This window comes from Ovis canadensis, chromosome 4 (assembly GCF_042477335.2).
Source record: "Ovis canadensis isolate MfBH-ARS-UI-01 breed Bighorn chromosome 4, ARS-UI_OviCan_v2, whole genome shotgun sequence".
NCBI lineage: Eukaryota > Metazoa > Chordata > Mammalia > Artiodactyla > Bovidae > Ovis > Ovis canadensis.
In genome coordinates, this window is record NC_091248.1 from 130,912,250 (window position 1) to 131,056,428 (window position 144,179).

A 144,179-nucleotide genomic window follows, 5' to 3' on the forward strand; every position below is an offset into this window, starting at 1 on the left:
GGCTTTCGAATAGCATCCACTGGTCCTTACAGTGGCCACTTGAATCACCTGCAGGGCTTGTTCAACCAGCCTCTCGGCCCCTCCCCTATATTTCGGGCATCTGGGGTGGAATTTGTGTTTCCAGTTGTGGACCAGGTGCTGCTGCTGCTCCACACTGACCAACACTGCTCCACGTGATGCCTTCCTCATTAGCCATGACAGAATGATCTTGCCCTATATGCTTCTGGTTTTTTCTCTCTTTAGAGAAGATTAAGAGAAAAAGCTGTGATTCTTATATTGGTGCCACCAACTAGGGAAAAAACAGAGAGTAATCTGTCAGCCAGATTTTAGTCTGGCAGGGGAAATAAAATACAAACACAGAGGCGTGTGTGTGTGTACTGTCATGCCTGACCCTTTGCGGCCCCATGACTGTAGCCCACCAGCCTCCTCTGTCCATGGGATTTTCCAGGCAAGAATGCTAAAGAGGGTTGCCATTCCCTTCTCCAGGGAATCTTCCTGCCCCCGGGATGGAACCCACGTCTCCTGCCTGAGCGTCTCCTGCCTGAGCAAGCATGTCCTCTACCACTGAGTCACCAGGGAAGTCTGTATACTATCTTCCTTATGTTTGTTTCATGTTATTTTACAGCAGAAACTGACACAACATTGGAAAGCGGTTATCCTCCCATTAAAAAAAATAAGATAAAAAACCAAAGAAAAATAAAAGTTAAAAAGACAAATGTGGTGAACTAATCACACTTCACAGATTTGAAGGGAAAAAAAAAAAAAGATTCCTGGGACCCTCCGCAGAGTTTCTGATTCAAGCCTGGATCTGAAGCCGGCACTCTATATTTTGCATTTCTGATTTCCAAGTGAGGGTTTTACTTTGAGAACTATGGGTCTGTATCAGAAATCTGTGGAAAGACGCTCTATATTGACAAAGCGAAGTCAGTTACGCAGAACAGCACAGACCTGGGCCTTTTCTGTATTCCAACAATGACAGTTTGAATAACCATCCCGTCCTGGAGTCTGTATGAGAAATAGTTTTCTTAAATGTATAAATTTGTTGCTTTGACTTTGTACAAGGGCAAAATTCAAAAAGAATGCCAGTTGTAATGAAGACTGCCTCTGCCACCTAGGATAATACCCATTCCAGCTTGCTTCACCCAACTTATTGTAGAGGCATGGAACTGTGGAAACTGCGATTACTGATCTCAGTTACTCGTTGCATGAAAACATCAGAGAAGAGGGACACGCTGCCTGGAAATTCCCAGTCTAGGACCGAGTAGATACACATAAAAGATCTTCACATAATTTTAGTTTACAAATGTTAAATCATGGAAAGGAGAGTATTGAATTAAAATTTGCTTAATCCTCCAGTAAAAAATTCTTACACTTTTCTTAAAGCAACTCATGTATGTACCCTGTGGTTTGGTTGTATGACTTGTATGGATTTTGGTATTTTTGTGGGAAATGTCCAGAGGGCAGGATAAAATTTTTAAAATATTTCTGAATGTTTGGGTATTTAGCTTGGGCCTCACCACATATAATAGGTAGTTAATACTTACTAAAGTAAAACATTAGCTGCTCTCTCTTACTGTAAGAAAGTCACTTTGACATGAACAACCAGAGTTGAAATGAAGGGCTCTTTGAGATCCTGAGCAGACGTCCTAGGGGGGAAGAGGACACTGAAAAGGGCTTGAGGGAAAACCATCACCCACCACGGACAGAAGGGATCGGTGAAGGGAGGCGGGCGAGTCTTCTTACCCAGAGAATTCATGGAAGAAGACGGCAGGTCTTGCAGCCTAGGATCCAGGGAGCGTCCTCAAGGGACCCTGAGATGATAACCAGCTCTGCCCCTGAGTCCTCACTTCTTGGAATGGGGAATTCAAGAGAGCGTTCCTCCTTGATCAGAGTCTGCAAAACCCAGAGGCAAGGACATGGCAGAACAGTGCATCACACAGAGAAATGTTCATTATCAGGGAAATGATCCCCAATGAGATTGCAGGTAGAAAAGCTATTCCTCCCGTAAGAAAAGCAAAGGGGGGCCAAAAAAGAGAGCAGAGCCCCAAACCCAGGAATTCCTCATTGGGCTTCCATGGGAGCTGCAGAGAAGGCTGAAGATCCCCAGTAAAGTGAAACAAAATACCCACTGAGCTCATCAGATTGTTGATAACACCAAACCTTGTTGTGTAACTATTACAGAGTGACGGAGACCACTTAAGCATGGTGCAAAGTATTTTAGAGAAATGAATTCCCAGTCTCAAAGCCCTTTTTCTTCGATTGTTCATACACGAAGGTGCATTGTTCCTTTGAAAGTCAGAGGACCCCTGATTTTATCGGAGAATTCCATGAGCACCCTCCGGTAAGTTGCACAGTGAGAGCCTCAATTCACGGGTGACAAGCAGCGTGAAGAATTGAGGTTCTCGTCTTCAAGACTGAAGCCATCTCGTCTTGTTGACTTGCCCACTCCGCACTTTTTCTTCCCCATTTCAAACGCCAAGTTCCGGCTGCTCCCACTCATTTTTCTCGTGCTGAATGAGGCATTGAATTAAATTTTCTAAATACAAATTAAAGAGGATCTCTGTATTACCAGGAAGATTTGTTTCTTGTTAAAGAGTATAATGGTTGGAGTCCAATGAGCTTGCAAGAACTACTCTAACCAAATTGGTTTTGCCCATATTTGAAAATCTTTTCACATTTCACTTGTATATGCCACATAAATGCATAAATCTTAAAGCAACTAGAGTCAGCTGAAAAAAGGAATGTGCTAAGCATTTACTGTGAATAAAAGAGATCTGGGAAAAACAGGCTGAGGGAAATTGGGACGATCCTGAGATGAGGAGAAATCACTGATGAGCTGATTTAATGCATTTCAGGAAAAGAGGAGGCTGGCAGTCCCTGGACACAGTGCTGTTTCTTTCCATGTAAAATATTTTTTCTTGATGAAGAAGCTTCCAGATACAAAGTGACTATTACTATATATCTTTAATTGTAGATGCCCCTAATTTATTATGTATCCATGTTCTTGGCTTCTCATTGATGGCCAAATGGAAATGAAGGACAAGTGATTTTGAGAATGGGGGATGTTACTGTGACATGTAAACAGAGGAAAACAAGAACTTTTTGTGTAAATGAATGGTTCCTGTAAGGGAATGTCAGCTGCACATATTAAGTCTTTTGACCAACACTGCAAGCTTGCCCTCTGGAAAGGTTACACCAGTTTACAGCCCAAGGATCAGTAGTCATAAATGCTGCCAAACTTGACCCACACCAGAACAATTTAGTATTGCATTGAAAAGGGTCCCGTTATTGATTTTATCTGCACTATTTTCACTGTGGGCTTCTCAGGGGTGCCAGTACTAGGGAATCCCCCTGCCAAAGCAGGAGGCAAAAGAGAGGCAGGTTCGATCCCTGGGCCAGGAAGATCCCCGGGAGGAAGAAATGGCAGTCTGCTACAGGAATCTTGCCTGGGAAGAGGAGCCTGGAGGGCTACAGTCCACGAGGCCGCAAAGAGGCAGACGCGACTCAGCACACACACACACACACGTGCTCACACCAACACGTTTTCATTGTAGACCCTTTAAGTGTATTTCCTCTCCTTATTCTTCACCTGTCATTTCGAGTGAGATATTTGATCCGTAATGAATATATCAGCTGCTTTAAATCAGTATTCTTGCGGCTAATATTCATATTATTGGCCTTTTAGTTTTTCTCTTTTATGAGATAGCTCATTATTATATTTTGCATTCCATCTTTTCCTTAATGGTTTCTGCCTATTTATTCATGTTTAAAACTGTCTCCCTATTCAAAAATGACATAAATTTTTATCTTAATTTTCTTGTAGTCCTTTTATGATTCATCTTTTATATTTAAATCCTCAAACCATGTGGATTTTACTTTACAGTAGTGAGTAAGGAAGAGATTTCCCTTCATTATTTTCCAAAAGGAATGGTCAGTTGTCATAAGACCTCTTGAAGTCACGCTTTTTTATTCCTGATTGGAAATTCACTTTAATCATAGGGTAAATTATAATTTATATCCCTGGCTCTGACTCAGATAAAGTTTAGTGGAGAAATAAATCGAAATATTAGAATAAGTTTTAGGACACATATTTTTGGAATAGTTAAATTGCCTCTAAAAATTCTTCACAGGTCTCATTGTGTGTGTGAAGTGTGTGAAGGCGCTCAGTCGTGTCTGACTCTTTGCGACCCTGTGGACTGCAGCCTGCCAGGCTCCTCTGTCCAATGGGATTCTCCAGGCAAGAATACTGGAGTGGGTTGCCATTTCCTTCTCCAGGGGATCTTCCCCACCCAGGGATCGAACCCGGGTCTCCTGCTTTGTAGGCAGATGCTTTATCCTCAGAGCCAGTTGGAGTGTTTTTAAGACTTTGATAGAAAGTTCCTTATGGAATAAAAATCAACTCTTTATCCCACACAGTTCTTACCCTCTATATCCTCTACCTGAGGGTCAAAAAACTTCTGGAAATATTTCAGCTCTGTGGCTGCTGGTTCACTGTTGTAAGACCTCAACTCAAAAGAAGATTCTCTCCAAACAGCCTTTGTTTATGGGCACTAAAATTTGAATTATGTGAAACTCTCATAAAAATGTTGATTTTCACAACAGACAAAATAGTCTTCTACTGTTTTTTTCCAGCAACTTAAAGGTGTCAACACCATTCTTAGCCTACTTGTTGTCATTCAGTCCCTAAGTCGTGTTCAACTCTTTGTAAGCCCATGGACATCCCTGCACGCCAGGTTTCCCTGCCCTCCACTATCTCCCAGAGTTTGCTCAAGTTCGTCCGCACTGAGTCGGTGATGCTCTCTAACCATCTCATCCCCTGCCGCCCCCTTCTCCTTTTGCTTTCTATGTTTCCCAGCATCCGGGTCTTTTCCAATGAGTTGGCTCTTTGCATCAGGTGGCCGCAGGATTGGAGCTTTCAGCTTCAGCATCAGTCCTTCCAGTGAATATTCAGGGTTGATTTCATTTAGGGTTGAGTGGTTAGACTGGATTGACTTAGCTCATGGGGTCATACGACAGAAAGTGGTGGGTGTGAGTTGGTCTGTGGCTGTAGCCTGTGACCCCGGCTCTATGTGACAGCATTTCCTGTATTTGGAGGTAGTTGTAATTAACATTCTAGTTGTAATCAGTAGACGTCTTTTCAGTTTTCTGTGTAAAATGCCATGAGATTTTGCTCTCAAGTTTTGGCCATCAAGGCATCCAGAGCAATAGAATGATGTGCCCCATTCTTATTTTTTAATTAAGTTCAGTTCAGTTCAGTCGCTCCGTTGTATCCGACTCTTTGCTACCCCATGAATCACAGCACGCCAGGCCTCCCTGTCCATCACCAACTCCCAGAATCCACCCAAATCCACGTGCATCAAGTCGATGATGCCATCCAGCCTTCGCAGCCTCTGTCGTCCCCTTCTCCTCCTGCCCCCAGTCCTTCCCAGCATCAGGCAGTTATTCAGGAGGCAGATAATTCAGTACCAGGGAAATTTGAAGAATTTAGTTGTTACACGTGATCCTTTGAGGAGAACTGTATTAATGTGGTACACTGGCACCCCACTCCAGTGCTCTTGCCTGGAGAATCCCATGAACAGAGGAGCCTGGTGGGCTGCCGTCTATGGGGTCGCACAGAGTCAGACACGACCTGAAGCGACTTAGGAGCAAGCAGCAGCAGCAGACAAAGTATTATAATTTTTATCATGTAACTTGTTTTTTCTTAAAATATGCTGTATTGGAGATGTTATAATAGGATATCTTATGGCCCAGTCTCTTTTTTTAGCTGAAATTTGTTCGTTCATAATTACAGTGGTTTCTCCATTTCTTTTTTGATGACCATGTTTTTTAATTCTTAGGTGTAAACAGGTGAATTCCATTTAACATATTACTTATTTTGTCAGCTATTAACATACTGCTACAGATTTTTTGATCATTGTATCATATAATTTCTTATCCTATACCTTCAGCCTTTCTGTGTACTTGTATTTTAGATATCCTTTTCTACGTAGAATAAGTCAAGATTTTAGTTTTATATTTATTCTTAAGTCTTTATCTTTTAATTTTGGATTTAACCATGATTTTGGTTTCCCTGGTGGTTCAATGGCAAAGAATCTGCCTGCCAGTGCAGGAGACACGGGTTAGATCTCTGGGTCGGGAAGATCCCCCAAGGAGGGAATGGCAACCCACCCCAGTATTCTTTCCTGGAAAATCCCATGGACAGAGGCACCTGGCGGGCTACAGCCCATGGGGTGGCAGGAGAGTCAGACACGACTGAGCGACTAAACAAGGACAGCAGCAGCATAATTCCGCATGTGTTGGAGTTCTGCTCGCTTCCCTGCTGCTGCTGCTGCTGCGGCTGCTAAGTCACTTCAGTCGTGTCCAACTCTGTGCGACCCCATAGACGGCAGCCCACCAGGCTCCCCCGTCCCTGGGATCCTCCAGACCTGTGATGTTTGGCCAAGTGTTTCTTCTCTCACCTTGCTCTCTTGAATTAAATAAACCCTTTCGTTTTCTTTCCTCACTAGTATGAAAGTGAAATACTCTCTTTCTGCCCTTTGCTCAATATCAGAGACATTTAAACAAAGCCCACTGAATGCAATAAGTCAGAACTGAATCAATTTCTTTATTCTCATGTCAACAGACAAGGACTTTTAGGTGAATTACCTCATCCATCTCTCCTCTCCTTCTGGAGCACCAATTATACATGCATTTTATCACTTGGTATTGACTCAGAGTTCAACAGGGCTCTGTTCTCTTTTTTTAAATCATGTTTTTTCCTCTCTGTTCTTGGGACTGGACAGTTACTTTTGATTCATGCTCAAGTCCATGGGCTGTTTCTCCAGCCATCTCCAATCTGATATTAAGAACATTCTTCAGTGATTTCTGAAAAAAAAATTCAGTTATTTTTCAGTTTTTTCTATTTTTTCCACTTGTTTTAAATTCTATACTGCACCTGTCTCTGCTAGGCTTACCCATCCCTTCACTCCTTGCAGCCATTTTTTCCCCTTTAAGCCCTTGTCCATACTTATAATAGCTGTGCTTGGTGTCTTGTCTGCTAATCCCAAGATGTTGCTCATCTCAAGGTCTGTGTCTATGGGCGCTGTTCTCCTGAGTGTGTGTAATACTTTACTATTCCTTTGCACTCTACTCTCCCAGCTCTTGCTTTCTACAGAATACTTGGTGTCTTCCGCCTGCATCCGTACTTCACTAGTCAGTTAGCGTTTGTGGAATTTTCTAGGCAGACTTTGGCCCCACCCGCTGTGGCTCCTTCATGTCTGAGATTGCTCAGCTAGCTGCTCTGGCACCTACAGCCAGTAAGCCTGGGGCTTTCTGCTTTCTTTCTAACCCAGCTGCATCTATGAACTGGGGAGTATCATCAGGAGAAAGATGGACCTAACTTAGTGAAGTTCTCTCGTTTCAAGGGTTCAGCTGATCCCTACTGTTTGGAACTCTCTAGAAGCATCAAATTGTGTTACTTTAATTTTCTCCCCCCAGAGTTGACAAGGTTATTTGGATATACACTACTTGACTATTACTAGAATCTGAGCCATCCAAATTGCTATCTAGTTCCCGAGCTCTCTCTGGAGCTGTGGGTTTTTCTTTTTTTCTGTTTTTAGGCTTCAGCGTGTGGCATGTAGGACCTTAGTTCCCTGACCAGGGACTGAACCTGTGTCCCTGCATCGGGAGTGTGGAGTCACCCCAGACCACCAGGGATGTCCTGAGCTGTGTTTTATATGTTATTAAACCCGCCCTCTAAGATTCCATCTTTGGGTTTTTTTAAAAATTTTTATTTCTATACATTCTTTGAACAATTTGACCTGTCAGTTCTGATAGTCTCTTGTCTCTTCCAATGCTGTCAGTGATTTCTTTAAAAACACCAAGCCTACTGGTTTTATTTGGTATCCTCCATATCTTGAGGTCTGACGTATGGTGGGACAGTTGTCTCTTTTGATTTCAAATTAAGATGGCTTACTTTTATGTCTAGTTGAGCTATTTTTTTAACCGTAAGATTTTCTTCCCTTTAGAGCTTTATAGGGGTTCCTCAATTGTAGACTTTCAAGTATATTTCAAGAAGAAGACATTTGTTGTATTTTCTTCAGCCAAAACATGGGGGACATATCCAGAATCGGATTGCCTTAAACTGGTGCTTGGCTTGGTGCTTTCTGCAGCCTCACGGCTAATGTGAACCTGGAGGTGTTCAGGAATATTTTTTTTTTCTTTTTTGAATGTTCCAGGAGTAATGCGGCAGATCCAGGCACTTTTCCCTCAGGCTGCCTGCAGAGCTGTGCTTTTTCAGTCATCTCTGGTATCATCTCTCTGAGTCCAGCTGTCAACCCCACCTCCAGGCCGCTTGGCACCAGAGCTTGCCTCCTTTCCTGATGTTATATGAAAACCCTGAATTTTCTTCCACTTTCACTTCTGTTAGACCACATATTTTTAAAAAGAAAAAACAGTTTAACATTTTATCCATCGTTTCGTTTGGAGTACCATGTTGCTGTTCAGTCGCTCGGTCGTGTCTGACTCCTTGTGACCCCGTGGACTGCAGCACGCCAGGCTTCCCTGTCCTTCACCATCTCCCGGAGTTTGCCCGAGTTCATGTCCATTGAATCGGTGATGCCATCCAACCATCTCATCCTTTGTTGCCCCCTTTCCCTCCTGTCCTCAGTCTTTCCCAGCATCAGGGTCTTTTCCAGTGAGATGGCTGTTCATATCAGGAGACCAAAGTATTGGAGCTTCAGCTTTAGTAACATAAAAACTTCCCCACCCCACCGACAAAGGTCTCTTTAGCAATCTTCCTGGGGATAAATGTTTTCCTATCAGCTTTCTGCAAGGGTGGGTCTTCGGTAGGTAAAGACGTATGGCTCTTTTTACGTCCTTGGAGCATTTTTCTCATCGTGGATGTGAAACACCCCTCTCGTGCATCCCCCTGACGCCGTCTGTATCTTCTGCTCTGTCTCATATAAGCACGTCTCCTCAGGTTGTCAGCATCTGCTTGGTATTTTCTTCATAGACCTTTATTTTTTATCTCTTTTATCTATAGGTGTCTTACACTGAGCAAATAACGGCTTCCAGCCTTTTCTTTTTCCCTTTCTTGTATCATCACCTGCCATGGACGTAAGCATCACCAACCTCAGTGGCTTCAGCACCCATGTGAACCGTCTCAGTTGGTTGAGGGTCAGGTGTCCAAACACAGCTTTCCAGCTCCCCTACCCTGGGCTCTCAAGCCTGCAGCCAGGTGTCCACTGGGCCATGGTCTCACCCAAAGCTTACTGGGAGAAGGACATGCTTTCTAGCTCATGTGGTCACCCACCGTCTTCAGTTCCCAGTGGGCTGTTGGAGGGAGGGGGCTCTTTCTTGCTGGCTGCCAGCAGGACCTTGCCATGTGCCCCCGACCCCTCAAGCCCCTGCAACGGCTCACAGTTAGGCAGGTGGCTCCTTCAAAGGTCCGGAGGACTGATGTACCAGCTCAGGTACATCAATCACAATCGCAAACACCCCTTCTTCAATCGCCTCCACCATCGTCTCCGGTTAGAAGACCATCCTAGGTCTTCCCCACTCAAGAAGGGACCACACGAGCCCCCGGACACTCGATACAGGAGGTGGGGCGACCACCCTAAAGCCTGTCCACCGCACTTCCAGGCCCTTTCTGTAAAACATTGACATTATTTTCTTTGTTACTTTTTTAAAAATGATCTGGGTTATTTATATTTGAATATTCTTACTTACACCCGTCACGCCCATACTTTTCCAGCAGGGTCTAGAGTTGATCAGATTATATGTTCTTCACCAAGTCAACCAAGGTTAACTCCTAATATTATGCATGAAAAAGTATTAGTGCAAATGTGAGATTTGGATATGATCAAGAGAAGAGCTAGCCCTAAGCATAATTGATTTCCGAGGAATTCCTCACTATGGATTCATATCTCAGCCTACTTGAGCCTACCCTGGGAGCCACGTATGGTGTATTCATCACTGACGTCGGGGCCCTTATGTAAACACACCTGCCCCAGGTCCCATTCTCAAGGGACCTCTGCTTGCTGACTTATTAGAGTAATAATTTTGCTTCAAGTGTTAATGACTAATAATGTCTTTTAATTTAATCATCACAGTTTTCAAGATAACCAAGGCCTTTGTGTCTGAATCCAAGGGAGGATTGACTCTTTAAGAGGATCAGTCTGCTACATATACCAGCTCTAAGCAAGATATTTAGCCCCAAAGTCAAGGTGACATGTGAGGTTAGAGCTTCTTTCTATGTTTGTATACACACACACACACACACACACATATACACATATATATGTATGGAATTTGAAAATGTCAAAACATCATTGTATGTAAGCAATTGTATTTAAAATATCTAAGTAATGTCTGACTCTCGCCTAATTCACCGACTGTTTACTCTTGTTGTTATTGTTCAGCCGCTCAGTCGTGTCCGACTTTTTGTGACCCCACGGACTGCAGCACTCCAGGCTTCCCTGTCCTTTATTATCTTCCAGAGTTTGCCCAAATTCATGTCCATTGATTTTGCTTCACAAGGCTAGAAAATACTGATGACAATTATAATACGTGTTCCAAATGTATTCCTTTTCTGTTACGGGGAAGATTTAAAGCAATGGAAATAATTTGTTTCCTTACAAGAAAACATTTTAGGTCACCAACTAGACTAAAGCTCTCATCTAAAATTTTTATCATTCCCCTTCTATCAGGCAAAATCCTTAGTTATTTAGAAAACATCAGACATGCTTCCTATTCATGCTTCTTCATATGTGTTTGTGTCCTTAGGACTCAGAAATCCTGTGTGTGTGTGTGTGCGTGCGTGTGTGTGTGTGTAAAATTGCTGGCCCTAGTCGCTGCAGTCAATATTTAAAGTGCAAAGCTCAACACAAAATCTAAAATTCTATCAGAAAGGAGCTATTTCTACCACTTGAAAAATGTCCTCTCTGCCCAGCCCTGCTCACAGCTTTCTGGTGATGACTCTGGGACAAAGCCATGATTCTTCCTCGGGAGACTGTTTGGGGATATACTTTGAATGCTAAGTCATTTGGGATGATTTTTTTTTCCTTTGATGCCAGCATCCACTGTTATGCAGTATTAGGAAGGACATCAGTTAAACTAAAGAGATTGCAAAATTGGTGTTATATCGCTAGTTACAACGCTTAGCATATAAACACGTATTCAGAATACTTTCTGATCGAGGTATACTGTGGAGATTTTGCTAATGTTTGGCTTGCCTGGTATAACTCAGATAAGATCTGAAGAATACTCAAAGTTCACTGAGGATAGACATACCCACACAGTTGAAATCTGTGATCGTTTAGACGTGGTCCCAGTAGCTTGTCCATGGTGCAAATGAAGAGAGGGTCAGTTGTATAAAACTGTTGTAATCTGAGTTCTTGTTTGACTCCAAGGTTCTCTCTGGCCCTAAAATTGTGGGGATGTGGACTTCCCTGGTGGTTAAGACTTTGTGCTTAAGACTTTGCCTTCCAAGGTGGGTGGTGCAGCTTCACTCCCTAGTTGGGGAGTTAAGATCCCGTATGTCTCATGGCCAAAAAAACAACACATAAAACAGAAGCAATATTGTAACACATTCAATAAAGACTTTCAAAAACTGTGGGGATGTGATTGCTTTTAAGTAGCATCACTCACATACTGATATGTGGTTCCATCTCTTTTTGACTGGTCACTAGCAAACGTCTTCTAAGTGCAGTGTACGAGACCCTCCCTCAACCTGGCTTGAGTTGTGGGTTTTTTGCTTCTTATTGTTTTTTCTTCTTATGCTTCTTGATTGAAAAATGACAAGATAATTTTCTGTGTGATCACTTGGTGAAATTAGTGAGCAGATGACGTGTAGATGTGCGGTCACACTATTTGGGAGTAAGACACAGCACAGATGAATGTTGGCCCCAGGGACAAGGTTCTTGTTTCTGAGTTTGAAGTTTAGGACAGTCACCCCAGGGACTGGTCCTGCTGCAGTGGGGTAATGGGGGACAGTTCTCAGTATCCAGGGAAGGCAGATGCTGGTAGGAGCTTAAGCTCTGTTTTTCTCCAGGGAAGATCTGGACCAGACCAGGACGGGATGCTGGTTCTCCTCCGCCTCTGCTCCCTGTACCCTTCTATGATGCCACCTTCCACCTCCACCGGCCCCCTCACACAAAAGACTTCAAGTAGTCACATAATTCCTGGATCGGTATTTCCAAGAACCATTTGCTTCTTTGCAAACCTTATCTGCGAGCACATTTCCAGCTTGCTGTGTGAGGAATTGAAGTCACTGCTCTCATTCACAAGAAACCTCTGCAAACTTCCTTGGAGACCTGGATCTGTTTCCTTCAGCTTTAAACAGAAATGTTTCATGAAGATGCAATTTTGATTTCCTTTTCCATATATAGGAATTGCTGAGTGGGAGTGTGTGGGGGGAACCCTGCTTGACACGGCGGAGTTAATAGAAGCCATATATCATCATCATTATCTGTGACAATTAAGGCAGCACCGGGCTGTGTTGTGACAGCTTATTGTGTGTGTGACGATGCACGGAAGTGATGCTGATACCCCCCTGGACTGCTCTGCCATTCAGAAATTCATAACTACACAACTGCATTCCGTGGACAGAGCATATGTCTTCGGCATCTCCCTAGTAGACTGCATCTTTGCATTGGGAGCGTAGCCCACAAAAGGAGAATAAAGGCATAGAATTGATCAGAAAATTAAAAGTTGCTAGATGATACACAAACTCTCTTGGTGTTGTGGGAGTGTCAGAGTCTCTCTGTAGGGGATCCAAGACTGGGGTGGCAGACGGACCTGACCCATGGAGCAGGGCTGGGAAGAGATGGAGGAGGTGGTTTAGTCGCTAAGTCATGTCCAACTTTTGCGACCCCAGGGACTGTAGCCCACCAGGCTCCTCTGTCCATGGGATTCTCGAGGCAAGAATACTGGAGTGGGTTGCCATTTCCTTCTCCAGGGGATCTTCCCAACCCAGGAATCGAACCCAGGTCTCCTGCATTGCAGGCAGATTCTTTACCAACTAAGCTACGTGGGAAACGCCTGCACAATTGGAGAAAGGGGCGGGGCCCAGTTCCAGGATTAATGGAGACATTGTTCTGGACTGGACGTCTGTGACCTCTCAAAACTCACCTATGGAGCCCCTCCCCGAGATGCCCTGGTGTTAGGAGGCGGGGCCTGGGGAAGGTGATTAGGTTTGAATGAGGGCATGGGGGTGGCACCCTGGTGAATGGATCTGGTGCCCTCATGAGAGTCACAGAGAGCTTGTGAGCACACAGGGAGGTCTGCCACCCAGAAGAGGGCCCCACCAGGCCTGGAATCTGCCAGCACCTTGGCCTTAGGTGACCCTGCACCCCTGATTCAAGGCTGGACTCAGACAAGAAGATAGGAGGCTCCCATCCAAGGGGACACAGTAGGGCTGATGATCTAAGTCAGTGACAAGTGGCAAGGAAACTCAAGCTCCTTGAGAGATGGCCATCCAGCCCCAGGCACCAGGAAAACATGGGTGGGGCTGGATAGCTGACATCAGTGTTCTGAGCTTGGCAGGCTCATTCTGGGGACTGAGCTTGGTCTGCTCATTCTGGTCTGACTCTTTGTGACCCTTTGGATATTAACCCGCCAGGCTCCTCTGTCCATGGGATTTTTCAGGCAAGAATACTGGAGTGGGTTGCCATTTCCTCCTCCAGGGGAACCTGACAGCAACCCTAAGAGAGATGTGTGAGATTTGAGTTCTGGCTCCACCATTCACAAGCGATATGACAGGCAGTGCTGTTACCATCTGTACCAGGAGACGTGCTGGTGCCCGCTGAGTAGGAGTGTGCTGGGGGTGAGTGGCCAGGGCGCGAAGCTCCCAAGGCATGGCTGTGACCTCAGTCATCACTAGGGGCAGGCTGTTTTTCCTGTTGCCATTTTCATCAGACAGATCACTGTTGCTGTTCCAGAACAACCAAAGATTGCACCCTCTACGAAAAAGAAACCAGACTCACAGGCACAGAGGACAGGCTTGTGGTTGCCACAGGCACAGAGGTGGGGGAGGACAGGACTGGGGATCTGGGGTCAACAGGTGCCCCCTGTTACGTATAGAACGGATAAACCGCAAGGTCCTACTGGATAGCACAGGGAACTCTAGTCCGTATCCTGTGACTGAACCATAGTTGAAAAGAGTATGGAAAGCAATATGTATGCCTGGGCCCACTTTCCCACTTTGCTGTCCAGTGGAAATTAACACAACATTGTAAATCAGCTATACTTTAATAACTTCGTAATAAAAAAGATTACACTATCTATTCTAGTACGTTTAGATTTTTAAAAAGTGGACCACTCTTTCAGTCTAAAGGAGAGACTTGCAAAGGACCAAATTTCAAATACTCTGGCACGTGGGGTGGTTCTCATCAATGTCTGCACCCCCCGCCCCCTCCACTCTCTGCGACCCCCTGGATTGTAGCCTGCCAGGCCACCTGGGAAGTCCCTTCACCATATCTTGCTTAGGCCTTAAAAAATGTCCCTTTAGGGACTTCCCTGGCAGTCCCGTGGTTAGGACTCTGATTCCACTACACAGGGACACAGATTCTGTCTCTTGTCAACAAACGAAGATCCTACAAGCGGAGCAGTGCAACCAAAAAAAAAAAAGGTTAATAATAAAATGACAAACTTATAAAAAATTTTTAAAATAAAAATGTCCCTTTACTAACACTTTTCCCCATTTCTCAGTGTGAGCACACCTCTGCGTCCTAGGCTGGACCCTCTCGTCGCCCTTGAAACCACGCCCTCCTCATGGTTTCCATGGCTTCCGAGCTAGAGAACATTCCACCTCATCCTCTTCTTTTCCCATTGCCCGAAACAGCTGACATGGTAACCGCTGGCAGGGAGATGCTCGCGGGCACCCATAATATGCCCACAAAGCAGGCAGAAGTGAATGCTCCTTGCTTCCATAGCCCTGTTTTAATTATGCAGAATATGATAATTTTAAAAAGATTACTGAGCTGCTTAGTAAAGTAGCAGGTGTTACAGAATTGCATTTTTATTATCCTTCCCCATATCAGAAATGGAAATGATGGTCTCGCAGCTATTTCACCACTTGCTAAACGCTCCTAGTCAGTTATCACCGATAATGCTTCCTTTTAAATCATATGTGGACAATTAGAGACTTGTAGATTAATTAATTTTCTATACTAGAAGAAAAGACTTTATATAAATCTGACAGTGGGATTAATACTCTTAACAATAATAGTTATCATAAACTATGGATATATTTATAATTTGCGCATATAAAATGGAACCCCTGCTGTTAAAATATTTAAAATCACAGTTGAATTTAATGGTCCTACAGTTAAAACTTTCTGCACAGCCTCACTTTTCCATGTAGGACATATCTGGCCAGTAATATGCACACCTGTGCATGCTCAGGTGTGTCTGACTCTCTGCGACCCCATGGACTGTGGCCAGCCAGTTTCCTATGCCCATGGGATTTCCCAGGCTTATATAAATAAATGGCAATTGATTCTCCATAAATACAATTATTCTCTAATGCACCTGGCATATCTGAAAGATACAGATCATTCAAAAATTGCACTGTCGCATAAGATGATGAAGAAAGTGTGGGTGAAGTGTAAAGAAGCCGTGGCTGACTCTTTGCAGCCCCATAGACTGTAGCCTGCCAGGCTCCTCTGTCCATGGAATTCTCCAGGCAGGAATGCTGGAATGGGTTGTCATTCCCTTCTCCAGGGGATCTCCCCGACCCAGGGATCAAACCTGGATCTCCAGCATTGTAGAAGATTCTTTACTGTCTGAGCCACGAGGGGAGCCTGAAGGAGAAATAGAAGCTGGAAAATTAAGAAGCCAGGAGTTGGGTTTGAAGATAAATTATATTCCCTAAAATTTCTACCATGAGCTATGGATTCAGCACAACTAGAGAAAGACAATGGGATGCCTTTCCACAGTATATATTGTGGAATATATTATCCACAAAACACCCCACCTGACCAGGTAGAGCAAACCTTGTTCTAGCCTCAAGACCAAGAGAAACTTACTCATTGAAAGGGACATTCTGATAATGGAAAGGAGATGCTTCTGATGACATCATTGAACTTATTTTTAATGAATGAGTTAATGAATGAAAACTACTTTTTAATGAGTTCCTCAGGGTACACAGATTTTGTTGTTGTTGTTATTCAGTCACTAAAGAATGTCTGACTCTTTGTGAGTCCATGGGTACGGCACGCCAGGCTTCCCTGTCCTACACCAGCTCCCAGAGCTTGCTCAAACTCATGTCCATTGAGTCAGTGACGCCATCCAACCATCCTATCCTCTGTCACCCGCTTCTCCTGCCCTCAGTCTTTCCCAGTATCAGGGTCTTTTCCAGTGAGTTGTCTCTCTGCATCAGGTGGCCAAAGTATTAGAGCTTCAGCATCGGTCCTTCCAGTGAATATTCAGGGTGGGTTTCCTTTAGCATTGACTCGTTTGATCTCCTTGCAGTCCAAGGGTCTCTCAAGAGTCTTCTCCAGCACCACAGTTCAAAAGCATCAATTCTTCGGTTCTCAGCCTTCTTTATGCTCCACGCATCTCATATCTGTACATGACTACTGGAAAAGCCATAGCCCAGAGGACAGTTTGGTGGTATTAAGAGAAATTCTTTAGAGCAAAAGCCCTAAAAGGGGACATTTTCTTTCTCTACACAGAACATTTCTGATGCTGAATGCACATGGGCTTTTCCCACACCAGTCTGCCCTCCAGACCTCCAGATGTCACGCCCTATGGTTAAGTTCGGTTCTGACACTGTCTACACAGACCCCACAGGTGAGACACTTAGACTCACAAGACTGTCCCCAATGCAGATGCCAGCCACAAGTAGTGGGTCCCCACTTTGCCTACCTTCTATCCAACTTAACTACAAATCAGGGATCCATGAACCCCTTCTTGGGCTCAGCAATTTTGGTATAACTGCTCACAGGACTCAGGGAAACACACTGCTGACATTTCCTTGTTTCTTATGAAGGAGATGATAAAGGACACGGGTGGGCAGGCACAGAAGAGGTGCACGGACAAAGTGAAGTTTGGGGAAGGGGCTTGGGGCTCCTGTGCCCTCCCTGGGTCCACCACCCTCCCTGGACCTCCATGTGCTCTTCAACACAGAAGCACCCTGAACCCCCGTGAGTAGAGATTTTCATGACATCTTGGTTTTGCAGTCATGACTGATTATTAATTCAGTCCCCATCTTTTCTTCCTTTTGCAGATGGTGGGGAGGTGGGGCTTGTTGACTTTAAAAAAGTGAATAATGTGAGAGTTACAAGTTAAGGTTTATTTGGGGAAAAATGAGGACTGTAGCCCAGGAGACAGCACCTCAAATAGCTCTGAGGAACTGATCCAAAGAGGGCTGTCCTTCTCCTGAAGGACAGTATATATGTGATTTTGGTGAAGGGAGGATGCCTGCAATCAAACACATATTTTACCATAAAGTTTCTACTAGTTTCTTGAAGCTTTGCTAGTCACAAGAAATGGTTGTCACCATGAAGGGTTTTAGTGCTTTTCTAGATATGAGGAGATACAAAAATTGGGCTCATGAAATCAGCACTTAAAAATATCTAACTATCCAAAGACTAGTCCTGCCAGTCTTCCCAGAACACAGACGCCTATTTGTGCTCTTCACCCTGAACTCCTTTCAGGGGGTGCTGAAGGCCAGCAGCTGCAGTGGCACAGGGTTTAATCCTTGTAGAGGGGGACGGCAAACGCCCATGGCATGTTCCAGCGTGTAGTTGGCAGGGCTTCCCGTTCCTCCACGTGCTTATCAACAGTTGCTATTATCTGACTTTTTTATTGTAACAATTTTAGTGGATGTGAAATGACAACTTCTTGTGGCTTGAGTTAATGTTACTTTTGTCAAAAGACGAAAGAGTCAAACTCGCATTTTTGTAGGTCATTGTGAAGTCTGCTTGTGGCGTTTTTAGCAGGGAAGAAATAAGGTGTGGTATGAGTGCTTCCGCTGTAGATCGGCAGTGAGCCTGCAACTCCAAAACACTCAGGATTGATTCTTCTTGATTGCTGAGACGGATGACAGTTTCCTGACAATCATTCAGCTTTCTGTTCCTTTATGGGCATTTATAATCTTGGGCTCAGAGCAAAGAACCCTGGGGAAAGTCAAGAGATCTTTGTGTTCCCAGCTCAGGGGCTAAAGCGAATGCATGATCTTAGGAGCAAATTCAAGTCCCTCTTCTTACCTACAGACATGTTCTGTGTCCATTACTTTCAGTCTGTAAGTGTTGGGCTATTCTTTTCTAAAAAATGTTCCATAGGAACCCTAAAATATGTACTCTGCCCTCCTGGTTTTCTTTAACGGATGTCATGTAAAGAAATTTTACGTTGCCTAAGGATAATAGGATTTTCATATACTTAACTGCTCCTATTTTTCAGTAATTTGTTTATTTACAAAGCTTCTTTTTATAAATTTCCCTAATGTATAAAAGGGCTATCAATAGTGAATACTTCTTACAGGTCATTAAGAAGATGTTATTTAATAGCAACAAAATATAAATCAGAAGGTCTTCATTGGGGTGAGGAGGTGGTGAGGTAAGCCAGTAGAATAGCTATGGTTTTAGCCTAAAATGTTGGATTGTGATATGATTAGGGTTTCCTAGGTAGCCCAGTGGTAAAGAATCTGCCTGCCCATACAGGATATGCAATAGACACAGGTTCGATTCCTGGGTCGGTTAGATCCCCTGGAGTAGGAAATGGCAACCCACTCCAGTACTCTTGCCTGGAAAATCCTGTGGACGGAGGAGCCTGCTGGGCCGCAGTCCATGCGGTCGCTAAGAGTCGGACACGACTGAGCGACTTCACTTTCACTTTTCACTTTCATGCATTGGAGAAGGAAATGGCAACCCACTCCAGTGTTCTTGCCTGGAGAATCCCAGGGACGGGGGAGCCTGGTGGGCTGCCGTCTCTGGGGTCGCACAGTTGGACACGACTGAAGCGACTTAGCAGCAGCAGCAGCAGCAGTTGTCATTTAGTCGCTAAGTTGTGTCCAACTCTCTGCGACCCCAGGGACTGCAGCCCACCAGGCTCCTCTGTCCATGTAGTAGAACGTACCCATTAATGTTCAGAGACAAGTCTGAGGAGAGAAAAACCTCCAACCTGTAGGTGTTTTGGGCATAGGAGTCTATCACCCAAAGTAGAAGACTAGGACTTCCCTGGTGGTCCAGGGCTAAGGCTTCCCACCCCTAATGCAGGGGGGCTGGGTTTGAACCATGCTCAGCAAACTAGGTCCCGTATTGTGCAGCATCATACAAGTAAAGATCCCATGTGCCTCAACTAAGACCTGGTGTAGCCAAATAAATAAACACTTTAAAAAGTTACTACTAGAGTCCGTATTCTCTTAGAGAACACAGGTCAGAATCATCTCATTCCTGAGAAGTCCATGATGTCAGTGGGGCAAGGGAAAACACTGTTCAGCTGAGCGAAGCCAGAGACAAAGATGAACGTACCCAGTTCCGGTGACTCCTGGTCTACATTGGGAGGGGAAAATGTTGCCAAAGATAAAAGCTCTCCTAATTAAATTTGGAAGGTCATTTGCAAACACACTCCCTGGAGGAGGGCATGGCAACCCACTCCAGTATTCTTGCCGGGAAAAGCCCACGGAGCCTGGTGAGCTACAGTCCATGGGGCTGCAAAGAGTCGGACACGACTGAGCGACTAACACTTTCACGTCACTTACAAACACACTAGAGATGTCTCTGACATCTTTTTCATCAGTCAAGCAATATGACTAGGTTCAGGAGAGAGAGTGAAACGCTGTGTGATGTCAGTTCTTGCCGCGTGTGCAGTGGGAAGAAAAGCAGCACACTTTCCCTTCATTGTTCCATTTGTTCAGGATGCTCACGTTGAACAGGCACTCTTTTCTGTGGCTATGTATGTGCTTGGCTGTGTCGGGCATGAGCTGCGGCCTGTGGGATCTTCGTGGGGGCAGTGCAGGATCTCTCCTTGTGGCGCGTGGACTTCCTAGCTGTGGTGCTGCTGGCCTCAGTGTTTGTGCGTGGGCTTAGTTGATCCACCGGATCCACGTGGGATCCTGGCTTCCTGACCAGGGATTGAACTCCTGTCCCCTGCATTGCAAGGCAGATTATTAACCGCTGGACCACCAGGGAAGTCCCTGAACAAAGTCCCATCACAGTCTGAGAGCTTGAGGACACCAAGAGAACCCAAACAGCACGTGCCCTGTGTCTGGAACAGGGAAGCTGACATGCAGATAAATACACAAGAGAAGTTGCTGTAAGGACCACTGTAGCTGTAAGAAAGGTTAACTGCTAGAGCAGCGTCCTCATGCTTAGTCGCTAAGTCGTGCCCGACTCTTTGCAATCCCATAGCCTGCCAGGCTCCTCTGTCCATGAGATTTTTCCAGGCAAGAATACTGGAGTGGGTTGCCATTTCCTCCTCCAGGAGATCTCCCTGACCCAGGGATCAAACTCACGTCTCCTGCAGTCTCCTGCATTAGCAAGAAGATTTTTACCACTGAGAAATTTATTTATTCTATTTTAAAAATGTTTAAACATTTTCTGTTGCAGTTGAGCTGATTTACAGCATCCAGCATGGCAGTTCTAATGTTGCATTTACCACTGAGTTGGTGCCAGATTTTGTCCCCATGTCTTGGTGATGTGCCAGGGCATGGCTGTGAAGGGACGGTTGAGAAATGTCAGATGCAAGCAGGGCTGACGCGAGTCTTACTGGGTTTACATCAGGGACGCACAAATGAGTCACGCAGACTCCCTGCCACACTGTCCATTGCTTTACAGCTTCTGCTCGGAGTTCAAGCATGAGCTGCCCAGTTGCCTGGGCTCTTTGCCCTTGGAGCCCAGCTTGAAGGAGAAGACATTCATTATTTTAGCTTTTTAATTTGGACTGGGCTGTAGCCGATTAACAATGTTGTGATAGCTTCAGGTGAACAGCGAAGGGAGTCAGCCATCCATACGCATGTAGCCATTCTCCCCCAAACTCACCTCCCATCCAGAGCTCCCTGCACTGCACAGTGGGACCTTGTTGGTTATCAGTTTAAAGATAGCAGAGTGTACCTGTCCATCCCACACTCCCTAACTGTCCCTTCCCGCATCCTCCCTTCCCGATCACTGTAAGCGCCTTCTCTGCATCTGTGAGTCTCCTACTGTCTTGTTAACGTGTTCGTTTGTATCGTTTCTCTTTAGACTCCACGTATGAGGGATGTCATGGGCTATCTCTCCTTCCCTGTCTGACTTATCTCGCTCAGCATGACCATCTCTAGGCCCATCCGTGTTGCTGCAAATGACATTCTTTCCTTTTCCTGGCTGCGTAATATTCCATAGTGTGTAGTATGTACCTCTTCGTCTGTTTCCATTCCTCTGTTGGTGGACATTTAGGCTGTTTCTGTGAGAAGACATTGGTTTTTAAGACATAGATCTCCGAGGCATTTACCGCCTGGGGGCTGCAGCCTTTTCACTCCATCTCTCAGGGGAGCTGGCTCAGGGCTGTCACTGCTGGCCTTAGAGTGCCTGTCCGCCGTGTCTCCATCGCCCGCCCCTGCTTCTGTGTGCTGCTGCCGGACGACTCCTGAAGTTCCTCTGCTGGCCCTCCTTTGCCCCGCTTCCATGATTCTCTAATTGCTGTATTTATGTCCTTCTTTGAGGTGTGTTTCAGATGTCACCATTTGTTTTCATTTTCTCTGATATTTGCCTAAACACTCCACATGACTTATTACTTATGTTCTTAATTTTGTTGTTAATATTATTAACTTTTATGTCTCCCACTTGACCCCATAAAATTCTTGAGGATAAAGAACGTATTCTATAATAAAATCACTGTGTTTGGCATACTGCTAACTGTTGCTACATATTTTTCAAGTTAATTTGTTTAATTTCTAAATTTTTCTGTAAACCATTGTTATCATTCTTGGGCAATTTTTAAAATAAATATTGGCAGATCACATGTTTGTCAGAAGATATCTTCCTGAACATTTATGGGTAGATCAAAGTATACAGGATGAATGATGTTTTCAATATAGTAAGAAAGCTCAGATTTTAAAGATCGTCAGTAGTGAATTAAGCTGTGGGTAAGGACTGGTTTGTGATGAGAACAATCACCCTTTTCCTATGCACAGTGATGGTTAGGGTTACCAGTCAACTTGCCTGGGCCATGGGGCATCCATCTGTTTGTTCAAACATTATTCTGGACATTTCTGTGAGGGTGGTTTTTTTTTTTTATGACTTTACCATCTGAGTCAGTACACAGGGTAAAGCAGATTGCCCTCCTTAACGTGTGTGGGCCTCATGCCCTCAGTTGAAGACATGAATAGACCAGAAACGCTGAGAAAGCGGGAGCCCTTCCCTGACTGCACTGGGCTGGGACATCAGTGTTTCCCTGCATTCAGACTCATATTGAAACATCAACTTTTCTTGAGTCCTGAGTCTGCTGACTTTTGGAGTGGAACTTACACAGCTGCTTCTTCTGGGTCCCCAGTGTGCTGACTCTAGATTTCAGGGCCTGACAGCCTCTGTGTGAGCCAATCTCCTACAATGCATTAGATTATATATATGTATTTATATATGACAATATATATGCATATGTACATCTATATGTATTTACATATAATTATTGTATACATATATAAATGTATGTATTATAGAATATATGTGCTTAATTGCTCAGACATGTCTGACTCTTTATGACATCATGGACTGTAGCCCACCAGGCTCCTCTGTTCATGGGGATTCTCCAGGCAAGAATACTGGAGTGGGTTGCCATGCCCTCCTCCAGGGGATCTTACCCACCCAGGTCTTCCACATTGCAGGTGGATTCTTTACCATCTGAGCCACCAGTGAAGCCCAAGAATACTACAGCGGGTAGCCTATGCCTTCTCCAGGGGATCTTCTCGACCCAGGAACTGAACCAGGGTCTCCTGCACTGCAGGCGGATTCTTTACGAGCTGAGCTACCAGGGAAGCACATAGAGTATATGTGTGTGTATATGTGTGTGTGTGTGTGTGCGCGTGTGCATGTGGGTGCTTAGTTGCTCAGTCATGTTTGACTCTGCATGAATTGTGGCCACCAGGCTCCTCTGTCCATGGGATTCCCAGGCAAGAACACTGTAGCAGGTTGCCATTTCCTGCCCCAGGGGATCTTCCCAAGACAGGGATTGAACCTGCATCTCTGTGCCTTCTGCATTGGCGTGTGGATTCTTTATCACTGTATCACCTGAGAAGTCATGCATACACACACACACACACACACACACACACACACACACGTGTATTTTGTTTTTCTGGAGAACTCAAAGTTACCTTGACTTTCACTTTTACACATAAGGAATTTCACATGTTGCATTTCCTTATGGCGAAAATTCACCTCGCCAAAGTTAAACTTCTAGTAATAAGTTACAAGACATGAACACTGATAAAATGACATGATGGATCTGTTTTTCTGTTGTAAATATTACCTGATGTCAAACGTGAAGCTGAACATTGTGCCAAAAGCCTCAACTTAAGTCAAAGCTGCTTTAGTCAAAGCAGTCTCTGACGCCAGCGATACATAAATTAAGGAGGGAGCAGAAGAATGGACCAAACAATGGCTCTGCGGTAGCAGGTTTGGAGAGAGCCTGTTGGAGTTAAATAATGTCCATGGGTCCACATGTAGCAAAATACCGTCCCTGGGGTGTGGCTGCCTCGGAGCATGGCAGACCCTATCTGCTGAAAACGAACAGAAATACTATCGCCGTAGTATTTTCACCAAACTATGAGATAATATGCTCTTCTCATAGATTAGGAAAAAAAAAAAAAAAACACCTGGAAATACAACTGCAAAAACTGGAGAGACGGCCCAACACTTACTGATAAATACAGGACCACACCCGCATCCCATGCTCATAAATGCAGCAGAGGGAAAACCATTTTGAAGGTGAGGGTGAGGAGAGGGGTTCTGATGTCAGTGCCATCTTCAGATATTTCTAGTCTGATTTTCTCAGAACATTTAAAATCCCAAAATATTATGACAGTTGCGCCTCCTCCGTTTCAAGCACTTCCCCCCATATTCTTGGTTTCTTTCTTTCTCCCAGGCTCTGCTTTATCTATCTTCATTCTTTTTTTTTTTTCTTCAGTGTCTTAGGTCAAAGGCTAGACGAGTTGCAAAGACTGAACAGACACTGCTGAACTCAGAGCTGCTTTGCTTTGATTCCATACCATGTCTCCTCTTTATGCCTGCTTTTAGCCCTGTCTTTTCTGTAGGTCTTTCTGCCAGAGGCTAGGCAGGAATAGAGAACACAGGTGTGCCAAGCAGGTAGTTTTGGCTGATACTGTTGGTTGAGTGTTAGGAAAAACATTGTCTACTAGCAGAATTATGTATCCATTAATTTAACATTTAATCCATATCATCCCACTTTCTATTTTCAGAGATAATTTAAAGGAAGCTAGGAAAATGACAGGTTAAAAAATTTTGTCCTATACCTATGAATAAATTTAACCAAGGAAGTGAAAGACTTGTACCCTGAAACCTATCAGACATTAATGAAAGAAACTGAAGAAGACACAAATAAATGGGAATGTATTCTGTGTGCATGGGTTGGAAGAATTAATATGGTTAAAATGTCCATACCACCCAAAGCAATCTACAGATGCAATGGAATCCCTATCAAAGTTCCTATGGCATTTTCCACAGAAACTGAGCAATCCTAGCATTTGGATGGAATCAAAGAAGGCCAGCCCTAAATAACCAAAGCAATCTTGAGAAAGAAGAACAAATCTGGAGACATCATAAGCCCTGACTTTATTACAAAGCTCTGGTAATCCAAACAGTATGGTATTGGCATAAAAACAGATATCGATCAATGAAGCAGAATAGAGAGCTCTGTCTCTTTAATAAGGTTTGCTGGGAAAACTGGATGCTCATATACGAAAGAATGAAACTGGGCCAGTATTTTACACCACACACAAAAATTAACGCACTGTGCATTAAAGATGTGAATGTAAGACCTGAAACCGTAAAACGCCTAGAAGAAAACATAAATGACACGGGGCTTGGTAATAGGTTTTTTTTGGATTTGACCCCAAAACCAAAGGCAACAAAAGTAAAAGTAAATAAGTGGTCTTATATCAAACTGCAAAGCTTCTTCACAGCAAAGAGGACAATCAGCAAAATGAAACGGCAGGCTGCCAGATGGCAGAAAACATTCGTAACTCATATTATCTGATAAAGGACTAATATCCAAAATATAGAGAGAAATCATACACCTTAATATCAAATAAACAAACAACCTGATTACAACACGGTAGAGGACCTGAATAGATATTTTTCCAAAGAATACATTCAAATGGCCAACTCATCATCAGGGAGATACAGGTCAAAACCACAGTGATATCACCTCATATATGTCAGAATGGTTATTATAATCAGAATAGCAAATGTTGGTGAGGATGTGGAGAAAAGAGAACCCTTGTGCAATGTTTGTGAGAAAAGCCCAAGAATACTGGAGTGGGCAGCCTATCCCTTCTCCAGAGGATCTTCCCAACCCAGGAGTTGAACTGGGGTCTCCTGCATTACAGGCGGAATTTTTTACCAACTGAACCACCAGGGAAGACCAAGAATACTGGAGTGAGTAGCCTATCCTGTCTCCAGGAGATCTTCCTGACCCAGCAATCGAACTGGGGTCTCCTGCATTCTAAGCGGACTCTTCACCAACTGAGCTATAAGGGAAGCCCTATACTGGTGCAGCCACTATGGGAAAAAAAAAACAACAAAACACTATGGAGCTTCCTAAAAAAACTAACAATGGAACCACCATATGATCGAGAAATTTCATTTCTGGGTATTTGTCACAAGGAAACAGAAACACTCACTTCAAAAGACATATGCACACTCGTGTTCATTTAAGCATCATTTACAGAAGCCAAGATATGGGAATCACGTGTGTCCACTGATGGACAGAATGCACTATCATGCCAGCATGCTCAGGCACTCAGTCAGGTCCGACTCTCTGTGACTCCGTGGACTGCAGCCCACCAGGCTCCTCTTGTCTGTGGAATTTTCCAGGCAAGAGTATTGGAGTGGGTTGCCATTTCCTCCTCCAGGGGATCTTTCCCATCCAGGAATCAAACTCGGGTCTCTGGCATTGGCAGGCGTCTGGTTACCACTGCTCCACCTGGGAAGCCTCCCCTCAACCATAAAGACTGAAATCTTGCTATTTGTAACAACATAGATGGAACTTGAGGCCGTTATGCTAATTGAAATAAGCCAGACAGAGAAAAACAAGTATTGCAGTTGTCACTTATTCGTGGAATCTGAAAACCAAAGCAAAATGAAGACCAAGCTCACAGTGTTAGTCACTCAGTCATGCCTGACTCTTTGTGACCCCGTGGACTGTAGCCCACCAGGCTCTTCTGTCCATGGAATTCTCCAGGCAAGAGTACTGGAGTGGGTTGCCATTTCCTTCGCATAGCTCATAGATACAGAAAATAGATTGATTACAAGGGCAGGAGTGCAAGGGAAAATGGGTGAAGGTGGGCAAAAAGGACAAACTTCCAGTTATGAAGGAAGTGTTGAGAAAGCCCTCGCAGGGGTGACTCATTGGTCTAGGGGTATGATTCTTGCTTTGGGTATGAGAGGGTCCTGGGTTCAAATCCTGGACGAGCCCAGGTTATCCTTCGGGCTTCCCCTGTGGCTCACCTGGTAAAGAATCCGCCCACAATATGAGAGACCTGGGTTCAATCCTAGGGTTCAGAAGATCCCCTGGAGAAGGGAAAGGCTACTTACTCCAGTATTCTGGCCTGGAGAATTCCATGGACTGTATAGTCCATGCGGTCTCATAGAGTCTGACACGCCTGAGTGACTTTCACTTTTCCAGTTATGAAATGTCATGGGAATATAATGTATAGCATGGTAACCGTAGTTCATAGCACTGAATTGCATATTTGAAAGTTGCTAAGAGACTAGATCTTAAAAAGTCCTTATCACAAGAAAAAGTTGTAATCTGGTGTGGTGATGGATGCTGACTGAAACTCTTGTGATGATCATCTCACAGTGTCTACAAATATCAAGTCAGTGCCTTGCACACCTGAAGCTGACGTAGTGTGACATGTCAGTTATACTTCCATTAAAAAATATTTCTGTCTCGTTGTCTTAATTTTCTTTCCCTACTCCAACATGGGATGGGATGGGAAAAGCCACGTTTTGAGGGAGCAGTTTTGGTGGGAAAGAGAGGGAAGAAGATTCTGAAGGTATTAATGCCACTTCAAATAAAGAGGAGAAAGAACTATCTTAATGTTGCTTAAAAACAGAATTTAGACTGGCAATAATTTTGTCCACATTAAGCTGGGTTTAGTGTAAAGGTCAACAGTACAAGGATGATCTGTGCGCATGTTCATTTTTAGAGAAAAGCTGTCATTAAGAATCCTAACATAGGAGAGAGCTTCTTAAACCTAAAAAAAAAAAAAAATGTGTTATGCCTGCCACTTTTGAGGCAAATCCTAATCCAGGTTCCTTTAAACTCTGCTTTTCAATTCAGCTTAGTTTCATCTATTTCTTCCACTTATCTTTTACGACAAATCATTAGTTACAAGTCTTTTTCACCTGTAAACCAACTGCTTGCATGTGCTTATATATACCTACTATATGTGTGTGTGTATATATAGAATGCTTATATATAATGTTTCATATATGCAGGCATTGTGAATAATTTGCATATGATTACGGTAGCAATTGCTCATAATTTTCCGAGTGTGCGTTGAAAGCTGGGCTCTTGTTCATTCTTACATGCTATTTTTTATGAATATAAAGAAATGGAAAGGTTTCTCAAATTCCTCCCAGCTTCGCATTCCGCTCCCCCCTCACCCCCCAGGCGAGGACGTGTACACACACACACACACACAACCAGTGACTTCAAGCCTGATGCGCTGATGTCGGTTGAAACAGCTCCAGTCCAGTTTCTGCGGTGGCCTGATGCTCGGTGGAGGAGGGAAGCCGCGGCGCCGGGAGCATCCTCGGTGCTCTTCCTGGTGGCCTGGGTTGGCAGCCTTTGAATCTGACCCCTCTTGGCGTGCGTGCTCTCGGGAGCGCGCGTCCGCATGTGGTCCAGGGAGCTAAGCCGCGCCTGGGAACTGTTACGGCCTCCCGCGAGCGGCCTGGGGTGGCGAGCAGGGAACACCAGGCGCGATCAGCACGCAGCCCGCCGCTTGGGGTGAAGACTGGGGGTGGGGGAGGGGTGGCGGGAGGTGGATCGGAGCTGCGGTGGGGGCTCAGGAGCCCAGGCCGACCCCTTGGCGCGAGGCTGGAGTGTGGGAAGCCGGCGGGATCAGATCCAGAAACAAAGACGCCCGAGGGGCCGCGGCTGGGGCGGAGGCCGGGGCCGGGGGAGATAGCGGAGCCTGGGAAGCCAGGTGAGCCGGCGCAGAGCCGGCGGGCGCCGCGAGTGCCGCCGCCCAGCGGCGTTCCCCGGGCCCTGGACCCGCCGCGGCGGCAGATTCGGACGCAGATCATCTCTGAAACCATGGAGACGCTCCGTGCGTCCCATGGTAACCCGAAACAACATTATTTATGAGCGCTCTGCTTCCCGCGCCTCGCCCGAGCCACCGAAGTGCTAGGCGGCGCCCGGCTCTGCCCGGCCTCTCCCTTCCCTGCGGGGGGCGCAGCCGGGAGGTGGTCTCAGCCGATCTTGCGCTCGCGCCGGGCGGCAGGCGGCGGTGCCTGTTTGTAAAAACCCAGCGAGCGTGCGCCGCGCACACTGGGCCCGCGGGGAGGGGGCGTGTGCCCGGGAGGGGTGCTTCGGGGGGCTCCGGTTCTACCCAGAAGGTTCGGCTCGCTTAACCTTGCTGCGGCTCGAAGCATCCTGGTCCAGCCGGGTTCAAGCAGCGCAGCCTTGTGTGAACGCGCGCGCGCGCACACCACACACACACACACACACACACACACACACACAGATATACACACACAAGGGCCCGCCCGCACTGTGGTCGCTGCCGGCTCACCGGGGTCTCCGCCCTTAGGGACCAGTGCGGCGCCCGGCGCCGGCCCCCGCCGAGGATCCCCCCCGCGGGCCGCGCCGCCCAGGGTCCCCGCGTGCGCCCCGCGCGCCGCGCCAGCCGCTGTCGCTGGCGAAGCTCGGCCGGCCGGCCCGCCGGACACGCAGGCTGTCGAGCTGGCCCCGCGCCTCGCAGCCTCTTTCCCCGCGCCCCCGCTCCCGGGGCCCACCGGCTTTTGTTGAAAGCAGCAACACCCCCACGCCCTCTCTCCGTCTTTTTAATTTTTCTTTCCAAGCGGCGGCCGAAAAGAGTTGATTGCTATTGTGATCCGCCCGGGAGTGGAGAGGGACAGGGTGGCGGAAGGGGGACGCCGAAGCGCTGCAAGAATTTTTTTTTTCTTCCTTCAAAAGCCAACTCCACCCAGTCCTCGGCCGGTCCAATCTCTACTTTTATCATCAGCGAGACAATGGATTAAGTTACTCTTCTCCGGGCCAGAAGTCGGGTTCAGACTTGGGGCAAAATGAAGGAGAAGGCGATGATTAAGACGGCTAAAATGCAAGGGAACGTGATGGTGAGTGCTGGTGGGCGAGGCGCGCGTGGCCGGGAGGACCGGCACCGGGGGACCAGCGCTGGGGGCGAGCGCGGCACCCCCGGGACTGACCGCGACCCTGTGCGCCACCGCCAGATCCCACCGGAACCCCCCAGCGGCGGCCGCCCGGGTGCGGTGGATCTGCCGCTTGTTTGCAAATTGCAACTTTACGGCCCTGGGTCCCTGTGCTTTAGACAGGTGTCTCGGGGTCCACGGCGAGGGCGGGCTGCGCGCGGTGGGGAAGGGGCGGCGGAGCAGCCCACCGCCGGCCGTGCGTCAGTTCCAGCTCGCGGTGGACCCCTGGGGCCGTGTCGGGTGGTGGTGGTGGCAGTGGAGGGACCCACGGAGAGCGGGATCGCCGAGGCCAGGGCAGGACCGCCGGGCCCGGATGCCCGCGCCGGCCTCGGGGCTGCGATCCCGGAGCCCGGGACCTGTTGGGGTTCGCGAAGCCGGTGGCTCACCCGGGGCGGGCGCCTGTCTCTCGGCTTCGGCCGCTGCCACCGCGGCTGCCGGCTGGGCGGGGCCCTGCTCCCGGCTGTGACAACGGTGACCCTCCCCCCCCCGCAAAAAAAAAAAAAAAAAAAAAAAGGCTGACGGTGCCAGCGAGCGTAATGATGGCACATCGCCCCCCGAGGAGGCCCGTGCGCCGCCGGGGACGTCAAGGGGGGCACCTGCGCCTTGACAACTTTGCTAAGTCGAGGACCCCCCACACCCGCTCGCCGCTGTCCCGCGTTCCCCGCCAACCCCCGACCGCTCGGGGCACAGGACCACCTTGGAGCCCCTGCCGTCTGCATCCCGGCCCCGGGCCGCAAGCCACGGGGGTCAGGGCGCCAGACCCTCCCGGCGAGGACCAGTAGGTTGCCATCTTGTTCTCTGGCAACTGTGTGTGAGCATGTTTATTTGGCTGATGTTTTAACCCTTTCCGGGTTGCCGTGGCTGCTCCGGAGGTGGGGCTCTGTTTCCACACGTGACTAGTCCGCGGGGTCCTTGGTGGTGAGGGGGGGGCCGGAGGAGGGGGTCGCCGTGAGACTTTGAAGGTACAGCTGGAAACGCAGAAATTCCTTCGGGTGCTGGGTTCCCCTTGGTTGGATCCCAGGGGTGCGGGGCGGGAGCAGGGCTGGATATGGAAGGACCCAGTCACTGAACTGTTGCGAGGTCTTGCATTCAACAAAAAGAGACAAGAAATGAAAAATGTATTCGAATTGGACCAGAACCCAGCCGGCTTAACCACACCCACAGGGAGACACCTGTTGCCTGGCAGAGGACCCATCACCCTGCGTTTCTGAACTTGACTTCCGGCCTGAGGAGCTCAGTTAACTGTTTGAAGGGACTGTTTTGGAGACACCCCCTTCCCTGCCCCCGCCCATACACACAGCAGACAGCAAGCCCCTCATTGCTGAACCTTCATGAGCCTGGGTTTCTCCCCGGACTTACCTAATTGTCTGTGAAAATACATCTGTGTCCCTCCTTTCCCCAATCCAGTTCTTGCCATTGCATAATTCCATGTATAAACAGGACAGAAACGTGTGTGGAGTGTTGGTTTCCAATTAAGTTCCCACCCACACCCACAATTCCTCTCTTATGCGATGCCTAAATGTTGATGATGCTTGATTGGTACCTAAATCTGTTGTCCAGTCAGTATTTCTTCCAGTAACTTAGTACATTGTAACATAGCACCATCTTCATATATACGACATATGTGGTATCTTCATTAAAAACTTTTAAGATCTTCCCTCCCACTCCCCTCTCTCTGCATTTACTTTAGAAAAATAAAGAATGAGAACACTGATCTCGCTTTGGCTCACACAGTGAACAAGGCTGTTCCCCAGGGTACCCAGCCAACACCCTCCTCTGTGTCTGCTTTTCGCAAGGGCCCTCAGAGCAGGTCAAACTGAGTCTAGATAAGCCTACAGCCACCGGTTATATTTTCAGAGTCATCTGGTTGTTGGCCTAAGAGGAAAAGGAGACACAGACTCGCTCAACTTTTCCACCTTCTGTTGATTCCTGAATTGATAATTATGACTCTGCAGTCGGGTTTGTGCCTTTTCTGAAATGTCACATTCCAGCTAAATCCAGGCAGCTTTACTCGAGTGATCATACCACAGTTAAATCGTTGTTTTGAGACTTACTGAGCCCTAATTTTTCATCGGTTGTTTGTGGAAGACTCTGGGTAATCACGGCCTCTCCTGGATTCGATGGCTGGCAAATTCTTTGCGCTTGCAGCTTGATTGGAATTCAGGTGATACTTTACATTCCCGATGAGGATGGGATGATTTATTCCATCACTGACAGTTGAGTGGCTGCACATGTGACTGCTGTGGATGGGGTACAGCGAGCTGCACGATGTCCTTGTTTGTGCAGCAAGATACACGAGCTCAGAGCTCTCTGGACCCACGTCTGAGGTGTGATGTGTAAAAGGAAGACACTTGGTCCTGCCAGGGTGATGGGTGAATGGCCATGTGGTCTGGACCCGTGGTTTTTTCTTGCTCCCGAGAACCGTGACAGTAGCATCTGACTTGCCTTTGCTGTGCTGTAATCCTTAATTGAAAATCTATTTTCATAACATCTTCGTGAACGTTTTATTCCTCACACGTTGCTCTAGAAGTTTATTGCTGGCGACAGTTAGCTGATTAAGCGAAGGCAAACTCCCTGGTATGCCCTCTAGTCTCGTCTTGGCATAATAAAGGAGTAAAAGAAAGAACTTGGGTGGAATGGCTCACAACTTCTAGCTTCATTCTGGAGGAGAGTCTTTTTCATAAACTTTATTTCTAATATTGTGAGAACGAAGCCACGTTTCATCTGTAACTTAACACCCTTGAAAGGGATCGAAAGTTTTCCACTCTTTCAGAAGAGAAATTAGGCTTTCAAATCACTGTCTTTCCAGATAATCCACATTTGAAAATTTGTACGGGGTTGGGGGGATGACTTGCATTTTTTTCAACCCGGTCTTGCTGTATGACTCTGTTGATATCCTGCTTCTTTAACCATGGTTTAAATTAAATGGGCTGTTTGAGGAAGGCAGATCCTTTGGCAGGAGGTCTGGGGTCAGTGGAAAATTTGATTAGCCAGAGGAGATTACTTCATACTCAGTTGCCCTGCTCTGTCTCTGTGAGCTTTTCCCAGACATTGAGTTGCTTTCTGGAGACAGAGTAAAGGTTGGTTAAAGAAAAAAAAAAAAAATCAAAGTCCCAGGGACTGCCCGATGCCCCGGGTGACAGAGTGCCCCTCCCTTGGTGTGTGTTGGTGGCCCTGCACGCAGATGGGGGGGTGAATGAGGTTGGCCACACCCTTGGTGACCAGAGCTGTGTCAGGGGAGGTTCAGAAGACAGATGGTGAGGGTCAGAGGTCTGCAAGCCACAGGGATGCCCGAGAATCTCACGGTTGAACGGTGCTGCTTTTGAATGAAAGTTGTGGCTTGGGGGTTCATTTCTTATGTATGGAAGCGGATGTTCTTCCTGTGGCCACTGACTGTGGGCTCTGGTCACTGACCAAATGCATCTGTGACGTCATGGGCCCTTGCTCTTTTCCGATCTTCCCGTTCCTGTGTTGGACGGAAACCTGGAGTAGAACTGCCCGCGGTGAGAGCTGTATTCGGGCCACGTGGATACCTCACTGATTCAGTCCTAGTAGACATGATGACCTCCCGTGTTGGTGCCTGCACATAATAAGCCACGGTGAGCAGAGGAAAGGCTTTGAGGTCTACAGATGAGTTACGGGGACATGTATGGCGCACAGACTCCCCGCCGTCGGCCCTCCTGGGGAACAGGGACACACGCTCGTGAGATGACTTTTAGGTGCGCATCCTCTGGGGATGCAGTGTCTTTCCTCCGTCTGAGGGTGAGTAGAAAAGTCCTGCTCTCTTACTGCTGTTGGCATCCTGGCGACAAAAGCCGTGGCGTTGGTTCCGAAGGTGAGCTTGGTGGCTTGTGTGCTGGGAGGAATTTACCTTCTTGAAATGGGCTCCAAAAACTGTTTCAGAGGCCCCCGGGGTTTGGAGAGTTCTCTTTATGCATCCCAGGGGTGTGGCGTCTACACAGGGGTTTCCCTACTCTGCACTCCTTGTTCAGCGTCCCTTCCCAAAGGCGTCAACCCCATCACCAGACTCCTTTTGAAATGCTGATTATCCCATCTATGCAGAAAAAAAAAAAATGAGGCAGGTACCATTTCACACACACGTCTTACAGGATTTACAGGACTGAGAAAGGATTTAGACACTAACTTCCAATAAAAGACACACAAAGGTGCTAAGGTTTCTAGGAAAAAGTTCCTAAACCCAGAAAGGGATGGTCCGCTCCGGATGTTTCATAAAATGTCTCGAGTAAAGCTGTGGAGCATGCACAGGGCTGTCTTCACTTGATGGACTGCTGGGTCTTCATGTTGGGACATGTGAAATACCCAAGTTGGCCTTTTCCTCCGCTTGGATGATTACCCTTCCTTCTCTGATCTGTCCTGGCCCCTAATTCTGTTACTACAAACTTGCTCATCTTTTGAGTTTTGAATTCCCTTTATTATTTCCTGGCTTCCCCGATAGATCAGATGGTAAAGTGTCTGTCTGCAATGCAGAAAACTCAGGTTCGATTCCTGGGTTGGGAAGATCCCCTGGAGAAGGAAATGGCAGTCCACTCCAGTGCTCTTGCCTGGAAAATCCCATGAACAGAGGAGCCTGGTAGGCTATAGTCCATGGGGTTACAAAGAGTCGGACACGACTAAGTGACTTCACTTTCACTATTATTTCCTAGAGATGTGGTGCGTTTCCAAAACTATCTTCACTCACCCGTGAGCAGGTGCTAGGCACGGGAGCCCCCAGGGATTTGGTGAACAGGCAGGTGTTCATTTCCACGCCCAGCGTGGACAGCTTTTATGAGAAAAGTCCGCGGTTTTGGCTGTACTTTTCTTTGAAGAACGTTCTAATGTGTCGGATAACAGGAGAGAATTCCATTTGTAACGTACCTTCCACTTAACAACTACAATGAGTTTGAAGTTCATGCTCCCTTAGTGATTACCCTATGTGTTTCCGCCCCCACCCCCCCCCCCCAGCACCACAAGGCAGCTCTGTGGCAGCAGGTGGGTGTCCTGTAATTCAGCTCAGTTGCAACCCCATCTGCCTGGAGAAACCCCTGGTCCCACAGGTGAAGGGCTTCTGCCAGATGGGCTAAGTTCAGAAGTCCTGGGGGACCCCTCCTCGGGTTCCATTAATTCACTAGGACAGCTCAGACTCAGGAAATCAGTTTTCTTACCGGATGACCAGTGTGTGACAAGTGATATTAACATACAAATGAAGAGTCCTGTGAAGAGATACCCCCAGGCCGGGTCTGGAAGGGTCCCAAACACAGGGGCTTCTGTCCCTGGGGAGTTTGGGGTGCTGCCACCGCCAAAAAGTCCTGACTCAGCAGCCCAGAAGCCACCCACACCCTGTCCCATGGGGCTTATATTGAGGTTCCATCATGTAGGCAGCACTGATGAGATCATTAGCCATCAACCGCTGATTCAGTCTCTAGCTTCCCTCCCTCCATAGAGATCAGAGTATGGCAGATCAGAGCTCCCACCCTCTAATCCAGGCGGGGCCTCCTGGAAACCAGCCCCGTCCTTAGGGCTCACCTCGTTAACAGAACTCAGCTGTCCTTTAAAGGGGCGTGTCATGAATTACAAGATAAGGCAATGGCACCCCACATCAGTATTCTTGCCTGGAGAATCCCACGGACAGAGGAGCTGGTGGGCTACAGTCCAGGGGGTCGGACACGACCGAGCGACTTGGCACATCGCCCTCTAGGGCTTCCCAGGTGGCGCTCGTGATGAAGCACCTGCCTGCCAGTGCAGGAGACATAAGAGACATGGGCTTGATCCCTGGGTTCAGAAGATCCCTGAGGAGGGCATGGTGACCCACTCCAGGCTTCTTGCCTGGAAAATCCGATGGACAGAGGAGCTGGTGGGCTATAGTCCATGGGGTCACAAAGAGTCGGACACGACTGAAGCGACTTAGCACACATGCGCACGTTTCCCTTTAAAGCTCTGAAGTGATTTCAGGTACAGAGGACACACGGCTGAATATGGTAACAGGAGATGCCCCATTGTTCTTCTCGGGCCGGACCTTCCAAGGCTCTGGGAGCTGTGAACTATGGCTGCACTTATAAATCCGTGTGCTTGTTATAACTCACATCACAGTTCAGTAACTACTGCCTCCGTCCTCTTTTTTATCTGGAGAAGTAAATAAATTGACCCCAGGTCATTGTTGTCTTTTCCCTTCGTTACTTTAAAACAAATCTAACGAGAAGGAAGACTTTGTGACCTCCCTTGGTGCCGGAAGCCAGTTATATTGGGTTAACAGGACTGCAGCTTGGAGCTCAAGGAAGAACATGTCCCAGACTCCACGGGACACATGCAGACAGCGAGCTGAGAGGTCGGAGTTGGACGGAACCGGTCGGAACCCCCGTGGTACCCGTGGCTCCAGTAATGCTGGGGAGAGGGTTCCATTCGAGACATGGAAGGTCTAGAATGCATGGGGTGATGAGTCTCAGCAGTGACTGGACAACGCTGTCAGCAGGGAGGTGATCTTTGAGCAGGCAGGTCGAGAATGGCGGGTTGAGGGCAGAGGTTCCCAGGCTTGCAGCCTGTTCGCATCCCCAGAGGGACCTGAGGAACTGCTGACGGCACTGCAGGCTGGTCACACCACACCCCCGGCACACACACACTCTTACACACACATGCATACACACACCCTATGTGCACATACGCATCCTGTACACACACAGGTACACACACACCCTATGTGCACATACGCATCCTGTACACACACAGGTACACACACACCCTATGTACACATACGCATCCTGTACACACACAGGTACACACACACCCTATGTGCACATACGCATCCTGTACACACACATGCATACACACACCCTATGTGCACATACGCATCCTGTACACACACAGGTACACACACACCCTATGTGCACATATGCATCCTGTACACACACAGGTACACACACACCCTATGCACACATACGCATCCTGTACACACACAGGTACACACACACCCTGCGTAGACATACGCATCCTATACACACACAGGTACACACACACCCTATGTACACATATGCATCCTGTACACACACATGCATACACACACCCTATGTGCACATACGCATCCTGTACACACACAGGTACACACACACCCTATGTGCACATACGCATCCTGTACACACACAGGTACACACACACCCTATGTGCACATACGCATCCTGTACACACACATGCATACACACACCCTATGCACACATACGCATCCTATACACACACAGGTACACACACACCCTATGCACACATATGCATCCTGTACACACACAGGTACACACACACCCTATGTGCACATACGCATCCTGTACACACACAGGTACACACACACCCTATGCACACATACGCATCCTGTACACACACAGGTACACACACACCCTATGTACACATACGCATCCTGTACACACACAGGTACACACACACCCTATGTGCACATATGCATCCTGTACACACACAGGTACACACACACCCTATGCGCACATACGCATCCTGTACACACACAGGTACACACACCCTATGTGCACATACGCATCCTGTACACACACAGGTACACACACACCCTATGCACACATACGCATCCTGTACACACACAGGTACACACACACCCTATGTACACATATGCATCCTGTGCACACACAGGTACACACACACCCTATGTACACATATGCATCCTATACACACACAGGTACACACACACCCTATGTACACATATGCATCCTATACACACACATACACACACCCTATGCACACATACGCATCCTGTACACACACAGGTACACACACACCCTATGTGCACATACGCATCCTGTACACACACAGGTACACACACACCCTATGTGCACATACGCATCCTGTACACACACATGCATACACACACCCTATGCACACATACGCATCCTGTACACACACAGGTACACACACACCCTACGTACACATACGCATCCTGTACACACACAGGTACACACACACCCTATGTACACATACGCATCCTATACACACACAGGTACACACACACCCTACGTACACATACGCATCCTATACACACACAGGTACACACACACCCTATGTACACGTACGCATCCTATACACACACAGGTACACACACACCCTATGCACACGTACGCATCCTATACACACACAGGTACACACACATCCTATGTACACATACGCATCCTATACACACACAGGTACACACACACCCTATGTACACATATGCATCCTATACACACACATACACACACCCTATGCACACATACGCATCCTATACACACACAGGTACACACACACCCTATGTACACATACGCATCCTATACACACACAGGTACACACACACCCTACGTACACATACGCATCCTATACACACACAGGTACACACACACCCTATGTACACATACGCATCCTATACACACAGGTACACACACACCCTATGTACACATACGCATCCTGTACACACACAGGTACACACACACCCTATGTACACATACGCATCCTATACACACACAGGTACACACACACCCTACGTACACATATGCACCCTATACACACACAGGTACACACACACCCTACGTACACATACGCATCCTATACACACACAGGTACACACACACCCTATGTACACATACGCATCCTATACACACACAGGTACACACACACCCTATGTACACATACGCATCCTATACACACACAGGTACACACACACCCTATGTACACGTACGCATCCTATACACATACAGGTACACACACACCCTATGCACACGTACGCATCCTATACACACACAGGTACACACACATCCTATGTACACATACGCATCCTATACACACACAGGTACACACACACCCTATGTACACATATGCACCCTATACACACACAGGTACACACACACCCTACGTACACATACGCATCCTATACACACACAGGTACACACACACCCTATGTACACATACGCATCCTATACACACACAGGTACACACACACCCTACGTACACATACGCATCCTATACACACACAGGTACACACACACCCTACGTACACGTACGCATCCTATACACATACAGGTACACACACACCCTATGCACACGTACGCATCCTATACACACACAGGTACACACACATCCTATGTACACATACGCATCCTATACACACACATACACACACCCTATGCACACATACGCATCCTATACACACACAGGTACACACACACCCTATGTACACATACGCATCCTATACACACACAGGTACACACACACCCTATGTACACATACGCATCCTATACACACACAGGTACACACACACCCTATGTACACATACGCATCCTATACACACAGGTACACACACACCCTATGTACACATACGCATCCTGTACACACACAGGTACACACACACCCTATGTACACATACGCATCCTATACACACACAGGTACACACACACCCTACGTACACATATGCACCCTATACACACACAGGTACACACACACCCTACGTACACATACGCATCCTATACACACACAGGTACACACACACCCTATGTACACATACGCATCCTATACACATACAGGTACACACACACCCTATGTACACATATGCATCCTATACACACACATACACACACCCTATGCACACATACTCATCCTATACACACACAGGTACACACACACCCTATGTACACGTACGCATCCTATACACACACAGGGACACACACACCCTATGTACATGTACGCATCCTATACACACACAGGGACACACACACCCTATGTACACGTACGCATCCTATACACACACAGGTACACACACACCCTATGTACACATACGCATCCTATACACACACAGGTACACACACACCCTATGTACACATATGCATCCTATACACACACAGGTACACACACACCCTATGTACACATATGCATCCTATACACACACATACACACACCCTATGCACACATACGCATCCTATACACACACAGGTACACACACACCCTATGTACACATATGCATCCTATACACACACAGGTACACACACACCCTATGTACACATACGCATCCTATACACACACAGGTACACACACACCCTATGTACACGTACGCATCCTATACACACACAGGTACACACACACCCTATGTACACGTACGCATCCTATACACACACAGGTACACACACACCCTATGTACACGTACGCATCCTATACACACACAGGTACACACACACCCTATGTACACATACGCATCCTATACACACACAGGTACACACACACCCTATGTACACGTACGCATCCTATACACACACAGGTACACACACACCCTATGTACACGTACGCATCCTATACACACACAGGGACACACACACCCTATGTACACATACGCATCCTGTACACACACAGGTACACACACACCCTATGTACACATATGCATTCTGTACACACACAGGTACACACACACCCTATGTGCAGATACGCATCCTGTACACACACAGGTACACACACACCCTACGTACACATACGCATCCTATACACACACAGGTACACACACACCCTTCGTACACATACGCATCCTATACACACACAGGTACACACACACCCTACGTACACATATGCATCCTATACACACACATACACACACCCTATGTACACATACACATCCTATACACACATGCACACACACACGCTATGTACACATACACATTCTATACAGACACATGTACACACATACTCTGTACACATACGCATCCTATATCACATGCATACACACACCCTATGTACACATACGCATCCTATACACACATGTACACACAAACCCTATACACACACACCCCCACATACACACACATGCATACACAGCCTGTACACACATACACACGCATACCCTATGGATACACTCACAACATACACACACATGCATACACATACACCAATACCCACACACCAAGCATACAGCCCTCCAACACGTATACACAACACACACATACACACAGGTGCAGACACTCCCCCAATAGCCACACAAGCACACACCTCAACACACACACACACACCCTCCAACACACATGTACACACACACACATGCACACACACCCCCAATCACACATGCGCACATGCCCCAACACAGGCGGCACATGTACACAAACGTGCACACAGTTAATCGTGCAGTATTCTGATCTAGTCACTCTGTGTTGCGGCCTGGGCATTACTGTGCAGTCCAGACGGAGAGCACTGCTTTCGAAGTGAGTTTATGAATACGTGGTGTCCTCAGAGCCTAAGGAAATCATGCCCCCATTTATAAGACGCATCACGGTTCGTGGAAAGGCATGGCCTGGTTTCCTAGGTGGTAGAGGAGGCAGAGTGTCTGGAAAGACAGGAAGAGAGCCCAGAGTAAGGAGGGAGAAGAGGAGCGGGACCCGGGGACGGCCGCGTGAGGGGTGCCTCAGGACGGGCTGACGGGGACACGGGAGTGTCCGCGGGAAAGTGCGCTGACCTCTCCTTTTTTTTCCTCCATGCCCAGAGGTGAGCAACCCTTTTGACTGAAAGATACTCTTGTTATTTGTGATCCACCTGAAAGTTTATTCTAAACCCATGAAGCCAGCCGAGCAAGGAGAGTCAGAGGACGTAGAAAGTCCGGAATTCGCCATCAGCTTCCGAGTGGCCTCTGGACCACTGGACTGTCTTTCGTCCTGTGTAAGATCAGGGAACTTGAAAAGCTGACTATGCCTGAAGTCCCTTTCAGCTCCCTCCCTGGCCAGGGTGGCCTGTCTCTTGAGTACCAGCCTCAGGAACCTGCCAGAAAAGTAACCTTCATGCCAGAATTAATATTTTGTTGGTACGTAATCCCCTCTGCACCGACTTCAGTGGTATCTCCAGCTCACCAGCAAGCCTCGTAGCATCACTGTTTATAGGCCGAGAAAATAGATGGCCTCGATTTATCCTCTTAATAAGTCACAAAGTCAAGGGCAATCATCGCCCGAGCCTTGGTGACTCAGGCAGAACCGCATGTGTGTGCCCACGCGCCGAGGTCTCTGCCCACACACGTGTGAGGTGCGCACCTCCCAGATGGAAGTGCTTGCACGACCGTTGAGCAGCGTGCAGGCTTGTTGGACACGGGCTCCGTGGGCACAGTCACCTCGGGAGCTTGCCTTTCTCCCCTGTGAAGGGAGCGTCACCCCGCTGTGATCACCCCGCTGTGATCCCCCCGCCGTGATCACGGTGCCGAGGGTGTTCTGGTTTCCAGGCTGGCGTTACTCATCGGTGACAAACAGCAAAGAGCTGCTGGCCCGAGTCCAGCCCCGAGACCTGGTGGCCAATGTACCGGCTGTGACTGGGTCTTGCCTTGGGGGAGAAACTGGGGCTGATGGCTTTTCTTCTTGGTAATGGTATTTGAAAAATAAGATTTTCCTCTTTTTTTTCCCCCCAGCCCCTGGTAGGTACCAAATAGTTTTGCTTCAGGTAGTTCTTGTTTTGTGATTTGGGCTGTTGGGGGTTTTTGTTGCTGTTGCTCGGGCTGTTTGTTTATTTTGGAAATGACGCCCTGGTCAGTCCCGTCATTGGCAGATACAGTCTCCCATGGCATGACTTTTCCCTTTCTGAGAGTTCCGTTGTATTTAGACAACGTGGAGTAAAACCTCTCCTAATGGGAGCCCAGCTGTGAACTTGCGTCCGCACAGCGGTCCCCAGCCTTTTTGGCACCAGGGGCCAGCTTCATGGAAGACAGCTTTTCTAGGGACCAATGGTTTCGGGATGATTCAAGCACAGTACACGTATTGTGCACTTTATTTCTCTTATTATTCCATCAGCTCCACCTCAGATCAGCAGGCGTTAGATCCCAGAAGCTGGGGATTCCCATGCTTGAGGCTGAATCCTTGACTCCACGTACCTTAGGCCAGTTTTCTATACCTTTTCATTCTACCTTTTTGGAAAATGAGAGTTAATGTTCTTCAAGTCAAAATTCCCTTTTTCTTACAAAAGGGTTCAATTAAGGGACTAGACTCTCTATCCTCAGGCCAAAAAAAAAAAAAAAAGAATTAACACATTTTCCAAAAACTGTAATTGTTTATAAAAGAAAACCAAGCTTTTATGCTTAAATACTCGTTTCCAGATATTTCTGTGTCTCAGGCCAAATCCAATCTTGATAAACTCTCCCTAGTAGGATTTTTGTGCCTTTTTTCTTCCTGTGACTCGGTAAATTGTGCATGTATTTTTAAGATCCTCATTCTTTTTCATTTCAAACATAATTATACTAATAGCTTATAGTCTGTTTAGCACCTTTAGAGGCTGTAGAGTAACTGTGTGCGCGCGTCTATTATATTAGAACACCCATTGTGTGGACAGGACAAATAGCATTTTTTTTTTTTTTAATGGCTGGAACTGCTGAGATTGGAAGAGATGATTGAGCAGCTCCACACTCCCGGGCCAGGGTCTCTGTAGCCCACCATGTGTTCTTGTGGGCTTGCCTGGTGGCTCAGATGTTAAAGAATCGGCTGTAATGCAGGAGACCCAGGTTCGATCCCTGGGTTGGGAAGATCCCCTGGAGAAGGGAATGGGTACCCACTCCAGTATTCTGGCCTGGAGAATCCCATGGACAGAGGAGCCTGGTGGGCTACAACCCATGGGGTCATGAAGAGTTGAACACGGCGGAGCAACTAACACTTTCATTTCTCATGTATTCTTGCAGAAACTCTTTCTCCCTAATATAAAGCCTGCATGTTGCGAGGGAACCTGGAAACCGTCTAGAATGAGATTTCTTCTGAAGCTCTGTCCCTGTGGGATTTCTAGCTTTTTCTGGAGCTCGTGGAGGGACTCAGCTCCAGCTGTCACTGACAAGTTCGAGCAAGGTGTTTCTTCTGTTCACGTGAAACCTACCTTCAGGGAAGTTCACACAGTCCCAGCTCGAAGCCTCTGAACTAGGAAAGCTGGTCTAATCTTTGCTTTCAGCGACAGGCTGACCTCTCTCCAGACAGCTGTCCTGTGTCTTCTTTGTGGTCTTTTCCCGGGAAAAACACCTCCATGCCCTTCCTTTTACTTATGTGTGATCAGAGCGACTTGAAATGTAACCATTAGGGACTCCTTATTTCCATCCACCCATTGCTACCTTATTTCCGTTTCTCAGCTTCCCCAAGTCTCTTCCTGTTTTGCTGTTACTGTGGATTTGACACCTGTTTAAAACGAGCTTACAGAACTGTGATTACATTCAGGTGTGCAGAGCACAGGCCGTCTTTTCAGAATGAAGCGTCATCTCTATTTTATTTAAATATATGGTGGTGGTTTAGTTGCTAAGTCGAGTCTGACTCTTGCAACCCATGGACTGTAGCCCGCCAGGCTGCTCTGTCCACGGGATTCTCTAGGCAAGAGTACTGGAGTGGGTTACCATTTCCTTCTCCAGGAGATCTTCCTGACCCAGGGATTGAACCTGGGTCTCCTGTGTTGCAGGCAGATTCTTCACCTACTGAGCTACAAGGGAAGCCTCATTTAAATATACACATATATTTAATTTTTACAATGCTGTGTTGGCTTCTGCCATACAACAACACAAATCAGCCACAATGATGCATACACTCTCCTGGCTCCTGAGCCTCCCTCCCTTCCCCCACCCCTCCAGGCCGTCACAGAGGACTACCTTCTCAACCAGCTGGCCGTCTTCCACCTGAGAGGGCATACATGTTGATGCTACTTTCTCTGCAGAATGAGGCATCACCTTTTACAAAAAATCTCTAGGGAGGAGAAGGCGCAGACATCTGGACAGAAAGCCATGACCTTCACAAACTGGCTTGGAGGGTTGCTTACAGAAAAGAGAGAAGTGATCCTTGATGACAATAATGAGCCTTTTGCAAAGCGAGGGTTATCTCCATCTAGCTGATAGGAAGTGGGTACCTCCTCAAATCTCTCGCTCGCTGTTTGAGGTATATGAAGCAGTTTAGCGTCATCTGCAAACAAGACACTCTAACAACGTAGAAGTTTAACCTTTCTGTTCTCTTGAGAAGCATATTAGACCCTGGCGAGAGGTTATCTGCCTTCGGACCTCCTAGTAAGGGAGGGAAGAACGTAACCAGGGGAAGGCAATTAAAATCACAGTGAGAAAACACCCGATGAAAGGCGAACATTTATTAAAGATTTACTCCGTACATTTTGGCAGAAATGGGGGACACCGGAAGCCTGATATACAGGTGGGGGGGGTGGAATCTGAAAATGTGCCTATGATTTCACATTAGCTGCACGTGGATGATACACAGGTGTGCACATGCCCTGTGACTCCCTGACTCGCTCCCAGGCCTGCAGGTGTGCACCCAGGGACAGGTGCAGGGATGCTGACGGCAGGAAAGCTTGTGCTAGCCTCGAACTGGGAACCGGCAAAATCCCCGTCACCAGTAGGACGCGGGATTCCCTCAGTATTTGGGTAGAGTGGAGCACCAGACGGGGCAGAGAGGAGGGACATACGCTCAAAAGCACAGAAACTTTCCCAAACATGCTGCTGAGCAAAAGAAGCCGGGCGGGAAAGAATGCATACATACTGTGTGGTTATGTTCATATAAGATTCAAAACAGGTGAAGCTAAAATGCCCCATGAGGCTGTGCTGACATGGAACCCCTGGGGGGTGGGATAATGTTTTTAGAAAAATTAAGGGAATTCTGCCCGCACAGTACAAATCACAGAACCATTACCTGTGGTCAGTGGGGGAAGGGTTACAGCTGGGAGGCATTCGGGGGACGTCTATACCCTGTTTATTGCCGCTGGCTGTGCTGGGTCTCACTGCCGCGCACCGGCTTTCTCTGGCTGCGGTGCGCGGGCTGCTCTCGTGGAGCGCGGGCTCAGCAGTTGTGGCTCCCGGGCTTAGTTGCTCCGCTGCACGTGGGATCTTCGCTGCCCGGGGTTGGAACCTGTGTCCCCTGCACTGGCAGGTGGATTCTTTACCATGAGCCACCGGGGAAGATCTCGGGGGACTTTTAAAGTGTGTGAGTCTCGTGCCTGAGCCGTTTACACAGGCTGCTTCGCAACTGTTCCTCCTGCATCTGTGCACTGACGCTGGGCACGCTCCGTACCTGGCCTGCGTTCTGCAAGGCGTTCAGACAGGTCTTCCGATGTCTTAGTATCTCCCGGGTGAATGGACGGTCCACATACGATAGACATAGACCCCCCTGTTTTTCCAGTAGAGGCAAACCAACCAAAGCCCTTAGAGGTCAAGGGCCCACGATGTTCAGAGTTCCCTCACCTGTGAGGTGAGTCCCACGTGTGAAGGTAACAACCAGGGCTGGCCGGTGGGAACCACGAGGGAATGACAGAATCCAGCTGTGGGGAGAGACAGGGCGGGTCTGGAACCATGAGAAAAAGGGAACGTGGAGGCCACAGCTGGAGGATAAGAAGGCAGGGGCTCTAGAGAATAGAACGGATCCATCAGGAGAGCTTAGACAGGCTGGAAAATACCAACAGAGCCTTGGGGCCCACTGACCCTGGCGGGGGCATGTCCTCTGTTGCGGGCACCAGAGGCATCTTCCAAAAAGAGCAGTGCCCACGGGCAGACACCCGTGAGAAAACCCAGGTGATGAGAACCACAGTTCCTTCCATGAGAACCCAAGGTCTTGCCTGACTTCTTACATAAGTTACTTCTACAGGTATGATCAGATATTGCTGTTAAGTTGCTCAGTCGTGTCTCACTCTTTGCGACCCCATAGACTGTAGCCCACCAGGTACCTCTGTCCATGGAATTCTCCAAGCAAGAATACTGGAATGGGTTGCCATTTCCTACCAGGGGATCTTCGCGACCCAGAAACCATGTCTTCTGCATTGCAGGAGAGTTCTTTACTGCTGAGCCGCCAGGGACGCCCCATGATGAGATCTCGGGCTTTGCTGATTTGCTTTTTTTTTAATTAAAAAAAAATTATTGGAGTATTGTATGCATTGTAAAGCAATTTGCTTTACAATGTTGTGTTAGTTTCTGCTGTACATCAAAGTGAATCATCTATACGTATGCATATATCCCCTCTTTTTTGGATTTCCTTTCCATTTCGGTCACCACAGAGCGCTGAGGAGATCCTGCGCTGCGCAGTAGGCTCTGATTAGTTATCTATTTAGTGCATGGTGTCAACAGTGTCTATAGGGCTTTGCTAAGTCATACCCACGTTTCACTCAGATATCCTCACTCTAGAAAGTGGTTTCTGCATCTTGAATAGTGGGCTTTATGAGATCTTGCTGCTGATTCATTATTAAGGAAGAGAGAGAGACACTGGGCTTCCACGAATGTTCAGAATTATAGCCACCCACAAGGTCAGAGGTAAATGAGAAGTGTCCTCTCCTGCTGATTCCCCTGGACCGGATGTATATCCTCCTTTGAGATGGTAACCTGCCATCTCGGCTTTGCCCGTGGCAGTCATGTGCCCAGCTTGAGGACGCTGAGCCCCGCACCTCGGGTAGGACTGTTGCCCTAGCTTTGCCAGCCCACCGCCCCCTCTGCCTGGAAGAAGGAACCCTTTGACACTAAGGACAGTCAGGTGTTGGCTGACCACGAAAGGGGATGGGTCTTCTCTTCCCTCCCCTTGGCTTGCTGGTTCACTTGTTTTCTTTTCTCTAAAACTATAAGTTTGGGTTCATAAGCCTACTGAAGAAGCAAATGACCAAAAAGTTGCTGGTTTCTGGGAAAAAGAGGAGGCTGAGTTGATCAACTTGGCAAGTACTGTTTTTTAATGTGAAAGTTAAAGTTGCTCAGTCGTGTCTGCCTCTTTGTGACCCCGGGGGCTATGCAGTCCATGGGATTCTCCAGGCCAGAATCCTGGAGTGGGTAGCCTTTCCCTTCTCCAGGGGATCTTCCCAACCTAGGGATGGAACCCAGGTCTCCCGCACTGCGGGCGGATGCATTACCAGCTGAGCCACCAGTGAAGCCCAAGAATACTGGAGTGGGTAGCCTATCCTGCTCCAGCAGATCTTCCTGATCCAGGAATCGAACCAGGGTCTCCTGCATTGCAGGCAGGTTCTTTTACCTACTGAGCTGTCAGAGAAGCCCCTTTTTAACGTAGACTCACCTGAAAACCTGACTCTGTGAATGAAAAATGTTGCCTGCCCACTCAGCAAACAAAGGATGCTGTGCTCATTAAGCCATCAGCGCCCCCCGAAGGTGAACCCAGAGGGGTCTTAGGGTGGAGAGAACCTGCCAAGCCCTCAGCCACTGCAACCCCCACCCCCTGACCCCACCCCCAACATCCTGTGCACCCTGGGGGGACTCAGGGTGGGAAAAAGCGGATACTGGCCCCAGAGAGCTGGGTTAGACTTCAGTGAGCTCACACTCTTGCATCTTTCTATACAAAGAAAAATGCTAAATTCATTAACCTAAGATTTCTGATTTGCTTTAACTAACAGCACTCCTTTGATGTTCCGACTACCTGGTTTTTGTTGCAGCAACCCTTACATACCTTGTATCTTTTCTTACCTCTTTGGAGCAGCCCCTTAGAGCTATCCTGGGCTTGAAGTCCTCAGAAAGTACGCCAAATAAAACAGAATTCTCAATTTTTAGATTGTGCTGTTTTTTTTTTTTTAATTGACTTTGCTTCGGTTCTTGGATTTGGACTATCGCTTAAGGAACCTTGCAAGTAGCTGCTTTGCAAAACACAACAGTTTAACCTAATTTGATCTCTCAGCTGCTGCTCTGCTCCCGAGAAATGTGTTATTCTCCAAGTGCTCGAGCAGTAATTAAAACCAAGGGTGTTGACGTCATCAGCACGCACTGATTCTGCTGAGGGGGTGTGTACGTGTGTTTATGTTCACGTGTGTGCACAGGCAGGCCCATGTGCTCACATACGTGCAAATACTTAGGAGGCTGAGCTTTGTATCCTTCATTTTATGATGCTTTAAAACCATCCATTATCATCTGAAATGCATGCGGGGATTAGCCTGCTGTAGACTCTCAGTTTGATTTCCGAAGAAGAACCAGTCATCTCTGCTGTTGACTTGAGGAAAAACAAAAAAGCTTAGAAGGTGGGAAGTTAAGTTTATTCAGGTACTTGCTAAAGACTGTGGCTGGGAGACAGGCTGTCCATAGCTCTGGGGAAACTGTTTTGCAGAGGAAGGGGAGTGTTGTAGCCACGCCTTCGGGGAAACAAACTCACTCAGAAGGAAAATGCAGATAGTGAAGTGCAGTTTATTACACCAGTGGGCCCAAGGCAGAGTGTCCTCTTAGCCAAGGACCCCGACCAGCATTTGTGAAAATCTTTTATACCCCATATGTACGTGTCTGAACTCACCACTCCAAATTCCTTGAGACTTACATAAACAAAGGAAGGGTAAATACAATCCCAGTAACCCCATCATTCATGTGTTATGTGCTCAAACAGGTAAACAACTGGCCAATAATCAATAAACCCGAGGTTACAGTCCAAACAGTTCAGTTCAGTTGGTCAGCCGTGTCTGACTCTTTGTGACCCCATGAATCGCAGCACGCCAGGCCTCCCTGTCCATCACCAACTCCTGGAGTTCACTCAGACACATCCATCGAGTCGGTGATGCCATCCAGCCATCTCATCCTCTGTCGTCCCCTTTTCCTCCTGCCCCCAGTCCCTCCCAGCATCAGAGACTTTTCCAATGAGTCAACTCTTCGCATGAGGTGGCCAAAGTACTGGAGATTCAGCTTTAGCATCATTCCTTCCAAAGAAATCCCAGAGCTGATCTCCTTCAGAATGGACTGGTTGGATCTCCTTGCAGTCCAAGGGACTCTCGAGAGTCTTCTCCAGCACCACAGTTCAAAAGCATCAATTCTTCTGCACTCAGCTTTCTTCACAGTCCCACTCTCACATCCATACATGACCACAGGAAAAACCATAGCCTTGACTAGATGGACCTTAGTCGGCAAAGTAATGTCTCTGCTTTTGAATATACTATCTAGGTTGGTCATAACTTTTCTTCCAAGGAGTAAACGTCTTTTAATTTCATGGCTGCAATCACCATCTGCAGTGATTTTGGAGCCCAAAAAAATAAAGTCTGACACTGTTTCCACTGTTTCCCCATCTATTTCCCATGAAGTGATGGGACCAGATGCCATGATCTTCGTTTTCTGAATGTTGAGCTTTAAGCCAACTTTTTCACTCTCCACTTTCACTTTCATCAAGAGGCTGTTTAATTCCTATTCACTTTCTGTCATAAGGGTGGTGTCATCTGCATATCTGAGGTTATTGATATTTCTCCCGGCAATCTTGATTCCAGCTTGTGTTTCTTCCAGTCCAGCGTTTCTCATGATGTACTCTGCATGTAACTTAAATAAGCAGGGTGACAATATACACCCTTGATATACTCCTTTTCCTATGTGGAACCAGTCTGTTGTTCCATGTCCAGTTCTAACTGTTGCTTCCTGACCTGCATACAAATTTCTCAAGAGGCAGGTCAAGTGGTCTGGTATTCCCATCTCTTTCAGAATTTTCCACAGTTTATTGTGATCCACACAGTCAAAGGCTTTGGCATAGTCAATAAAGCAGAAATAGATGTTTCTCTGGAACTCTCTTGCTTTTTCCATGATCCAGCGGATGTTGGCAATTTGATCTCTGGTTCCTCTGCCTTTTCTAAAACCAGCTTGAACATCTGGCAGTTCATGGTTCACATATTGCTGAAGCCTGCCTTGGAGGATTTTGAGCATTACTTCACTAGCGTGTGAGATGAGTAAAATTGTGCGGTAGTTTGAGCATTCTTTGGCATTGCCTTTCTTTGGGCTTGGAATGAAAACTGACCTTTTCCAGTCCTGTGGCCACTGCTGCATTTTCCAAATTTGCTGGCATATTGAGTGTGGCACTTTCACAGCATCATCTTTCAGGATTTGCAATAGCTCAACTGGAATTCCATCACCTCCACCAGCTTTGTTCGTAGTGATGCTTTCTAAGGCCCACTTGACTTCACATTCCAGGATATCTGGCTCTAGGTGAGTGATCACACCATCGTGATTATCTGGATCATGAAGATCTTTTTTGTACAGTTCTTCTGTGTATTCTTGCCACCTCTTCTTAATATCTTCTGCTTCTGTTAGGTCCATACCATTTCTGTCCTTTATTGAGCCTATCTTTGCATGAAATGTTCCCTTGGTATCTCTAATTTTCTTGAAGAGATCTCTAGTCTTTCCCATTCTGTTATTTGCCTCTATTTCTTTGCATTGACTGCTGAGGAAGGCTTTCTTAGCTCTTCTTGCTATTGTTTGGAACTCTGCATTCAGATGCTTATACCTTTCCTTTTCTCCTTTGCTTTTCCCTTCTCTTCTTTTCACGGCTATTTGTAAGGCCTCCCCAGACAGCCATTTTGCTTTTTTGCATTTCTTTTCCATGGGGATGGTCTTGATCCCTGTCTCCTGTACAATGTCACGAACCTCCGTCCATAGTTCATCAGGCACTCTATCTATCAGATCTAGTCCCTTACATCTATTTCTCACTTCCACTGTATAATCATAAGGGATTTGCTTTAGGTCATACCTGAATGGTCTAGCGGTTTTCCCTGCTTTCTTCAATTTGAGTCTGAATTTGGTAATAAGGAGTTCATAATCTGAGCCACAGTCAGCTCCTGGTCTTGTTTTTGTTAGCTGTATAGAGCTTCTCCACCTTTTGCTGCAGAGAATATAATCAATCTGATTTCGGTGGTGACCATCTGGTGATGTCCATGTGTAGAGTCTTCTCTTGTGTTGTTGGAAGAGGGTGTTTGCTATGACCCGTGCATTATCTTGGCAAAACTCTTAGTCTTTGCCATGCTTCATTCCGCATTCCAAGGCCAAATTTGCCTGTTACTCCAGGTGTTTCTTGACTTCCCACTTTTGCATTCCAATCCCCTATAATGAAAAGGACATCTTTTTTGGGCGTTAGTTCTAAAAGGTCTTGTAGGTCTTCATAGAACCGTTCAACTTCAGCTTCTTCAGCATTACTGGTTGGGGCATAGACTTGGATTACTGTGATGTTGAATGGTTTGCCTTGGAAACGAACAGAGATCATTTTGGTCTACTGGAGAAGGGAATGGCAAACCACTTAAGTCTTCTTGCCTTGAGAACCCCATGAACAGTATGAAAAGGCAAAATGATAGGATACTGAAAGAGGAACTCCCCAGGTCACTAGGTGCCCAATATGCTACTGGAGATCAGTGGAGAAATAACTCAGAAAGAATGAGGGGATGGAGCCAAAGCAAAAACAATACCCAGCTGTGGATGTGACTGGTGATAGAAGCAAGGTCCGATGCCATAAAGAGCAATATTGCATAGGAACCTGGAATGTCAGTTCTATGAATCAAGGCGAATTGGAAGTGGTCAAACAGGAGATGGCAAGAGTTAACGTCGACATTCTAGGAGTCAGCTAACTAAAATGGACTGGAATGGGTGAATTTACCTCAGATGACCATTATATCTACTACTGTGGGCAGGAATCCCTCAGAAGAAATGGAGTAGCCATCATGGTCAACAAGAGAGGGCAGTTTACACATGACTTTTGGTAGGAAATACACGCCATCAAGCTTACATCTTGGTAAGAGATGGCTGCTAGTCACAGAGATCTCAGGTTAGTGATTTTAGTGCTTTGCAGTGTGTGGGAAGATGCAGGCCCAGGGGTCATTGGAAGTCTTCCTAGAAAGATGTGTTTCTTCACTAAGGGTCTGCTGGCCCTCAGCCCCAGTGCCTTAGCCGGTTTTCATCCCGAGTTCCTCTCTGGGTGTGTTTTCGTCAGCCCTGGAAGGAGTTGGGACTTAGCCCTGTGGAGCTAGGTGCTGAACTGGGTGTTCTTTGTTCTTTGTTCACACTGCGTAGAAGGTCATCCTGGCGAGTGATTCTCGGAGCGTGGTGCCTGGACCAGCTTTTGCTGGGAGCTTTCAAAATGGAAGTGCTTGTGCTCACCCAGACCTGACCAAATGGAAACTCTGAGGATGGGTTTGGCATCTGTACTATTTTTTTCTCCTGTGTCCTGATTTTATTGTTTTGCAGCAGAAATCCCAACATAGAATATAGTTGCAAATATTCGACTGTGCAAAAGAGAATATTACCCAAGTACACATGGGAGATGTGATTTTCTTAAATAAACTCTTAAACACAGGTCAGTCCTCCAAGCACTTGGAGTCTAGGTCCTGCGATTCTGGTGGATGCTAAAATTTAGTTCTCGGCCCAGTTCTTTCTGGGGGTGGGGGTGGGGGTGGGGAGGGCCATTTATTTTATTTTATTTTATTTTATTTTATTTTATTTTTAAATGTCCATGCTGTCAGAGATCAGTACTTTTATGAGGCAATCACAGTGAAATAATTTTCTAGATTCATATATAAAGTGCAAACCCAGGGTTTGTAGTTTCATATCCAGAGATCTAAAATTACCCTGTCAAATTGCCATAAATCTTTCCAACTGGCAGGCTCTCAATTTCTGTACTTAGCTCTTAGAGAACCTGTGATAAGAGGTTGCCCAGGGGCGCTTACTCACAGACCATGCTCAGAATAGCCATCCCCTGGTGGACCTTGGAAAGCCTGCCTCACCGATGGGTAGCGTTGCCTGTTATCTGTCCAAATGCCTGGTGGGAAATAAAATTAAAAACAAAAAAATCTCCCAGGCCGGAACATCTCGCCCCAAAGTCCAAAGAGAAAGAAGCCAGTTTGTCATGGGACCAGTGGTAAATAGCAGCACAGAGACAGACTGAAACCTCCCTCTTCTGTATCGCTGTTGCTGCTGCTACGTTGCTTCAGTCGTATCCGACTCTGTGCGACCCCATAGACGGCTGAGTGGGGCTAAAAGGTTGTGCGTCACGTGGTTTTGCACTGTGTGGTCTGGTGCCATCTTTGGCTCTTCTCTACCCAGGAGACCACGAGGTGGGCCTTTTTCTTTCTTGCTGATTACTTTTTAGAAATGGCTCCCAGGGGAGGCCTGGAGGAAACCTTCTGAGTTATGAGATTGGCCAGGTGCTTCAAAAACTGCTCAAAAGATTTACAAACAAGGTTTGAAAGAACAAAGGCAAAGTTCTGGGGAAAAAAATGGGGGTTGGGGGTTGGGAGGAAGGTCTCTTCCTTATCTGCAGTGGAGAGAGTTAAGCTTCTTATTCCCGGTGGTAAAGAACCAGCCTGCCAATGCAGGGGACAGAAGAGATGCAGGTTCGGTCCCTGGGTTGGGAAGATCCCCCAGAGGAAGAAATGGCAAACCATTCCAGGATTCTTGCCTGGAAAATCCCATGGACAGAGGAGCCTGGTGGGCTACAGTTCAAAGGGTCGCCAAGAGTCAGACACAACTCAAGTGGCTTAGCATTCACTTATACTCCTAAAATCTGAAGGGGTCATGTCTTATTATTTTTCTTTTTAATAGTATGCTTTATGATAGCTAGCAGATCTGTGAGTTATGAATCCCAAGTAACTTTATTTTCTTAGTGGAACTATTTCATTTTAAAATGGGGGACTGACAGGGGTAGAATTAGGATAAAAGGATGAATTTCGTTTTCTGAGTTTTGTCTTTAAGAAAGAATTGGGTCTTTTCCCACTTTTCCCTAAAGTTTATTTTTGGCTATAATTATTTTAAATGATTCATTTTTTTCAGACATCTAGGAAATGTTAATTACTGCAGATAAGCCTTTATTGTAAAGCCTACCACAAAGGCTTTTTTCCCTCTTCAGTACACGGAAAGGAGATAATGTTAAAATGCTCTTATGCAAATCTTAAAACTCCCTGTGACATTAACAATGCTAATGACAGCTAATGCATCCCAAAGCTTCCCTGGGCTTCAAAATAGTCAAAAGTGCTCAGAAATGTTTGAGGAAGGAGAAAGGGACGTGAAAAGTGTTAGTCACTCAGTCCTGTCCCACTCTCTGCGACTCCACGGACTCCTCTGTCCGTGGGAGCCCTCGGGGCTCCTCTGTCCATGGGATTTCCCAGGCAAGACTACTGGAGTGGGGTGCCACTCCCTTCTCCAGGGGATCTTCCCGACCCAGGGATCGAACCCGGGTCTCCTGCATTTCAGGCGAACTCTTTGCCATCTGAGCCGCCAGGGAAGCGAAGACGGAAGCAGTGGGATTTTTCACGGAGAGTAACTCCTTGAAAAGTGGATGCTGTGTGCATCGGAGGGAGTACAAAGAGCTGGAGGCTCTGGGTAGCTCAGTGCAGAGGTCTCTGTGGACACTCTTCTCCCAGATGGCAGAGTGGCTTCTGAATTCGGGAGGAGCGGTCACTGCAGTGGCTGGAAGGGGAACTGCTTTCCTACCGCAAACCAGAGGGCTAGCCACAAGCGACACCTGCCCAGAGCCTTTGCAGCGACTGAGCAGCAGCAACAGGGGCCTCTGCCAGCTGCCTCTCTGGACCGGAGCCCCTGCTGCCTCAGCTGCTGATCTTCAGCACCGCCTGAGGGGAGTTCAGGGTGGAGGGGAGGCAGGCTCTGCTCCAGGGAAACTGGGAAACAGGTCTCTGATGTTGTGGTTCAGTTGCTCAGTCATGTCCCACTCTTTGTGACCCCGTGGACTGCAGCACGCCAGGCTTCCCTGTCCTCCACCATCTCGCAGAGTTTGCTCAGACTCATGTCCATTGAGTCGGTGATGCCATCCAACCATCTCATCCTCCGTCGTCCCCTTCTCCTCCTGTCTTCAATCTTTCCCAGCATCAGGGTCTTTTCCGATGAGTTGGCTCTTCCCATCAGGTGGCTAAAGTATTGGAGTTTCAGCTTCAACATCAGTCCTTCCAGTGAATATTCTGGTTGATTTCCTTTAGAATTGACTAGTTTAATCTCCTTGCAGTCAAATGGAGTCTCAAGAGTCTTCTCCAACACCGCAGTTCAAAAGCATGAATTCTTTGGTGCTCAGCCTTCGTTATGGTCCAACTCTCACATCCACACAGGACTACTGCAAAAACCGTAACTTTGACTCTGTGGTCCTTTGCCTGCAAAATAATGTCTCTGCTTTTTAATACACTGTCTAGGTTGTCAAACCTTTTCTTCCAAGGAGCAAGGGTCTTTTAATTTTGTGGCTGCAGTCACTGTCTGCAGTGACTTTGGAGCCCAAGAAAATAAAATCTGTCACTGTTTCCCCATCTATTTGCCATGAAGTGATGGGACTGGATGCCATGATCTTTGTTTTTTGAATGTTGAATTTTAAAGCCAACTTTTTCACTCTCTTTTTTCACTTTCATCAAGAGGCTCTTTAGTTCCTCTTCACTTTCTGCCATAAGGGTGGTATCATTTCCTTATCTGAAGTTATTGGTATCTCTCCTGGAAATCTTGATTCCAGCTTGTGATTCATTCAGCCCAGCATTTTCCACGATGTACTCTGCATGTAAGTTAAATAAGCAAGGTGACAATATATAGCCTTGATGTACTTCTTCACCGATTTGGAACCAGTGCGTTGTTCCATGTCTGGTTCTAAATGTTGTTTCTTGACCTGCATACAGACTTCTCAGGAGGTAGGTAAGGTGGTCTGGTATTCCCATCTATTTAAGAATTTTTCAGTTTGTTGTGATCCACACAGTCAAAGGCTTTAGCACAGTCAGTGAAGCAGAAGTAGATGTTTTTCTGGAATTTTCTTGCTTTTTCTATGATCCAATGGATGTTCGAATTTGATCTCTAGTTCCTCTGTCTTTTCTAAATCCAGCTTACACATTTGAAATTTCTCAGTTCCCATACTGTTGAAGCTAGCTTGAAGGATTTTGAGCATTATCTTGCCGGCATGTGAAATGAGCGCAGTTGTGAGGTATTTGAGGGCAGTTCTTTGCCATTGCCCTTCTTTGGGATTGGAATGAAAGCTGACTTTTTCTAGTCCTGTGGCCACTGCTAACTTTTCCAAATTTGCTGGCATATTGAGTGCAGCACTTTAACAGAATCATCTTTTAGTATTTAAAATAGCTAGAATTTCATCACCTCCACTAGCTTTGTTCCTAGTGATGCTTCCTAAGGCCCACTTGGCTTCCCATTCCAGGATGTCTGGCTCTAGGTAAGTGATCACACCTTCGTGATTATCTGAGTCGTGAAGATCTTTTTTGTACAGTTCTTCTGTGTATTCTTGCCACCTCTTAATACCTTCTGATTCTGTTAGATCCATACCATTTCTGGCCTTTTTTGTGCCCATCTTTGCATGAAATGTTTCCTTGGTATCTCTTAATTTTCTTGAAGAGATCTCTAGTCTGTCCCCTTCTTTTGTTTTCCTCTATTTCTTTGCATTGATCGCTAAGGAAGGTTTTCTTATCTCTCCTTGCTATTCTTTGGAACTCTGCATTCAGATGCTTATATCTTTCCTTTTCTCCTTTGCCTTTTGCTTCTCTTCGCTTTCAGCTACTTATAAGGCCTCCTCAGACAGACCATTTTGCCTTTTTGCATTTCTTTTCTTGGGGATGGTCTTGATCATTGCCTCCTGTGCAATGTCATGAACCTCTGTCCGTAGTTCGTCAGGCACTCTGTCTATCAGCTCTAATCCCTTGAATCTAATTTGTCACTTCTACTATAATGGTAAGGGATTTGATTTAGGTCATACCTGGATGGTCTAGTGGTTTTCCCTTTCTTCAATTTAAGTCTGTTTGGCAATAAGGAGTTCATGATCTGAGCCACCGTCAGCTCCCAGTCTTGTTTTTGCTGACTGTATAGGGCTTCTTCATCTTTGGCTGCAGAGAATATAATCAATCTGATTTCATTATTGACCGTCTGGTGATGTCCATGTGTAGAGTCTTCTCCTGTGCTGTTGGTACTGGTCTTTAGATAGTTAGATACTATCAGGAACTGATTTCATGATCCCAATCCTTGCATGTCCTCATATCTAGAAAAGAACTAAATCCCTTCATGGTGACATCAGAGCCTCATAACCAGCAGAAAACCTTTTGCAAAATAAGCGCTTGATTGCACTGAACTCCCGCCCCACCAGCATCTTAAATGTTGACCTTCCCCCACTGCCTCTCTAGAGCAGTCTCTCAGAGCTCTCTGAGGTGCTGTCTCCTGGGCTGCAGTCCTCATTTTGCCCCTGGATAAACCTTTAAACTGTAACTCCCATGTTGTACATCTTTTTAGTCAATAAGAGAAAAGTGAGGAACGGGGTAACACAAAAGCAGGTCCAGGGATGATAATGAACAACCGTCTTCCTGGGAACAATGTCACATTTCTGCCCAAACCAACTGGAATTGTTGTAGGAAGGGGGACCGCTTCCAGGGTCCAAGAGTGGACTCTTGTCTAACACTCAGAAATGAATTGTCCCAGGAGACCCAGTTACTGACAAAGCGAGAGACTCTACTGGGAAATGCCACCTGGGCAGAGAGAGCCAGGAGGGTAAAGGAACCCAGAAGAACTGCTCTGCCACGTGGCTCTCAGTCCCCGGCTTTGGGATTAGTTTCCGTGTTTTCTCAGACCAGTCATTCTGACTCTGGGTCCTTCCTGGTGGCAAGTGCCTCGCTTAGCCCAGAAGGATTCCAGTGGAGAGGATTCTGGGAAGTTGGCAGGATATAAGGACTGGCTTCTCCTCCCTCCCTTTTTGACCTTTCCGAATTCTTCCAGTTGGTGGCAGCTTGTTCTGCCTTGCTTACCAGGACCTCCTGCTGTAAGATCACCTGTGTAATGGGTCATTGTCAGCCCTGGCCCGGGTGGGCAGTTTTGGGCAGTGGTTCCCCTAACTGAATGACTGCCGGAACGACACAGTCCATCTGGTTTATGCCTTCAGACTCCTGCTGTTCCTCTGCTGACCCTGCAGTGTGTTTGGAGAACAGAGATTCAGACTCGACGGTAGTTCTCCTTAGGCTGACTCAGATTGCATGGGGTCTTGGCACAAGAGCATCTCATTCTAGCAGTTCTCACTCCTTCAACCCCTGTGTCTTCCGTCCTTTCTTCCTTGAACTCCTTTATGTTAAACACAGTCGGGGTGAGGTGTGGAGAGCTTGCCTCGTGCACAGGCTGGTTGAGGCAAGAATGTCACTCAGGTGACTGATGCAGGTCCCCACGTGGCATCTTGAGAGCCTTGTGGGCAAATATAGTTAAACACAGAGTCTCCCCCCTCCACCCCCCGCCCCAGAAGCCCTCTCCACAAACATAGCAGAGAAAGGAAGCACTTTTTTTCTTTGAGGTTGCGGGAACCAGAATGTGATGCCCATGGGAGGTGGTCCACCAGGATGAGCGCTAGGAAGGAAGGAACTCTCACCTCTGTGTCACCAGGCAGGTGTGGCCCCTTCCGAATGGATTTTCATGATACGCAGTAACTAGTCCTCAAGGAAGAGGCCTTGATGACACCGTTTGGGGACAGTGTTCATCCTGGTGATCGCTTGGACATCCGTTTAGTAGCTTCATTCAGAGGGAAGGCAGACTTTTGCATGTTGTAGCAAGGTATCCACCAGTTAATATTAGTTAATATTAGGTTCCTGCCCCCATCAGAGTTGGGAGATGGTGGGGCATCAGGGCTGTCTCCCTAAATGTTACCTTTTTATAGATGTGGCTCCCAGGGTCCCAGGAAAGGCATTCTTGGGTTAGAAAGCTGACAAAAGGCCACTCTGGGCTTCAAAAAATATATATTTCAAAAGAGATGAAAAGGTGCTTACAATGACAAGTTTTCTAAGGTAAATGCTCTAAGAAGAGGAGAGAATTTTCCACCCTGACCATCCCCCGCCCCCCCGCATTTCCTACTGGGAGAATAAGCTGCTTATTATTTTCCCTTTTTAAAAATTGAAGTATAGCTGATTTACAGTGTTCCAGGTTGCAGCAAAATGGTTCATTTCTACGCGCAACCTTTCTTTTTCAGATTCTTTTCCCTTATAGGTTATTACGAGACATTGAATATAGTTCCCTGTGCTGAAGGTGGTCCTTGTGGTTTATCTGCTTTATAGATAGTTGTGTGTTCACCCCTCCCCTACCGAAGTCTCTTACTTTTAATTTGTATTTACCTTTAAAGCCAAAACACTGAAACAATTCCCATGTACAACAGCCAGCAGAGCCACAGAAATTCACTGCGGTGACTAGACCAAGGCTCCCTGCTTGAGATGTCAACAGGATTTTAGGCAAAATTGAGGCTCAGGTGATGCAGGCCAGGGACTCCAGTGCTTGAAGGGACCGTTCCTTCTTCCAGTAATTTACGAGCAAGAAACACAGCCAAATGATTGGATCAGGGCTTGCTGCCACGGGCCAAAAGCACGAGGGTCCTGCCCTGGGTGGGGCTGTGGGCAGAGGAGGCGATGGCCAAAGGCCTAGCTGTTAGGAGCTGGTGTTTCTTCCTGTCCTACTTCCAAGAGCAATTAATTTTCAGTGCCTCGCATGTGGTGAGCAATGAGGTAGGCACTTTGCATACTGTGTCTCACCAAACTCCCATAGCGGCTGAGGATGGAGGTAATATTACCTCCATTTATCAAATGAGGCTCAAAGAAGTTCAGCTGGAAAATTGCCCCTGGTCACTTAGGTAGATGGGAGAAGTCTAGGATCACCCAGCTCAGAGGTATAAGGCTCATTGTGGTCTTCAGAGAAGGGATTAAGCTTTAGGTTTCCCAGCCAAAGAGATAATTTTTAAGTATGAAATAGATAATCGCTCAGTAAAATATTAATGCCCTATTTACTGAGGTCTGGAGAAGGAAATGACAACCCACCCCAGTGTTCTTGCCTGGAGAATCCTGTGGACAGAGGAGCCTGGTGGGCTGCTGTCCACGGGGTCGCACAGAGTTAGACACGACTGAAGCGACTTAGCAGCAGCATTTACTGAGGTCACATGAAGGGCATTTGGAAGCTGCTGCAATAATTCATTTTGGTGGCTCTATTAACACCTTTACTTTCCATTTTATATTCTTAAAACCTTTCATCACATCATCTTTTGACTATCTGTTCAATTGGGGATCCCCAACTGCAAGGAGATCCAACCAGTCCATTCTGAAGGAGATCAGCCCTGGGATTTCTTTGGAAGGAATGATGCTAAAGCTGAAACTCCAGTACTTTGGCCACCTCATGCGAAGAGCTGACTCATTGGAAAAGACTCTGATGCTGGGAGGGATTGTGGGCAGGAGGAGAAGGGGACGACAGAGGATGAGATGGCTGGATGGCATCACTGACTCGATGTATGTGAATCTGAGTGAACTCCAGGAGTTGGTGATGGACAGGGAGGCCTGGCGTGCTGCAATTCATGGGGTTGCAACGAGTTGGACACGACTGAGCAACTGAACTGAACTGAACTGAATGAAGAGTTGGTGTTACTATTAACTGCGTCCAGTGCTTTATGTTATTTCTGTATCACAGGAGCTCACCAATGGTGCCCTGTCCACTACTTAAGCAGAGGAGAACTTCTTGGCCACTGATCTCTCCATCTCAGGGCAGTTTATGTTCGAATCCACACCCCTTTTCCCCAAACTCAGGCGTCTCCTTCTGCCTTTTTCTGAATGATCTCATCCAGTTAGGTTCCGGCGGTTCCCGGGTTGATATCTCAGCCTCAGATCTCCGGACTCTGTACCAAAGCCCCTCTCACATACCTCCTGGGCTTACCAGAATGTGCTTAGCTCAAACAGAGCTGACTCCTTCTGAAATGGAGCAACACCCTTCGGGGTCCCTCACCCCATGTTTTCAGCCTGCCTTTTGTCTGTGCAAAAACCTGCCAAAGTGTAAATTCAATCACAAGTGAGAAAATGTAGAAGCAAAGGAAAGCAGTCAGAAAGACCAGACAATCACAGCTGAGTACTGAGCCAAGGCAGGACCTTCAGCGCCTCCTCAGGGCCTATAGGTAATATTCTGAGCCAGACAGGGAGGGAGGACATAAAACAAATAAATATTCTGAGCCATATTCTTTGAGCTGTTTTATATTTACTGAAACCCCCTGCCAGGCAGAAGTTGACTAATGATGACCAGACTGCATCCATGACATAAGCTGCCACAATTCCAAGAACTAGCCTTAAAGAAATGGGGCTCATGGCCCCAAAGGAAGTTCAGACCCTGGAACTGAAGATTAGTCAAAGTCAGAGTGGTAGTCACTCAGTCGTGTCCGACTCTTTGTGACCCTGTGGACTGCAGCCCTCCAGGCTTCTCTGTCCATGGGATTCTCCAGGCAAGAATACTGGAGTGGGTTGCCATTTTGTTCTCCAGGAGATCTTCCCGACCCGGGGGATCGAACCCAGGTCTCCAGCATTGTGGGCAGGTTCTTTACCACCTGAGCCACCAGGGAAGCCCTGATTAACTGGACTTAAAACAACCAAGATGACGCTGCTCGGACCACTGGTGACCAACTGCAAGGTGACCATCAGAGCCGACCGTGCGGCTGTGCACGTGGCCGCCTCCCTCTGCCCACGCACCCCGAGTCTCCCCTTAGAAGCTCTTGCCCCCTGATTATCAGGAGGGGAGTTGACTTTTGCACTCAATCCGCCTTCTCCCTGGTTGCTGACCTCCTGAATAAAGCAGCCTTGCCTTTCTACCAACACTTCCCTCTCAAAAAAGGCTTTCCTGCAACGAGTAGCCAGACCCTAGTTCAGCAACACTTCTGAAGTTTCTTTTTCCTTAGACTCCCTAATCTCGGTGGAATGATGGAACCATCGTTCAAGCTGAGGGTCAAGGTCGAAGGCTTCGCTGATCCTGGGTTCCTCACTTCCCTCCCCACATCATAGCCAGTCACACCATCAACAAGCAGCTCGCGCTTCAGACTCTCCTTGAAAGACAGTTTCTCTTCTCCTTGAGGACTTTCACTTCAAGCACGGCCCCCATCCTCTCGTACCTGGACCAGAAATTGTGTCCTTGGCCTCCCCGCCTCCACTTTGGGTCAGACACAGATCTTTCTCTTGATAGCCTCTGGAGTGCTCTTTTTAGACACAGGTCAGGTTACTTCACTTAACAGCGTCTCACTGTACTGGGATAAAACCCAGTGTCTTACCTGACGCTGCCTTCTTACCTGCTGCAGAGCCTCGCAGCCTCACCTGTCCCCTGCCCCCCTAGAGTCTGCTCTAACCTGCTGGCCTCTCTGGTGTCCCTGCAATGCATCAGCCTTATTCAGCCTTTCACCTGCTTTTCCTCCACTTGGGGCTCTCTGCCTTAGATGCTGGCTCCCTCTTTCAGGAGTGTTCTTCTAGACTCTCCCTCTAAAATCATTCTTTACCCTCTACCCCTTGGCCCAATAACATGACACCTCCATAGTGCCTCACTAACTACTGATAGTATCTACTTACTGGTGGCTCAGTGGTAAAGAATCACCTGTCCGTGCAGGAGACCAGAAGACGCAGGTTCGATCCCTGGATCGGGAAGATCGCCTGGAGGAGGACATGGCAACCCACCCCAGTATTCTTGCCTGAAAGGTTCCATGGACAGAGGAGCCTGGTGGGCTACAGTCCATGGGGTCGCAAAGAGTTGGACATAGCGACTAATCAATGCAGCAATGCAAAATGCATCTAGGATCTGGTACCTTTCTTAAATCATACAATGTATGTATTGGTTGGTGTGACTACAGTGTGTCTCCATCACTGGGATGTCAGCTCCCCAGGGGATCTCTCCTCACTCAGGTTCTGCATCCTTGGCACAGGTGCTCTACTGAACCTGGATGGGAGGGATTAATGTGGGACCAGAATTGCTCAGAGTGCAATCTTTTAAAAAGGCTTTTGGATATCTCTCTTTATCTTTTTGGGCTTCCCTGGTGGCTCAGTTGGTAAAAAATCTGCTTGCAACGCAGGAGACCCAGGTTAGGTCCCTGGGTCGGGAAGATCCCCTGGAGAAGGGAATGGCAACCCCCTCCAGTATTCTTGCCTGGTGAATCCCATGGACAGAGGAGCCTAGTGGGCTACAGTCCATGGGGTTGCAAAGATCTTTTTAAAGTTTGTATTTGAAAATAATTCAAGGCATAAATATACAAACTGATAATGCATTTGAACTAAGGGAATGGAGCTAAGCACAGCCGGGTTACTGAGAAGTCCTGTGCAGATGGTCATAGGATAAACAAAATGATACCCGTCAATTCCCACTTGTAGTGACAACATTGTAAGATGCAGATTCATAAATTGAGGTCAAAAGTTCTTTCTCACGCACGGTATTCAGAAAGGGAGAAATCCATGCGCTGTTACGTGACTGTCAGCAATTTTGTCTCAGTGCTGTTACGTTTTGACAGCTATTTTAAATCAGTTTCCCTGCCTCATCCCCCACTTTGGCTCAGACCTCCTCTCAGTCAGAGTCCCCCGAGCACCATGGACATTCCCCTAAGCGCTCATTAAGGTGACAGTGTCCACTCGATGCTGCCCAGAGCTGCTTACCCGAGAACCCGGGGTTTGATTAGGAATTCAGAAGTTTTCAGAGTTTAAGAAACTAACTGTGTGCTTTTGCCGTATGTTGGGTCATGCCCTCAGTGATGTCTGGGGTAGCACCCTGTCAAAAAAATCAGGATGGTTTCTGCGAAAAATTATATCCACACTAAATGGGATAAGTAAAATGATCGATTGCTTCATATCGATTCTGGTAAATTCTGCCACCAGCTGAGTTCGGGTCCCATAAGATTTTGTTGCCAAGTGAGTTTGAGAGAGCTAGGTGGAGTTGGAAATTACAGGCTGCATGTGACGAGATCATGGCCAAGTCACATTATAAACACACACAAGTGAATGGATAGGGGTCATCGCCTGGAATGCAGTTATGAAGTGGCGTGGGGTCACTTGGCGGGGGGATCGCCGAGAATCCGGGGGGCAGGGGCTTCAGGAAGGGGCTGCACCTGCAGCTGCTCTGTGGCCTGAAAGCCCCTGCAGACAGCCCCATCTGCCCAGCCTGTGCCCAGGCTCACTTTCCTGTTTCATTTCGGGGCCAAAATAGCTCTTTGAAGTTGGTGCTTAGAAGGATTTAGAGATACTAAAAATTGCAGCATTTCCTGCAGAGCTATTTGTGAGAAGAAAGCCATGGAGGTAGAGAAGTGGGTTGTTGAAAATAATAGGTGAACTTGAAAAGGGGGAGTAAAAGTGAGGATTAAAATAAGGGCAATCTGCCTCATGCTGAAATTTCTCAAGCCCAGTACTCTCCGAGGAGTTCCACTTTCATTTTTCTTAAGGGATAGCAAATTAAACTTTTGAAATTATATGTGTATATGTATGTTATATACATACATACACACACACACACACACACACACACATACTGTGTGGCATGTGAGGGCATGCTCAGTCGTGTCCAACTCTTTGTGACCTCATGGACCGTGGCCCACCGGATTCCTCCGTCCTCGCAATTTTCCAGGCAAGAACACTGGAGGAGGCTGCCATTTCCTTCTCCAGAGGATCTTCCTGACCCAGGGATCGAACCCGTGTCTCCTGCCCTGCAGGCAGATTCTTTACTGCTGAGCCACCTGCGAAGCCCCAGTGTATTTGTGTATATATTTTTACTGGGGCTTCCCAGGTGGCGCTGGTGGTAAAGAACCCACCTGCAATGCTGTAGACCTAAGAGACACAGTTCGATCTCTGGGTTGGGAAGCCCCCCTGGAGCAGGACGTGGTAACCCGTCTAGTGCCCTTGCCTGGAGAATCCCACGGACAGAGGAGCCTGGCGGGCCATAATCCATGGGTGGCAAAGAGTCGTCATGACTGAAGTGACTTGGCTTGCACGCATACATTTTTAGATGAATATAGAAACACATTTACATGTAATATATTAATATACATTATATAATATATAAATATATTTACATATAATATGTATACATTTTACAGAAACGTGCTGTTGAACTGTGAAGAGTTCCATTCTCCATGCAGTCCCTAAGATACCCTTGTTAAGACTCTAATCAGGCCCTTGACAACTATTCTGCCTAAAGAAAAACAGCAAACCTGTGGAATAACCTGAAAAAAGATGAGTATAAACATCTTCAGTTGAGCCTTGGAGTATCATGATGTCTATGGAAAAACCTGCTGTTCTGTTAGCTGGGAGCCAAGCAGGAAGGCCCCTCCTCCAGCAGTGACTATGTTTATAACAGTTTTCTGTGTTGAACTGCATTTAAGTCAAGTTCCATTATCTCGTCTTCAAAAGAATGAGTCTCAGTTACACATTGTGGTTCTTTCCAGCTCTTAATATACCCACTGTTTGATTTGATCTAGAGTATATCAAAGTAACCCTTCAAAGGACTGGTGCTGAAGCTGAAACTCCAATACTTTGGCCACCTGTTACAAAGGGCTGACTCACTGGAAAAGACCCTGGTGCTGGGAGGGATTGGAGGCAGGAGGAGAAGGGGATGACAGAGGATGAGATGGCTGGATGGCATCACTGACACAATGGACATGTGTTTGGGTAAACTCCGGGAGTTGGTGATGGACAGGGAGGTCAGTTGTGTTCGACTCTTTGTGACCCCATAGACTGTAGCCTACCAGGCTCCTCCCTCCATGGACTTTTCCAGGCAAGAGTACTGGAGTAGGGTGCCATTTCCTTCTCCAGGAAGCTTTGCAGGGAAGCCCTTTATTAATGTGCGCTTGGGAGTTAGTGCTCCAAATTACAGAACACGGCAAATATCCCATACTGAGCTCTGAGTAATGAAGGGAGCCGTGTTCAGCTGGTTCTGGGCAGTTGGCAGTGGCGGGGGAGGGGGGCATCTTATTTGCATGCATTACCCGAGTTTTCATATTTGAGAGTTATTTACTAGAAATACAGAGCTTCTTACGAATGCCAAGAGTCTGGTCACATCTCTTATTTTCTGAATAGCCAAAGAGGACACCTGCTTTTGATATTCATTGAAAACTCCTGTAGGAGCCCCGCTTTCCTCTCCATACCTGCCAGCTATGTGTGTGTTAGAACTGTGTCATCAGGAGAGGACCCTTTCAAGTTTCAGGAGCGCCTTCAAACCGCAGGAAGCTTTTTTGAACAGCTCTTTGTTATTGTTCAGTGCTAAGTCATGTTCGACTCTTTGCGACCCCACGGTCTGCAGCACGCCAGGCCTCCCAGTCCACTATCTCCCGGAGTTTGCTCAAACTCAAGTCCATTGAGTCAATGATAACCTTCCAAACATCTCATCCTCTGTCACTTCCTTCTCCTCCTGCCCTCCATCTTTCCCAGCATCAGGGTCTTTTCCAGTGAGTTGGCTCTTTGCATCAGGTGGCCAAAGAATTGGAGCTTTAGCATCAGTCCTTCCAATGAATATTCAGTGTTGATTTCCCTTAGAATTGATCGTTTTGATCTCCTTGCAGTCCAAAGGACTCTCAAGAGTCTTCTCCAACACCACAGTTGGAAAGTGCCAATTCTTTGGCACTCAGCCTTCTTTATGGTCCAGCTCTCACATCTGTACCTGACTACTGGGGAGAAACCATAGCTTTAACTATCCGGACTTTTGTCAGCAAAGTGATGTTTCTGCTTTTTAATACACTGTCTAGGTGAACAGCTGTATTGAGTTATAATTTGCAGAGTGTATTTTAAGTGTATGATTCAGTGAAATAGCACATGTACAGACTTCTATTACCATCATCAAATCTAACTTGCATTTTCCTCCCTCTAAAGGAAGCCTCATTCCATTTCACAGGCTTCCTTTCAAAGTGGTTCTTGGAAAGCTCACTTGTTCCTGTTCTGCTCAGATGAAGATAGCAAGGTTCAGAAACCCACCTTTGTTCTTAGTTCATAGGGTCAGCAAATGTGACCCTGCAGAAGGTTCTCAGCTGGTGCATTGTAAATTAGAAAGCACTGATCAGGTGTTGGGATTTTATTAGATCCTTGAAGTTCTTCCCTCCTCTCTCTCGGACTCATCAATAACTGGGTCTGAATTCTTGCTATTATTTATAAGTGAAAATGTCAAGTTGTCATTGATACTGTCTAGCTAAAATTGCTAATATACCTTATAATAAGTAAGAGATTTAGCTGTTAACAGCAGACCTGTTTTTAAGCTATGTGCTCTCTTCAAGGGAGCGTGGGCATTGGTTCTTATAAGCTTGCTGGTCAGTGTGTTGAGGGAAACACACAGAAACCAGTCTCACAGCTTAAGTGGGGAGCCCAGAAGTTCGGTTCCATACAGCACAGAAACCCACCCCTCCCGAATGTTATAGTAACCAGCCAAGCATACAACGGGGACTTCTCAGGTGGTCCTGGTGGTAAAGAACCCGCCTGCCAGTGCAGGAGATGTAAGAGACAGGAGTTCAATCCCTGGGTCGGGAAGATTCCCCTGGAGGAGGAAATGGCCACCCACTCCAGTGTGCTTGTCTGGAGAATCCCGTGGACAGGCGGGCTCTGGTCCATCAGTTGCAGAGTTGGACACGACTGAAGTGATTTAGCATTCACTCAGAGCGTGTCCAAAGTGATTCCACTACATAAAAGGTCCAGATGTTGGACTGTTTTCTGGCCTCTTTAGGGCTGTCTGAGAACAGGGTGTCCTGGATGACCCCCCTGCCCTATTCCCTCGTCTCACCTGCAGATGTCAGCCTCTCCTGGGAGCGGCTTGATTACATCGTATCCACTCTTCTTTGGCCAATAGTTTTAACAAGGTCTCTTTTAGAGAAGTTTTCTCTTTCTAGCATCAAAGTCAGGGCTTCCCTGGCGGCTCCATGGTAAAGAATCTGCCCGCAATGCAGGAGACTCGGGGTTCGGTCCCTGGGTTGGTAGTATCCCCTGGAGGAGGGAATGGCAACCCACTCCAGGACTCTTGCTGGGTAATACCAAGGACAGAGGAGCCTGGCGGGCTGCAGTCCATGGTGTCACGAAACAGCTGACTTAGCAATTAAACAACTCAAAGTTAGGTAGGTGGGAACTGAGAGGGTTAAGGGTCGACCTGAAGGTAGAGATGCACTTTGAGATGCTTTCGGAGCACTTTGAGGAGGGTCAGGCCCAGGGGATGGCGCTTAGGTGGGGGCTGAAGCAGACGGAAGGCAGCACCGGTCACTGGTGCTGGGTGGGGACCGTGGCTTTGGCCACTTGGACCCGCTCGATTCCCTGCTGCCTGGGTACAAGATCCCGGGGCTGCTTTCTGTAGTTTTGGTAAAAGACGCTACCTCATAGTGTTTGAAACTACAAGCCAGTAATATCTTTAGACATGTCTTCTAAAGGATTAATACATCAGAATTTGAGAAAGTGAAATTAGCAAACATGAGTGAGCCTCTTACCTGGACCAGGAGCTGTCCCTCTGGGATAACTGTCTCCTGTATTCATGATTCCAAAGACACGTGTTCTAGGAACCGGTGGGGTCTGAACAGTCTGACATGTCTTCCTCCCTTATAGGTCTTCTCCTTTATTTTCAAGTATTCGTCAGAGTGAAGGGGCAGCCTTTAGCTCCCACTTGCTCTTACTTTCAAATCTATGAGAAGGAATGAACATATTTACCTTCTATTTTATACAGTTTATTACTATGTGAGTGCACCCCTGGGTGTGTCTGTGTGTGTTTAAAGAAAAAAATTTCTGATGAAATTCCTCTTCTGACTTATGTATCTTTTGCTGACTCCTGTGACATGTGATGGTGTCCCTGATAGCTCAGTTGGTTGAGAATCTGCCTGCAATGCAGGAGACCCCGGTTCAATTCCTGGGTTGGGAAGATCCCCTGGAGAAGGGATAGGCTACCCACTCCAATATTCTTGGGCTTCCCTTGTGACTCAGCTGGTTAAGAGTCTGTCTGGGATGTGGGAGACCTGGGTTCGATCCCTGAGTTGGGAAGATCCCCTGGAGGAGGGAAAGGCAACCCACTCCAGGATTCTGGGGCATGATTTTTGTCTCCATGTAATCCTTGGATGTGGCCATCCATCGCCATCACTGACTTGCCATCACAGGTGGGCTAGTGGAATAAACTAGCCCAGGGTTTTCAAACTGAAATGTGCATTGGGCTCATCTGAAAACCTTGCTAAAATGGGTCTTGCTAAAAGTGGTCTGGGGTGGGGCTTGGGCTTCTGCATTTCTAGCAAACCCTAGAGTGAGGCCCTTGCCAGATCTTTCAGCCGCCCTCTAAGCAGCGAGTCTCCCAGGGCCCAGGGTTTGGTGAGGCAGACAGGTTTCCCCAAAGGGTCCCCTGCACCTCATTGCCTGGGGATTAGGGCGCCTGCCCATCAGAGGGGAATCAGGGGGCATCTTTTCTGGGAGGGAAGACCTGCTTGGATCAGAGATTCCCACTTTCCTGAGGTTTACCAGTGTTACATAGTTTGGCCACCTGATGCGAAGAGCCAACTCATTGGGTAAGATCCTGATGCTGGGAAGGATTGAAGGCAGGAGGAAAAGGGGACGACAGAGGATGAGAGGGTTAGATGGCATCACCGACTCGATGGACATGAGTTTGAGCAAACGCTGAGAGATGGTGGAAGACAGGGGAGCCTGGCGTGCTGCAGTCCGTGAGGTCAAAAAGAGTCGTATATGACCTAGCTACTGAATACCAGCACCACCACCAATGTTTAACGCTACTGAATACCAGCACCACCACCCATGTTTAACTCCATTTAGCCTGTGACAGTCCATACTGTAAGACATACATGTAACCTTGAGGAAATTTTAAACCCCTGGTTGTTTTACAAATAGGTCATTGGGGCCGACCTTTCCCATCTGTTGGGACCAGGCGCTGAGGGTGTCTAGTCCCGAGGAGCGTGGACACAGCTCGGAAGCGGCTGACAGATCTCTCCCGCCCAGGCACTTGGGTTCCCCCAGGTGTGTCAAGGCTCTGGGAAGATAGGGATTAAGTACCTCCATTCGGAAAAGACTGACGGAACCTTACTGCAGCCTCGGGGACCTTCAGTGGATTCTGTAGGGCTGTCATCGTCCATGTGCTAAGGGCGGGCTAAGCCTCCTGCTTAAAAACAGTGCTTCGGTTTTAATCTTTCATATTTCCACCATTTCCAGTTGCACCAGACATAAGTCTCAGCAAACATATAAATAGCTCTTTATCTTTCTAGTGACGGGCAAATAAAAATTTCAAAGACTTTTCCAAGATTTTGACACCTCAATTTTAACACCTTTAGTTGCACAGTTCGAAAAATTGTGTATTTTCATACAAATATCTTATTTGATTATTCATGATGTTTCTTCTGTCAGCTTGGAAGAGTTATGAAAGGCTGCAGGCTGTGCCTCTGATATATTAGTTGTAGTTTTAAACCAGTGACAACACACTTCCTCTGGTACCCTTGGGTCTCGTAAACAGACCTGTTGCGTTAAATAGCACGTTGTGTTTATCCCCCACTGGAATGTGGCAGGTACCATTTTCCGGAAATAACAATTGTAAATTATCATGTGTTATTTGTCTCTACAATAGGATCTTAGGGTTCTTTGTTGTGGAGACTGACACTTAAAAGAGTGAAATATCATTTTAAATAGCTTGTTTGAAGATTTCTTCATTATTCCTTACTGTAAAATTGTGAAAACAGTTTATCATTAAAGACTCCTTTCAGCTGAATATCTTGTGCTGCCTTAAAATGACTGATCATAATAGTTAATCATATGGCCATTTCTACCAAGGCAAAAAAAGAGGTGTTTTTTTTTTTTAATTTAAGTAAGTTGGCTCACAGTGCTGTGTTAATTTCTTTCTACAGCAAACTGACTCAGTTATACATGTACACATTCTTTTTCATATTGTTTTCTACTACAGTTTATCTCAGGAGATTGGATATAGTTCCCTGTGCTATACATCAGGGCCTTGTTGTTTATCCATTTTAAATGCAATAGGTTGCACTTACCACCCCCAAATTCCCTGTCCATATGGAAAGAGACTTGGGGAGGAAGGGAGAGGAGGGGAAGGGAGGGGAGGATCTCTGTTCTCTGAAGTGGAGGACGCTCCCGGATCCCAGGTCACCAGGATGGGTCCTCACCTCAGTCCCTGTTTAGGTGGTCATTCTATCTTAGCTGTTATCAATATTAATACCAATAATGTCACCAATTCAACCGCTAAGTGAAATGTACCAAGGAAGTCCCCTCTCAGTTTCAAAAACTGAGTTTTAGGGGGCTTAAAGAGTGGTGTCTACCCACAGGATCTTGAGGGCTCTGGTAGGTTGTTTGTTTATTGATTGATTGATTATCTTCTGTTGTTCACCAAGCTGTTCCTTTCTTTACTATTGCAGTAAAATTGGTTTCCAGTGTTTCAGGGGCACAGCAAAGTGATCTGTGATTGTTCACAATCATTCAGTTCCTGGGTCCATAGACTCGGCCATACAGTTGGTATTTTTAATCCCCAAAACGCAGGAGAAAGGGATGGCTTCACTTCTACACAGAGGCGTTCAGAGCCTGTGACTACTTCTCTGCGTCTCTCCTCTCCTGTCTGGAGATCAGCCGTCAGCACCTGTCTGGGTGGAGGCTGTGCTGTCAGCCTTGGCCCCAGGGTCTAGATGACCCTGGGTAGAACCACTGCTGACCGCAATGTTGATGGACGTTTAGCAAAAGCCAGAAGCAAGCCCTGTTCTTGCAAAGCCTCTGGGAGGTAACTGTTCCTGCAGCACAACCTAACTGATACTGCCTGATACCAGATGCCTTAAGTGCTGACATTCTGACATCCTAGATTCATGTTTACATAAAAACGTGTTGCTGTTGTTCAGCCGCTAAGCCATGTCTGAATCTTTGTAACCTTATGGACAGCAGCATGCCAGGCTTCCCTGTCCTTTCACTATCTCCGGGAGTTTGCTTAAACTCATGTCCACTGATTCAGTGATGCCATCCAACCATCTCATCCTCACCCCCTTCTCCTATTGCCTTCAATCCTTCCCAGCATCAGGGTCTTTTCCAGTGAGTCAGCTCTTCCCATCAGATGGCCAAAGTGTTGGAGCTTCAGCTTCAGCATCAGTCCTTCCAATGAATAATCAGGATTGATTTCCTTCAGGAGGGACTGTTTTGATCTCCTTACTGTCCAAGGGACTCTCAACAGTCTTCTCCAGTTGTGTTCCATAGTTCCAAAAAAGGATTAAGTGGAGCTTAAAAAACCCATCCAACTCCATGGAATTAACATGCACACATTACTTAACCTGCCCACCAAATTATTTGAGCAAAAGAAATGAGGACAGAAAAATAAATCCAGGGCAAGCCCGATACTGTTAAATGGAAGGAAACCTGGAGGCGTCTGCCCCGGGCAAGCAGCCTGTGGTTCTGGCTCTTTCTGGAAGTTGTTACAGAGAGGTCACACGTTGTTCAGGCAGGAGACCCCTTGTTTTCATCGCAGGTGAGCAGAGCACATGACAAATAATAGCAGAGTGGAAATTCAGAGACTTTATTAATAGCTGAGCAGGTTCACAAGAGCGTCTGCAGTGGAGTGCTGGAAGCGGGCACGGCACCTGGCTAGGGACAGACTCCCGTGTCGCTCGGTTCCTTTCGAACTTTCCAGCAGCCTGGTTGCCTGCCAGGGGAGAGGGACAACCAGCAGCGAGGAGCAGGCTGTGGCTGTGTTTACACACCCAGCTGTGTCCCCCGCGAGCAAACACGAAAAAGCAGAGCCGTGACGGAACCTGCCATCAGCTCTGTCTACACCGGGAAGCAGAAAGCTCTGCCTTCTGACACTGCGGCCCTGCGAACCGTGCCTCTGGGTCAGTTGAGATCCCGGTCTTCACTGGGAGCCCAGGGGTAGGAGTCATCAATGACTGAGGTGGAAACGCCCCGCCCCCGTCTACATGCGTGTGTGTGGTTCTCAGTCGTGCCCGACTCTGTGACCTCATGGACGGTAGCCCACCAGGCTCCTCTGTCCATGGGATCATCCAGGCAAGAACGCTGGAGTGGGTTGCCATTTCTTCCTCCAGGGGATCTTCCCGACCCGGGATCAAATCCATGTCTCCGGCATTGGCAGGCGGATTCTTTACCATTGAGCTACCTGGGTAGCCCACCCGCACTACAGACACACAAATGGTGGACCCTGGTGGCATTGCTTTTCTTTTTTTGAAAATAAAAGCATCTCTCCCAGCCATTGCCGGTCACTGATGTCACACTGTTTCTTCAGGTCTCATGCACATGATTGACGTGTCTGTATATCTTTAATGTCACAGTGTCTCTCAGAAATAGTGATATATCATGTTTTAATTGGGAATACTTTTCCTTTATAAGTGGTCCAAAAAATGAGATTTCCTATTCAGCCAGTGATCTCTCAGTTTTGATGAAATGTGATAAAACAACGTTTGTCAGAGCAGAAATATCACCTTGCAGAGAAGATTCTGCAGGGGTGTGTGTGTGTGTGTGTTGGTGGCAGGGGGCAGCACTTTGCAAGATGAGACGCTCCTGGTTCTAGGTGTCCTGGCTTTGGATGGATCCAATCAGGAACAGAAAGTTTATAGTTAGCAGGTCACAAGTGAGGCATAGAAATGCCCAGTCTCTGACATCAGCGGTTCCAAATGGTTTGGGACTAGCAGGCTGCCTTCAAAGTGGCCAAAGCCACTGATTTATAGAAGCCAGTGCTACAAATGGTCGTTGACTCCCCTGTAAGCGTGGAAGGAATGAAGGATGACGTCAGATGCTGCCAACCAGGCAGAGAAGTAAGGTCTTCCCAAGTGGCAAGGGAGCATAAAGGCGTTTGAGATGACCAGACTCGGAGGACTAGGGGACCAATACTTAGACACCCAGCATCTCTTTATGGTGAAAATCATTTAGAAGGACTCGTCTCCTAAGAAAACGGGCCAGGTGAACACAGCGTCCTAAAGCTTTAGAGTGGCAAATGCCTCTGTGATTATGTGTCTCATTTTGAATATAAACTATGTGAGACGACCGCACTAAGCTAAGGGTCGATGCTCTCTTCTGAAGTTCAAAAGCCTGGAGAAGACATCTTCATGGACAGATCTGAGTTACCTCCGTGGGGAGGGAACTGAGGGTGAGCATGGGGGCTCCTTCTCACAGCTCTCAGAGAATCATCAGGGAGTCTCTTTAAGATCCTCGCAGAGGGAGCGATGGGATCCAAGAGGGTCGTCGTTGTTGTTCAGTCCCTGAGTCATGTCCAACTCTGCGACCCCATGGACTGCAGCACGCCAGGCTTCCCTGTCCATCACCAACTCCCAGAGCTTGCTCAAACTCATGTCCATCAAGTCAGTGATGCCATCCAACCATCTCATCCTCTGTCACCCCCTTCTCCGCCTGCCTTCAACCTTTCCTGGCATCAGGGTCTTTTTCAATGAGTTGGCTCTTTGCAACAGGTGGCCAAAGTACTGGAGCTTCAAACATAAATTCTAGGTTGGTCATGCCGTGGTTTATAGATCACCAAACTTTTTGAATCTGTGCATAAGGCTGTATACAGTTATTCACTAGCTGGATAACCCAGGGCTAGTGATTCATTTCTCTGAGCCTCAGTTTTCTCATGTATAACATAAAACATTACTAGTATCACCATTCAGATTTTTGAGGAGGTTTAAATGAATAGTCCATATTTATAATATGTATATGACTTATATGTTTGGAAAACATACATGTGTATGGGGCTTTCCAGGTGGCACTAATGGTAAAGAACCCACCTGCCAATGGAGCAGACTTAAGAGAGGCGAGTTCAATCCCTGGGTCGGGAAGATCCCCTGGAGGAGGGCATGGCAACCCACTCCAGTATTCTTGCCTGGAGAATCCCCATGGACAGAGGAGCCTGGGAGGCTACAGTCCATGAGGTCGCGAAGAGTTGGACATGTCTGAAGTTACTTAGCAGGCAGGCACACATATATGTGTGTATACAATATGTGTATATATGTGCGGTATGTACACATATTTCTTGATTCAGATTGAAGTTGTTAGTAAGCCATCTCTCTCTCCCTGTAACCAGCTTCCCTCTCTTGGAGATCTTTCTTCAGCTCTCAGCTCTCTGGGCCCTTTCCAGGGCTTTCCTTTCTGTTCAGCAATCACAGCATTGGACATGTGGCCCGGATTCTGGATCTGTGCTTTGAGAAGTGGGAGAACCACTGGGCCTGTGACTGCTGGACCACTGAGGCTGACAGGCGATGGACCCTCTGCTGGTTGTGGGTCTGAGTCAGCGAGGGCTGGGTACAAAGAGCCTGGGGCTCAGAGGCAGGTGTTCCCAGGCAGGTGGGCACCCCAAGCCAGGCTGCGTGCAATCAGCCCAGCAGTGGCACCCAGTGCTCTCTGTAGGCTTGGGGGCCACCCGGGGATCCTTCGAGAAGTCAGGGTCCTGGGCACCAGGGTTTGGTGGGAGTGCCCCAAGTGTGTGGTGGGGCGGTCAAGAAAGCTTCTGGACTTGAGGATGTCACTGTTCTTGTCACCTGCTTAGCTCCTTCTGACCTGGTCATCGAGAGTGTGTTTCCGGGGCTCTGGGGTCCAGGGTGACGACAGAGCCCACTGACTGGCCCAGGGGGGATGATAGACCCTCTGGGGCGGTGCTGAGGGTTGGCAGAGAGCCATGGTTGGAGCTTAGGGCAGGCTCTGATTCCCTGAGAGGGCTGGTCAATCCCTTGCTGAATGAAGCTCTAGGTTCCGATTAAGGGCGTAGTCCAGCCCGGTGGACCTTAGTGTGACCTAAGGCAGATTCCTTCATCTTTCTGAGCCTCTTTCCCGACGAACTCTAAAGCACCTCCTCTTTCAGTTCAGTTCAGTGCAGGCACTCAGTCGTGTCCGACTCTTTGTGACCCCATGGACTCCCTGTCCATCACCAACTCCCAGAGTTCACCCGAACTCATGTCCATTGAGTCAGTGATGCCATCCAACCATCTCATCCTCTGTCGTCCCCTTCTCCTCCTGCCCCCAATCCCTCCCAGCATCAGGGTCTTTTCAAATGAGTCAGCTCTTCACATCAGGTGGCCAAAGTATTGGAGTTTCAGCTTCAGCATCAGTCCTTCCAGTGAATACCCAGGACTGATTTCCTTTAGGATGGACTGGTTGGATCTCCTTGCATTCCAAGGGGTTCTGAAGGGTCTTTTCCAACAGCACAGTTCAAAAGCATCCATTCTTCAGTGCTCAGCTTTCTTTATAGTCCAACTCTCACATCCATACATGACTACTGGAAAAACCATAGCCTTGACTAGACGGACCTTTGTTGACAAAGTAATGTCTCTGCTTTTTAATATGCTGTCTAGGTTGGGCATAACTTTCCTTCACTGAATATTCCCATTTGCTACCTGGTGGGTTTGTAAGTGTCTGGTATATTTCCTGTTGTATCATAGGTGTCCCTGCGGGATGTCCATCGGTGATGGATTTCTTCGTCAGTCCATTCTGACCACAGCAGGTTCCTGACAGCTCTGGGATTTCTCAGGGGGAAACTCCCAACATCCATAATAGCCATTCATGACCAAATCTGCCTCCTTGTCACCTCTTCAGTTGATTTCAGCAATCCATTCATTCAACCAGAAAGTTATCAAGCCCCTAGGGAGCACCAGCCGTGCTTGGAGCATTTTTGGCCTCACGGTTCTGATTCACGGCTCCTAGGTCCTGATGTCCTCTGCTGCCTGTTGGCAATCAGGCCCGTGTTTCTATCTATGAGCCTGTTGTGCTCAGCTGTACAAGTAACTCACATCAGAGCAGGAATCCGTTTGTGAGATTCTACGCAAATTGCTTGAAATCACATTTATATTCTAATAGAGAAGACAGAGAGTAAAACACGCGTGATACATGATTGCTGTGTGAGAAGATTGGTCAGTATTAAAAGGAGAAAGGCCGTGGGGGGCTTCCCCCGGCAGTCTAGCGGGAATGGCTCCACGGTTTCAGTGCAGGAGATACAGGTTTGGTATCTGCTTGAGGTGCTAAGATCCAATATGCCGTGGAGCAACTCAGCCTACATGCCCCCACTGCTGAGCTGCATGTGGCAAATAAGACTCAACACAGCCAAAAATAAATAAGAGTAAAAAAGTAAAAGGGGAAAGGAGTCTGTGAATTCAACGGGGCGAGGAGAATGCCGGTCTTCCTTGCCTTTATCATGGAAGGGCTGGATTTTTCTCCATCACGTTTGGTTTTGGAGGATGGGTGTGTTTTATCTAGGTGGTTCAGATGTCTAATGTGGGGAGGTTTGATGGAAGTCGACAGGTCACTGTTACTTGGTCAAGGAATAAAGGAAGTGTCAGAAGTTAGCTACCTATTTTTCCTCCTCTGTCTTTTCCTTACCTTTCATGCAAAGAACCTGAGAGTATGTCTTGATTATATGGCCTGGCTGTTGGACAGGGACTGGAGAAGTGATTTGCGATTTAGAATTTGCTATTTCTCTTTATATAACATTCCACCGTCTAAACAGATAGCTCTTCCCAGGTCCACCGGAAAAGTGCAGATTAAAAAAAAAAGTTTTTGAAATGTATGGTTACCAAAGGGGAAGGGGGGGGGCGGTTAGGGGCAGGATAAATTGGGATTTGGGATTGAGATATACACGCTACTCTATTTAAAGTAGTAACCAACAAAGACCTACTGTATAGCACAGGGCACTCTACTCAATATTCTGTAATAACCTAAATGGGAAAAGAACCTGAACCAGAGAAGATATAGGTATATGCATAAGGGAATTGCTTTGCTGTCCACCTAAGATGAGCACAATATTGTCAACCAACTGTACTCCAGTATAAAAGTTAAAAAACTAAGAATATTTTATTCCAAAAATGTTTCTGGGTATACGTTTTTATTTTATAGGAGAAATTCATGTATTTTACTGAAAACAGTTATTGCAAAATAATGTATACATACCTGTAACTCATTGTAAGAGATTCCAAAGTAGAATTTTACCTGAAATTCTCTCATGCTGATATATATCACCCTTTATAGTTCAGTGGCCACCCTTTTTTCACCTGTCACACATATACATATATAGTGTGGAATTTTGCCTTTCACAAATGAGATCTTGAATTCTACTTGAGTTATGCTCATTATAACATCTCCTGGGAATCTTGGGTCCCCACGAAACATGGCAGTTATGTTGCTGAGTACATGAAGAGACGTACATCACATGGTCTTAAAAATAAATGTGTTCTTACACATTTTTATTGTGGATGAGTTAGAAAATCAGGGCAATAGAGAAAGTAGAAATCATGGCGCCACCCAGCAAAGACGTCCATTAATTCCATATTAAACTGTTCCCAGGCCTTTTCTGCTTCTGTTAAACAGCCTGACTCTAAGGGCATGGATGAGAGACAGGCTGGCCTAGTGGGCGAGTCCGTGCAGGGGGGCAGCCCGAGCAGGGCCCAAAGCAGCAAGGCGCCTATTGGGAGGAAGGTCAGTAGGGGGAGAAGAGAGATTGGAGAGATGTCCCATAGGAGAGGCGGAGGAAGCCTGAAGGGCCAGTTTTCTAGGCCCTGGCACCTTTTCCTCTAGTGAGATGAGAGGGTGGTGGGTGGTGGGAAGGTTTTGGGCAGAAAAGTGATGTGATCTGATGGGTTGTTGCAGGATCACACTGTCTGCTGTGCTGGGAAGAGGCCACAGAGGGGGAAGGTGGACGCAGGAGATCTTCCTGGAGGTTCTTTGTGTAATTCAGCCAAGAAGTGACTGATGGCGGCTCAGATGAGATAGGTGGTCCTTGGGTATGGAAAGTAGGATTTGGGGTCAGGGAGTCCATCCTGAAGGAAATCAGTCCTGAATACTCATTGAAGGACTGATGCTGAAACTGAAACCCCAACACTTTGGCCACCTGCTGCGAAGAACTGACTCAATGGAAAAGACCCTGATGCTGGGAAAGATTGAAGGTGGGAGGAGAAGGGGCCAACAGAGGATGAGATGGTTGGATGGCATCACCAACTCCATGGATGTGAGTTGGGGTAAGCTCTGGGAGTTAGTGATGGACAGGGAAGCCTGGAGTGCTGCGGTCCATGGGGTCACAAAGGAGCAACTGAACTGAACTGAGCTAGACATGGGGGGTGAGATGTGAGGAGGGGAAGTGGGTGACGTCAAGATTGGTGCTGGAATTATTGACAGTAGCCAAGATGTGGGAACAACCCTGTGCCCATTAACAGATGAATGGGTAAAGAAGATGTCACACACACACACACACACACACACACGCACATGCGCACACAGACACACACGCACACACACACACACACAGACACACGCACGCACACACAGACACACACGCACACAGACACATGCACACACACAGACACACGCACGCACATACAGACACGCACACACGCACACAGACACACACATGCACACACACAGACACATGCACGCACACACAGACACACATGCACACACAGACACACACACGCACACACACATGCACACACACACATGCACACACACAGACACGCACGCACGCACACAGACACACAGACACAGACACACACACGCACACACACAGACACACACACACAGACACACACAGAATGGAATACTACTCAGCTGTAAAAAGGAATGAACTCTTGCCAGTTGTGGCAGCATGAGCAGAACTTGAGGGCATCATGATGAGTAAAAATAAGTCAGACAGATAAAGACAGATAGCATATGATTCCATCCAGATGCTGCTGCTGAGTCACCTCAGTCGTGTCTGACTCTGTGCGACCCCATAGACGGCAGCCCACCAGGCTCCGCTGTCCCTGGGATTCTCCAGGCAAGAGCAGTGGAGGACCATAAATACCAAACAAAGAATGAGCGAACAAACCAAACCAAACCAAACCAAGCACATGTGTCCCTCTTAGGAGCCATCAGCAAGTAGATGATACTTTTAGGCTTAAGATGGATGAGCTGGTGAAGGAGGAACAATGGATAAAGGGAAGAGCCTTGGAGAAAACAGAAAGACTTGAGAGGCTCTTGGAGACGTTTGCAAATGGCTTTAGAGAAGGAAATCAGGGTTTTTCTCACCAGCAGCAGGTGGGAATGATTGCCCACCCCCTGGATTCTCATCTAGTCTCTCTGTTACTAATTTTTAAATCATGACCAGCTTAAAAAACGATTTTTTTTTGCAGAATTACTATTTAAATTGTGATTTATTTGATTGTCAGTTAGGATGAATTTCCATAAATGTATTAGTCATTTCCATTACTTACTCTGAAGTGAATTATCTGTTCATCTTCCATAATTCTAAGTCAAAGAGATTGTTTCATTCTGTCACAGTGGGAGCCACTGAACATTTTTAATGAGCACGGCATGACGAGGGTGGCTATTTGGGGATATTCGGAAGAGAGTCCCTATCCCTGGGTCTTTCCTTATAATGCGTTGATGAGTGATTCAGACTCTAGAGCGTTAGCTGTCTGAAAAGTTGGAGAAACTGGGTAACTACTAGTCAGCTGTGAGTAATTACCTGTCTGTTACTGGAGCAAAAGTTTTACAGTCGTTGCTGGCCCCAACTTGGAGCAGCCGTTTAGGACCATCTGTCAGTCTTGAAGTCAAGACACAGTATGGGAGACAGCACCCCAGTCTCTCTATTTGTCTTTGCTTCTGAAGCCATTTACCCTCCCCATCCCCTGTTCCAGTACTTCTCTCCCTGTGTGCACAATTAGTCATCTGTCGTGTCCAACTCTCTGCGACCCCATGGACTATAGCCACCTGGCTCCTCTGTCCATGGGATTCTCCAGGCAGGAATACTGGAGTGGGTTGCCATTCCCTCCTCCAAGGGATCTTCCTGACCCAGGGATCAAAGCTGGGTCTCTTGCATTGCAGGCAGAGTCTTTACCACTGAGCCATCAGGGAAGCCGTCCCTCCTACAGCAAGACGAAAGGGAGTGATCACGTCATTCGCCTTCCCTTTGTGCAGCATGGAGTCAGAGTAGCCACGGGGGCCGCTGTCTTCAGGGGAGATGGCAGGGCTTCCAGGCTCAGCAGCCGCTGTCTCCCAGTGGTCTCAGCGACCTGTGGTCCCAGCAGACTTTTCAAAAACATGACCCATCAGGGACCCACCTGCTGCCTCTCACTCAATCCTCCAGGGTTAATCAGCTCAAAAGCCATTCCCTAGACAACTCAGGGAGGCAGCCCCACCTGCTGCCTCTCACTCAGTCCTCCAGGGTTAATCAGCTGAAAAGCCATTCCCTAGACAGCTCAGGGAGGCACCTTCAGCCTGTGGAATCGCCCTTAGTGCCTGTATATTCTAGGAATATACTTCCTTAAAAAATGTATCTTATACAAGTGTGGTTGCGTTACAACGTTGTGTCACCTTCTGCTCTGCAACAAAGTGAGCCGGTCACACATCGGTTTTTTTTTTAATGTTCTTTTCATTGTGGTTTATCATAGGACGTTGGCTATGGTCCCTTGCACTAGACAGTAGGACCTTGTTTTTTATCCGTTCTGCATGTAGCAGTTTACGTCTCCTAACCCCAAACTCCCCCTCTGCCTGCTTCCCTGTTGGCAGTCACCAGCGTGTTCTCTACGTCTGTGAGTCTGCTTCTGTTTTGTAGACGAGTTCATCTGTATCACAGTTCAGATTCCACGTATGAGTGATGTGATACGGAATTTGTCTTTCTCTTTCTGACTTACTTCACTCTATAGGATAATCTCTAGGTCCGTCCATGCAAATGGTATTATTTCATAGTTTTTTGTGGCTGAGTAATATTCCATTGCACGTGTTCATATCTGTTCATCTGTCAGTGGACACTGAGGTTGCTTTCATGTCTTAGCTATTGTGAGTGGCGCTTCTGTGAACATAGGGGTGCATGTATCTCCTTGGATTGCAGTTTTGTCCAGATATATGTCCAGGAATGGAATTGCTGCACCGTATGGTGGAGAAGGCAGTGGCATCCCATTGCCTGGAAAGTCGCATGAACGGAGGAGCCTGGTAGGCTGCAGTCCATGGGGTCGTGAAGAGTCGGACGTGACTGAGCGAGTTCCCTTCGGGGTGATGTTAGTTTATTTGAGAAGCCTCCAGATGTTTTCCCTAGTGGCTGCATCATTTTACCTGAGGATACATCCTCTTGAGTATCTTGAATCTGCAAAGAAAGAGATGGTCATTCAGTGCTAGCCATTGTGTTGAGCTTGACGTGGGGAAGGAGCCACTGAACAGGGCTTCAGCTAGGCTATCAGTGGCAATCCTGCTCCCCACACCCACTGCTTTAGGAGAACGTGACTAATTTTCTATAATGGTTCTGAAAGCAATTCTCCAAAAGGAATTCCAGGAATATTGTGTGAACAGAGGCCAGCATTTCGAGGATTAGCTGCGTTTCATCCGAGGTGATTCTCGTACAGAAAATCACGCTCTCGCGTGTGTCTTGTTTGGCCTTGAAAAGCAGCCTTGTGAGGTTGTAGGTCACCCTTGTTTACTGGGAGCCTCTCTGCTGTATTGGAAATACCGAGCAATGACCAGGAACTGTGTTTAACATCCTGTGGGTAAGAGTTCCCTATGAACTACAAGAAGATATTAACCATTTCGTAAAAGGAAGTACAGGTCAGCACTTAAGATCAGAGTGGATACAGTATTGTAATTAGCCTCTAATTAAAATAAATTAATAAAAAATACTAAATATAACTCATGAACTAAATTTAATCATTAAATATTTTGTTTTCCTTAAAAAAACAAAAACAACAAAATAAAAAAAATACAGAGTATACATTTTTTAAGGTATACTTGGAAAAGACATGTGACATGAGAAATACATTAGAACATAATTCATGTTGGCACATTGACTTAATTTTACAGTTCGTATTCTGTGGTCTTGGTAAAATTAGGTTAAACATCAACAAGAAAATTGCGACACATTTCTAATTATTTGAAAATGAAACAATACATTTCCAAATAACACAGTTGATCAAAGAAGAAAACTCCATGTAAATAAAAATTATAATATATAATAATACTAATAAATAATAAAAATATGATGTATGAAAGCAAAAAAAAAAAAAAGATCAGAGTGGAGGTGCTTGAAAGATGTGGCATTGTAAGAAGAGGTCTGACATTCCAAAACCTGTGGCAGGAGAAGTCTCCCTGCCTGAGCTCAACGCCTTCTGGAAGCTTCCACCGGCTCCCTGTGTTGCAAAACGAGAGAAGTTTTGCTCTCCTTTCAGGCTCATTGGTGATCAGTATAACTTTTCCTCCTCCAGGTAAATGTCCTCAGAAGAAAAATACTGTCCTTGGCTGCACACACAAAAGGATTTCGTGGGAAGAAAGCTGCTTAAATTCGTAATTCTGTCAGCTTCCGGCGGAGGTCCTCTGAGGCCGTCAGTAACGGCCTTTCCCTCCCCGCCGTGGTTTCTGTTACACCCTGAGCACACAAGTTCCTTTTACAAATGATTTTTCCCTTGGACGACAATTGAATTTTAATACATTTATCTTGAACTTGTATTGCGGCAGATGGCCTCGGCGTTGCATCTCAGCGGCACTCCTGAAAGGGTCCAAAAGGCAGTGTGGCATCAACGGGCTGGGCGTGCTGCCCCTTCAGGCTTCGGCGCGCCCATTTGCCTCACCCCTCAGCTGGTCTTCTGCCTGAAGGACCTTCCTGTTCTGGGTAATTGATGGCACTCCAGAGTAGCTGGCCTCCCACACGGGCAGAAAAGCTCTTCCTTCTCACGTGCTCCCTGAGCAGAACTTCAGAGGGAGCAGGCTGTTGATCACTTACAAATGGCGAGATGGGAGCTGTAAAAGGCAAGAGCAGCCCTGCTATTTTCTTTTTTGTTCTCTTCTTGCCTTTGATTTATCACTTTGTTTACCTAAAGGCTAGGCCGCCAGCATCCACAGAGGGGACGCATCTTCTGATAGAGATGATTTTCTTGCCTTTTTCCAACCATCACTCGGAGAGAGATGGCGGCGGCTGAAGGACTCTGGGCTGCATGGTCTCCTGGGACCAGAACCGACAGGCTGGAATCTGGCTGCAGTCCAGAAGCATCGCTTGTCAGACGTGCCCCAGACCATGCAGAGAGGCGACCTGCCCTGTAAATCTTCCCAAGCCTAAAATCGTCATGTTTTGAGGGACGCTGGGCAGGACCCTGGAAGCCTGGTTTCCATCCAAGGTCATCATCACCGTCCTTGCCCCCTGATGATTATCTGCATGTGAAAACCCTGACTTTCATCAGCTGGAAATGAAAAAACATGCTTTTCCCCCACGGATAATCTACAAGGCCCCATGTAGCTCTAAGGACTGCCTAGTGTGACTTGTGAGGTCTCGGCTCCTGGCCCTGCTTCTGCCTGGAACAGAGGGGCATCCTGTGGGCTCTACCAAAAACAGGGGGCACACCCAGCTCTCGCCCTGGTCTATCCAGATAAACCTTTGTCTGGGTTGAAAATATAATTACCTTCTTCCAAGCGAGAAGGGAAAGCAATGCCAGAACATTCGCTGTGTCTTTATCAATGCTGGGGACACTTCTCCCATCTTCCATGAGTTAATTTCTTCAGATGCTTCACTGAACAGCTGGCACGGAACCAGCTGCTCAGTGGCACGTTAATGGGTGGAGAGGAAATGAGAACACGATCCCTTGGATGATGCAGACGAGTCTTTTCCTCCACCAGCCAGTTCTTTACCTTTTGTGGGGATATTTTCATTGTCCCCCGTTCTCATTTTCTCTCCCTTTTATACACACATGATTTCTGTGTGGGGTTTGCTGCAAAACCCTCTGTTAATAAGGAAGTGGGCACATCCCACGTGCTTTCAGGAGCCAGGGAGGCCGGGTGGATGCTGATCGACGGATTAGGTGGTAGATGCGTGGTGTCAGCGCCTGTGTGGATGGATGGAGATGAAATCAGATTTGGAAGAGTCTGCTGTCCCGGCTGAGGTGCAGGATGCTGGGAGGAGGTGGCCAGGCCATCAGAGGAGCACTGGGATGGTGGGTGGAGGGCCTGACCAGTGCTGAGCCGGTCCTGCTGGGAAGGACTGACTCCGCGATCAGGGACAGCCCTCTGAGCTCATCACCTGCCAGGCTCCGCAGACACGCTCAAGGGCAGCAGATGTCCTGTGCCGGGAAGGCCCCTGATGGGTCGGGAGTCCTGTGCGTGGGGACCTGGACACACGAGGACATGCGGGCTTTGCCTGGTGGGAGAAGGAGTGAGTCAGAGACTGGGGGCCGTGTCCCGAGAGGGGAGCCCCACAGCCAGGCAAGCTGTGAGTTGCAGCTGTTGTCACGTGATTCCTCAGCTCAGCGCAGACCCCTGCCTCTCACGTCAGCTTGAGCACCTGGGCATGAAGGCTGGCCTCCCGCTCGGCTCAGAGCAGCCCCTGCCCAGGTGGGTCCCCTTTCCTGCCCTCAGGGAGGCTCTGTCCTTCTCTGGGCACGCATGCCAATGGCCACAGGCTTCGTCCACATCATCGGGGTGGTGCTCTGTGGCGCCCTGGGAAATACACGCCAGTAGCCCCGCTGCGCAAACGAGAAAACAGGCTCAGGTGGTCAGACCCAGGCAGGCCTGCACCCTCACCCTGCCTCTGGCTCGGGCCCCTGGTGCCCACCAAGCCACGCCGCTGGTCTGACCTCACCTGACCTGAGGACTCCCCTCAAGGGAGAACCCCGCCCACCAGCTCCCTCCTGCCCCCGCCAGCACCCCCCACCCCCAGCATCTATCTGGAGCTGAACCAGGAGGCAACCTTGCTGGGAAGGCTGGCTTCCCCATGCTCCGGGGGCCTGCTACCGCACGTTGCTCCTGCTCACCGGCTCATGTGATGAACCACCCACCAGAGGGATGAAAGGATACTTAATTTGCTTTCGGCTCCCAGACCTGTAAGGTCTCGTGAAGCTCTTAGTGGAGTCTGGGCTGGGTCCATTCCCTTGAGGGAGAAAGCTCTCCTGTCTATACTGGCTTCTGAGCTCTAACTTTCCCCAGAAAATATGTAGGTATCACAGCCACGTGCAAGAGGATGCAAGCTTTCTAGAGACTTATAAACCAGTCAGTGGGGACAAGGTACAGATAGCAAGATAATGCACCGTCATAAACAAGGCAGTGAGGCAAGGGCCACCTGGCAGTTTAAGAAGAGCTTCTGTTTTATTTTATTGGAATGTCGTTGCTTTGCAGAGTTATGTCAGTTTCTGTTGTACAACAAAGTGGAGCAGCTATACGTATACATATATCCCTTCTTTCTTTGTTTTAAAAAGTGTATTTATTTTTTAATTGGAGGATAATTACTTTACAGAATTCTGTTGCTTTCTGTCAAACTTCAACATGAATCAGCCATAGGTATACATATATCCCCTCCCTTTTGAACCTCCCTCCCATCCCCTCCCCCATCCCACCCCTCTAGGTTGATCCAGAGCCCCTGTTTGAGTTTCCTGAGCCATACAGCAAATTCCCGTTGGCTATCTATGTTACCTATGGTAGTGTAAGTTTCCATGTTGCTCTCTCCATGCAGCTCACTCTCCCCTCCCCTCTCCCCACGTCCATAAGCCTATTCTCTATGTCAGTTTCTCCACTGCTGCCCTGCAAACAAAGTCTTCAGCACCATCCTTCTAGAATCCATATATACGCGTTCATGCGTGGTATCTATCTTTTTCTTTCTGACTTACTTCACTCTATAGAATAGGTTCTAGGTTCATCCACCTCATTAGAACTGACTCAAATGTGTTCCTTTTTATGGCTGAGTAATATTCCATTACGTATATGTATCACAACTTCTTTATCCAGTCATCTCTCGTTGGACATCTAGGTGGCTTCCATGTTCTAGCTATTGTAAATTGTGCTGCAATGAAGATCATATATTCCCTCTTTCTTGAATTCCCTTCCCATTTAGGTTGCCACAGAGCACTGAGTAGCATTCCCCACGCTCTACGGTAGCTTCGCATTAGTTAGCTATTTTACAAGTATTACCGATAGTGAATGTATGTCAGTCCAAACCTCTTCAGTCCATCCCAGCCACTCTTCCCCCTTAGTGTTCTGACGTTTGTTTTGTACATCTGAGTCTCCATTTCTGCCCTTCAAATAAGTTCATCTGTACCATTTTCTGGATTCCACATGTATGAGTTGATATACGATATTTGGTTCTCTCTTTCTGACTTTCTTCACTCTGGGTGACAGTCTCGCCCCCCATCCACACCTCTGCCATGGGAAGAGTTTTAAGTGAGGTCAGGGAGTCTGTGTTGTGGCTTGAAGTCAATCAGGAGTGTTGGTTGGATGATCACACTGGCTCAGGTTGGAGAACCCAGGTCCGACACCGTCGTGGGGACCACAAGCTTGTGACCAGTTGTCACCAGCTCTTCCTGGGCACAGCCAGATGGCATCCTCATCTCCTGCAGCCAGACACAGCCCTGGGGCTGAGTTTCTGCCACTGCCGTGGGGAGGAAGAGACGGGAGGCGCGTACGGTACAGCCCCAGACTGCGAGATACGACCTCCTATTAATGACACTTCTCTGGTCTGTGCTGCTTTGCTCTGGCCCCTGAGCTGAGACAGCAAGCGGAAGGCGATACGAGTCCTCAGGGAGGGAAACTCACGGCGGGGCCCCCCAGGAGCCCTGAGAGTGGGGCTGAGCCACAGGTGGCTCCCAGGCCCTGCGTGGTGGGCGGTGGGTGCGGTTCCCACGGAGGGGCCGCGCTGGGAATGTGACAGCAGCTGTCTGGGGCCGTGGGTCCTGGGTGAGAGTGACAGTGTTAGTCCCTCAGCCGTGTCTGACTCTGCAGCCCCATGAACTGTAGCCCGCCAGGCTCCTGTCTATGGAATTCTCCAGACGAGTACTGGTGTGGGTTGTCATGCCCTCCCCAGGGGATCTTCCTGACCCAGCGATCAAACCTGGCTCTCTCGCACTACAGGCTTTACCGTCTGAGCCACCAGGGAACCCCTGGGTGAGAATCCCCTGCCTTTAAAAAAGCACTTTGTCTCAACTTCTAGAGCCTCTCTTAGGACGAAAGGGCGTCTAGAGAGGCGCATGAGTGCCCTGCTGCTGGGTACCCCGCAGAGAGGAGGTGGGGTGGGAGATCCAGTGGATGCCCGAAGGATGAAGTTTATGACACAAAACTTACAAGGAACTGACGATCGCTGGGACCAAGGAGTCAGGGTCTTAGTTCTCTTATGGCACCTCCCTCTCCAGTTTGCTCTTTTTGAGTTTTCTTCTTCCATCCGAACCACCCTGATGCCCATGTTGGCTCCATTCATCCTTGGGCAGGAGGAGCCGGTGGGGGGCTACTGGGAAAGGGGCTTGAGCCGCCCCTTGGAGACAACTCAACCAGCGGAGTGAGAATGCACACCCTTTGGCTAAAACCGATGATATCCCACCAGCGAACTCTGTTATCCTCAGGAGAGGGTGATGTGGGTTCCAGAGAGCACGCTGAGGACTGCAGGGGCTGTCCCGGTTCTCGTGTGAGGACAGGAGCTTCTGCGTTCCAACCAGGGTCCCTTCTCTCGCTAATATGAAGGACCTTCCCCAGTTCTGATTTCTCTGGCTGGAGGCATATGTGGACCCCAAGGAACGGGAGCTTTCCACGTGTGGGGATCAGGGACTTCCCGTGCTGTTCAGAATTCTGTCGTCTAGTTGCCCACCTTTTGGTGGGCGAGGAAAGCAGTCAGATGCTTCATGTGGACGTTCAGAGCAGCCATGCAAATCCTTTTAGGAAAAACGAGTTTCTGGGGCTGAGAACCAAGTCTCTAAGTCTTAAGAGAGCAAAGCAAGGAAAATGACATTGTATCTTGCAAAAGAAAGCATAGATTCTCTGCGTTTGAGTGACCGGATGCTAGAAAAATCTAATGGATGAGTTGAGAAAAAACAGCATGAGTCAGAATTGACGACACATTCATCACGAGTGGGTGTGTGCACTGCTTCCCCAGGGGTCTTAGTCCCCGTGAGACCAGCGCTGTCCCCTGCGGCACGCCCTCTGCGACATCTCTCCTCTCCTTTCCTGCAGCTTCACCTTTTTTGTTTTCTATTCTTCGAGGCCTATTCCTTGAGGAGGCGAAACAAAGAGCGGTGGAAAAACCCACGAGCCCCAAAATGACTGTTCTGAAGCACTGGAGGCTTTGCGAGGTCATCAGACTTGCCACGTTGCAGAGCGCATGGAATGCTTAATTGAGCCTCATCTGTGTGACGGTGGTTCGACACACTCAATTTGCCCGGCCAAATCCTTTAATTAAAAATTCTTAGGCTGTAGACACAAAGGCACTTTTTTAAAACATACATCAATGCCAGCACAGAAGTGGGTTTTAATTCGTTGGTGTGCTCTTATAATACAAAGGTTTTTTTCTCTTTTCCTAAGTGAAATGCATTTCTTTTTCCTCTGGAATGTCATCGTAATTCTCTACACTCAGAATGAAAATATACTCAGTAAGAGGTAGAATGACATCATTTTTGATAATGTTTTTATTTTTCACTGCCTAGAATAGGTACATTAAGATCATCATCCATTAAATTAGGAATGGTGCTATTACTCACACACTATATAGAGTGCGTTATATATAGACTCATTAGTATTGGTTAATAGGGACTCAGTGCCTAAAATGTTCTAGGTATACACAGAGTCTGTAGAGTACAAGCCTTGCATTATAGCAGTATGTCATTCTCTTCTGACTGCCAAGAATTATCCTCTTATTTATTCAACAAATATTTCTTAAGTGCCTGCTCAGTGCCAGAGCTTCAGGCAAAAGAAACATGGGCCTGGGGCTCATAGAGTATACAAGTTCACAGTCGAGCAAGAAGACAGATGTCAGCGACCATCACTGAGATTAGTCTTGAAGGATAGTTGTGGTGGGGACTCAGCGGACCACAGGGAAGGGGCTGCACTCAGGCTGTGATTAGGGACCCTTCCTGAAGTCTGGCCTCTGAATGGCTTTATTCATTTGCTTGGCATTTCTGTGCATGTGAGAAGCCTTGGGCTTGATTCAGGGAGATTCGAAGATGAGTAAGACAAAACTTTCACTCTCAGGGAGCCCCGCATCCCAGTAAGGAAAGCATACGTAAAAGCTAATATATGCTGCAGTGGACACTGGGGTGTATATGTGTGTCTTTTTAAATTAATCATGGCTTTCTCAAGGTTTATGCCCAGCAGTGGGGTTCTTGGGTCATAAGGTAGCTGTGTTTTTAGTTTTTTAAGGATGGGATGGTGCAGGTGGGGGGTTTGGGAGATCCAAGAGGGAGGGAATATATGTATATAGACATATAACTGACTGACTTCGTCATGCAGCGGGAGCTGGTGCAACATTGGAAAGCAGCTATGCCCGATTTGAAAAGAGAAAGCTAACACACGCGCAGACGTCTGTTACACCGCTGTGTTCTGAAAGGCAATTTGCTGACGCACCCTTCTGAGAAAAGACACCAAACAACAGCTACACAGAATACTAGGTAAACCAGTGGACCTCGGAGGGTGTGTGGATGGCACGCGGCATAAAGTTTTCCTTACAAAGGGAAGACACAGTGGCAGTCTTCATATACCAAGAAACATCATCAAAGCCGCAGAAGGCAGAGAAGGCTGATGCCTGTTGACCCCACTGGTGGTGTAGCTAGGCCGAGAGTTGGCATGGCCCCTTCCCACAGATACAATTCCACCAGCACTGGACTATAGTCTCTGGCTGCCTCCTGCCTCTTGACCTCTGCTTCCAGGAAAGAGACTTAGCCAGTTTCTGTGTGTAGGAAGCAGAAAGCACGCAGAAGGAAACGGGGAAAAACCGGTCAGTTTCGCTCTGGGAAAGCCGACACTGATGTGCTCCCAAGCTGGAGAGTCGGCCTGAGAGTTGGCAGAGGACTGAGGCCACGAAATTCCCATATGTGACCCCCTGGCCGTGGCTTGAGTAGGACTGAGACAAGCTGCCATGCCGTCAGTCATCCAGGCCTAGCAGACCATTGCTCTGCAGCCAATTACTTGTGAGCTGTTTCGCAGTGAAACAGCCTTTATGGGACTGTACTAGATAAGCCTGATTTTCAGGTGGAGACTCCTGGCTCCCGGAAAGATGAAGCGGTTCAGTCCATATCTGATTACCTGTTGGTTAAGGAGGGGTGGAGGCTGAGGTCCCCCACCTGTGTTGTCTACTAACTGGGTCCATTTCCTCTTACACCTTCCAAACGGCTCTGATGACTGGTGATGAAGGTGTGAAGCTGTGTGTATTCAGTCATGTCTGACTCTTTGTGACCCCGTGGACACTAGCCCGCCAGGCGCCTCTGTTCATGGGACTTCTCCAGGCAAGAATACTGGAGTGGGTTGCTGTTTTCTCCTCCACGGGATCTTCCTGACTCAGGGGTCGAGCCTGTGCCTCCCACGTTGGCAGGCGGGTTCTTCACCACTGCTGCCCCTGGGTGCAATCATTTCTGCAACCCCAATCCTTGTAGAATCTCTAAGAAAAAAGCCATTTATTTTCCAAGCATATGTTGCTTCAAGGCAAGTCATCTATCTGGCCCCTTCTTTCGGCCGGATGATGGCTCCTAAATCTCCCCGCTAGAGAAATTCTGGAACTTCCATTGTCCTTGTTGGTCAGGAGGTCTGTGTTTGGGAGAGACACCCAGAGATCATGGAGGGGGACAGTCTGTTTTTCACGAGTGACTAAATTGCCTCGAGAATGATCCGGTGTAGACCAGGCAGTTAGCCATGGACAGAGTAACTCAGCTCTGACTCCATCCCCGGGATGGCTCATGCTGTCTTACAGCGGCGTCCTGTGTGCAGGTTTCTCGGGAAGATAAAACGAGCTAGTATGTATTAGGGCTGTGACACACACCAGCCCGCGTGTCAGGCTGAAGTGTGAGAGCACGTGGTCATTAGGACCAGCCACTGCTGATACCAGGTCAGGTCAGTCCTTGTGACCCGTGCTGCCAGTGAGCAAACAGGGAAGGCAGAGCTGTTTTCGCTAAAGCAAATGCATCAGCCCATCCACTCCCCAACCTTCGTGTCTTTGGGGTGGTGGGGGGCGCAGGGAACAGTGAGGGACGTCTGTAACAGAACGGAGTTTCCAGGCCCCTCTGAGGTTGGTGGATGAGTGTCTCTCCCCGTTGCTGAGGTCACAGCCATGCAGTGAACCCTGGTCTGGGCAGAGCAGGTCAGAGCCCCGGGCAGCTCCTTCATCTGGATGACTTCATGCGTAAAATGTCCCGGGCATCCGAACGCAAGCTGGAAAAGCATTTCCAGACGCAGAGCATTTCAGACGGGAGTGAATATATTCAGAGCAAAAAGCAGAGATAACGTGGGCAGTGCGAGCGCAGCCAGCCGACCTCCTGGCAGACCAGGGAGAGCCGATGCTTTTCACAGGTCAGGAGTCAATTTTTACAGCCTCGAGACAAAGAAAATTCCTGCTGGAAGGCTGGTGTTAGGTGATTGGTTCGTGTGTATAGGGTAAGCACTGGGGTGGGCGGCTTTGCCTACCATGGGGTCAGGAAGCCTGCTGGTGATGGAGGTGGGCGGGGTTTTGGCTGTGGTTACCCAGGAGCTCGGTCAGCTTTGGAGGTGACCTTGGCTCTGGGCTCTACTCCTGTGGCCTTGGTACAAGGACTCCACATCAAAGAAGGAGGAAAGGGGACCTAGCAAGTGTGTGATCTTCATGGACAACTGCCTGAGTCATCTCCAAGTGTCTGCCATCCACGCCGGTGGCATCCGGAATTGTCTCCAACTATGGTTTCAAAGGATAAGGTCTGCAAGCGTCATTGGCCATAGAGCTAAAGAAGGCACAGAGCCTTCTAAGAAATAAACAGGGCCAGCTAAGAAATAAACCCCATTCAAAAAAGATAAATGCTTTTCACTGAAGATTCTGAATGAAACATAAGAATAAGCTAAATAAAAATCTGTCTCTTTCTCTTTCTCTCTACACTATCAACCCCCAGCCCCGACCTCTTCTGAGGAAGGTTCAGTTCTTGCAAGGCCTTGAAGCCAAGTATTCATGTCTAGCTTGGAAAGAAGAGTGGAGTGGAAGGCCAGGAGCCTCTCAAGGAGGTCTCAGTGGGAACTTGAAGCCCCAATGGAAAGGCAATGGATAGAGGGGACGCTGTGTCAGCAATTCAGGGTCCAGGAGTGCCTGAGGGGCTGGCCTTTCCCCAGTCTCCATCCAGCGTGGCGTGGGCATGGTGCACGTTTCCATCAAAAAGAGGGCTGGGTGGCTGCCCCTTGTCCATCCCTGCATGCCTCTTTATTCACTGACTTCCAGGAGCTGGCTTGATCAACACCAGCAAGAGCCCCTGGGGGGTCACAAGCCCGCATCCATGGGCTCCCCAGGGAACAGGCGTCTTCTGAGTCAGGCTTGCAACACCGTCAGGCCTGGCCTCTTTGAACTTCGGTCCCCCCCAGGCTGGGTTCTGCATGTTCTCTCTCTGGGACTTAGAGGAATTCTCTCTTCACCTGTGCACTGTACCTGTTGATGGATGCCTGAAACCCTCTGAAGAGGTGATAAGCCTTTTTGCAACACCAGGCAATGACTCAGAAGATGCCTGTTCCCTGGGGAGCCCATGGATGTGGGCTCATGACCCCCAGGGGCTCTTGCTGGTGTTGATCATTTACTAAGAGGTGCGGGAGGGGTGATGGGGGGAGTCCAGAGTGCACAGAGGAGGCTGGGCCTGAAGCATCAGTGTCAGGAGGTAGCCTGAGGGTTAGGAGGTGGTCCTGGTCTGATGTCCTCAGATGCCCAAACTGCTGGTCTTGGGGACCTCTCTCAACAGGGTACCCGACAAGGGATCCTCACACATCCCTATACCTCAGTGGCCCAGCTCCAGGTACCACTCTGCCTCTCCCTTCTGTTGCAGGAAGGGCGACCCTTTCCAGGGCCTGAAACTGGGCTCTTGTCTAACACTCAGAAGTGAATTGTCCACGGAGACATGTGTGCTGACAAAGCAGGAGATTTTATTGAGAAAAGGAGCCGGGGTGGAGAGCAGGAGGGTAGGGGAACCCGGGAGGACTGCTCTGCCATGCGGCTTGCAGTCTCAGGTTTGATGGTGATGCGATTAGTCTCTGGGTTTAGCTTTCCGGGTGGTGCACGCCCTGTGCACACCCTTCCTGCCAAGATGGAAGCCAGAGCGGGGGATTCTAGGAGGTGGTCGGACATGGGGCATCTCCTTTTGACATTTCCTGAACTATTCCGGCGGGTGGTGGCTTATTAGTTCCGTGTTCCTTACCAGGATCTCCTGTCCTAAAACAACTGGGGCAAATGGTTAGGTGGTGCCTCGCGAGGGAGGGCGGTTCAGTCCGCGTGCTTCCCTTAACAACTTCCGCCACACAAAGCGTCTCCTTCCGCCTGCCCCTTTAGGCCCTGTGTCCAGTCAGCACAGAACAGGATGCACAAGCCCCGCGCTGGCGGCAGGGCCACTGCACTCAGAGCCCACCTTCCTGCACTGCTGGCAGGGACTCCGCTGGGAGGCAGGTCCGGCCGGCGATGCCAGAGGTGAACTAGCCTGCACGGGGCTGTGGGCTTCCTGCGCCCGGACTTTCTCCTCTCGATTTGCCGCCCAGTTCCCTTTCTGACTATCCTGATTTTGTAAGAGCCTTGTTCCTCATGAAATATCCCCAATAAAGTTTTACTAAAAAGGGCCCAAGGCAAGTTCTTTTGTTGATTAGGGAACTCCCAAATACCGAAAGAGCTAAAGATCAGAACGTATGAATGTCTCACTGCCAGTGTGGGGCATTCCACCTGTCAGGCAGGGAGATTCTATACCTACATGCCTGCCTGCAAGAGGGGGCTTCTCTGATAGCTCAGTTGGTAAAGAATCCACCTGCAATGCAGGAGACCCCGGTTCGATCCCTGGGTTGGGAAGACCCCCTGGAGAAGGGACCGGCTACACACTCCAATATTCTGGCCTGGAGAACTCCTGGACTATACCGCCCATGGGGTCGCAAAGAGTCAGACAGGACCGAGCAATTTTCACTTTCATTTGGGCTTCCCTGTGGCTCAGCTGGTAAAGAATCCACCTGCAATGCAGGAGACCTGGGTTGGATTCCTGGGTTGGGAAGATCCCCTAGCGAAGGGAAAGGATGCCCACTCCAGTATTCTGGCCTGGAGAATTCCATGGACTGTATAGTCCATGGGGTTGCAAAGAGTCAGACACGACTGAACAACTTTCACTATTCACTCTGTTCAAGAGTATGGCCAATCATGGCAATTTCAGATGGTAGATTGAGTCAGTACTTCAGACCCCAGACCCTCGTCCTGGGGGGTTGAAGGGCTGTGCCCAGCTCCTCCTTTCCAGCCCCAGAGGATGGGGGGAGCCGGGCTGTGGGGTGGGGCGGGGCGGCCCACGCACCGCCCCCAGACCCAGGCTCCCCTTAGCTCCGCCCTCAGAGCTTCGTGTGCCCTCTGATGACTTGCTCTGTTTTCCTTCCGCCCGTTGCTAGTCTAGTGTCGGCCTCTGTGGCGAACAACCCCAGGAAGCCACACACCCGCTCCATTCAGCTCCTGCCACGTGGTGAATGAACAAGGGACCCAGAGGAGTTTTCATAGATTATCGCCAGAAAAATGTGTCTGCCAGCTCCCGGGTTTATAAAAAGCAATTTTGCTTCCCCCGAAGCCAGCCGTGTTTATTAAACATGTAATAGAGCATTTACGTTTAACAGTGGGGACCTCTGGACCCTCGTCGGCCCAAGGATGCTGCAGGTTTGGGGAAAGAATGGGAAAGTGTGCAGCCCAGGCTGAGCCCCTCTCCGCTCCCCGCCTCGCTCTCCCCCTCCCCCTCCCACCGCTCCTCTCCCCCTCCCCACCTCCCCCACTCCCCTCCTCCTCCCTCCTTGCTCCCCCTCCCCCCTTCCCGCTCTCTACCCCCCTCCCTCTCCCTCCTCGCTCCCCCTCCCTCCCCAGCGAGCGCTCCCACTTAGGCAAATGAGCATCTGCTGTGTGCGCTGAAAGCGGTCCAGGGAGGATGCCGTTCCTGGCGTGTGGAACAATCGGCGACTGTCAGCTGACATAAGACGGTGTGAGAAGGCCTGCTTATGGCAGGGGTTCTGGAATGCCCAGGCTCTGATCTGCCTGGACGTTCACCTGGCAGTGAGCACGTGCTCCTGCCTGTGAGCGCGTGAGTGTGCATGTGTGCCGTGCATGCACGCGTGTGCTTGTGCATGGTGCTCATGTGTGTGCACGTGTGTGACCCACCTCTGTGAAGACCCTGTGTCCACATAAGGTCACATTTAGCGGTACCGGGTGTTGAGGCTGCAGCATCTGAATCGGGACAAAAGGCTCAGTGTGGCTTTTCAGATAAGCTGCTGTTTAAAGACAGAGCAGACCTGCCCCAGTGCTGTGGCGCTGCTCTCTTCTGTCGCCAGCAGGAGCGCTTCTGTGGTCTGGGACGGCGACGGGAGAGGGCTGGGGGCAGCCACGTGCTTTCCTCTTGGCTTATTTGGAAACTGAAGCATGACTTTGTGGGAGCGTGTTTGAGAGGGGGAGAAGGGGAGAGAGAGAGAGATGGAGAAAGTGGATTCCAGTTTGGCATTGAGAGTGGATGGGGCATGAGGATGCATGAATATGTTTGCCATGAATTTTGGACATAGGATAAGAAGCCCAGCAAACCTACAGTGGTTGTTCTGTGTAAGTCAGGAATCACTTGGGGGTGGGGGTGGGGGGTGGGGGAGGGCTGGGCTTGGCCTGATCAATAAGTTGCTTTATGGTTTTGAATAGGAACTTTGAAACATGAAGATTGATATTGAGGTGGATACATGTGGCCTCAAGAGATTTTCTACTGTGCCTTACTGGATTTTTTTAAAGGTTAGAATATGCAAACTTATTAAGAATGTAAAAGTGTAATGTGAGTTAAAGGAAGCTCTTACTGACTTTCCTCTTAATGCAGAACTATCTCCGTCTCCCACACAAGCCCCCCGCCCCCCCGCCCCGAGAACAGTAACTATTGTCACCTGGAAAGAGTAGGGGCTTCTCGTTGCAGCAGTAATCAAGCCTGTCCAGCATGATATATTGACTAGGGTATGTGTGTACGTACATACACAGGTGTGCCGTTAAAGGGGACGAGGAAGGTAGTCTGGATTCACTTTTAGGGCATGTCATCCCCTCAGGAAAGAGTGGGAAGAGAAAGCACGTGTGATCTCAACGGTTAAAAAGCTCACAGTTAATCTTGTCTTATTTCTGGACACATTCAATCTGCAAACAGAGTAGTATATGATTAAGTGTGTTCCAGAATCTTCAGCTGAGACTCACGGAGGCCCTGATGCCCTTCTAGTATTTGAGGACACAGCTGCTGTTCCGATGGTCTCTCCCCAGGCGCTGGTAGGTCTGAGCCGAGCTTGCCTGCAGGAGGGGTGCCCTGGGATGGGCTGCTCAGACCCCTGTGCTCTCTTGTGCACCCGGATGGATTTGGGAAATGCAGCTGTTAAATGCAGAAGCAGAGATTCAGTACAGCGGTTGCCCTTGTGTGCGGGAGCTGCCTTCCAAGATTCCCAGTCCACGCCTGCTGTGTGTCGGGGGATGAGGCCACAGGCACACGTGTGACTGGTGATGGAGAGTAAGACGGACTGCGTGTGCACCCAGGACACACCCAGTGTGTGTGGGGTGAGCAGGCGGAAGCGGCAGGAAGGGGAAGACAGGAGAATTCAAGTGGGAAGGAAAGAGCCAAACTGCCAAAGGTCCAAGAGGCCCAGACAAGAGGCTCAGCGCGTCTCCAGAGCTGTCCTGCGAAGATCTAGGTTGCAGAGTGACTAGGAGACAGACAGACAGACAGACACAAACCTGAGATCATTGAGTGCTGAACCCCACCTGTAAGTCCAGCTACTAACCGCAGCTGCGGCATACTAGTCATAAGGCCAGGTGAGGAAAGGGAGTTGTTCTCTTTTTTCATCGAGTAGGATCTAAAAATATTCGTCTGTGAAGATGAGAAGCTCCTGGCTTGAAGAGCCTTGAGAGGAATCTGGCGGGTGGGGTGGAGGTGGAGTACATTGGAGGAAGAGCGGGAACCCCCACGGGAGCTGCTGCTTCGTTCACCACGTGGCTTTGTCTAAATGTTGCTACTCCCCTAAGGATCCCAGATGTATCGCCCGCCCCTCTGTATTTAGACCGAGGGACCCAGGCTGCAGGAAATTGCCTTGCTCTGCCCATATCCCATGCTTGGTAATCATCACTCAGCTTGTGCTGTGGTTAGAGAACTTACAAGTAATTGACCAGGCTGACCACGAGGCATGTTACAGTTGGGCTGGGTCTTGTTTATCTAGGCATGATAACCCCATACCCATTCTGGCACCAAACATAAGAAACATTCACTTGTCTGTTTTCCTCTAGGAAACGACATAATCCAGAAAAACCTTTACTACGTTTCACTCACCGCCAGTCAAACAGTTTTGTACTTTCAGGGCTTTGTTTTTGTGGATTACAGTGGACTCTCTACGTCTTAATTGCAAAACCTACTGCCTGTTGTTCTTTGTGTCGAGAATAACAGAATGCTTAACATATTAAGCGCTCAGTTAACATGACACTAAATTTTCTACCATGTGTGTTATTTCTTTGTAGCTACTATTCCTGAGTAACTGGCAACTGTATTGTGAAACAGATATGATCATTTATAGATCATTAAATTAGGGCAACTGTTTCCACGTAATATGGGAGGTTGATGTATCACTGGGTGAATCTTGTTGAGATTCTAATCCATATTTTAATCCTCTCAAGTATATGGAAATCAAATAAAATGCTTAATGAATGTTTTTCCTTGAGAGGATCCCATCTAGAGGGCAGTTTGGCTTTGCCAGGTACGCACTGTGCTATGCTCTGAGTTCATTCCAGAAGTGCCCAGCCTCAGAAGGACTGAAATGTGGGGACCAAGGTTTTGTGTACATCTTAGGATAGGCATCTCGATTCTGCCCGGTGAGGAAAGGACATCTTGAAAGGCATATTTATTCCTTACTATACTCCAGACTTATTGTATTAATAGTTTATAAGCCTCGGTTAAATCTCTAGGGCAAGATAAATCACGGCCTTCATCAGGAGAACTTGAGAGAAAAACAAGAATTCAGTTATAACAATTTATGGCGAATGCTTTAAATTAGCAGACCCCGCAGTCTTTCAAGGTCTAGTCAAGTACAGAAGTCAGTCAGATACGGTTTAGAAAGACTTACCATAGGAAGCTCTAAATCTTTGCATAGTCAAGTATGTCTCAATACAGGAGAAAATTATTTTTGTGAACCTTTCCTTGGAAGAATTTTCATGCTGCCTTCCATAATCTTACAATGTGATGGGCAAGGTTGGAGAGAGACAAAGGCCGTATTTATCTCTAGCCTGCAGCAGTGAAGTGAACTAGTTCTGAAGGTATCCTTTGAAGGAGCACTGAAAATATATATAAATACTGTCATTATCTTTTTTTATTTGATACTCTCGCCCACTTCTCAAAACATTCTTTATCTCCTTTTCAATGTCCAGAGTGCCCTCAAATCTATATTTCATTTTATCCTCAAAACCACAAGAATTAAGTGAGGGTTTGTGTTATCAGTGCGACTTTACAGATAAGACTGGAGACAGGAGTTTGGGATAATTTCCTAGGGTCACACAGCCAGTTAGAGACAGAACCAGAGCAGAGATGTGGATCTCCTGGTGCTTTTGATTTTTTTTTTTCTTTTTCCCCTAAGCAAAAATCTCTTATATTTACTCTCAAAATGCTGTGTGTTTTTGCTGAAGCTCATGATTCAGGGTTTTTTGTTCAGGAGACAGCTGATGGCTAGGGTGTGAGCTGGGAGAGCCCTCACCACCACCTCTGCTGATCTTACTGCACCTTTTGGGCAACCATGTGCTTGTCAGCATCCCAGTTTCCTCCTCTGTGAAATGACGGAGCTGGAAGAGGAGTGGCTTCCTGGTCACCTGGACTAAACTCAGGGATTTGAGATTTTGCTGTTGTTGTTATGTCCTTGTATCAGTCAGGGTTTTCCAGAGAGATTCCAATGACAGGTTATGTGAGTGTGTGTACACATCAGTTCAGGTCAGTCGCTCAGTCGTGTCCCACTCTTTGCGACCCCATGAATCGCAGCACGCCAGGCCTCCCTGTCCATCACCAACTCCCAGACTTTACTCAAACTCATGTCCATCGAGTCAGTGATGCCATCCAACCATCTCATGTTCTGTCATCCCCTTCTCCTCCTGCCTTCAATCTTTCCCAGCATCAGGGTCTTTTCCAGTGAGTCAGCTCTTCACATCAGGTGGCCAAAGTATTGGAGTTTCAGCTTCAACATCAGTCCTTCCAATGAACACTCAGGACTGATCTCCTTTAGGATGGACTGGTTGGATCTCCTTGCACTCCAAGGGACTCTCAAGAGTCTTCTCCAACACCACAGTTCAAAAGCATCAATTCTTCGGCGCTCAGCTTTCTTTATAGTCCAACTCTCATATCCATACATGACTACTGGAAAAACCATAGCCTTGACTAGACGAACCTTTGTTGGCAAAGTAATGTCTCTGCTTTTTAATATGCTGTCTAGGTTGGTTATAACTTTCCTTCCAAGGAGGAAGCGTCTTTTAATTTCATGGCTGCAGTCACCATCTGCAGTGATTTTGGAGCTCCCCCCGCCCCCCAAATAAAGTCAGCCACTATTTCCACTGTTTCCCCATCTATTTGCCATGAAGTGATGGGACCGGATGCCATGATCTTCGTTTTCTGAATGTTGAGCTTTAAGCCAACTTTTTCACTCTCTTCTTTCATTTTCATCAAGAGGCTCTTTAGTTCTTCTTCACTGTCTGCCATAAGGGTGGTGTCATCTGCATATCTGAGGTTATTGCTATTTCTCCCGGCAATCTTAATTCCAGCTCGTGCTTCCTCCAGCCCAGCGTTTCTCGTGATGTACTCTGCGTAGAAGTTAAATAAGCAGGGTGACAATATACAGCCTTGATGTACTTCTTTCTCTATTTGGAACCAGTCTGTTGTTTCATGTTCAGTTCTAACTGTTGTTTCTTGACCTGCATACAGATTTCTCAAGAGGCAGGTCAGGTGGTTTGGCATTCCCATGTCTTTCAGAATTTTTCACAGTTTATTGTGATCCACACAGTCAAAGGCTTTGGCGTAGTCAGTAAAGCAGGTAAAGAGATTAGGAATCTAACTTTTGTTAGTCTTGCAGTTCTATCTTCAAGAAAGGAAATTCTTTCTTAAATAGAGATTGTAGGGCATTGGCTCACACGGTTGTGGTGCTGGCGGGTATGAAGTCTGTAGGTCAGATCAGCAGATTGAAATCTCAGAAATGGTTTCGATGGTACCATCTTGAGGCAGAATTTCTTCTTTTCCTGGAAGCAAAAGTTTTTACTCTTAAGACCTTCAACTGATTGGATGAGGCCCACCCACATTATGGAGGGTAATTGACTTAAAGTCAGCTGATCATAGATGTCAATCATGTCTACAGAATCCTTTCACAGAAATATGTGGACTAGCATTAGACTAAAGGACTTGGCACCACAGCCTAGCCAAATGGACATGTAATATTAGCCAGCACAACTGTCTGCAAAGTCTCTTTGGACTTTACGTGTCTGTGAAATACATCCCTCTCTACTACAGTGCTGTGTGTCTTTGGTGAAGAGATGCCTAAACTGCACAGCAAACTACAGCCAAGTCTATTCAATCGTAAAGAATTTCCTTAGAGACTAAATTGCAAAGATAAAAGAATTTCAAATAATCGAGCATGTGTGTCTCCTTGCCCATTTGCTAATTTTCATATTTCAAATTTGAAGACTCTATGCTTCTCCTCATTGCACAAATAGTCATAATTGTTCAAGAAGGTTGATCTGGTCCATGCATCATGGAAATGATTTAAAACAGAGGCTGAAATGGAAGCTCGATGCACACCATGGTTCAGCAGGTAAGAAAAATGAGCCCAAGGAGGCAGAAATGATGAGTGGTAGGTGGGCAGCAGGGGTCAAGATGACCTGGAGACCTCCAGCCTTTCCTAGGATGATCCAACCGATTGTCCCAGTGTAGGAGTGGGGACCCCCAGTGCCCAGCGCTCCTAGTATTTTAAGATAAACTGCAAATATGGATTATTATAGAAAATTCAAAATTTGTACAGCATTGGCACTTAATGTTTAAAAATTAAACTCTCTTTGGCCCAGAAGCCTTCTTTAGCCTGCAGGCTACCCCAGTGGCATCTCTGGCATTCAGCCAAGCCTCTTTGCTCCATGGTGTGGTTATGAATAAGAAGGAGAAAAATGTGCTGGGAACTAAGACAGCGGGGTGTGGTTTCACAGCAGCCTGAACAGAAAGCCCTGATGGGTTTCTACGGACTCTCTTCTTCATCCTGTCTTAGTGAAGGATCATATAAACAGCTTTGATGGAGAAATCAACCCTTCTTGGAGGAAAAAGTCATCATCATCACCTTCACCACCATGGATACATATAAGTGCCTACTGTGGCCTATTTAGTACTTATATGCATTGGGTTATATAGTGAAAATTGAAAGTCATTCAGTCATGTCCAACTCTTTGCGACCCCATGGAATTCTCGAGGCCAGAATACTGGAGTGGGTAGGCTTTCCTTTCTCCGGGGGATCTTCCCAACCCAGGGATCGAACCCAGCTCTCCCACATTGCAGGCGGATTCCTTACCAGCTGAGCCACAAAAGAAGCCCAAGAATACTGGAGTGGGTAGCCTATCCCTTCTCCAGCGGATCTTCCTGACTCAGGAATTGAACCAGGGCCTCCTGCATTGCAGGCGGATTCTTTACCAGCGGTGCCCCCAGGGAAGCCCCTGGGTTATATAATCTCATGGTAATTGTTGCGCAGGCCCTGTTACTGTCTTGTTGCAGGTGTTATGTTAGAGCTGAGCCCCTGCGGCACAGGGGATAGTAAGTAAGAGGTCACACACGCAGTGAATGGACGGGGACAGGAATGATCGCAGAGCCTACGTATTTGACCAGTATGCTGTCTCAGCTACGAAATCTGAGGATAACGTGAAGAGGAGGAAGTCGTGGTTGTGTGGATGACAGATTGCGCCCTTTTTTCCCTCCTGCCGGGACTCCTTGGACTGTGAGCCTAGGACGGTGTGACCTGTGAAGCCCGCAGATGCACCAGGCGGGGTCGGGGCAGGGAGAGGCGTCCCCAGTCTCCCTGACTGCCCCATGGGCACCAGCCAGCCCAGCCTGCCTGACTCAGGAGTTCCAGGCTGCTTGGCTGGGTGTCTTCTTCAGCAGTCCCCAAAGGACGGGATGATTTAAGGTGTTCTTGGGAGGACCACAGCCCTCTGTCTTCTTCAAGGATGTCAGCCTTTCCTTGGGCAGATTTCTGAAAGGCGGGCCAAACGCGGCTGCAAGCTTTCTTCCACTGCTCAGCCAAGTGCAGCCTCAGCCCGTGGCGGGGGGTCCTGCCACTGCAGCCCTCCTTAGGGATCTCGCCCTTGTGTTCATCCATGTCTGCTCCCGTCCGCTTTGTGGCCCCCTGGCCGCCCGCTGTGCACCTAAGCATCGCCTTGCAAACCACCCTCAGTGCGAGAGCCTTGAGGATTTTCCCAGCATTAAAAAAATAAACAGAACCCAGATACGATCTTCGTTCTAAATTTTGGATAATAAAGAAGTTATAAGAAGGGAGACTCTGATAAGTCTCTTTGTTAAGTTTTTCCTTACATTGCTTCTAAATTCACAGATGACCTGCAGAGGAAATGACTTCCCATCACTAAAACAGAGCAGGACCCTGTGGGCTTTCCTGGGACAGACCACACCCCCCCGCCCCCCGCCACAGTGTCCTTCCCCTGCCTCTTGTCTGTAGAAAAACTTTAGCCAGAGTATAAATTTAATCAGAGAACTGAGAAAACGCAGAAGCCCAGGAATGAGTCAAACAAGACCAAATAGTAATAGTGGAGTCATTAAGCAAAGTCAAGGGCCTTCTCCCCAAGAGCTGTGCATAATATTCTGGGCCATGTCCTGTGAGCTGTTTTCTAGATGCTGAAACCTCCCCCAGGTGGGAGAAGCTAATGACACGATGACCAGATAGTAACCGTGACTAAGGCTGCCGCAGTTCTGAGAACTGGCCTCAGAGAAATGCCAACAAACCAGCCCTGGAACTGAAGGCCGGCTGTGTTTAAAACAATCAGGATGATGCTGACCAGACCAGCTGCAAGATGAGAGGGGACTGTGCTGGTCTGCGTGCAGCCCCTCCATCTACCTGTGCACCGCTGAAACCCTCTTTAAAAGCTCTTGCCCTCTGATAATTAGTGGGGAGCTGGGCTTTGGACACGAGTCTGGCTTCTCCCCCAGTTGCCAGCCTGTGAAATAAAGCTACCTTTCTTTTCTACCAACGCTTGCCTCTCGAGTATAGGCTGTTGAGGGATGAGCAGCCAGACCTGAGTTCAGTAACATCGTCCATGAGGTTCAGCTGGAGAGGCAGTTGTTCAAGCAACAGGTGAAGGTCTGGCTAAATAATCCAGCCAGCGGCATGGTCTTCGGGGTTCTGAGGTATCGGGCAATAAGGGCGGAATCTGAGAGAGAAATCAGGTGAGGATGCGAAGGACTCACCGTGCTTGTCGCACTCCTGAGTCCTCCCAGGTCATTATGAGAGTAGCAGGCGGTCCCCTGGATGGGTTGACAGGCAGGGCCTGTTGTGGGGAAGGGGAAGCACCTTCAGCCATCCTGATGACCCCCGGAGCCCTGCCCTGCCTCTCAGAGCTTCAGAAACAGTGGATGGGAGATGCTGCCTCACCCACGTAACACTTTGCCATCCGACACAGAGATCTGGAGAAGGAAATGGCAACCCACGCCAGTACTCTTGCCTTGAAAATCCCATGGATGGAGGAGCTTGGTGCAGGCTACTGTCCATGGGGTCGCAAAGAGTCGGGCATGACTGAGCAACTTCACTTCACAGAGATCTGGGAGACTACAGCTGGGCGGTCTTGCTCATTCACAGGGTGCAGGCCCCCTGTTTAGAGGGGAGAAGAATGAAGTCTGAGTGGGGGTGATGCTGTCGTTTATCCCATGTTGTGAAAGTCCCCCTTTCAGCTTTAACTCATGCCTCCCACTGTCCACTCTCTGTGTTTCCTGGTGTTGGGACACAAATTCAGAGCTACTTCTTTCTGTTTCTCATTCCGCTTTGACGTGGAGGAGCGCATTCATGCCCATCCTCAACAAGTTCACCTGCTCTTTGGTGAGTAACTGTGAACAGGCTGGATGACTTGTGAGGTTGCTGCTGCTGCTTCTAGGTCGCTTCTGTCTCCGACTCTGTGTGACCCCATAGACGGCAGCCCACCAGGCTCCCCCGTCCCTGGGATTCTCCAGGCAAGAACACTGGAGTGGGTTGCCATTTCCTTCTCCAATGCGTGAAAGTGAAAAGTGAAAGGGAAGCTGCTCAGTCGTGTCCAACTCTTCGCGACCCCATGGACTGCAGCCCACCAGGCTCCTCTGTCCATGAGATTTTCCAGGCAAGAGTACCGGAGTGGGTTGCTATTGCCTTCTCTGGACTTGTGAGGTTAGGGCAGGAGAACCTGCTGTAGCAAATAGACTCTGCAGTAGATGAAGGGTTGTGTGTTAGCGGCTCACTCGTGTCCGACTCTTTGCAACCCTCTGGACTGTAGCCCACCAGGCTCCTCTGTCCATGAGATTCTCCAGGTAAGAATACTGGAGCGGGTAGCCGTTCCCTTCTCCAGGGCATCTTCCTGACCCAGGGATGGAACCCAGGTCTCCTGCATTGCAGACGGATTCCTTAACACCAGTCACCGGGGAAGCTCCAGGCAAGCAGAGCCTTAATCGATGAAGGCTCCTCCCTAATGAGCGTCTGCTTCACGCCGGTGTGGTAAGCTAGCAGGCTGCGAGCAGGTACATCAACGTGAGTTCTGCTGTCTCCACTGTGCTTCTTCCCATGTTTTATTCTACCTCGTCGCCAGGTGAAGAGCAAGGAGGACTCCCTGGAGTCCCCACATACACCCCTTTCTGCAGGGCAGGACTCAGTCAAGTGACCACACCCAGCTGCGAGGCAGGCTTGGAAAGGCAGGCAAAGTGGGTGGGCAGAGAAAGAAGAGAAACTTCGCTTGTCCCAGACACACCTGCAGATTTGGCCAGGAGCCCCGGGTTTGACATAGCACTGGGTATGTTCTTTTCGTATTTGACTGAGTTTTCTTTTTTTCAAATCAGACATAAAATTTTATTTCTCTGGGCCCTTCTGATGCATGCAATCACGCGGGAACCCTGGTTCCTTTCCGTTACTTGTCCCGCCTTCACCTTGGGTGTGGCCAAAGCAAGATCACATGGCACATTGGTGCCCTAGCTCACGGGGAAGAGAAGGGGACATGAAGGAGCTTGCGCCAGGATGAGCATTGGCACGAGCCCCCTCTGTCCACATTCCACACGTGAGAGCTCAGTCCATGGCAGCACCCAGCCGCAAGGGAGGCCGGGAGTGCGCCCAGCTACAGCTCTGCTGCAGGACGGACCTGGGGAGGCAGCTGCCAGTCTGCATGTGATATATTTTCCTTTGCTTCCTCATCCATCCATTCATTCCTATAGGACCAGGCTCTTCTCTGTCGGGGTCCTTCAGTTTCAGCGATTCCTGGCTGGATGAGTCTGGCTTCTGTTTTTTAAATTAATTAGTTAAGTTGTTTGTTTATTTGCTTTTGGCTGTGCTGGGCCTTTGCTGTGGCGCAGGCTTTCTCTAGTTGCAGGGAGCGGGGGCTCCTCTCTGCTGCAGCGTGCGAGCTCCCCCTGCAGCGGCTTCTCTCCTTGCAGAGCATGGGCTCTGGGTGCTCGGGCCTCAGTAGCTGCGGCTTGTGGGCTTAGTTGCCCTGCAATAGGTGGGATCTTCCCGGACCAGGAATTGAACCCACGTGTCCTGTGTCGGCAGGCAGATTCTTTGCCACTGAGCCATCAGGGAAGCCCCCAACTCCTTTTTAAACCACAAGATGGTTGGAGGAGGCTCTTACCCTCGGCATGTCCCTTTTCTCCCTCCCAGGTACCCAGACACGAGACTGCCCCCATCCCCTCACGGCAGCCCCATCCCTGGGGGTGCAGGACAGCAGGGGCGGATGCCGTAACTGGAGTCAGTTCTCTGGGCGCTGTCCCCCGAAAGCCCGTGGGCATCTCTGCCTGCACATCTGGCTCGCTTCCTGGGCTGTGTAGGGGAAGGCCCTCTTCGCCCCGTGCCTCCGCTCTAGCCCCTGTGAACATGGACAGATTAAAACACAACAAAAACTGCTTTGCAGGCACTTGGAAGCAACCTGCTCTGTCCGTACATGCCCACTCCCCATGCTTGTGATAATATTCACCTGCCTGGCAGAGACAGCCATCCAGGGAACGCACGTGCTCACCTGCCAATGCATTCAGAGATCCTCTAAAGAAAGGCTTTTGGTGGCAGAAAATTAACGATGGCGTATTTCAGAGGCAGGCCAAGAACTTGGTCTCTGCTCCACTCTGCTGGGGGCTCTTTTGATGCTGCTGGTCACCAAGGGTAAGAGAATGACAATGACTCTTTTTTTCTTCTGCAGTATGAATAGCAGGCTCCTGACCTCAGGTCTGCAGCCCTTTCTTCCTGGCACTGAGCATGCGTGCTGTTAACGGGCCTCTGCCCACCCAGGTATCCTGGGGCCCACGAGGGACTACTCAGGCTCAGCTGGCTTTGGGTGCAGATCCCCCCGCACTGTCATGTTTTGGGGGGATTCAATTTGTTGCATTTATTTATTGCAGCCTCCTTAGGAAAAGGATAAAATTTGTTGAGACAGTTAAAAACACACACACACACACATTGCCTACAGACACTTCAGGTGGAAAGCCTAATTGTTCACTTTTTCTCCTAATTAATCCCCACTCTGAAAGAATTAAATGGAGTTCATTTTCGACTCTGTTTTGGTATCAGGAGAGCTGATTGCAATGAGATTTATGCCAGCTCCCAGTACAAATCATACTTCTGGTTATAATCACTGTACAGAGGGATGTTTACTCTCCTTTCCTTTTTACCCCCTTACCGTCCACTGTTCTCGGACTTCCTCTCTTGTTAGGACGTGTTTATGGCCTCGCAGCGCTGTGTGTGTGCTTGGTCAGCTCCCTGGCATCCTTGGTGATGGAGGAGTTACAGGAGTGCTTGCCCAGAGGGCTGCAGAGGGACCCAGATTGCATGGGAGTAGACTGGACTGCCTGTGGGGTGGCTTTTATCCCTAAGACCACTTGCTGGACTCGTGTGTGTGTCTGTATCTGTGTGTGTAGGGGTAGATATGTGATAATGGACAGATGTAAGTTTCATATATTTTAAACTGAAAATGACAAGTCATATTTTAAAGTATAACGCCTTCTTTATCTTTGGACTCCATTCATTCCGCTTTGATTTCTCTCAATGCCTTTCTCTGGGAGTGGGCATCAGGTGTGTGTCCTGCTGCTATGCTCCATCACTCAGACACGTCTGACTCTTTGCGACCCCCTGGACTGTAGCCTGCCAGGCTCCTCTGTCCATGGGATTCTCCAGGCAAGAATACTGGAGTGGGTTTCCATTTCCTTCTCCAGGGGATCTCTCCCACCCAGGATTGAGCCCATGCCTCTTGCGTCTCTTGTATTTGCATTGGCAGGCAAATTCTTTCACCACTGTAGCACCTGGGAAGCCCCAGGGGTGTGAAACAAAAGCAATTATTTGCAGAATCTTATTGCGAGGTCCTCATAGGTGCTGTAATTTTAGAGTATGTAAGAACTATATTGGTGCATTATCCAGATAATATATTAACAAGTCAAATGGAAGGCTCACATCCCCTTCCAACATCCCCACAGCCTTTATCCTAGGAATTCCTAGAAGGAATTGCTGTCATTACTTGGATATGTAAGTGTCCAGTCTTTATACGGGCTTCCTAAGTGGCGCAGTAGTGAAAAATCGACCCGCCAAGCAGGAGACATGGGTTTGATTCCTGGGTTGAGAGGATCCCCTGGAGGGGGAAATAGCACCCCACTCCAGTACTCTTGCCTGGAGAATCCCATGCACAGAGGAGCCTGGTGGGCTACAGTCCAGGGGGTCACAAAGAGTCAGACACGACTTAATGAGTGAGCACGAGCACAGCACACAGAAATCCTTACGTGCAATGTGTAGTATTAGCAGAATATTAAAATACATAGGAAGTGAAGTGAAGTCGCTCAGTCGTGTCCACTCTTTGCGACCCCATGGACTGTAGCCTACCGGGCTTCTCCGTCCATGGGATTTTCCAGGCCAGAATACTGGAGTGGGGTGCCATTTCCTTCTCCAGGGGAACTTCCTGACCCAGGGATCGAAGCTGGGTCTCCCACGTTGTAGGCAGACGCTTTATCGACTACATAATATCAATATGTTTAATTATATATATATAATATTTATATATCTATATATACATAGACTTCCCTAGTGCCTCAGTGGTAAAGACTCCGGCTGCAGTGCGGGAAATGCAGGTTCGATCCCTGGGTCAGGAAGATCCTCTGGAGAGGGGAATGACAACCCACTCCAGTATTCTGACCTGGAGGATTCCATGGACAGAGGATTCTGGTGGGCGACAGTCCATGGGGTCACAAAGGGTCGGACACGACTGGGTGACTAACATACAGATATACATAAATACGTAATATAAATATATATGTCCATGTGTATACACATTTGGATACTTGTATAAAATTTTGTGTGTTTTTTAAACATATAGCATTTTACTGAGGTTTTTTCTCACGTTGTCCATCACCTAACAATAGGAGTTGGTAACATCCATTTGTTGACTTAGATCTGAACATATTCAAGCACACCTCATTCACACAAACACCTGCAGAATGATCTACGGTGTGGGTACCTTGTAGCCTCAATAACTGTTTCCCTATTAAGAGATACAAACTACTATGTATTTAATAAACTGCACGGATATAGTGTACAACACAGGGAATATAACCAATATCTTATAATAACGTCAATGGATAGAGCCTTTCAAAATCGTGAGTCACTGTTCTGCACACCTGTAAGTTACATAATATTGTACAGCAACTATACTTTATTTAGAAAGAGATTCCTTTGTTGACAGACGTGTAGGTGACTTTCACATTTCTGCTTTGAACACTGAGGCTATAGTGACCAGCTTGCCATATTCCTCTTGTCCCTACATGTTGCTGTTACTCCTGCAGAGATACTGAGAAATGCAACAACTGGGATAAAAGCGACATATATTTGAAATCGAAAATGACCATCGTATTTCCAAGTGGCAGCACAACTTATCGTCCCTGCAATAGTGTATGAAAATGCGTATCTTCTCTCATCTTTTTTAAAATTGAAGTATGTTTGATTTCCAGTGTTGTGTTACTTCCTGGTACACAGCAGAGTGATCCAGTCACGTGCATACATGTGTGGGCGTATATATGAAACGTGTATATATGTTCTTTTCAGATGCTCTGTAGCTCAGTACAAAGTATCAAGCGTAGTTCCTTGTGATACACAGTAGGTCCTTGTTGGCTGTCTATTTTATATACAGGACTGTGTATGCCTTAGTTCCCGCCTCCTAATTTATCCCTCCCCCCGCACTTCTCTCATTGGTGACTGTAAGTTTGTTTTTTGTGTCTGTGAGTTCATTTCTGTTTTGTAAATAAGTTCATTTGCGTCACATTTTCGATTCTATATCTAAGTGATATCATTTGGTATTTGTCTTTCTCTGACTTCCTTCCCATAGTACGGTAATCTCTAGGTCAGTTATGTTGCTGCGGATGGTGTTATTTCATCCCCTCCCCCCCTTTTTTTATACAGCCGAGTAATAATATAGCTCACATTTTCCGATAAAATAAAATTTTAAAGCACCTAGTGTGTTATGCCAGGACCTGGTAAGACACATCAGCATTTGTGACTTTTTTCCAGTTTTTTTTTTTTTTTTTAGATGTCAAACAGTGGGCACCTCACATAGAGGTGTGTGCTAAGTTGCATCAGTTGTATCCAGCTCTTTGCGACCCCATGGACTGTAGCCAGCCAGGCTCCTCTGTCCATGGGATTTTCCAGGTAAGAATACTAGAGTGGGTTGCTATTTCCTTTTCCAGGAGATCTTCCCGACCCTGGGGTGGAACCCACGTCTCCTGCATTGGCAGGCAGGATCTTCACCACTGGCGCCACTGGGGAAGGCCCTCCAGTATTGCTTTTCTTTTTTGAGTCCACAGACTCTTTATAAAGTCCACAAGAGACATAGTAATGAAACTGACCTTTTTCTGTCAAGTTCGATATACATGATGAGACGCATGGATGCTGTTCCCTTGGCATATGGCATAATTCGGTCAATGTGTGGACAAATTTGACTATATTCTTGGGAGTTCTATGACACATTGTTGTGAATCTCTGCAGAAACTGGGGGCAGTACTTGCTCCCTGGAGTTTTTAGTAACAGTCAAAAGCCATTTGAAGATGAGTGTGGCCCATAGATTTTGTGACGGAGCTCAAGCAGCTGGGGCGGCTTCTGGTGTAGACATAATCTCATCATTGAAATCACTTTAGTTTGTCAAAACCAATCGCCACTTTCTTTATAGTCACAGGCCATCTGGGTCAGGAGAGATGCTTGTGGGCAAACGTGGTGGGCATCTGCTGTTTAAATTCTTGCAAAAGCTTGGTGGTGGTTGATGGAAGGGAGAGTGGACCTGAAGAGGGTAAGATATGATTTTGTCACAAGGAGAACAAGGCAATGTTTTCTTCACTGAGCTCATGAATCGTTTGTTGGGACTTGAAGCAAAAATAAGTACTGCAGCTCACTCAGAGCAGCTTGAGTTTCCGTCTCCAGGAAGGAAGGCGTCCTGACTCCAGGTCTCTGCCGGGTGCAGGGAAGTCCCAAGTGGAGTACCCACCTCAGTGTGTTGTCAGGGAACTGAGCGAGTGTTGCTGCCTGAGGATGTGTATACGTTTCCCATCAGTGTCCCTTCGTGGGAAAGCCCAGGCTTCCAAGGCTGCTTTCTGGAGAGTTCCATACCATCCTGGGAGCTCCTATGCTGGGGGCCCTCTTGTTCTCTCCCCTTCCTGTAGGCAGGTGGCTGGAAAATCCCCTCTGTGTTTTGAGTTTGCATAGATTGTGTGATCTGTAACACCCCTTTAATGACGATGAGTCTTTGAAAATTGCCCAGAGCTATTTTTAAGGAGTCTCAGAATATAAAGGTTCTCTAGGAAGGGGAAAGAAGCAGATGCCTTATGGCATCTGAGAGCAAGGATTCCTGGCGTCTGGCCAAGCCCCTTGTCCTCAGGTACCAGCTCAACTCAGCCGGCTAAATCTGCATCAAGGGCCCGAAAGCTATGTTTAAAACCTCTTCTCCTCTCCGCTCTGCCTTGGGAGGAGTCAGAAGATGCAGATTTGCCCTTTTTCTCACTAGTTGCGAGGGCTGCTTTTACCTGTAGTTCTGCGAGGCCGTGTCACTCCCAGCGTGGCTCGAGGATTGCGTAGTGTTCCTTTCCCAAAGGCGGCGATGCTCCCTGTTGCTGGAGTCTGACCACTAGCGGCCCAGAGCACAGAGCAGCCGAGCGGTGTCAGCCCTCGTGGCTGAATGGTTTCCCGTAGAAGCGCCGGTTACACAGAAGCAGTGGGCACAGCCGGCAGGAAAAGAGATCTGTGCGGTGCTGTCTCTGGGAAAGCTGATGTCCTGGCATTCGGGAAGCAGTTTAGAGGCAGCTTAGCATGGTCTTCGCAAACCAGGGGGGCTTCCTTGGTGGCTCGGTGGTAGAGAATCCGCCTGCCTGTGCAGGAGACACTGGTTCGATCCCTAGTCTGGGAAGATCCCACATGCTGCAGGGAGACCAAGCCTGTGCGCCACAGCCGCTGAGCCTGTGCTCTGGAGCCCAGAAGCCACAACTGCTGAGCCCAAGGGCCAAACCTGAAGCCCAAGCACCCTAGAGCCCGAGGTCCACAGTAAGAGACGCCACCACAGTGAGAAGCCCGCACACCCCGGCGGGGTGAGCCCCTGCTCGCCGCAACTGCAGAAAGCCCTCACAAGGCAATGAGGACCGGCACAGCCAGTAAGCAAACAAACTCGACTATATAAAAAAGATCCCCAGTGGATGACTGTTTCTGAAAGGAGAAATCTGGAAGGGGCGAGCGTGCCCTCAGGATAAACAGCTTCCCCATGATGTTAGTTTTGAAGGGAAATTCTGTGCAATAGGCTTTTTTTTTTTTTTTTTTTTTAATACAGTGGTCTACTTTAAATCCTTGCCCTATGTGATCTGTTTGTACAGATTTTGATACAGTGACTTTCTTCCTCTTTGAAGTCTGGTTTTCTCTGTGTTCCTGTGATAATACGTGCTCTCACCTTTTCTGCAAACTCTTTCATTTCTCTTCTTCGGGGCTTCTGTGTGTTCCTGGACTTTAAACACTGGCATTCCTGTCATCCTGTCCTCAGTCTTGTTAATTATCTAACGTCATATGGTTGCTGTGACTTCATCTTGTGCTCGGTCTCATGTACCGTGACTATCCTAGGATGAGATGGTTGGAGGGCATCACCTACTCGATGGACACGAGTCTGAGCAAGCTCCAGCAGTTGGTGATGGACAGGGAGGCCCGGCGCGCTGCACTCTGTGGGGTCGCGAAGAGTCGGACACGACTGAGTGACTGAGCTGACCGTGACCATCGCTCCAGGTGTCAGTCCCAGCCCCTCATGTGAACCTAGATTTTAGTTGAGAAATTTCTAACAAACACTTAGGCTATAGTGGTAAAGACTCTGCCTGCAATGCAGGAGACCCAGGTTCAATCCCTACATTGGGAAGATTCCCCTGGAGAAGGAAATAACAACCTACTCCAGTATTCTTGCCTAGGAAATCCCATGGAGCCTGGCGGGCTACAGTCTATGGGGCTGCAAAGAGTAGGACGTGACTGAGCAGCTGAACCACCCACCCATGGACATCTCATGATCCACACAGCAGAAGGGAGATGCTTCCTCTACCCCTTGAAACTTTCTCTGCTTCCTGTATTTCCTATCTTGGTTAATGGTGCCACTAGAGACCACCGTACCCCACCCCACCCCCCGCCAAAAAACAGCTCCAGAATCATCTCGAAACCCACCTTCTCAACCCATAAACGCTCTACCTTTAAGCACCATAACATAAGCAGCAATTTCTTGAATTTCCCATGCTTTTGTGCAGGCGCTGTCTTCTCGGGATGCCCTTCTATCATTTCTGTGCTTCACAAACTCCTCCTCATCCTTCAAGACCCCATTCCAATGGCGGCTTTATTGCGGAGACTTTAACCCAGGGTGAATGAACTGTGCCTTCATTTGTTTTCTCTAAAGGGTTTGTACTCTTTAAAAAAGAAAATCACATTTTTTGAAGTCTCCTAGGCTAAGAAAATAGCTTCACAAAGGCTGTCATTAGTGTAAGAACTATGCCATATTGTAAAGTGGAGAATGAGGGCAAAAGGGATGTGGGTGAGAGAGAAGGTAAGAAGGGTGGGATGAAGGAAAACACAGCAAGTTTGTAGCGAGAGGAAGGAAACAGCAGGTGGAAAGCAGGGGCAGCAGCCCGGCTTCCCGTGTGGGGTTTGGGTCTGAGCTGGAGAAAGCCTCCCACTCAAGAGGCCACTTCCTGAGAGCTGAGGCCCCCTTGCTCCTTCAGAAACACTCATCAAAAGCGCCAAAGGGACGAGGCCCCTCCCTGAACCCACATAGTTCAGTCCACCGAGGAGAATTCACTCTTTGTGAATGTGTGCTCATTTCCAGACTTCCTACGAAAAATTCATGTGGTCTGGAGGTATTAAAATGTTATGGGGTTTTCTGGAAAAGTCTGTTACACTCCTCCATCATTGGCATTTCTCCAGTAGTCATGTACAGATGTCAGAGTTGGGACTATAAAGAAGGCTGAGCACCAGAGAATTGATGCTTTCAAACTGTGGTGCTGGAGAAGACTTTTCAGAGTCCCTTGGACAGCAAGGAGATCAAACCAGTCAATCGTAAAGGAAATCAACCCAGAATGTTCATTGGAAAGACTAATGCTGAAGCTGAAGCTCCAATACTTTGGCCACCTGATGCGAAGAGCTGACTCATTGGAAAAGACCCTGATGCTGGGAAAGATTGAGGGCGGGAGGAGAAGAGGCGGCAGAGGATGAGACGGTTGGATGGCACCACTGACTTGATGGACATGAGTTTGAGCAAACTCTGGGAGATAGTAGAGGACAGGGATGCCTGGCGTGCTGCTTTTCATGGGGTCGCAAAGGGTCAGACATGACTGAGCGACTGAACAACTAGAGGCAACAAGGTCCAGGTTCACCCAGGAGTGTGGACACCCACCCGGCACATGAGGCTCCCTGAACTGTGCTCTCCAGATGCCAGCGTTACCCCCCAGGCTCCAGAGGCCAGGCCCCAAACCCGAGTCTGACCTACTCCGGGAGACCTTGAGGCCTTGGTTATCACGTGGAATTTAGGAGCAGAGTACCAGATGGGCTTCCGGCTCCAACAATGGTGGCGTGTTCCTTGTTCCCGGGTGTCATTTCTAAGACGTGCCCCGCAGAAGCAGGCAGTGTGAGATTCTCCTTTTCTCTCTGTCTAGTTTTATTTTGGCAGGGGAGGAGTTAGCCTTTGGGTTCATCAGGAGAAGTCTGTTAATATTGGCTGGGCCAAAAAGTTCATTTGGGTTTTTCTGTCTCATGTTGTTGTTCAGTCGCGAAGTCATATCTTTGTGACACCATGGTCTGCAGCACGCCAGGCTTCCCTGTCCTTCACTATCTCCTGCTGTAACTCATGTCCATTGAGTCAGTGATGCCATCCCACCATCTCATCCTCTGCTGTCCCTTCTCCTCCTCCCTCCAGTCTTTCCCAGCATCAGGGTCTTTTCTGTTGAGTCAGTTCTTCACATCAGGTGGCCAAAGTATTGGAGCTTCAGCTTTGACATCAGCCCTTCTAATGAGTATTCAGGACTGATTTCCTTTAGGCTGGTTTGATCTTGCAGTGACACAACCTGAACAAACTTTTTGCCCAGCCCAGTAACTTCTGCTCTGCTTGTTTCCTTGTATGGTACAGTATTTTGTGGGTCAGTCAGGGTTTTCTTAACCTGCAACTGTGGTCCTTATCCAGTGCACTTCATAGCATTGCTTGTCTAAGGAATACTCTTTAGAAATCTCTGGGGCATAGGCTCAGCAGTGCTTTCCTTAGCTCCCACATGAGGGCTAGCTGCCAGTGTGGCATCTGGGCGGCACGGTGGTATCCCTGCATCTGTGCCTCTCAGCTGTTGATCACTTGGCTATCTCTGTAATAGCCCCTCGTTAACCCCCATGGTCCTGCTTTAGTCCACAAGACACAGATGCTTAGAAGTGAGCCCTGGCTCCTGGTGTCATGTTCTCTGTGGATAAACATAGAGATAGCTTCGTGTCATCAGTCCATGTAAAGCTAAGCCAATGCTGCCCTGATGCAATGTTTTATTACCCTGAGCAATCATAGAACCTACACTGTTCATCTGGAAACATGTTTATTTTGTGAAAAAGGATTACCCACTCTTCTGTTGAGCTGGTGTCCGAAAAATTTTTTTTTTCTTGTTTTTGATGATACAAACTTGTTGAGGGTTCCATGTTCCATGGAGGAAAAATCATACCAGGGAGATTTATCAGTTTTCAGACCCTTGGAAATGGATCAGGCTTTAAAGAAGAGGTAGATGTGAGGGAGGCTTTGGGAAGGAACCCCTTGCCTTTGCAACGTTGAATATGACAGAGGAATGAGAGCAGAATCAAACAAGAATCATAAAAGCGTTTCCCTGGCGGTGGCAAAAAGCTTCCTGGGTTTTGTGTTGGGAGGTGATTAGACTGAAAAATACACGTCTGTCCAGGTTTCTGAAATAACCATATCCAGCTATATTCGCAATTGATCGGTGTGTGTAGCAGGGTGGGGTGGAGAGGTCTGGTGGTTATGATGCAGCCAGTTTTCCTTCAGGATTTTTTAGAGAAAGCATCCATCCCCCGTGGAGGCCTCCACCTGCCTCCACCGAGGTCCCCGCTGCCTCCCTCCTTCCCTCTGCCCTCCGTCCCACTGTCCTTGGCCCTCCATCTCCCATCCACCCAAGCTGCCTCTGCACCCCACGGCCCTCTTGTTCCAGTGAAGGAGAGTAAGCAGGTCATTTCCAATTGCAACCTTTAGTTAATTAACTTTAGGGCTTACTGAACGTTTCAGTGGTGGGCATTCTGACCAGTGTTACGTGAACCCTCATTGTGGTTTTGACGTTCATTTCTCTAATAATTAGCAACGTTGAGCATCTTTTCATGTACCTGTTGGCCACCTATCTATGTCTTCTTTGGAGAAATGTCCGTTTAGGTCTTCTGCCCGTTTTTTGATTGAGTTGTTTGGGTTTTGTTGTTACTGAGTTGTGTGAGCTATTGGTATATTTCGGCAATTAAGCCTTTGTCAGTAATATCCTTTGCAGCTATGTCCTCCCGTTTGGTAGGTTATCTTTCTGGTTTTTTTGATGGTTTCCTTTGCTGTGCAAAAGCTTATCCATTTGGTTAGGTCTCGTTTATTTTTACTTTTATTTATTTTGCCTTGGGAGACTGACCTAAGGAAACATTGCTGTGACTTATGTCAGAAGATGTTTTGCCAGTGTTCTCTTTCAGGAGTTTTAATACTGCTTCATATGTGTATGGTGAGAGGGTATGTTCTGACTTCATTGATTTACATGCAGCTGTCCAACTTTTGAACACCAGTTGCTGAAGAGGCTTTTTCTCATTCTATGTTCTTGACTCCTCTATTGAAGATTAATTGACCATAAGTTCATGGGTTTATTTCTGGGCTCTGTATTCTGCTCCACTGATCCGTCTGTCTGTTTTTCTGCCAATACCAGGCTGTTTTGATTACTGTAGCTTTGTAGTATTGTCTGAAGTCTGGGAGGGTTATGCCTTCTGCTTTGTTCTTTTTCCTCAGGATTGCTTTGGCAATTCTGGGTGTTTTATGGTTTCTTATAAATTTTAGGATTATTTGTTCTAATTTTGTGAAAAATGTCATGAGTAATTTGATAAGGATCACATTAAGTCAGTAGATTGCTTTGGGTAGTATGGCATTTTAACAATGTTAATTCTTCCACCGAATGAATTTTTAAGGAATATGGGACTTTTATAAAGTACTACCGTTAGAAGAGATACTTGACAACATGAAGAGCATCTCATTCAGCCCACAGTAAGTGATCTCTGGGTCAGAAGTAGACTTTCAGGAGATCGAGTCCTCAGAGTGAGGGGAGTGTTTATCTCCCTGCATCATTTAGCCTGTGCTCATTGAGGACACTGGTGGCTTAGGGTTTAATCATTCCAGGCCCCCACAAACTTGTCCTCCCCCGAGAAGCATATGGTATGTAATTTAGCTCTCAGTTCCCCTTAAGGAGACTTCTTAGCATTTTGAAGCCCAGCTCTCAGCTCCCCTTACGGAGACTTCTCAGCGTTTTGAACCCCAGCTGTTACCAGGAGCCACTGCTCAGCAGGCCAGCAGCTCAGAGTGCAGGGGTTATAACAGAGCGCCCAGGGGTCACTGGCATGTCCCTGCAGCCATGGGGCAGGGGGATGCAGGCAGCTCTTCACTGCACATCTTTCGGGACGATTCTCCGGCTGGCTGAACACCGTGCTGGCCTTCAGCTGGAGTGTTTGCCATGTGACCCTGAGCCCCAGGTCCCTCTGGATTTCCTGCCACAAGCCTGGGAGCTCTCTGTGATGCTTCCTGTTGGTGTTTTATGGGAGAGAGAGAGAGAGAGAGTGTGTGTGTGTGTGTGTGTGTGTGTGTGTGTGTATGTGTAAGAGAGAGAGAGAGTTTTTGTCCTCTAACAAACTACACAAGTGAAGGGCTATTCAAGCTTAGGAACCAAGAATCGAAGAAGGAATAATTTATTCAGATACAGAAACAGAAGGTGTGGCAAAAATAGCTGAATTATTGAGCCTCTTGTTGGGGTTCTCTGCGACACTCAACACCTTGAAACCAAACTCCTGGGCCCCAGAGAGAACAGCAGTGGGAGTGTTAAGGCCCCACTGATGAGGGGTCTCCAGGAATCTTGTGAGATCCCAAGACAGTGCAGGAGGCCGGGACTCCACAGCTCTGCTGGCCTACAGGGCGGCTTCAGCTCCTCTGGACGTGTGTTCACCCCCTAAGCCAGCAGCTGAGCACAGCACGAGGAGCTGTGGGGCGAGAGGGAGGGCGGCTCGCTTGAGAGCAAGTCTTCCTATTCTCTGTTCAATCCTCAAACACCTTGTGTGCAATGCTGACTTAATTCTGCTCAAGACTTACGGTGTGGGGGCAAGATTCCCTTTGTCTTCACATGCATTCCCCTTCTGCCCTTCCCCAAGGCGTTCCTTCTAGGGTTTCTGCTGTATATCCTCTTCTTTTAAGAGGTTACTGTAAAATATATACACCATTGAACTTATGAGGATGCTTATTTTAATGGTGAATTTTTTATTGACGTGTAATTCACAAACCGTCAAAATGACCATTTTAAAGTGTACAATTGAACCGGGTGTTCCTGTATTCACAGTTATGCAACCTACACCCTGATCTAAGTTTAGAATGTTTTATCATCTCAAGGAGGAAGCTTTGTACCTGTTTGTGGTTATTCACCGTTCCCTGCTGCACCCGCCCCAGACCACCTAATGATTTGCTTATTCTGGACTTTTCCTGTAAATGGAGTCAGGCAGCGTGTGATCTTTGTGACTGACTTCTTTCATCCAGTAAAGAGTTCTCTGGGTTCATCCACGCTGCAGTATGTGTCAGAGCTCCATTTCTTTCTTTGACTTTAAAATATCCCAGGGTTTGGAAGTTCCAGGTTTGTGTTTCCATGCATCAGCTGCGAACGCTTGGGTTCCTTCCATTATGCGGCTATTATAAATAACCCTGCCCTGATCATCTGTGTCCAGGCTTGGTGTGGACTTAACGCTTTCCTTTCTCGGGGATGTTCGCCGAGCAGTGGGGTGTACTGGGTAGCCTGGTAACTGTGTAAGCTGCCCACCTGGAAGCGGGTATGGACATGGGACAAGTCACAGTGACACGAAACGCTCTGTCCTGGTTGAGATTCAGCCACTTCCCTTGAATCAGCAGCCCTTGGGTGCAGCACGTCATTGGTTAATTTTCAGTGTTCCGAAGGGGCAGGTTTTGACTGTTTCGGCTTTGGTGGAGCAGCAGCTCCTTTCCCCCAGCCTCACCATGTCAAGAGTCATTCCTTACCAGCTGAGCCACAAGGGAAGCCCGAGAATACTGGAGTGGGTAGCCTATCCCTTCTCCAGGGGATCTTCCCAACCCAGGAATCGAACCGGGGTCTCCTGCACTGCAGGTGGGTTCTTTACCAACTGAGCTGTCCGGGCAGCCCCCATGTCAGGATGGTGCGTACAAAGTTCCATAAGTGATACTGCTCCAGAGCACTCATCCGGGATCTTAGTTTTCCTTCATTTCTTTCCTTTTGAGCTCTACTAGTGACTATTAGTGTCCCTTCTTGAACACTGATTCTAACTGATACATGGTATTCCAGAGATCAACTCATTAAATTACGTTATCCTCCCAACTTTGATACCATGACCGCCTAACTAGGACACTGCAGTAGTGATGGTGAGATATTAATATCTTCCCTTCTTTGCATAGTAAGTTCACACTTCCCTTTTTTTTTCTTTCATTCACTTGCTTAAATGAATTTATTGGGGCATGATCTGAGTTTGTTAAAATTTTCCAATTTTTGAGTGTAATTTGATGAGTGTTGAAAAATGTCTCAAGTCATATAAGCATCATTGCAATCGTGATATAAAATACTTTATCACCAAAAGCAGTTCCTTTCCACTCCTTAACCATCAGTTCCTTTTCCCCAACCTGGCTCTTTGAAAACACGGGTTTGCTTTCTATCAAACAGGCAGGTCTCTGCTAGAATCTCACGTGAATGGGATCCTCAAGTATGTGTACCTTTGTCTCTAGGCTTTTCCTCTTATTAAAAAGCCTCTGAGATTCAGCAGTATTGTTAAATCTATCACTAGTTACTTCCTCTTTACTATTATATAGAATTCTCTTGTGTGGACTTCGCTCTGTTTGTTGGGCATTTGAGTTGCTTCCTGTTTGGCGCTATTTAGAATAAAGCTATAAGTGTTCATGTACAGGTAATTTTGTGACCATACGTTTTCATTGCTTTGGGCAAAATACCTAGGAGTAGAACTGTTGGCGCTCCAATAAGTACATGTTTATCTTAATAAGAAACCGGCATACGGTGAATAATGGCTTTGTGAATTCATTTGCCATCTGTATAACTTCTTTGGCAAAGGCACTGTGCAGATCCTCTGCTAATTTAGTATTAGGCTGTTTGCCTTCGTATTATTGAATTTCTAAATATGTATTGTTAAATAAATATTTTGTAAATCGTTTCTTGCAGCATGTGATCTGGTTTAATTTTCTTAAAAGCCTTTATAGTGTCCTTTGAAAAGTAAAGTCTTCTAATTTTGCTGAAGTTTGATTTGTCCCTTCTTTTCGTCTATGATTTTTCATTTCATGTCCTATTTAAGAAACTTTTGTCTCATCCAAGATCAGTAAGTATTTTTCTTATGCCTGTTTCTGGAAGTGTTACTGTTTTCTTACATTTAGTTTTGTTATCCATTTGATGTTAAGTTTTGTAAGTGGCGTGAAAATTCTAGGATTTTTTTTGGTGGGGGAGTGTATGGCAATCCAGTTGTTTTAACACAATAGATTGAGATGAAAATCATTTTCCCATAGAGTTACCCTTTTACTTGCCCCTTTGTTGAAAGTCAGCTGGCTCTATGTATGTGGGTCTATTTTTTGGACTCTCTCTTCTGTTCTGTTGGTCTGTTTTACTACCTTGGGCTTCCCAGGTGGTGCTAGTAGTAAAGAACCCTTCGGCCAATGCAGGAGATACAAGAGACACGAGTTCAATCTCTGGGTCTGGCTGGGGAAGATCCCCTGGAGAAGGGAATGGCAACCCACTCTGGTATTCTTGCCTGGAGAACTCTATGGACAGAGAAGCTTGGTGGGCTACGGTCAACAGGGTTGCAAAGAGTTGGATACAACTGAAACGACCTAGCATGCACACAGGTGGGTCTAGTGGTGAAGAATCCACCTGCAATGCAGGAGACCCTGGTTCGATCCCTGGTTCGGAAGATCTCCTGAAGAAGGGAATAGCTACCCACTCCAGTATTCTTGTCTAGAGAATTCCATGGTCAGAGGAGCCTGGCAGGCTACAGTCCATGTGGTCACAGAGAGTCAGACAGGACTGAGTGACTAATACTTTCACTTTCAACGTTTAGCCAAGTAGGCATTACTTGCAGTGAACCGTATGGGAGTCCCATGAAAGTGGCTGGGAAGAAGCGTACGTGCAGCTCCCATGCCTTTTCTGCTTTGCATCATATTACAGCACTGTGTCGACTGAAGGATGGAGTAAGTCCCGTGAATCCACCCCTGGTCGTGGACTGGGCCGTGGAGCAGAAGTGTGCTGGGAAGGCTGGCACCTGTCATCACGATGGCCCCAGGGGCGGGGCCGCGTGGTCCGTGAGCTCTGACGGGGTGCCCTGACGGGTCCCAGGGATGGGGATGTGCTGTGCTTCTGTGGGGCTATGTGTGTGCCTCGTGTGTGCCCGTGCACAGTGGGAGGGTGGTCCAGTCTCTCACTGCTCCAGATGGAGTGACCATAGTTGTTCACATTCTCCGACAGCTCTTCCTGGTGGTTCATGGCTGAGTTTAGGCCGTGGAGCATTTATTATCTCCCTGAAAAAGCACAGTTTGAGTTTGGGGCCGTGTTCCTTTTTCCCTCATGAGCTTAAAGGCTGGTCTTGGTCTACACTTGGTTCTAGAGGACGAGGCTTCTCAAGAAGGAGTGAGTGTATGGTCGTTTCAGTGACTTTGATGGTTTTACCCCAAGGGGCCTCATGCAGCCCTGTTAGGGTGGGCAGTCACTGATAGGACCCTGGGAAGGTGGGCGTGCCTATGCTGGTCCAGGAGTCTGCCAGGGATCGGGCTCACTGGGGCTTGATCTGCCTGGGACACCTGCAAACCTTCAGTCTGCCCACCTTTGGGCACCAAAGGCCAGGTCCCCGTTGGACCATTGTGAATGGCCACAGCTTCGACTGGGTGTCGCAGACAGGTCATGGCACCTTTCGTAACAGGCTTTCTTCTGATGGGGGTTAATTCAAGGCAGCAGGTGACGGCAGGTGGGCTCATATTGGGGGTTTCCTTGTTTGCTTGGGAAAAGCACGACCCTGGGGCTTAGTATCTTTAAAGATTCAGTTCCTAACAAAACAAGTATTTTAACCCACCTGTTTCCTCCTTGGTAATCCCCGCTCATCCCAAATAAAAGCATATTAGATGGGTTCAAAGATCCTCTGAGCTTTCAGAGTCTACAACACATTTCCTGGTTCAGAATCAGAAATGTGTGAGAGCGTGTAAATGGGGGAGAGGCAAAGGGGACCCGAAGACTCACACACACACACGCACAGGTACGCGTGTGCGCACACGCACACACACGCACACACACCACCACACACACACACACCACGCACAGATATCCCTGTATCCCGAGGCAAGAAAACGCTCCTTTCATTGCAACTCTTTCCTCTGGTCTCCAAGGTTCACTTACCTCGACTTTGCCCTGAGGGTCAGTTGCAAAGACCAGAATATCTTGCCCTTTGTTTTACATTTAGTCTCATTTTGGGGGCAGTTTGTTGGCTCTTGGAGTCCAGGACCCCGTGATCAGAGAGGCTTCAGTCCTAAGCTTGGGCCCTTCCTTGGGGCCCCTGCAGCTCCTGGGTCAGAAGGAGCTAGCTGAGTGCCGCCGACAGCGCCCAGCGCTTGCCAGGACTCCACTCAGCTGTCCCTCGAGAGCCTCTTTATTGCAGGAGATGAAGCTGGTCGTTTCTGCATGCTGGCCCCATGGACCGTGTCCGCAGGCAGACTCACATTTGAGTTAAAACTCTTGAATCGTATTTCAGGAAACTTAATTCAGTTCATTGGATGCTTCTTTTTATTGAGCACACGCTTAATACCTACTATGTGCCAGACCCAGAGGAGGCCTGCAGGTCACCGCCGGACACCAAGCCCAGGTCCACAGCAAAGGAGGACATGCGTTAGAACTGGAGAATTCAGGAGCATATCCAAGTGAAAAACGTGGAGCAGAAGAAACGGCGAGTGTGGGAAAGCAAGGGTTCTTAGCTTCAGAGAAGAATTATTTCACTTATGAAAGATGTCATCCTGAGACCACCCTTAGGCACACATTTTGAGGACAGATCATTGGAAATAGGACAAAAAAATGATCCCCTCAAAATGCCTGGGAACTTTAGCCCGTAGAGACTTCTAAAATTCTCTATTAGAGAAATTTTACTAAAAGGTTATCTTGCAGGAAAATGGGGCTCATTTTACCCGGAGGCCTTGCAACTTTCAGAGGAAAGTCTTCATGTTACAGATCTGTAGGGAATTAAGGCGGCTTGAACGAAAAGAGGAAATATGGAACATTTTTTAAAAAGTACTGCGGCTACAGTTCTGTTTCTTTACTTGGCAAAGTTAAGTCACACCTAAAATTTCCTCGTAAAGCCTTGGTCAAAATAAGAGTTTTCTTTTGACTTAATCTCAACATCAAAATGGGGAAAACAAGATGTAGAAGCCAAGATAATAATATTCTTTAAATCTCCACTGGGTATCCTTTAAAAACGATGAAAACAGTATAAGCTTAGAAATGAAAAGTGAAAGCTTTGTCATCAAAATGCCTAAAGTCAAATAGTGGCTCTCCCACTCACCAGGTGTGTGGTTCGGGCAATGAACACAGCCTTCCTCAGCCTCAGTCTTCTCACCTATAAAATGGGGAAATAATAGAGTCTGCTTCACTGAGATGTTATAAGAAATAAATGAGCTAGTACTTGAAAAACCATGTGTACCAAGCACACAGATTTTCAGTAAATTTCCAAGACTTATTTGTGGTTTGGTTATTATTAATTTTGACCTACAACGTGCAGGGTATTGGAAGGGGCTTGGACTCAGTTTGGGAGCACTGGGGGTAAGTGTGTCACAAACAAGAATAAGCCAGACCTGAGCTGATCTTTTTCTAACAAACTGAAACAGAGTCGACTTACAGAATGGTGTTATTATCAGGTATACAGCAGTGACTCAATTATACATGCACACACATACACACATACACACATATACACACACACACATACACAGACATATACACACACATACACACAGACACACACATACACACACATGCACACACATACACACAGACACACACAGGGCTTCCCTGGTGACCCAGACAGTAAATAATCTGCCTGCAGTATGGGAGACCTAGGTTCCATCCCTGACTTGGGAAGATTCCCCTGCAGAAGGAAATGGCAACCCACTCCAGTTTTCTTGCCTGGAAAATCCCCATGGACAGAGGAGCCTGGTGGGCTACAGTCCAAGGGGTCACAAAGAGTCGGACGCGGCAGAGCGACTAACACTTTCACTTTAGTGCGTATGTGTGTGTGTGTGTATTTGTATATATATGTGAGTGTGTGTGTGTGTATATATATATTCTTCAGATTCTCTTCCCTTATAGCTTATTATGAAATACTGAGTATAGTGCCCTGTGCTGTACATTAGGTCTTTATGAAGGAAGGAGAAGCTGAGATCTTGAGTTTGAGGAGGAGAGAATAATTGTGTAGGGAAAGGGAAGCATCTGATGTTTAACCCCATGAGGAGGGTGAGAAACGATTTGCATGGGGAATGAAAAGACACTGTTAGCATTTTCCAAAGCTCAGCTGCCTGGAAATAAATCATGATGGAGACTAAAAGTATGACCCATGATTCACACGGTGGGGGAGTGAGAGACACCACGAGGGGGTCCGTGGTTGGGGGGCTTTGCTGCCTGACTTGGAAGTGCAGCGTCAGGTGAGCTGTGCTCACATCACACAGAGGTGGAAGGGCCATGGAGCCTGTGGGCCAGGACCCCTGACCTGCCCCTTTCTAGGCTCTTCACTTCCCCTCCACTCTTGCCCAGCCTTGGCGGCTTCTGTTTTCTCTTATGGCAACTATCTACTTTTTTTTTTTTTCAGAGCATGCATGAAGAGTTTTTATTTTGTATCCAAATATAAAAGAGTCTGACTTGATTTAGCCACTAAGAAAAAAAAATCACCTGCAACAGTGTTAATCAGACCCATGGTTAGTGCCCCCTAAGTATTACACACCATGGTAACAAAGGGTGATGTACACGCAGTTCAGCTGTGATCCGCTGAAACGCCAGCACCGTGGCCACCTGATGGGAAGAGCTGACTCATTGGAAAAGACCCTGATGCTGGGAAAGACTGAAGGCGGGAGGAGAAGGGGAGGACAGAGGATGAGATGGTTGGATGGCACCACCGACTCAATGGACGTGAGTCTGAGTAAGCTCCGGGAGTTGGTGACAGACAGGGAGACCTGGCGTGCTGCGGTCCATGGGGTCACAAACAGTCGGACACAACTGAGCGACTGAGCTGAACTGAGTGTTACATCTATAGAAAATCCAAGCCCCATATGGTCAGCTTGTTGGAAGTTTTCTGGGGGGAGGGGGCTGGGTAGAGAGGGAAGAGTACAGAACGGGGCCAGAATAAGTTATAAGTGGAATTATTCTGACAGTCCAGCACATGAGATGCATAACCAGGAAATAAATTTAGGAAATTATGATTACCTGTATCTTCTAATATGTTAAGAGCTTCCCTGGTGGTGCAGAGGTTAAAGCGTCTGCCTGCAATGTGGGAGACCTGGGTTTGATCCCTGGGTCGGGAAGATCCCCTGGAGAAGGAAAGGGCAACCCATTCCAGTATTCTTGCCTGGAGAATCCCATGGACGGAGGAGCTTGGTGGGCTATGGCCCACGGGTCACAAAGAGTCGGACACGACTGAGCAACTTCACTTTCACTCTAATATATTATTTAAAAAAAATTGCTATCAGGTTATTACATGACTTATATTCAACTAGGTTCCTACAGTTTCTCTGACTGTGCAATACATTGGTGCCTCAGTAAGCTGACGCTCCCTTGCAGGAATGCCAGACTATCAAAGCTTCAGTCTCCGTAACTAACTGTGCGGCTCATCACGAGAGGCCGGGCATCTGTATACCTTAAATTAAAAAACCTTTCCATTTCCTTTCTTTTCATCTCTGCCCCCTGTTCTCCTTGTGCCCTAAGCCTGAGAGGGGGGACAGTGTACTCAGACGGCACCATCGTGTTCCCATCACAAGGACACACCCATCACTAGGGCACAGCTTAGAGCAGGGAACTCTGGGGAACGTAGTCCTGGGCTCGGAAGGCGCAGACTCCCTGTAGGGACGAGGGGACGCGCACTTGTGGGTGACAGCCAGCACGTCTGCCGAGGCCCTGGCCATCCTGCTCCATCAGCTGCGCTGCCACAGCCCCTGTGTGCAGCCACCCCTAGCTACCAGTTCCTGGAGTGGGGAGCTGCCATTTGTTTGCTTTTCAGCATCATTTCTTACTCATCTCATACACACAGAGACACACACCGTTTACAGATAAGATACTGACCAAGACTTTAGATTTCTCTGAATATCCCTTTGCACAGCAACTCTGTGGCTATATCAGAATGAAAAGGGAATTCCCTGGTATCTCAGCTCGTAAAGAATCCCCCTGCGATGCAGGAGACCCTGGGTCAATTCCTGGGTCAGGAAGATCCCCTGGAGAAGGGATAGGCTACCCACTCCAGTATTCTTGGGCTTCCCTTGTGGCTCAGCTGGTAAAAAACCCACCTGCAATACGGGAGACCTGGGTTCGATCTCTGGGTTGGGACGATCCCCTGGAGAAGGGAAAGGCTACCCATTCCAGTATTCTGGCCTGGAGAACTCCATGGACTGTATAGTTCATGGGGTTGCAAAGAGTGGGACAGGACTGAGCGACTTTCACTTCACATGATGAAAAGCTGGGTCTCCTAATTCTTAGGTCAGAGCCATTTCTGCTTATGTGTGTGGTTATTATCTGGTCTATATAGTAACTTAAGCATTCAAGAAAGTCTATAATAATTTAAGAAATCAAAACATCTTTCTAACAAAGTACTTCCTTCTACATTTTCCAAAGGGAGTTTAGGAAAAGCTCTTGCCAGAACCACATCTAGGTCAGATGAGCAGAAATCGAACCAGAAATCTCGACAGGTGGGGGGTGGGGAGGGAGGTGTCCCTCAGCTCTGTCATCAGCCCACGCCAGCCCCTGAGAAGCCGTCTGAACCCCGTGTGCGGAGGCTGCCTCCGAGCAGGTGCAGCTGTAGCTGCGGAGAATCATTCTCCCCCCTTTTCTACTGCAGCAAAGTGAAGAGCATGGAAATAACAGAATCGCATCCCACGGCCGTTTGCACCTGCATCCTGAAAATGCGTCCTGATTCAGGAAAAGACACTGATGGGCAAAAGTAGAGCCTGATACGCTCAGTGTATCGGTCTTGGTCTTGCCTCCATAAGTCTCCCAATTAGGACCATTTCTTTAACGTCAAGCTAAATTAATATAAAAATTTTATATGTATTAATAATAGTTATGAGTTCTGATCTGATCTTTGGCTTCTGTGACACTCTACCCTGAAGAGCAAAGTTGTGATGGGTGTTGAGGAACTTTGAGTGGTAATTGGTACAAATGAACTTATTTGCAAAACAGAACCATACCCCGCGACTTAGAAACCAGACATGGTTACCAGAGGAGGCAGGGGAAGAGATAAATTAGGGCTTTGGGAAAAACGTATACACATTCCTATATATAAAATTGTTGTTCAGCTGTGTCCAACTCTTTGCAATCCCTTGGACTGCAAGCACACCAGGCTTCCCTGTCCTTCACCATCTCCCAGAGCTTGCTCAAACTCGTGTCCATCCAACCATCTCATCCTCTGTCGTCCCCTTCTCCTCCTGCCTTCACTCTTTCTCAGCATCAGGGTCTTTCCTAATGAGTCAGTTCTTTGCACAGGTGGCCATGGTATTGGAGCTTCAGCTTCAGCATCAGGCCTTCCAATGAGTATTCAGGACTGATCTCAGGATGGACTGGTTGGATCTCCTTGCAGTCCAAGGGACTCTCAAGAGTCTTCTCCAGCACCACAGTTCAAAGGCATCAATTCCTCAACACTCAGCCTTCTTTATAGGCCAGCTCTCACATCCATGCATGACTACCGGAAACACCATAGCTTTCACTGCTACTGCTTCTGCTAAGTCGCTTCTTTCACTAGACAGACCTTTGTCGGCAAAGTAATGTCTCTGCTTTTGAATATGGAGTCTAGGTTTGTCATAGCTTTTCTTCCAAAGAGGAAGTGTCTTTTAATTTCATGGCTGTAGTCACCATCTGCAGTGATTTGGGAGCCCACGAAAATAAAATCTGTCACTGTTTCCATTGTTTGCCCATCTATTTGCCATGAAGTGATGGGACCAGATCTTATTTTATTCAATGTTGAGTTTTAAGCCATCTTTTTCACTCTCCTCTTTCACTTTCATCAAGAGGCTTTTTAGTTCGTCTTCACTTTCTGCCATAAGGGTGGTGTCATCTGCATATCTGAGGTAATGGATATTTCTCCCAGCAATCTTGATTCCAGCTTGTGCTTCTTCCAGTTCCAGCATTTCGCATGGTGTACTTTGCATAGAAGTGAAATAAACAGGGTGACAATATACCGCCTTGATGTACTTCTTTCCTGATTTGGAACCAGTCCGTTGTTCCACGTCCAGTTTTAACTGTTGCTTCTTGACCGGCATACACGTTTCTCAGGAGGCAGGTAAGGTGGTCTGGTATACCCATCTCTTTCAGAATTTCCCAGTTTGTTGTGATCCACACAGTCAGAGGCTTTAGCGTAGTCAGCGGAGCAGAAGTGGATGACCAGTAAGAGCCTACTGTATAGCGCAGGGAGCTACAGTCATTCCTTATGGGCTGTGCTTTCGCTCAGCTGTGTCCCACTCTCTGTGGCCCCATGGGCTTTAGCCCACCAGGCTCCTCTGTCCAGGGGATTCTCCAGGCAAGCATACTGGTGTGGGCTGCCATGCCCTTCTCCAGGGGATCTTCCCAACCCAGGGGTCGAACCGGGTCTCCCGAATTGCAGGTGGATTCTTTACCACCTGAGCTGCCGGGGAAGCCTCACCTTATGGTATAAGTCAGTAACGTATGATAATTTATAATGGAAAAGAATCTGAAAAAGAATGAACATATACGGCTGAATCACTGTGCTGTGTAGCTGAAACCAACACAGCACTGCGAGTCAAGTACAGTTAAGTTAACAAAGAGAGCTTTGAGTGGGACCTTGCAGAGACTCCTCTCCGCCATCAATTCTGGCGGCTGCAAGGAATGAATGCTTGGTCTGTGCACATTTAGAGCAATGGGAAGATTTTAATCAATTTAAAATGATCTCTCGGTCACGTTCATTCTGTTTACTGAAAGCCTACTTCCTGCCACTCCCTGCACTGAGCGGAGGAGAGAGATTTGGGGGCACCATCCTCAATGCTATGACCGGTGGCCGTGGGACATGTGTCCTTCCCAGATGTCCAGACCCCACTCCTCCAGGCCAGAGAGGACGTGAGGACAGGAAGGAAGGAGGGGCTGGGGTTGTATTGTGTTTTTTTAAAATTTCCTTGTGTACTCAAGAGATGATTTGGGTCACTAAATCCAGTGGGAAAGCTGAGCATTCGGTATTCCAGTAGAGATGGAATAACTGAGCAGAGTAGCGGAGAAACGAGAGTAGAAACCACACAGTGTGTCGGGGAATAAGTCATCGTAGTTTCTTTCACTTGGCATTTGACAGTTTGGGGTGGATGGAAAAAATGAACTTTCGTATTTCTCTGATGTTGGTGAAATTTAGATTCTGGAGCAATATATCTTACTGCAAGGTATCTGAGTATGAACATCTTGTCAGTCCATAATTGTCCTTTGAGGAGAAATCTTTGGGGAAGAGAAAAATGACCGTAACAGCAGTCTAAACTATAGCTGAGTCTTACTTTTGCACGTGTGCGTGCTAACTCGCTTCAGTCGTGTCTGACTCTCTGTGCCCTCATGGACTGTAGCCCGCCAGGCTCCTCTGTCCATGGGATTCTCCAGGCAGGAATACTGGAGTGGGTTGCCATGCCCTCTTCCAGGGGATCTTCCCCACCCAGGGATCTAACCCGAGTCTGTCACATCTAACCGGCATGGGGAGGCGAGTTCTTTACCACCAGCGCCACCTGGGAAGCCCGTGTCTTACTTCTGCTGCTGCTAAGTCGCTTCAGTCGTGTCCGACTCCGTGCGACCCAGGCACCTGATTAATCACAAAGGTAAATACTAACTTCTCTTTCAATGCAAACACTCAATAAATGCACTGTTTAGAAATGCTCCAAAGAGAGAGAAAGAGAAAGAAAAGTCTCTGGTTCCATTGGGGTCTGACTAGCAGCCCTACTGCTGAAATTCAAACTGAGTTCTTTTCCTTTTCATTCTCCATTAGAAATGAAAAATACATATCCATTTGTCACTCTTAAAAGATGTCTTCATGCAGAAAAATTGCTCTACTGCAAAATGATTCCAAGCAATCATGTCTCCCTCAGAAATTATCATTGCCTTTGGTCTATTTGTCTAAGTAGAGAAATAAGTAATGTTACTAATTTTTTATGGCTTCCTCTAAACTCCTTCCAAGATCTGTTAATCTTACTTCTGTAGGCTCCAAACTGGACATGACATCTTTAATTAAGATGTGGTTCAGCTAGCATTTGCTTAGATCTTGCAGATCTGAAAAAGCGCCCTGAAGATAAGATTGGGCAAATAGAATTTAACCCTCTGTCTCAGTCCACACTTGAAAGGATTCATTATATGATGAGCCAGAGCCAGGAGCGGAGAAGCACAGAAATCACACAGGAACTGGTGTAATCTTTGTCCAGGTCAGTGTGCTATGGCAACACCAAACTCAGCTTTTAGCCAGAATCACTGGTGAGCTTTACCTTTAGAATCGTGCAATTTCTTGATTTTTCAGCATAGTCAAATGTATACTGAAAACGTCACAACCGGCTTAAATTCCACCATGGAAAGATTGAGGGCAGGATGAGAAGGGGGCAACAGAGGGTGACATGGTTGGATGGTATCACCAACTCCATGGACATGAGTTTGGGCAAAATCTGGGAAATGGTGATGGACAGGGAAGCCTGGCGTGCTGCAGTCCATGGGGTCACAAAAAGTCGGACACAGCTTAGTGACTGAACGACAGCAACAGTGAGATACCGTAGACTTCTTCTGAGGAAAGCTAGCCATACCATTTGTAAATTCTTGGGGCGAGTAGCATTCATGTGGCGTGTTTCCTTTTATGCGCATGACACAGGGCTGGGCTGAAACTTCAGAAAAAAGAAAGAAAAAGACGTGCTGATAAAATGAGCTTGTAGTTAAGTCATATCATCCCTGAGGAAGGCTTCTGTGGTTTGATTTGTTTAATATTTTGGCAGGCAAGGTTATTTAGAAAGTGAGTATATATTTTTTATTTGATTAGATGTCATTTATCATTTGGTAGAAGTTGTGATGCACCAAGATGTGAGATTTCATACTCTTGAGTTTCACGGATCTCCTCTGCTGACTCATCAAAGGCAAGCAGCAGATCGTAAGAAATGTTGTTTTTACAAGTTTTCTGTTCGTGACCTGCTCAACCCAAGGAGACTCCTGGTATAGTTACTGGGGCTTCAGTGCCTTTTCATTATGCTGAATCGCAAGCTATTGGTTCCCCCTATGCAAACTGAGCAGCTTTTAAAAATCATCCGATATGTGCTGGAGAAGACTCTTGAGAGTCCCTTGGACAGCAAGGAGATCAAACCAGTCCATCCTAAAGGAAATCCACCCTGAATAGTAATTGGAAGGACTGATGCTGAAGCTAAAGCTCCAATACCTTGGCCACCTGATGCAAAGAGCCGACTCATTAGAAAAGACCCTGATGCTGGGAAAGATTAAGGGCAGGAGGAAAAGGGGACGACAGAGGATGAGATGGTTGGATGGCATCACCGACTCAATGGACATGAGTTTGAGCAAGCTCTGAGAGATATTTAAGGAGAGGGAAGCCTGGTGTGCTACAGTTCATAGGGTCACAAAGAGTTGGACACGACTGAGCTACTGAACAGCAACAAAGTAGGTATGTTTCATGTCGTCTCAGGGCAGAACTCGTCCTAGGAGCTTATTGCCCCTCATGGGGAAGGAGGTGGGGAAGACTCCCCATCCAGAAAGCAGAGAAGCATCTTCTTGGTGATTAACCCCCACAATTAGCAGACATGAAAAGGAATGAAGCCAGACCATTTTTTCCCCTCTTCGACGACTAGACTAAATGTCAGTCACCTTCCATCTCCAGCTGGACTTGAAAGCTTCATCTCTGGACCCCAGAACACTTGGGGTGAGTCTGGTCTTCGAGCAGTGGCTGGGTGGAGTGGTGCAAAGTTCTGAGCACTGACCTTCCTTCCAAGGGTGAGTTGTCAACAAAGGCTGGCAGTAAGTCCTGAAGCTCTTTGCCTGTGGGAACCACCGGCAGGACTTTTCTTCATCTGCCTCCTCTTGGCACCATTGATTTGTTGTCTGATTTAAATATAGAGTCCAATATGCAGGTGTGTGAGTGCAGCATAAATAAGACGGAATCCTCCTTCAGAGCTGAGGGACCTCCGTCTGAGGTGTAATTTACGCTGCCCGTGTAATTTACAAGCACCCAGGCAGCAGCGTGCACGTGGTGGTGGTGGGGTGGGTGCTCTGTCACCCGCCAGAATGGAACTGGTCCGAGGGATAAGCTTGGAGGGAAACGGAGGCAAGGGGAGCCAGGATGCCATTAGGAGCTCAGTCTGGGGAACGGGACCGAACCCTGAAAACCGATGCCAACGCAGGTGGAGACCTGCTCGGCACCTTCTCTCAGGACCCTGGGTGTCTGGAGAATCCCAGACAGCGAGGGTGGGACTTTCTCAGTGCATTTCGTCTTGCCTTCCTTCTCTCTTTTCCTTCATGGAGGAGGGAGGGCAGGCATGGAAGGTGATGGATCAGCCTGAGGATGACAAGAAGCTGGCGGCTTCTGCTCCGCGCACCGGCCAGGAGGGCTGACGGCGCTGGAGTGGGCGCTTCGGAGCCGCCCCTGGGGTCTGGATGCCAGTGTGCTGAGCAGACGGACATGGCCAGCATGTCCCTCCTGATCGCAGCCCATCAGAAAGTGGACACCACTGTGTCCTCCGGTCTCCCCGGCGCACTGGTAAGGGGTGCGTCTGCGGCTGTGCGCGCGTGTGTGTGCTTGACGGGGAAGAGATGCGCAGTTACCTTTATTCGTTGGGACGGAGGGTGGAGGCTGACACTTCCGTTGTCTCCCGAGTTCTGCTCTCACCCACCATTTCTGCAAACTTGAATGTCACCCAGACTGCTGAGGAAACAAGCGGGGGGAGGGGCAGGGAGGGCGACCTTCCCAGGCCCCCCTGCAGGCCAGGAGGGCACAGGGCATGCCCTCGTGGGGGACGCCAGGGTGGCCCTGGAGAGGGGAGCTGGGAGCCCGGGTCTGGCCACTTGCGCGGTAGGAATGGGCCCCAGCTCCTGGGAGTGGACCTGCTTTTTAATGCGTGTAGAAAATCAGAGGAATGAGGAATGAAGAATTACGGAGATCCCAGCAGTAAGTCGGGGGAATAAATGAGTCCCGGAAACGCAGTTTCTGTGAAGTCCAAATTACTATGGAGATTGCAATGCTTTTCAGGACGTAAAAGCTGAGGAGTCAGCGAAAGGTGTGGTGAGCGTGATGCACCGAGGCGGCGGCGGAGGGTGGTGGGCGATGGATTACTCAGTTCATTAAACAGGGCTTTCTTCGCACAGAAACCAAATCAGCCTTTCATCCTGGTGGGGGGGTACTGGTGTGCCTTTCCAGAGATAAACCCTCCTGTTCTCTTCCAAGAGATCGCAGCGGGCGAGGGGTGAGGACAGGGTCCTCGGAGTGCAGCGCTGCATGGGTTTATGTGGGTGTGAGTAAGTGTGCATGTGGGTCAGTGTGGGTGAGTGGGTGTGGGTGTGTGAGTGGGTCTGGGTCTTTGTGCGTGGGCGAGTGGGTGTGAGTCTGCGTGGGTGTATGCGTGGGTGTGGGTCTGTGTGCGTGGGTGTGTGAGTGGGTGCGAGTGGGTGTGGGTCTGTATGGGGTTGTGTGTGTGTGTGAGGGGGTGTGGGTCTGTGTGCGTGGGTGTGTGCGTGGGTGGGTGCGTGGGTGTGGGTCTTTGTGCATGGTTGAGTGAGTGTGGGTCTGTATGTGGGTGTGTGCGTGGGTGTGGGTGTGTGTGAGTGGGTGCGGGTGTAAGTGTTTATAAGTGGGTGAGTGTGTAAGTGTGAATCCTCATATGTGTGCGCATCCAGATGGGAGTCAGAGGCGCTGTGATGGAGGCGCTCCTGGCCAGGGGCCCCTGTCTCCGGGAGCAGCGGTCGGTCAGCATGGTCTCCACCTTGCTGGGGCCGTGGGAGGAGGGATGGGAGGAGAGGTCCAGGAGGGATGGGGCTCCCGGCTGGGCCCCTCGGGTGCCAGGTCCTGGTGTCAGATGACCCCGCCCACAACCACCCCACCCATGGAGGGGCCGCCTCCCGACCACGCCCCCGACGGCCCGGCCGGGCGCGCCGCCCCTGCAGCAGGCCCGGAGTCTCGCCCCTGGCTGCATGGGTGACCCCGGTACCCGTGAGGTATTCTCCCAGAGTCACTAGGGCTGAGGAGAGCAGTTTAAATTCTGAAAAGGACGTTTCTTTTTCTTCTTTTTCCTTTGCCCAGGGACTTGCAGTCACCTCCAGCGCGCAGTAGGAAAAGCGGGAGGCTTCCGGTGTGGGGCTGGAGGGGCAGGGTGCAGACTGGTGTCATCTGGGGGAGATTTATGGTCCTTAGTACCAATTGTTATCTCTTGGGGAACGTGGGATGACTTTCAAAAACAGGCTGCATAATTCCCCGCGAGGCAAAGACAGGAGAATTCGCGTTTCTTTAGACGACGACATTCTCGGATCCTTGGCTTGGATCACTGGTGGGATCCAGTGACCGTCCTTAGGTTTTGTCTTAGAATTACAGGGTCAGAGGCTCAGAGAAGCGTGGGCAACCTGTCCCCATCTGAACCATAATTTTTTAAATTTATTTTTGAGGAGAAACCTTTATTTCCTTTTTTCCCCTCAGTTTTATTGAGATATAATTGATATATAACATACGTAAGTTTAAGGAGTATGATGTAATGATAAGAGACACAGTTGTGTGTTGCCAAGTGATTGCACAGTAGGGTTGATTGAGATCCATCACCTCACCTAATTGCCATTTCTTTTATAATCCATGATAAAGCTCATTGAAGCAAAGAAGAAGATGGGAAGACTTCAGAGTTTATTGAGCTTTGGAAACATAGTATCTGGATCCCAGTTTAGGATATTTCCATTGTTTGCTGAAAGAGGATTCAAACTTTATGTTCCGTCTGGGTTCTTAAAGGGCTTCCCAGGTGGCTCAGCAGTCAAGAATCTGCCTGCCAAGCAGGTCGATCCCTGGTTTGGTTAAAATCCCTTGGAGAAACGAATGACAACCCACTGCAGTATTCTTGCCTGGGAAACGCTATGGACAGAGGAGCCTGGCGGTTGCAAAAACGTGGGACATGACTGAGTGGCTGAAGAGCAGCAGCAGCACCGTTAAATGCTGAGAATGTTTCGGGGTGCAGAATGTCAGGATGCAAAACCCACAAAGAGCGTGTCCTCACCCTGAGAAGAAGGGCTCTTGGAGCCTCGGGGAAGAATGAGGGCACTTGCAGACCACGACGTTTAGATGGGAAGCCTGCTGCCAACCTGTGGGCAGGCAACTGTCTCGGCACCCAAAGCAGATGGGTGGGCTGGGGTGGGGCCGCAGGTGGAGAAGAGAGCTCACGTGGATATGAGGGGGAAAGGTTGAACTTGCCGCTCTCTGAGGAGGCACTGGGATCACTCTTATCTGCCTCTTCCATTTGGGAATCAAAGGCTGTAAAATATCTGTGTTTATTTTAGAGTGATCTTTCTCGTGTCATTTTCTCTCTTAAAATGGAAAATGGGGTGGAAACCTTCAAGCTCCGACTTGAGTTTTCCTGAATTCAGTGGTTTTTTAGAAGAAAGTAAACATTCAAGGAAGACTACAGAAATTCCTCTGTAAGTTTCTAGTACCTACTCTAAGAAAAATTATGTATTTGCAATGAAAACAAATGTTAATTTTTTTTTAAGGAGATTTGGTTTTCTGTAGCCATGATGTTTTCTTTCCTGGGTTAAACTTTGGTTTAAAGATTTGGTTTTCCGTAGCCAGAGTCTTCTTTCCTGGCTTAAACTGCTGTACGTTTACTTATAGCTTCTGGGCTCTCACTGCACCTGTCTTTACATCCCAGTGTCTCCCAAGCCCCTAAGGTCATTCAGTGCCCAAGGGACCTGTTTTGAGGACACAGCCCCACTGAGTCTGAGTGCCCATCAGACAGCAGCCTGTGTGGGACACACTGACTCCCCCCCGTCATGTTCCGGAAATTCTTTTTAACCTCCCAGCCCTGGAGCGCCAGCATCACTCCCACTCTGCCTTTCCTTCCCTGTTTTCTCTCTTTCATTTCATGCATGTATATAAGGCAGGCGCTTTGACAATGTTGATTCAGTGAATGGACAAGCGAATGTTTGCTGGAACAAGGGAGCCATCAGCAGCACTGAGCCTGTCATCTTCAAAAGCCTGTCTTTGGCTTCTTCAAGCCTGAAAGCAGTGTTGCTTTAAACTTGACTTCACTTGGATGAGAAGTCTTGTGCAGGAGTTGTCTGCCCAGAGCCCAGGGTACCTTAGGAAATCCTGCTCCAAGTTTCTTCCAGTTCTGTTCCTGACTAATGCATCTTTTGTGGTGTATCAACCTGAGCAGCACATCACAGCAAACCGCAACTGGTTACTGTTCAAACAGGAGGTTGTAACTTTGAAGAGTGTATGTGTTCACGCTGACCTCTTCTCCAGTCCCCACTACACCCCCGACACCTCCCTTCTTCCTAATGCATGGACAGGTGATGGGACAGCTGAGGCTGGAAATAAATTGTGTGCGTGAGTTCTGGACCCAGAGTCAGGTCACCTCAATAACCTTGTTCATCCATTGTATCTTCTACCCTCACTTCAGTAGGATTGATCATTTTGTATTTCTCCGAGCTTTATTTGGGCCAGGTTCTAAACCAGACTGAAAGATAGACTACAGTCAACAACACATCCTCTGCCTGGACTCAGGGAAGCACCTCTAGGCCCCAGATGCAACCGATCTTTGTTAAAGGGCTAAATACAACTTCTAACAGCTGCTGGCTAAGTGTGATGCCACGTTTCTTGCAGGGACTTCTTTTCTAAAATTTTCCGTTTTTGAAGTATGGTTGATTTACAGTGTTATGTTCATTTCTGCTCTATAGAAAGTGATTTAGTTGCTTAGTTGCTAAGTTGCATCGGACTCTTGGCAACCCCATGGACTGCAGCACACCAGGCTCCTCTGTCCTCCACTGTCTCCTGGGGTTTGCTCAAACTCATGTTCACTGAGTTGGTCATGCTGCCTCACCATCTCATCCTCTATCACCCCCTTCTCCTGCTGCCCTCAATCTTTCCCAGCATCAGGGTCTTTTTCATCTTCCTTCCCATTATTTTTTAATCCTAGGATGGTGAATATAGCCGCTTGTGCTTTACAGTAGGGCCTTGTTATTTATCTAATCTGTATATGCTAGTTTGCATCTGGAAGTTCTCTCGGGGCTACTTTTTAAACCGTTAGCTATTTTACCATTAGCTATTTTAGGTATATCTGAGATAATTGTTGTGCCCTGTTAACTGGAATCCAGAGAGTACCATCCATCTGATGAAGAATGATTGTAGATTTAGATTTTGAAACATAGAGCTTCAGTGATTTGGCTGCATCTTTAACGATTTCCAAACATCTGTTAGAAATTGCTCATAAACTCATTTTCTGGTGGGTTTTTTTTTTTTTTTTTCCTTTTCTTTTCATTAAAAGCTCTTTCCTAAAATTCTAATTTCTTGTTAGGAAGTAATTTTTTTCCTAACTGAAATACAAGTCAAAACTCATGTTGACATCAGATATGAATTAAGTTTGTGCTTCCCTGCTGGCTCAGTGGTAAAGAATCTGCCTGCCAATGCAGGAAATGCGGGTTCGAGCCTCGGGTCGGGAAGATCCCCCAGAGGAGGAAATGGCAACCCACTCCAGTATTCTTGCCTGAAGAATACCATGGACAGAGGAGCCTGGTGGGCTGCAGTCCCTGGGGTCACAAAGAGCCAGCTGAGACTTAGTGATTAAACAACAATGAATTGTTTAAATTCTTGTAGTGCCTGTGACAAAATAAAATCATCCTTCTTACAAAACGTGCCTGCAAAGAAGTTCCAGTTACCTGTTTTTAGAAGATGCTTCCAGCCTTTGCATTTGCTCTGAGCAGATGTCTGGCGTCCTTTTGGTGAAATGGGATCCAGCTTGAGATCTCTGCTTTGAGGCTACATTTCCCATGTGAGATGGTTCAGAAGCTTCAAACATACAGTGTCCTCCAAACCTGTAAGGAAATAATGGCTGGAACTTGCCTGAAGGGAACAGGAATCAGAAGGCAGTCGTCCATTTCAGGGTAGTTGCTGGGCTTCCGGCTCAGGTAGGGCGCTCAGCAGGGGTGGGGTTTCCGCAGAGCTCACCTGGGCCCACCCGCCCCTTGCCAGGCATCTGCAGCTAGCGAGAGCCCAGGGTGAGCGCTCTCCGGCCTTCTTTTCAGACGAAACAAAGGCAGGTGCAATGTGGCGTCGGGATGCAGTGGAACACGTGCTTGATCACACATGACTGCGTGGCTAAGCAGCAGCAGCAGCAGCTGGACTGGTGTTTCTCTTCTTTTCAAAAAGAAATTCCATGCAGCCATTCTTAGAATGTGAAGGCAGCATCTATTGGCAATTCAGTGTGATCAGAAAAGGTACTTCTAAGAAGGAGTCAAGTCCCCAGATGGAAGGTGTAGTCCTGCTTACCTTCGAGATCCAGATGAAGCATCGTTTCCTCCAAGAAGCCTTCTTGCTCATCATCCTTTCAAATCTGTGTGGCCTTCATGATCCACACCATTTGCTTAACAGAAGGAGCTTTGACTGAAGCCTCCACGCCTGTGTGTCTAAGTAGGTGGTATTCCTCGAGGCCTGGGGTTGTGTCTCGTACTGTTGTAAAGCCAATGTCTAGTCTGTTTCCTGGCTCGTGGTAGGCCTTTTGTTTCCTTAAAAAGTGTTTAATCTACTTTTATTTATTTGGCTGAGCTGGGTCTTAGTTGTGGCACGCAGGGTCTTTGGTTGTGACTTGCAGTATGTAGGACCTAGTTCCCTGACCAGGGATTGAACCAGGGGCGCCCTGCATTGGGAGCAGGGCGTCTCAGCCTCCGCACCACCTGGGAAGTCCTGGCCCTTGGTTTTGTTGCCTCTGATAACACACAGCACGGGCCCAGGCTGGCACTGGCGGTGATGGACGAGGGTCCCAGCGTTGCTCTGGCTGTGACTGAGTAGTGAGAGATAGAAGAAGCAGGCCAGACTGGAAAGTAGCAAGTATCTATTTTCATTTCATTCGGTCTAAAGAGATAAATTGTGCAAGATTAAAAAAAAAATAGCGTTCTGTGACTGGATTTGAGATTTTTGTTTTTAATTGTAAGATAACTGCTTTACAATGTTGTGTTAGCTTCTGCTATTCAACAGAGTGAGTCAGCTATATCCTCTCCCTGTGGAGCCTCCCTCCCACCCCACCCACGTGGCTGGGTTTTTTTCTTTTAAATTATTATTTTAAAATATTTCCATTAGCTAAGTAATTCATTCTGTCTTAAAAAGACATAGAGGTAGAGAAAACATGATCATTCTCACGTATCCTTTAAGGCTTAATCTCACAGTGTTTTCCTAGGGAAAACCTCTGGCCATCTCGGTCCCAACAGGCAGAGCTGTCCCCGGCACCCCAGCATTTGGCATCAACCACTTAGGTTTAAATGAAAAAAGCCCATCATCTCATGTATCGATGTTTTACAACTACAATATATCGTAAATTATCTGTGGGGCAAAATACAGAACAGAAAAATACACACTGGAACGTGTGTTTTCCTTGCACACTTATTACCATGGTAGTCATCTTGGGTAATTTCTTTTCGAGCCTTTTGAATAACTTTGAAGTTTTCAAGTGTTTTAAATCTCCCCAATGGATAATGTTTGCAAAAAATAAAAAAAAGTTTGATGCCCAGAATAATAAATAAAACATATACTCAGAATGGATGATTCCAAAAAAAAAGAGTTGTTCTAAAAGTCAGGAAACTGATTGTGTCTGCCTGTATTTCATAAATGTTCAGTCCCCTTTGCAGTTACCTACAGATCAGACTTGCCCTTAACCATGGCAGAGTCCCAGAAGTAAATGACAAGGTAATTTTGGGAGAGGCAATGTTCCCTTTGAATTAAAGGTATTTATACATCTCTCTTTTCCTCTCTCTCTCACTGTCATGGGGCTTCCCAGGTAACTCAGATGGTAAAGAATCTGCCTTATCTGCAGGAGACCTGGGTTCTGGGTTCAATCCCTGGGTTGGGAAGATCCTCTGGTGAAGGGAATGGCAACCCACTCCAGTATTCTGGCCTGGAGAATAGTCCATGGGATAACTGTCGGACACGAATGAGTGATGAACACTTTCTTTCTCTCTTTCATGCCTGTAATCCCACCAAGCTGTCTTTTCAACTACTCCAGTGATTCCTTCAGGATGCCCGAGTCATTACATCTTTGTATATTACACTGCAACCCGTGGGGCAGAGACGTCCAGCAGGTCTCACAATGGGAATCATAGCTTCCTCTCCTGGTTGAACCGGAGGGAAGCCTTGCCTTGGGATGCAGCGGCTATGGGGTAATGCATCCCCCTACTCTGAAGAGTCACCTTCACTTTGCCCCCTTCCCTATCAGGCTGGATCTGAGGTTGCTGCCCCCTCCCTGGCTTTCCTGCCCAGGTGTCAGCTCCAGATATGCTGACCCAGACTCCTCAGGGCTGAGATCACGCTGGGAACCTTGTTTACTATTTCTACCTTCAAGTACCCATTTTCTGTAATCTCTGTTTATCTGGTGAGTGAGTGCATGACATGTCCTGTTCAAGTCAGTTTCACTCAATGCATGTTAATTGCGTACACTATTGCTCTTAGCTGGGCATTCACCGGGCCATCACTGAAGGCTTGTCTCCATGCTCACAGCCTTCCCTCCTAAAAGAGAGGCTGTCCTATGCTCTTAGTATGAATGCACACACACTCTCACACGTGCCTGTTTTATATTCAAAAGAGCTAATCATCTTATTTGAATACATAATTTTCCTTATTTTAGGTGCTACAAAAATTAAGTCAGCTGACAGTCAGATCAGGCAGATGCAATTATCAAACCTTCAACAAGGGTTCCCTGGGCCGTACAACAGAGTGAAGCTTAGGGGCGGGGATGCACCTGAGTACCGATGAGACGATGTCCCATGTCCAGGCTACTTACATTGTAATTAAAGAGCAGAAAATAAGGGAAACACTTGTCAAGTGGTGACAAGTGCTAAGGAGAAAAATAAAGACGGAACAGGGAGTGATGGGAAGAGTCTAGTTCAGAAAGAAAGGTCTTAGAATGTTTTTCTGATAAAGGGATGTGAGTGAGAACTGAGTGTGGGAGGGGCCCAGCCCTCACACCCCAGGGAAGGTAGCAGCGTCCTTTGTCAAGTCCAGCGGAGCTCCCCCCTGCCCCCGCCACAGGACGGGTGTGAGGGCTGAAGGATTGTCAGCATCATCTAATCTAGCATCCTTCATTTTACACTTTAGCAAAGTGAGACCTCGAAAAGGTTACAGGTCCCAGCTCAGCTTCACAAAGACACATCTCTTGTTAGGAGGAAAAAAAAAGAAAGAGAAAATGTCAAACTGCACAGAGAATCTGCCAAAGCATTCAACAACGTGTGTAAGAAAGTCAGTGAAAGATAAGTTCCTGAACATTTGATCAAATGTTCTACATTTGGTTTCATACTATGAGAATGCAATGACGTAGTAAATATTTGCTCTAAGTTCTCAGCAACCATAGTTATTATTTTATTAAATTATTTTATTACTTTATTAAATTGGACAATTGGATCCATAGTCTATCTTTGGGCTGTTAAAAACCTATGTGAGGGGAAATATCATTCCAAATCCTTCAGTGCAATTAATGCCCTGGTACGGAGACTCGAAATGTTGGGGTGTCTGCTTGTACAACCTCATTATAGACCTTAATGATCCTGGAGAAAGTCAGAGGGAGTGTGCTCTTGGACCTGAGAGAGGACATTGTAGAAAACCAGCTAATAAGCTCGCTCACTCGCCGTGAGACAGGAAGTGATGACTTCCTTCTTCTTGGTAGTGGTATTCGTGGTTTTAAAGACATTCTTGAGCTCATTTCCCTATTATTAAATGCCCCCACTGACTTACATTTTCCTATTAAACCTTTCGTAACACTTGGTGTTTGTAGAATTGTGCGTCCTTTTTCTGAGGCTGTTTGCACCAGGAAGACCTAGCTTTCCATTGTGCCTGAGCCTCTATAGTGCACAGTAAATATTTTTGAACAGATGGACAGGCAGTCATGCCTCTGCATTGATGAAGGTGCTCTTTGTTCATTAACTTAGAAACTGTCGGCAGTGGGTGGAGAGGGGGCCAAGGCAGTCTTGTGGGACTCCTAGTTCACTGAACACGGCTGATGACCGCTTCCATCTCCAGGAAGCCCTGGCTGAGCTATGGTGCGTGCGTGCCAAGTCGCTTTAGTCGTGTCCAACTCTTTGCGACCCTATGGACTGTAGCCCACGAGGCTCCTCTGTCCGTGGGATTCTGCAGGCAAGAACACTGCAGTGGGATGCCTGTCCATCCCAGACGCCTCCTGGGAGCTACGGTGGGAAGCCTTAGTGTCCTCCAGACGTAGCGTGAGCAGCCCAGCCCTCCACTGGAAGGAGAACCAGGCACCGTGGGCCAGGTTTTCTGAGTCTGAGCTGCATAGTTTGCCTGTGGTATTACCTCTTCCAAGTGTATCAGCACTTCGGGATCACGAGGGGCGTCTTGGGGCTCCTTGCTTTGGGCTGAGCTCGCTGAGTTCACAGCTTTTAGCCGTAGTTAACCCTTGCCTCCACCTTTGCCTGTACAGAAAACTTTCAGAGAGGACAACGCCAACTCTTCCAGGATACCTGTTTCTAGCATCTCACTCATTCACTCCGCCTTTCCGCACCAAATGCACAAAACCTCACTGGCTCATGGGTGCTCCCTGATTCCTGCTTCTCTGAGTCCAGGGAGCACTTACTGTTTAAACCTGTTGATTCTTTCAGGTAACTTTCCTGCGTGCTCACCGTGCTCCCTGTGATGGGAACAGAGGCACGATCAAGGGCAGTCAGCTCCTTCAAAATAACCATTTTCATAGTTAATGTCTAGGCTACTTCACATCATTCTGTAATTTCAGTTTGGCTGGAGAAACAAGATTAAATGGCATTCTTAATGAAACTCCTCAAAGGTGGAAAATTTATATTCAGAGAGTCGGGAAAATAAATCTAAATAGCTTTGCTGTGTAATGTTTACAGTGCGTATGCGTTTAGCGTTTATGAC